The sequence below is a fragment of the Phoenix dactylifera genome, unplaced genomic scaffold (assembly GCF_009389715.1).
Source record: "Phoenix dactylifera cultivar Barhee BC4 unplaced genomic scaffold, palm_55x_up_171113_PBpolish2nd_filt_p 000026F, whole genome shotgun sequence".
Lineage (NCBI taxonomy): Eukaryota > Viridiplantae > Streptophyta > Magnoliopsida > Arecales > Arecaceae > Phoenix > Phoenix dactylifera.
This window is the reverse complement of record NW_024067667.1, coordinates 2,319,958-2,464,136: the sequence shown is the minus strand read 5'-3', so window position 1 is coordinate 2,464,136 and position 144,179 is coordinate 2,319,958. Positions and strand designations below refer to the sequence as shown.

At 36.6% G+C, this 144,179-nt stretch overlaps 6 protein-coding genes across 10 annotated transcripts in view; 3 read left to right on the top strand and 3 right to left on the bottom strand.

The window, feature by feature from the left end:
• Positions 1-10,349, bottom strand: part of LOC103712337 (cyclin-dependent kinase D-1-like) — a 22,429-nt gene extending 12,080 nt beyond the window's left edge. The window contains exons 1-3 of the mRNA XM_008798831.4: positions 9,863-10,349; positions 2,938-3,236; positions 2,760-2,868 (exon numbers count right to left, since the gene is read on the bottom strand). Coding sequence (XP_008797053.1) covers positions 2,760-2,868; positions 2,938-3,236; positions 9,863-10,012 — 558 coding nt within the window. The 5' untranslated portion in view covers positions 10,013-10,349. The remainder of the gene's footprint in view (positions 1-2,759; positions 2,869-2,937; positions 3,237-9,862) is intronic.
• A 3,935-nt stretch (positions 10,350-14,284) lies between these two features.
• On the top strand, positions 14,285-36,226 carry LOC103712347 (DNA repair protein UVH3). The gene is made up of 14 exons (XM_017844086.3): positions 14,285-14,771; positions 14,891-15,099; positions 15,204-15,324; positions 18,624-18,701; positions 18,817-18,870; positions 24,433-24,614; positions 24,868-26,605; positions 27,229-27,423; positions 29,073-29,158; positions 30,975-31,269; positions 31,352-31,488; positions 32,945-33,029; positions 34,164-34,682; positions 35,185-36,226. Exons 1-14 carry the CDS (start codon positions 14,433-14,435, stop codon positions 35,851-35,853), a joined length of 4,707 nt encoding a protein of 1,568 aa, XP_017699575.3. The 5' UTR covers positions 14,285-14,432; the 3' UTR covers positions 35,854-36,226.
• Positions 36,227-40,628: 4,402 nt separating this feature from the next.
• Positions 40,629-54,954, bottom strand: LOC103712336 (peroxiredoxin-2F, mitochondrial). Its single transcript, XM_008798830.4, has 5 exons — positions 54,671-54,954; positions 54,525-54,554; positions 47,599-47,757; positions 42,383-42,477; positions 40,629-40,905 (listed from the first exon to the last, which is right to left on the bottom strand). The coding sequence occupies exons 1-5, from the start codon at positions 54,869-54,871 to the stop codon at positions 40,800-40,802; spliced, it is 591 nt and encodes a 196-aa protein (XP_008797052.2). The 5' UTR covers positions 54,872-54,954; the 3' UTR covers positions 40,629-40,799.
• Positions 54,955-58,454: 3,500 nt separating this feature from the next.
• LOC103712335 (DNA ligase 1) lies at positions 58,455-86,622 on the bottom strand. Of its 2 annotated transcripts, none has more exons than XM_008798827.3 (18): positions 85,912-86,622; positions 85,707-85,823; positions 84,675-84,776; positions 84,482-84,598; positions 81,287-81,517; positions 81,100-81,194; positions 79,150-79,237; positions 76,556-76,687; positions 72,166-72,278; positions 68,350-68,451; positions 67,346-67,407; positions 67,075-67,146; positions 66,920-66,993; positions 66,744-66,800; positions 63,765-63,842; positions 63,556-63,633; positions 63,347-63,457; positions 58,455-58,902 (listed from the first exon to the last, which is right to left on the bottom strand). In XM_008798827.3, exons 1-17 carry the CDS (start codon positions 86,566-86,568, stop codon positions 63,389-63,391), a joined length of 2,244 nt encoding a protein of 747 aa, XP_008797049.2. In that variant the 5' UTR covers positions 86,569-86,622; the 3' UTR covers positions 58,455-58,902; positions 63,347-63,388. The 2 variants fall into 2 exon arrangements, with proteins under 2 accessions (XP_008797049.2, XP_008797051.2); XM_008798829.3 differs by having other exon boundaries at positions 58,455-58,873.
• Positions 86,623-94,599: 7,977 nt separating this feature from the next.
• LOC103712333 (probable protein arginine N-methyltransferase 6) lies at positions 94,600-128,776 on the top strand. 4 transcript variants are annotated; one of them, XM_039115895.1, is made up of 13 exons: positions 94,600-95,144; positions 106,808-106,873; positions 106,988-107,056; positions 108,950-108,985; positions 111,684-111,749; positions 113,247-113,315; positions 113,488-113,565; positions 117,338-117,416; positions 117,648-117,742; positions 125,788-125,875; positions 127,748-127,866; positions 127,995-128,113; positions 128,201-128,776. In XM_039115895.1, the coding sequence occupies exons 1-13, from the start codon at positions 94,941-94,943 to the stop codon at positions 128,241-128,243; spliced, it is 1,131 nt and encodes a 376-aa protein (XP_038971823.1). In that variant the 5' UTR covers positions 94,600-94,940; the 3' UTR covers positions 128,244-128,776. The 4 variants fall into 4 exon arrangements, with proteins under 4 accessions (XP_038971823.1, XP_038971824.1, XP_038971820.1 ...); XM_039115896.1 differs by having other exon boundaries at positions 94,602-95,144; positions 125,791-125,875; positions 128,201-128,737; XM_039115892.1 differs by having other exon boundaries at positions 94,602-95,144; positions 127,658-127,866; positions 128,201-128,737.
• Positions 128,777-131,539: 2,763 nt separating this feature from the next.
• LOC120104560 (protein EFFECTOR OF TRANSCRIPTION 2-like) lies at positions 131,540-140,840 on the top strand. The gene is given in 4 exon segments (XM_039115891.1): positions 131,540-131,658; positions 138,447-138,468; positions 138,471-138,817; positions 139,464-140,840. Coding segments are annotated over 4 exon segments (852 nt in total). The 5' UTR covers positions 131,540-131,589; the 3' UTR covers positions 139,878-140,840.
• Positions 140,841-144,179: the final 3,339 nt, after the last annotated feature.

The window sequence follows — 144,179 nt, the reverse complement described above, 5'->3', positions numbered from 1 at the left end:
ACATATGGTTTGGAGCAAAACAGGCAAATATGGATGCTGATGGACCAAATTCTAACCTTCCATTGCTTCACATTCTAGTGGACTTTTTAAGTCTTTTCAGTAATTTGATCCAGCAATCTTGCTAAGGCCTAACTTGTCTGTCATAATCCGTTATGATCATTACAGTTCGTAAGTTATGCAAGGAGCCAAAACTCATCCGCATCAACCATGGTTACCAGTTATATTTACTGCATTCTCTCCTCACTCTTTGAAAGATCATAAGGACATTCAGCCTCTTAGCTGACCTGTTCATAGGGAACATAGCGGACAAGGGAATGGATGCAAAATGAAGGAAAAATAGAAAATAGTGAAAAAGGAGAGGGGGGGGGGGGGAGAAGGAAAGAAAGAAAGAAAGAAAATAAAGGAAAAAGAAAAGAGAAGGTGGGAAACAAAAAAGGAGAGTCATGTAGGGTTTTTATAGTGGAGAAATGAGGAAGTAAAATCAGATGTTGTTGTATTCTGATAAATTTACACACTTTCTGACATCCTCTTGCCCATCCATAATTCTCAAAATGACAGAGCTTAAGAGGCATGCCACCCATAAGACATCTTGCAGAGTTTCAAACTTTCCGAGGCAATAGGATAGATCAGGAGGCAAAAAGTGCAGGAGAAAGACAAGCATAAGAAAACCACCGTCGAAGATGATGCCTTCAAGTGTGGGCAGATTGGAGACATGGTCAACATGTTTCCAACTAATGTTTTTAAAACTAGACCGAACAACAAACCAGCAAGCTGTCCAGTCAGACCGATGATGTCAGCAAGATGTCATTATGATGTCATAATTACATTTTATTTTTCCAAAAAAATAAAAATAGAAAAATCAGGAAAGAAAAAAAAGAAAAATTCCGTTAATGCAGACTTGCTTTGGATTCAAGCTTTTGGTGAGAAGAGAAGGCTGGACGAAGTTAAAGAAGTCGAGGATATTGCTCGGTCTTGGAAGGGAGCCCCTCTTGTCGTGGAAGAGGGTGGCACTCCTCACGAGGGCAACCTCATTGACGTCCATCCAAACCCTCAGCTGTTGTTGGCCAAGGCTAGAGCTTGCGGCTTCTGCAACAAGAGCATGGGTTGGAGGATCGATGGTCTTTTGCTTCTTCCAATAGTTCTTGGATGCACAGCATCGACAACGAAGACTTTTGGTAGCTAAGTGGCATGCTCTTGGGTGGTAGTGGGATTGGAGGAGGGTGGGGACTTCATGCTACTACTTCTTGAATTTGGTTTCGGGAGTTTGGGGGGTTCGACCAAGGTAGAGGTGGAGGGGTTCTTCAAGGGGATGGGAGATTCCTTGGAGGGCATCTTCGATGCTTGTGATGGGAGGAAATAAATACCAGACTGAGGGGAGAGATAAAGAGAGGGATGGACGAAGAATGAGTTGAATTTTGAGTTCAAGAAGGTCAAACCGGACCGGACCGGACCGGACAAGCGACATGTTCCAGGTTAAACCAGTCAAATCGGCCAACCCGGTCTAGTTTTAAAAACACTGTTTCCAACCAAAGCAATCAACATAGCAGCTGGAGTTGTCCACATCAACCATGGGTGGCTAGTAGACCCATGCCCAGCTGTTGAAACATTGTAAACATCACTAGAGCTCTCACCTAAATGTGCATGTCAGGGTTAGGGGCAAGGAATTGGGCACAGAAAACAAGAAAAAATTAAAAAAACGAGAAAAGAGATAAATGAAAGAGAAGAACGAAAAGTGAGAAAAAAAGGTGAAGAAAAAGGAAGAGAGACGTAAGACAAAAAAGAAAAAAATAATAAGGCAAGTTGTGTTAGATAGTTATTTTTACCATCCACCAACCGAGCATCCCCAAGGATATTCTACAGTTTTTTAATCTCATCATCAAATGAAGATGGATATCTAGTTGCCACAAGATTTAAATTGTCCTATAGGGTTTTTAAAGTGGAAATATAAGAGTGTATAATTAGATTTTGTTGAATGGAAAAATTACTATGCATTTTCTTTTGTCTTCTTTTTCATTAGCTATTCTCCAAAATAATCTCAAGTGCAGGTGTGAGAAATCATCTCCTGAGCTAATTGCCATTCCTCAACTGCTAAATTCCAGCCAAGATAAATGAAAATTTCAGATCTAGGCCCTTGTTTGAAATCAAGGACTTCGCAGGATATCAATCAGGATCACTTTGCATCATCAAACAAGTACAACCGATACAGCACATACTAAAATATGCATTTTGAACCATATCTTGTGAAAATGTGGAATAATAATTGATACAAGGAAAAGTTGGGGATCCATCACAATATGTTATTTGAACCTTTGTATATATTGTGGTGAAGCTTTGTATACTACATGTTCAGTAATTAGAAAAAGAAAAGTAGCTGCTGTGAATATCTCAAAGAAAGGTCTAATAGTATTGCCAACACTGCGATATTATCTTCTCTTTGATCTTGAAGTCAGAATTGCTGTTCATAAAAAATTACATTCTTCAACTCAAAATTAGTTTTTAAGTCCTTAGGTATTGTGGTACGCTAGACGGTATCTGTCCACTCTTGAGGAAATGATAAACTGATTGCCCTTCTCATGCTTAACTCAGAAATTTACTACTACGAGACTCCAAGCTGTTCAGTTTTTGCTACAATTACCTTATTTTCACTTGTCTGCTCATATGAGGTCCAGAAATGTTAATTAGAATTAGATAATCATGTGTTTGAATGGTTTTCTAATACATTAGCCAATCCTTATAAATACAAATAAATAAATAAAGACCTGGTGAGTAAACTTGCGATCTGGGCTGCCAAAAATGCGTGCCAGACCAAAGTCTGCAAGCTTAAGCTGTCCATCAGCAGCAATCAGTAGGTTATTGGGTTTCATATCCCTGTTACATCAGTTGGAATAAGTTAAATTTTGTTTTAGGAAATAAAAAAGAAAACATAAGATAAAGTACCTGTGCAGGACCCATTTTTTATGGCAGTATGCAAGCCCTTTCAATGTCATTTGAAGATATGACTTTATGTCAGCTGGTGAAAGAACGATATTTCTATCACGAATAACAGCCTCCAGGTCACTCTCCATGAACTCAAATACAAGATGCAGGTTACCCTTGTGAGGGAAAGCATCAATTAACTCAATAATATTTGGGTCCTTAAGCTCCTTAAGGAGTTTAATTTCCCTAAGAGCAGTAAAATTTACACCTTCCTTGTACTTTCCCAGCCGAATCTTCTTAATTGCAACTGTTTGCCCAGTCTGCAAATATCCTAATACATATTAGTTCAAAGCAACAAAATCATGAAGAAGTTATGAAATGAACATAATGGATTTTTTAATACTAAATAAGTTGGCCAAGAAGAAAAAAACTTTTATGTTTCATTCAACCTAGAAAAGCTACTTAAAGTAACTAAAGCCCATGAACTATTCCTTCAATAATATCAAACCAGAAGCAGCAAATATGACAGATTTGTCAGCATATAGCATCAGTATCACAAAGTAAGCAGATATCATTAATAGAACAGGAATGCTAATAGAGGGGACAGAAGAAGGTATCGGTGACACTAAAAAATTACAACAACTGAAATTGAGATAAAGAAGAACTGAAACTTATGTTAGTAACAAAAGTAATATTACAGGATATAGTTACGTCACAGTCATCAGCCAAAAATATTTATTTCATCAAAAAGAAAAAATAAAAAGGGTGTGATAACTGTAACATGGAGTATAAGTAGATCGCTCATTTAGGAACGGATTTGCAATAGGGGTTTCACGAAAATCCCCACAAGAAAAGGATACCATTTTCTTCACCCTAAGAGATACTACCTCCACAATGCATTGACCTTGTGATTCAGGAAACATGTTCTACCAGTCAAATGCTGTATGGCACAAACAATGTCCAGAAATCACATGCACAATACAGGGTTAAGAACCCCTATATCATGCTACCTATATGCACTATTTGATGTCAATGCAGGTTCAGCATGAATTTGAACAGACTGGTCTGAACTGGCATGAGCATTTTTGTTTTGTTTCTTTTGTACATTCTAACTACGAGTCTTGGCATGTAGCCAGGTGAGTGACTGGCATGACACTGTAGAGAGAAGAGTACTGTACAATGCCACTGTGACAGACATGAGTTTAGGACATAGTTGTAGATTCTTTGCTTAAAAGTGCCATTTGTGAAATTGCATTGCACATATCTAATCAGGTAGATTCAAGCAAATGAATTGTTTTGATTAACCGCCAAATAGCAATTTTATCTACATTACAAGTTAAATTCGAACATTAACACTACTAAATTTTAGGTCAAAGCCCAACAGCAAATCCAAATGTAGTCAGACTTTCGAGATTCGCCAACCTAACTAATCAAGATAGAAAAGTTCTGATCAAGGAAAAGTTCTGTAGAGCTAAAGAGTGAAACTTAAATCAAAAGACCACAGGAAAATCTGAATAAAATATCAGACCCTCGCCAGCATCTGAATCATTCAAAAGCAGTATCGCATCATCAACTTGAGTAGTCTTACTATACATGCACTTAGAAGAATAGATGAATCCAGTGATATAATCCATACAGCATAGTACACAAGAATAATATCTAAGCTAGCCACTAGTTTACAATATAATTTTCACGATTATAGCACTAGCAAATCAGCAAGAAGCCATGGAGTATTGCTAACAACCATATTGTATTTTATCCACATTCCAGAATGCACCAAAAAGTATCAGAACAGTGCCAGGGATTACATCTTTCTGTCTGAGATAACCCATTTCGTCATCTGTCAGCCTACATCGATGCATGTCAAAGTCATATGCACTGCAAAGAGCAAAGATTCAGCAATCTATGCTCCTCTGCTTTCCTATTTTAGCCTTCTGCCTATCCATCACAAACAGTTTCATTTTTATTCAAGACAATCTGGATCTCTTCACCATTTATGTACCATTTTGGCTTTTCTTTCTAAATAAAGGATTGAGGGCGCTATCTAAAGAATGAACATGGTGATCAAAAAGTCATTAGAAAATAGAAATCAAGATAATCCCATAGTAGTACTACCAGTATGATTTTTCATAGTACTGGATACTGGTGTAGGGGACAACCAACATTTTGCTAATGCATAAAAACAGTTGCATGCCCTCCTATACTTTTTTGTATGAATTTTGAGATAATGTATGCTGCTATGAGCAAAGATAGTTATCTAATTTAATTTGTATGAAAAATTACTTGAAAATATGTAATTCACGTGTCAAAAAACAATCAACACACAAATCTACAATGATTTATGATTCAAGATTTCTAATAGTTATTTATGTTTATATATTTAGAAGTTACAACATGTCTAGACATTAGTATTAAGAAGCTAAAATCAACCTTTGTTGGGTAATCTCATCAAACTCCACTCTTGTACCCAGCTTTCTTCAAAGAAAGACACTACTAACCTTAGCTAATGAAACCTCTGATCCTGTCAGAATAAAGAGGAGTGCCCCTCCTGTTGAATGAAGAATAGCATACATCAAGTTGCGGGCATTGAATCTCATGTACTCACATCTTTCCTAACTTCCCCCCTCATCTGGGTCACTTGTGAATCTTTTGTCATCCCTACTCCTTGCAATAAACCAACCTTAAGTAACTATACTGATTATTGTCCGACAAGCAGTAGCAATCAAACCCAGCAGTCCAATCAATGGATACCCATCTACAGCTGGATGACCCCCAACCTACCATCATCCAACAACTAGAAACAATAGCAGGAACCAGAAAATAAGGGAATAATATGTAACTTGAAGCACCGGAAAGATTTTCATAAGAAAAATATCCAAATACTGGTTTCTCCCAGAAGCCATTTGTTTGGGTATTGAACATTTTTCAAAGGTGATGTATCTCTACACCACCTTTCACCGCTTTCTTTTCTTCTTTTCTTTCCTCTTTTATTAAGTTGAGTTGAACATGAATCCCAGGCATTTTTAGTCACCAAAAATGATGCAGTGCAAGCTAACACTTTTCAAAGTTTGGAGATCAACAAGAAGCTAAGCTTCATTTGGAAGATGTTAACTGCATAGAAGCAGCGATGTCTCTACTAACGAAGCACACAATAATCTTCTTTTTTCCTTTTTTGCAATTAGAACATGTGGTGATAATATAGCAGATCACAATCAGTTTAATAGCTCAAATTTAACTCCACTTCACAAAAGCATTTGGTTAAAGGAAACAGCTAAACTGCCCAAACAGCCCTTTGTTGATATAACAAAACCAGAAATTCTGCTCTTATTATTTCAAATATTTAATTCAACCATATAAATACATTATAGCATTCAACAGGATTTTTTTATATGAAAAATAAACAGAGACCCCTACATTTAATGAGATATCCCAATTTTTGACAGGACTCATTAAAAATTGCCCCAATCAGACAACTGAACATTTTTAAGCTTACAAAATAGTTCCTTTAGTTCCTAAAGGTAATCACATCTATCCACTATCGTATTAGTTAACTTGATCAGTACATGGACCTAGACCAATAGTTGTTCCCATTATTTATGAAACAATAAATATAAAACTTGGGTGCTTTAGTTCTAGGATGAAGGTGTTCTTCTCCCCTTGCACAACAAAGTTTCCACAAATTGAAACTAAGGTCAAGAATACCAATTATCATCATTGCCATGAAAGACACCATATCTTAGGTGAGTTACAAATAGCAAGTACCAGACAATACCATTCTGCAGTAGCCATGAGACATACACCTAAGCACATCAGTACATAGCAATATGCATCAAAGTTGTCCAATAAGACATGAGATTTCCAGAATATATTTTTTAATATAATTCCTAAATAATGCAATTTGTTCTTTGATTTAAACTTTTTATCTAGATCACTCAGGGTATCTTCAGTGAAGTCAATATGAAACTAGAATGTAATAGTGCTGTCGACGTGTAATGCAAATAGAAGCATGGATGGTTGTGAACATTTGAGAGGAAGCACTAATTGTTGGATCCCCTCACCTAATAGATGCACACCCACTTTTAGCTGAAGAATAAAAGCTGAGCTAATTGGGATATACTTTCATTAAAAAAGGGGGTACACATAGAAAGCCTTGCACATGGAGGCTCAAGGAACTAGATCAAAGGCTCACAGAGTAATTTGACTTACAATACTAGAGATGTCAAAGAAACTTGAAGGCTCTAGCTTTGTCCATGGGAACCAAATATGTAATATAAAAAAATTCCAGAATATAACTTATAGAGAATGTTCTCTCTCCATGCTGACACGTTTGTAGTGTCACAAGGTATATGCATCATTTCAAAAGCTATATGATGGCAAAAAGATGCACAGTGTTTAGATCTTAGACAACCATTAAGTCACTATTAAGCCAAATTTTGAAGGATTTACACAGATGCCTAAATGAATATGGATTAATTGTTAGATGTGGTCATGGTTGTTTTAGACTATCAAGTTAACCGAAAAAGACAAAAACAACAAATTGATATAAACCTATGGATATACAAAAAGGAGAGTGTAATTAATAGGTGCAAAATCAAGAACCAAATAGGAAATATGGAAATATGATGCAACCATGGATCATAGAAGGTAATCATAAATACATGCACCAACAAAGGAAAGCCACCTCTGTTGAATTTATACACCTAAAGAAATGCATTTGATTCTTGATATCGCCCGAATCAAGGCCACATAATTTGCAAGCCGAACAGGACAAAAAGATTTGAGATGATGTATTAAAAACCAATGAAATTGAATAAGTGGAAAAGCTTTTCTTTAACATACTACAAAGCTCATGATAAGATTGAACAAGCATTACCCCCCTTGCCTTATAGAACAAGACAAATAGGAAATATGGAAATATGATGCAACCATGGATCATAGAAGATAATCATAAATACATGCACCGACAAAGGAAAGCCACCTCTGTTGAATTTATACACCTAATGAAATGCATTTGATTCTTGATATCGCCCGAATCAAGGCCACATAATTTGCAAGCCGAACAGGACAAAAAAATTTGAGATGATGTATTAAAAACCCATGAAATTCAACAAGTGGAAAAGCTTTTCTTTAACATACTACAAAGCTCATGATAAGATTGAACAAGCATTAACCCCCTTGCCTTATAGAACAAAACATATAATTGATATAATCACTAACTAAGCCAACAAAATACTTCAGAATAACATGTATCAAGTTGATGTGTTCCCTAATCTAAAAAGGAAACCATCAATGAATCCATCTTTATTTTCTAAATCTATTTAGTTTCCTTGTTTTATAAGAATTAGGTCTTTTCTTCTTAGTCAAGGTAATACAGCCAATAAACATGTAAGCCCCACGGGATGAACCATCAATGAAGAGAAAACATGTTTTTAATTGAAGTTAACCACCCTCAAAGTGGCCTATAGGAGGTTTGGATCCCCTCAAGGCACTCCATCTTCCCCTTTTCTCCCCTTCTCATGTTTTTATTATTTACGAAAAAGCAGGATCTTATCAATTGGTCTCAGAGCCTTCAATCCTCAGCAATGGAGACATGTTCATAAGATCTTGAGAATCAAGTGCAAGGGAGCGATGCTCGGTAAACATGGAGACTGCAAACATGTACAAAGATTATATGGGAGAGCTAATGAAGCTACACTAGGGCCCCTTCCAATCTATCTGAGTATCAAGCATGTTTCGAACAACTTGTCAACCACACTACAGGTATGACCATAAACTTCTTTGTAAATTGTTTTTTTAGCAACCTAAAGAAAGAGCTTAAGAATGATGTTCAGGTCTTCCTACCAAATTCAATGACAGTCTCTATCACTCTTGCTCGTCTACAAAAGGTACGACTGATCCCCCTACACCATCTTGCAAAGTCAAGTCTTGTTCAGCAATTGCTTCTATGATGCTCTTAACGAGACAAAATTAAAGAAAAAACATCACCCTCATTGATGATCAAGTCAACAATGATCAAGAGACTGAAAATAAACCACCTGAAGGTTCCACTATGAAAGATCAAGAATTCAAGAGGAAAAGCCCTGCAAGGTCCATGTTCCAGAGCAAAGGAAGACAGTTGTGAGCAGGGATGTCGACGTTTGAGGAGGACATGCAACCAATCCATATTTATTCTCTAAATTTATTTAGGTTGCCTAGTTTTATTGGAATTAGGTCTTCCGTCTTAGTCAAGGTATATTAGCCTATAAATATGTAAGAAGAGAAATCATGTTTTTTAATGGAAGTTAACCACCCTTGAAGTAGACTCTAGGAGGTCTCGATCCCTTCAAAGCAATCCATCTTCTCCTTTTTTTCTCTCCTTTTCATGTTTTTATTCTTTAAGATACAAAGAGATCATATGACAATTGATGCTCAAGCATAAGGTGGGCCCAAACCAAATATGTCAAGAAATCAAAAGCAATGCAATAAAACCAACAAAATTTAAAATAAAATCAGTACAATCACGGTATAGGAACTCAAATTAACTTCATGCTAGCAGAAACTCCTACTTGACATCAAACTTAGTCTTAGAGAAAGCATGGGGCAATAAGCAACCCTCAAATACAAAATTAAGCAAAAACATCTTAGGAGCTGATCTTATCAGAATCATCCAATCCATAGTATTGCAAAATTCCATTCCTAACTCTCCCGTTGCGCTTGAAGCCCCAAGCATAAACCCTATTATCGGGTGAAAAGCGAGGGGAAAAAAAGAACCCTTTTCGTTGCATCTGAACTGTCTGAGCAATCATAATACCAATCATCGAATCAAAATTACTTTTTCACTCAATAACGGCATCCAAATCCTGAATCCGGGGCTCAAAGAAATATCTCTATCATCCAATCAATCCACTCGACGGAAAAAATAGTTAAAAAGAGGAGCAGAAAACGGAACAGGGGGATTCCGACCGACCTTGGTGTCGATGGCCTTGAAGACGACGCCATAGGTGCCTTCCCCGAGGACTTCGCGCTTCAGGTAACGGTCAGCGACCCGCTTCGAGAGCGACGGGTCCTCGTCCCCGACCGCGGCGGCGCTCGGCTCCGACGCCGGCATCATCGTCATAATCGCAGCGGCAAGAGCGGCAGATTCCTCCTCCTCGTCTCACCGGAAGAGCGGCGGCGGCGGCGGCGGCGATAGCGGCGGTGAGAATCGGTTGCGGGCATCTACGGAGGCGGCGTTTATCGGCGAAGGGCGAGGGATTGGCACCGCCGCCACATGGTTGCGCGATGGGAAAAGGGGAAACGAGAGTGAGGAGAGAGGAGTGGGGTTCGGGTGGAGCGGGGCGCCGCGGGGCGCTTTTTTGCGCGTCTACGCGTTTGAGGAAAATCGCAGCTCGGTGCCGCGGGGGCAGCAAAAGCTAGGAGGCCTTTTGCGCCGTCCGACAAAGCCAGCCTACGAGATTTTCGACCCATAAAATGCAGCATATGGCGATAACGGTGCATCGCCCACATCAAAGGGTGCGATAATTTGGGGGTCGCAAAAGGATGTGAACTCAAATGATAAATTCCCCTCTAATTTCTTTTCTTGCACTGCAGTGCTTGACCATTTAATCTAGATTGAGCTACATTACTTAATAAAATGATCACATTCGAATCTAAACTTTTAACCTATTTAATAAACAAGTTAAATTTGGATTGGCAGATTTTTTTATCTATACTTGATATGTATCTTGTTCAATCTGATCTGATCACCACCTCTACTGTCACTTAGGATCTGTTTTGGAGGCCTCTAACTCAACCTCCCTACGATGGCTCCAACCCACATGTTTGGAAGATGATCTCTTGAGTAAGCAATTGCAATAACTTAAGCCATATATCGGGGTTGTAGGTTAAGTTGCTGCAATTTTATCTAGTTAAAATAGCTATACAATGAGCTGCAGCAACTCAAGCAGTTAGCACTCAATATGAGTAACCTCTTCTCGATATTTCTCCATGTCAATAAGAGAAAGTGGAGTGCGACTATCCCTTGTCTTAGGATATGTATGTAATGGCTCCATTCTCAATGAAGTCTCGATCTCCATCATCTTGTCACCCCTCTCGCTCTTTTCATTTGCATCCTTACTATCTCCCAAAACCTTCTTAGCCTCCCGATCTTTATCTCGATCCCCTTCTCTATCGTCTTTGTTGTGTGCAAGTATCTGGCATGTATTGTGTTTACAGCTAAAAGATCCAAATATGCTCTACATTCACACCTAGTAAAAAAAATAATACTATTAAATATATATATATATATATAGTTTATCTTATTTATATTTATTATCATTCTTTCTCTAAAAAAATCGTCATAGGATTATAGAATTCCTTTTATCTCATCACCTAATAGATTTTCTAAATTTACATAATTCTATTCCTTATAAAGATTATTTCAAACATTCTTAAATACCTTTTTTAAGGACAAAGTGTCACAAGTCGGATCTTTTTATCTTTATTATTTTTATCCTTCAATTAAGTATTGAGATTCATGCCATTAGGAGTAGAAGCACTAATAATTTTTCTTTTTTTCTTATATTGAAATACTAAGAAGGGCAGTATAGTCTCAAAAAAGTTCAGCTTGTATTTGACTACAAATCTTCTCTCATTATGATAGTAGGAATATAAATTAGGAGCCAAAGTAAGCTCATTACATCATTTATGCAATGGTCATATCTTTTATAATTGCATGCAATCAAATTACTTCTTTGATATTATGGTATCTCCGGCTATAACCTTCCAAACAAAGTAGATTTGTCCATATAATATTAAATTATATGCAATTTTGATTGCATATAACTTAAGTTGCATTGTATATTCAATTGCAGGTTCCAAACAACCCCTTTAATGGCATCATTGGTTATCTATATCTATAGGTATATAGCGCATTAAATAGCATTGTAGGTCAACTATATCTATAGATATATAATGTATCAAGAATCTTTCGAATACTAGTTATAATACTGGTGGATATGCATATGTATTTAATTAACATCAATTTTATTAAATTATAAATTTTAAAATCAGCAGAAAACTAATAATAAATTGTAATAAGACTAAAAAAATATAAAAAAATTGTAGATGTTTGCTCGACTATTATCTAATAAATAATAACCTTAGGATCTAGATCATTGTAAATTCATTTTTGCCCTCCCAAATTTAATCTGATAAGAGTAAAGGTTGTGACATAAGCAAGGTTTCCAAGATATTTAGATATAGGACTTCTAAGGTGGAAAGAAATGACCATAGACATAGATCTCGGCTCTTTATAACTTACTATTCTGAAAAATTAGAAAAACTCTAAATTTAGGATTATAATGTAAAATTATTTATAAGAGTCCCAGGGATAATCACATTGGTGGACTATGGATTTTCTTTGACTTAGGATTTCTATAATTATATGCATGATAACAATTTCACGTCCAAAATCTAAATTGATGGTGATTTATTAGTTATAGAAAAAATGTAAACTCAATTAAATTAAGGACACAATATGCCAAATAAGTTTTACATAATTTCAAGAAAAGGCATATGAGCTTCTTAGGCATGTAAAAAAAAAAACCTTTTGGTATTTATTCTATATTTGAAATCTTTAATAGTAGCCACATGCACTATAACTATTGTATCAGAATTATAATATAATTGATACATCATGATATGAAAATATAACTACATCATGCAATATATAATAATTATGTAAAATATTCTTTATATTATTACATATTAGAATTATCAGTCTTTTTTGTTAAATTAGTCCTTATCATCAGTGTTAGATAAAAAAATCTCTTTGATAAGAAAGACACTCTATTTTACTTAAAAATTAATTGCATGATTATATGCATAATAAGAATTTCATGGCTGAAAACTGAATTCATAGTTTTTTATTTTAATAATAAAACATAAACATATTTAGATCGAGAACATAATCTACTAGATAGATTTTAAATAATTTTATGATAAAATTATACTAACATCTAATTCATGTTAGAATCTTTTTTATTGAAAATATTTAGTAATAGCGATGTGTATTCTAGCTATATAAAAGCAGTTTAATTTCTTGATTTATCAATCCAAAAAATAACCCCCATTAGATACTCCCTTAGAAATTTAATATATCCCTTAATAATCCTAATAGCTTTTTTTTATTTTGTATAGAATTTAAAACTGATGCGGGATTTGCACCCCGTCACCAGCAGAGCCCACACACCAGCCGAGCAGGGGAAGAGAGAGTGTCCCTCAGAAGGTATTGTCCGCTTTGGGTCCGATTTGGGGGTCGAGCGTACCCGGAGCCCTCCTCACGGCGCCTCACGGTTTTGTCCCACAAAAGGCGCCTCCTAAGGGAAGGGTGATTGAGCCCCCCATTATATGGCACAGACCTTCCCGCTGATTAGCCGATGTGGGACTAAATTCGGGGAACCCCCCGTAACAAAAACATACTAGTCTCCTAACATTCCTAGACTTTAACCATACAATGGATTACAGTTAGTAATTCCTCGTCTTACTTCTAAATAAGAGGTAATAGAAAATCTGGTTCAACAAGAAAAAAGAACTCAAAATCTTCAAAAGAGATGTTTCAATGTATTTGGATTCTAAAAGCTTTTAGAAGAGGAGGAAGAGTCATACTTCCAAATTAAGAGGCGAATATGACATATCATGCATTATAAAAGTTAATTATTTTTAGGCCTTATTATAATCTAGATTTTGTCTTTTTAGAATTTAGATAGATTTTAGTGAAATAAAAAAAAGTCTAGAATATTTAATAGTCAAGGACTGCCCCCACCTATAATTATATAAAATGAGACAAGCTAAGTTGAGTCGAAAATTTAATGGATCATATTACAAACTTTACTCCTCGATCTAAAGAGTTGGGTTGGTTGGATCCAAATGGATCAAAGTCAAGTTAGATGACAAGCTGACCTAACGCCTTTGTAGTAGCCTAGTTTTTATCATAATCATCTATTATGCGAACTCAAAAATATGTTAAAAAAAGAGCTAGTCATTCTTTCATCGGTCATGTTGTACTAATCTTTATTTTCTTTGATCTCCAAGGATTTGTAAGGGCTGAAAGAGATATAGGATACATAAATTGTAAGTAAGGCTTGCCTAGGTGGCCTTGCCCTTCTGCTTAGGATTTTATATATTCCAATTTTGGATAGTGCATCTTCAAATATTGTGATCTACAAGTATGACTCAACTGCTATTAGATGAAATAATCTTAAAACTAATATGATAATCGTAATTACACTCGGCGAGATAAATCAAGGTGTTATTATTATTATTATTATTTTTAACATGGAAGAGAAATATCAAGAAGGAAGGAACTTTAATGTCACGTGCATAGCACGCGCGCAAACGATGGAACGTGGCCCGGAACCGGCGCACTCCTTTTGGCGGCAACCCGAGAGAAGAGAAGGCAGAGGATGAAGAAGAAAGGCGAAAGCTTTTGAGCACAAGCAACCTCAGAGGAGGAGAAGAGAACAGAAAGAAGAAGAACAAAATCCAAATCGTCGGGCATGGGAGTCCATGGGCTGTGGGAGCTTTTGGCCCCCGTGGGGCGGCGGGTGTCGGTGGAAACCCTAGCGGGGAAGAAGCTGGCGATCGACGCGAGCATATGGATGGTGCAGTTCATGAAGGCGATGCGGGACGAGAAAGGGGAGATGGTCCACAACGCCCACCTCCTCGGATTCTTTCGTCGCATCTGCAAGCTCCTCTTCCTCCGGATCAAGCCCGTGTTCGTCTTCGACGGCGCCACCCCCGCCCTCAAGCGCCGCACCCTCGCTGCCCGCCGCCGCCACCGCGACAACGCCCAGGCCAAGATCCGCAAGACCGCCGAGAAGCTTCTCCTCAATCACGTCCGCTCCCCTGCCTCAAAATCAAAATTTTTCCTCTCTTTCTTTTCAATATTTGGGGCAACGTTCATTTATCTCTCTCTCTCTTTTTTAATTGATTGATTAGTTCTTGATTATTGTAGCTCAAGGCGAGGAAACTTGAAGAATTGGCGGCGGAGATTAAGAACAGCAGGCGGCAGGATGATGATTTGAAGGGGAAGAAGGTTATGGATGAATCGAAGGGAAAGCAGGTGTTGTCGTCAGGTGAGGAAAGTGGGGCAGGTGGAAGCGATGGTCGACAGAGTGCTGAGAAAGCTGGAGGGGGTTCCACTCAGGAGAGTCTGGATGAGCTGTGAGTACCAAAAAGTTGGGACCTTGGATTGTTTTGTCTTTCTTAATAGTTGCAAAAGGTCCTTTATTTTTTGTAACGAAGTTGCTCTTTATGCTTTTCTTTAGGCTGGCAGCATCGCTTGCAGCTGAAGAAGAGAGGAAATTTAATGAAAGTGAACTGGCATCTGTAGGGGATGGACCATCTTTGGAGCAAGGGGATGATGATGATGATGAAGAGATGATCTTTGTAAGTCTAGTTTAAATTAAGCTAATAATGAAGTGGTTCAACCACCCATTTCCATCTGCCTTTGCATATATTTGCAACTTCACTCATTACATAACACTAGTCTGAGAAGAAAGTGTTAGAATTTCAAGTACAAATTGTTAGGGTATTTATAAATGCATGGAGCATGAGGAAGTTTAAGTTGCTCATTTCACTAATCGTGTGGATGTGATAATTTTTGCAGTGGATGTGTTTGACAAAAGTGAATCTAAGTACCTTTCTTTGCTTATTAAACCTCTGGAATATTTGCTAAGGAAGTTATGACAACAGACTAAAAGATGGTAAGAATTTGTGTTACAATTCTTAAGGTGGAATGATGGTTCCAAAGCCAAATTTTTCCGTCAAATGAATCTTTTGCTTATTAATGATGAATTTACTAGAAATACAGACAGAGTTTAAACAAGATGGAGATATGTATGACAAATAGTCATCTTTGCAACCTGAAAAGTATATGAGGGCAAAGGTTCATCTCAAGTTGTATTTGAATACGCTTCTTTAGATGGGCATTAGTGGGAGAATCATTACCATTAGTAACCATATTTGAGAGAGAATATGATAACTTTACTATCTCATGAAGATCATCCTGTAGTGATAAATAATATTGTGAGCTATTAGTAAAACAAGCACCTGGTGAAGTTGTATAACAACCAGACTAGGCACATGGAACATGTTTTGGCTTACAGATAGCTTGGTGAAGGTGTGCAAAATGTGGTTTGGTGTAGAAGGCTGCAAAGGAGTCGCAAGTAGACCTCAGTCAGCTCATTTGGAGGAAAACTTCCTCTATCCTTGCACTTAATCTTACAGGCTGGCCGCTACAGTTGATGAAAGCATGAAATATGATACATCTTGCAAGGAGGATGATGATCTTGTCGTACTTAATGTGAGTGCCATGTATAGCAAGACACTAATGCTGCATGATTGATTCACTGAAGTGGTCTTCGTTTTTATAGACTTCAATCATAGCTGATGAAGAATTTTCCTGTGAGAAGAGGGATGAAGTTCTATTACACTCCATTTTATTAGTTTATAATAATGGTTATCAGCAAATATTACTAGGCCGCTAAAGCTCTTTTTGAAACTGATAATTGCAATAGCATGCAGTTGACATGTTATGATTGTTAAGTTAAAATCAGTCTCCATTGCCTTCTAAATGATAAATCATGAGTTCTCCTAAAAGGTTAAAGGAGGTCAGATAGAGCATTTTCCATGAAAGAGAAGAAAATCATGGTGACAAGGATGATTTGAAGTTTTACTCAAAACTCTAAAACTGAAAACACAACAGTGCTGTTTGAGTCAGACTTGACCTGATACTTGGGTTGGTTATGGAGTTTGGGTTACAATCAACTTATAGGGACAAAATTATTACAGGTAGAGTAATTTCTGTATCTCTTCTGCAAGTTCCATATCTTTGTGAGTTTTTCAAGTTTTTGAGAAGAGCCAAAGGCATCTTGATATCTGGTTTAAACCATAGTTATAGAAATAAATATGCTGAAAGATTATGCTAACCTAGAGCTTAAGTATTATGAACATTTAAATATTTAAATGTTAGACCATCATTGTGATGATAAATGATAAATATTATATGACACTCTAAAATTTATGTCTTTTCTTTATTTTAATGAAGGATTTTTTTTTACAGCTGTTGAATAAAAGGAATGAAAATAATACAGTATATGGTCTCAGACATAGAACATATCTAAAAGTTATGTCTAATTTATTTTCTTGACTGTTTTTGCTTTTCCTTTTGTTTTATTTTTTTACAAATCCTACTGATGGAGACAACCTTGATTAGGGAAAATTCAGGGATGCTTAATGGGTTGTTTTGTGTAAGAAGCTAAGGCTTATGTTGCTATATGGATGGGGAGCATTTTAGGTGCAAAATGGAGGTAAAAAGATGAAGTTTTGAGAGTCTTATGTGATCTAGGAATATAAAAATGGGAATTAAAAAAATTGCTTGTTCTGTGAAATTGAAGGCTAATTGATAGATGGGTGGCTATAGGTTTTGTTACTTTTGGTTGCTAGGGTTTAGTGGAGATGGAATCATATCCAATTAGGGTGCTGTAATTAAAGAAGAAGAAGAAGAACATAGATAGATTTTTTAAGGAATATAGGCATCACACCTAGGGTTAGAATTGCATCATACAACTCTAAAAGAAAGCACAATTGCTTAGAAAAATCTCTGAAATTTTGACTACCTTCATAATGAGAGATTACAACCTTATTTATAGAGTTCTAATACTCATGCTCCTACCAGAACTTGGACTCCAAATAACAAATCTATAACTTTCACTAATAAAACCCAACTAAAGACCATAAATAAAGCCCCAAAACATAAATAGACCTAACATGCAAACACCATAAGCCATATGATAACTTGGACTCCAAATAACAAATCTGTAACTTTGACTAATAAAACCCAACTAAAGACCATAAATAAAGCCCCGAAACATAAATAGACCTAACATGCAAACCATAAGCCATATGACAGCTCGGCCCCAGAAAATTTGGAAAATTATAATAATAGCTCTGAGGCTTTGACTCTAAAAACTTAAAGAAAACGTTAATAAAACTGAACCAGCATTGTAGTATTGCTGAGAAACATAAAATTAAGATTCTATAATGACTAATTGACTTCAAGCAAGATCCCAAGAATGTCCCATGTCATCCAACACATTTCAAATCAAGGCTTGAACATTAGAACCAGCCTTAGGGTGCCTTTTATAGGTCGTCAAAGCCTGCTGCTAACATCCGCCATCACCTAGTTTCTAATAATCTTAATTTTTCCCCATTTTATGGAGATTGTAACTAAAACTTTGGTTATGATTAAAACTGCCAAACCAACTCGTGGTGTTTTAGTTGAAACCAACCAATGCTGAGATGTCAAACCTTCAATTCTGCGGTTTTTGCAGTGTGTTCACTATTAGTGGCAAGCAGGTGTTGAAACTAATGAAACTTTCTTCTCTTTTTTGTCTAGAAACTATGCTTGCAAAATTTTTTGTGGTGAGTGCCTTATCAGGATCTTGTTCACTTGGTCTAATAGTAAGGTATTTTGGATATATTCTTTTGTTTTTTGGGAGTAACTTTTATTTTGTTTATACAGATGAAGGTGATCTAGTGACAAAGTTTGTTTTTTTTTTTTAATTTTAAACATTAATAATCTTAAATTCTCAATCTAGCAGAGCTATCTAGTCTATTAATGGCTAAATGAATTGTTCATATATGCAAGATTTTGTAATATAGGGGATTTTTGTTGGTTCTTGCAGCCAATTGCACATGGTAAAATTGACCCAACAGTATTAGCTTCTCTGCCTCCCTCGATGCAGTTGGATCTCCTTGTTCAGGTAGAGAACATCAGACAAGCTTTGTTGGTTATGTCCATTATCTGCTAAGCATCACATTATCCTTCATTTTGACTTCAGATTCTGACATCTCTTTTTTGGTTTTTCTCTTATACAGATGAGGGAGAGAGTGATGGCTGAAAACAGGCAGAGGTACCAGAAAATTAAGAAGGTATAGAAGTGAAGACCATGAATCTTCTTTAGTAACTTCTGATCATCCGTAATTACTTTAGTGATATCATGATTTAGCAGCTCCATTTCTTTCTTCCTTTCTTTCTTTTCTTTGTTTCTGAACTGCAAATTTTCTGTCATCACTGATTGTGATATAGTTGCATAGTTTTTGGCTGCATGTCTAAGCTCTGATATAGGTAGATGATTTAGTGTGAAGTGTAACCTGAAAGCCTGATTTACATAGATGGTTTATATCTTATGGTAGTTTGAAACAGTAACATTATCTAGGTATATTCATCATTTTATTTGATGAATACCACTGATCTTTTTTGCCGAGAAAGAAATATTCTGGTTCGTTAGAATTTAGAAATTTAACCTTGTTTCATACCTTGAACTTCTTTGACTGAGTAATAGATATGACTGTAAGAGTCTTTGGGAACTATTGTCAGTTGTTCGGTGTAGTTGTTCCAAAAGATTCTTGGGTAAAAACAAACAGTTTTAGATATTACATGCATTATTATTCTGCTTGTATCTAGATATATTTGTGCTTTTTGCTGCTTTATTACTTAACATTAGGTCACCCTAGTCCCAAGTTAATTTGGCTTTGCTGTTTCATGTGAATGCCCCATTAAAGTTGGTAATCAAACATAATGCTTAAATATTGATTTAGATTTGATTTGAGCAAGTATCCTTTTTGCATAAATATCTTGAAATTTCACAGTGGCTTATCATTATCGAAATTCATGGAATTGGCACCGCATGTTCTATCATTCTTGGGATAAAAACTAGGAATTAGGAATTTTATTGACTTGTTCCGTAAAAGCTGACAAGCATTGCTTTCCCAACTTGACCTTAATGTGAAATATAGAACTTTACAGTCAAAGGATCATTTGTTTCTTGACAATATGTTATCTTCTTTGTGATTGAACATCAGCTTGATAAATGATCTCATCAGCTGGTGCTGATCTCCTGGGATTATGCTACATCTGTTACTTAGCACATGTCACTCTTTTTGCCATGGCACTTCCCTCCTCCATTTTTTACCAGCTAAATCTTTTATGCTAATTATAGAGGATATGATTGTTTCTCATCTCAGTCAGATCTGCTGGCAATTGAACATAAAATTGCCAGAACAGAGGATGGAATTGTTTCATCATGGAAGATGGAAACATAGGAATTGAGTTACAGAACTCTTATGTTGGGTTTCAAATCTTATCTGAAAGAAAGAGCATAAAATGAGCTTCCAACACATTGGTTAAATGACTTCATATGCGAGTTATCTTATTAAAATCTTTTTCATCATTAGAACCAATGTCCTGTATATTGTTTTAGTTACAGTGTTCAATTTGTTAGTGTTACACAACTGATCAACAGACAAGCATTTGTAAGATGGCTAAGTGTTTTAAAATAATCTATTCTGACCAGCAAAATATCTTATACAATGCTTTAACTGAGCAAAGACTTCGATTTTGGTAGTGAAATCACAAATAAAGAGATTGTGGATGCATTGCTTATGTATACTATGCAGAAAGAAAAAGGTCTATGGGCATGACAAGAGATATTTCAGCTCCAACAACATACTAAGAGTCAGCATAAATAACATAATATATCAGCATGTGCAAGAGATTACTTATCCTTTGTATGATCGAACAACCTGGGAGGATTGTATATTCAAGTTCAATGAGTTCCTTCAATGAGTCCCCCTCATTCATGAGCTCCTAGGTTACGACCTCAGCATTGTCAACCACCTTATTTTGGACTTTCATCACCTCAACTAGTAGATGTAAGCTGGGGATCTCTCCCTTAGGCATGTTTGACATGGGCAGAGAAGCATGTTGAAGACGACTAAAAGGTATTAGCTACTGGCTAGATGTTATTTACACAATCATTGATAATTGGTGTTCATTAGCAAAATAGGCATTTTTGCAGTCAAGTCCTGTTCTATGTTAATGGGATCTTAGACCAGAACATCCATTTGGTAGGAGTCTTAAAATGTCAGTCCTTTATATATATATAGATGTCAAAATAAAGTTATGAACCTTTTCTTTTCTTTTCTTTTTTCTTTTTGTGTGTGTATGTAAACATCATTTTTGTGAACTTGCTTCACACTTTTTAATGCTACATTCTGGGGACTGGCTAGTGTCAACAACTGTTTCTGGATTCCATCATTCTGTTATCTTTATTGGCATTAGTTAATTTAGAGCTGTCAAAGATGGATATCTGGTCATATCTGGTGGAAGACAACACAACCTAATTGTTTGCTGCACTATGTTGAATGTCCATGAGAATAGGTAGTTGTGCTTGGTATGATGAACAGAGTGAGGGACCATGCCTTCATATGAATTGCTGTAAGAAAAAGGACAAAGATGGAATGCATGTTAGACCAAAAAAGGGCAAAGATGGGCCAAATGTGTCAAAAGCTTATGAGTCCTAGTAATAAGCCTTGCAAATATTCAGAAGGGACAAAATTGGTTTTAAAATTTGAATTACATGAGCAGTATTGCGGTAGTCCTGAATCTGGTTAGTTGGGTTCCAAAAGTTAAGCAGCCGGTCACCAAATTCAATTAAGGAGTTGAGCCTGTGACTCAAGAGATAGGTCTGGAGGAGTTTTATCTTTTAAGGTTTTCATAACTCACTGTTTATCTGTAACCATATGTTCCTTGAAATGTGGACTGGAACCTCTACTAGCATTGTTTAAAGGTCAAATAGAAATATGTCAGACAAAAGATTTCTGTTAGCTTTCAATCATTGGCTACTAGATTGAGAGCTCTTGATGACCCTACAAAAAACTTATGGACCCTGCAAACTTTTGGTTGTAAATAGGTGGTCAGTTTGCCAAGCTTCAAATGTTGTTTGATTAGATATTATGTAAGAGCCAACCAACTCACATGAGATTGAGTAATGCAATGTCTCGGTAATGATCCTAGAGCTCCTTAAGCTATTACACTGTAAAACTCAATGAGCAAGTGTCGAATTCACAATGTTGCAATACAATCCATTGTGTGGTTGGTGATCCGATATATATGTTCATAGTCATATATTGCATGTAGAAATAATGTAGAAATGCAAAATTTTACGGGGCAACACATAATATCTCTAGTAGAGTAGTTAGTAGGATTTATAGCTTCTACTTAATAGTTGCTACCTTGCTTCTATAATTTTATTAGAGAAGCTTGCAAGGATGCCAAACCAAAATACTTCTTTCTAAATTTCTTGAAGATATGACCTTGATAGCATACTTTTGTTTGAGAGTTTATGATGATCTTTTATCCAACATTGCAACCATTGCTTCTTTGGATTTCTCTAATAGTTGCTACAAGAAGCTTTTCTAGTGCATGGTTAGGATTTGGACCTCATCAAAATGCTTCAAAGATCCACTGAGCTGACTCATACTAAATTTTGTTTGGATAGGATCTTGGACTTAAACTGTGTAAAAGCTAGAACTTGGACAAGTTGGGTTTGTTGAGTCAACTCAAACTTGGTAAACTTGACCAGAATAGCTAGACATGTATCATCCATTTCGTTATATGGTTCAAGGAATGAAATATCACACATAATGCACTATAGGGAATCCTAGATGCCCCGATGTTAGGAAACTAGGCCCCAATCGCATTGTATTGTGCCATATTAGGCATATTGTGCTATTTTGCACAACATAAAGGCTCGTTGACTTTATCTGCTCATCTCCTCCTCCTCCACCATGGTATGTGCATGGACTCATGGACTCATGGTCCCCTCAACTTCACAGCTTGTATTCTTTTCTCCATGCAATGCCACAACATGACCATCACTTCATTGCCAACACCGACAATGGTGATCTTTTGATTGCATGTGGACCCTCCCTCCCTTTCAAAACCTGCTCCTTCCATGCACTTACAAACTCATTCTTGGATTTTAGTACTCCTACACCACCATCTTGACTTGCTCACATCATCTATTCTCATTGTTATTGAGACCCAGATACCACAGTTGATAGCATATTATATCCGAAACTAATTCCTCGCATAATTTTTGTTTGATTATTGCTTTAATCATGGTGCAACTTCAGAATATAATCTATCAATGCCTTCAATCATGCTAAATCATGAATTATGGTGATAAAGTTCTATTTTATGTTTTTATGTACATCTTTACATATACATAAATACACATGATACTCTACCTTGATTGTTGGTGTTTATAAGGATTTCATTTCTTTAATTGTACAATATATTACTAAGTCTCGACATTTGACTCTGGGACTTGATTGAGGCTTTGACATGACTGAAACTTGGCTGATAGTTGAGTTCTCTCAATTTTTTTATGTTTGTAGACATTTGATGTAGGCTTCATACAATTTTGTCTTAATAACTCTTCCAAAACTTTTTTTTTCTATAAACTTATTCTAGTTTTAGCTGTCTAGTTGTTGTCATTTATCCGGCAACTAAATTACTTTCTCTCTTTCTATATATTCGTATTCGAAAGATATAATACAAAATAATTTTCTTTTGCATTATATTCTTTTGTTCTGACCTATGTTACATAATATGTATTTTATTATACTTGGAGGCAAGGTTCGTCAAATTGTTACCGAAGGGTGTACTGGTTAGCAACTAGTTCGACACAGTATGGGTTTGTATTGTGCTGTTCCAGGGCTTACCAGCATAGGGAGAGTCAGAGAGGGAAGGGGAGAGGGAGAGGGAGAAAAGGAGAGAGGAAGATAGAGAAAGAACCCTATGAGCAGGGATCGAAGAGCATAAGGGGTGGTGGTGGAGAGCTTTGAATGGAGGGAGGGAGGGAGGGAGGGAGGGAGGGGTGGGATTTGGGGTTGGAAAAACCTAGGAGGGATCAAAGAGGAGAAGGGGAGGTGGAGGGATCATCGCGAGTAGCTGCCCGAGGGGGGGGGGAGGGGGTGTTTGCCAAGGGTTGGGGACTTGAACACGCAATTGGGAGGGGGTTCTTGAACTAAGCAAGCGGGCCAAGAGAGGGGGGACTCAGACCATCTCGTATATATAAGGCGAACTATGTCAGTCCCCGACCAATCTAGTTCAGTACCCCTCGAACTAGGTTCGTCGTCTCGATACCGGACTCCGTACTGGTGCTACGCCAGCACAGTGTCGGTATGGTACGGTACAGAGTTTTTTGGATGTACCGAGTATCAGTACGCCATCCGTACCGGATACGGGTACCGAATCGGTACGGTACGGTACGTTCCGTACTGTTCGATTTGGGCCGGTATGGCGTATCTTGTCCCGAACCATTCGGTAAGCCTTGCTTGGACGTGCGTGTGTAAATAACCAATGACTTTCTGTTTTGCTGGTGCATGTCAGTGTGTAAATTCTTCTTCGATCAGTAGGTCAACAATTAACTTTCAAACATCATGGAAATTCAGTAACTGCAGCTGGAAATTGAAGAACTATTTAATTATTGTTCTTGTGCCATCCACATGCAACACTTTTTTCTTCTTGGCTAGTTGAATCTGTGTAATTCCATCTCTTCCATATGATTTAGTTCTACTTTGGTTTTGATTAAGCATACCAGTAATTTAATGAGCATGCATGTTGATTACTTTTCCATCTTTCAGGCCCCTGCAAAATTTTCTGAACTACAAATACAATCATATCTTAAAACTGTTGCTTTCCGCCGGGAGATAGACGAAGTACAGAAAGCTGCTGGAAGGGGATTAGGAGGTGTGCAAACATCAAGGATAGCTTCTGAAGCCAATAGAGAATTCATATTTTCATCATCATTTACTGGTGATAAACAGTAAGCACTATTTTATAATGTTTTCCTTGTTAATTGCTGTTTCTGTGCACAGCTCGTTGATAATATTGTATGTTGATGTGTGTATGTCATGAAAATCTTATGCAAGACACCTTTTTGGGTATTAGCTGTGTGGTGCATCTAGATAGTTGTGGAGTTGGTTACTCATAACATGATTGTCCTTATATGGATTCTTAAAGAAGTGCATGTGAATATTCATTTATTTTTTGATATATTGATGCCCTTTTTTAATCAGGATGCTTACGTCAAGAGGAGTTGAAAAAAGTGGAAATGTGGATCATCATGCATTGGAAAAGCCAATGATTTCAAATCCAGCTAGCCAGTCTAAATCTGCTACAGATGTTTCTGTTAGTGAACTTATCAGAGATTTTGGACCTGATGTTGAGACATACTGTGATGAGAGGGGGCATGTTCGAGTTAGCAGAGTTAGAGGACTAGGAATGCATATGACGCGTGATCTACAAAGGAATTTGGATTTGATGAAAGAGTATGAGCAGGAAAAGGTATGGGGAGGGAGCTGCAAAGATCCAGAGCCTACCAATGCCAAAGAAGTTCCTAATGTCTCAAAGAGTCTTTCTGAAAATAGTCTGACTCTGAGTGCATGTATAAGTAATGAAAGAAATGGAGAAACCACCAGCACAAAAAATGGGGCATTAATTCTAGAAGATGAAAACCATCGTTTTCATGAGTCACCTATTCTTGGCAACAAGAATGCGATTGAGATATCCTTCTCAGAAGATGACAGTGGAATGAAGGACATAGATGATAATCTATTTCATCATTTAGTTTCTGGAAGTCCAACGGCAAAGTTATTTGATCGAAATTCCCATCCAGATAGAAGCACAAGTGAATCTGAATCAGAATGCATTTGGGAGGAGGGAATGGTTGAGGGAAATGCTGGAAGTCAAAAAAGTGGCCACAAGGAAAGTCAATCATTTTTGGCAGAAAGGAACAGTTATGAAGAAGATGAAGTGGACTGGGAGGATGGGGTATGCCATGTTCCTAGAGTTGCTTCTCCCAGGCAAGCTAAACCTGAAAAGTCTGTTTCAATTGGATTGCTGGAGGAAGAAGCTGATATGCAAGAAGCTATAAGGAGAAGCCTTGAGGATTTTGAAAAACGAAAATCTTCAATAATGACTTCAGAAAATCAAATCTTAGGGAAATCTAGTGAAGATAGAGGCTTTGTTGGGTCCCTTTTTAACAATTCAACACTTTCAAAAAGTAGCAGGGACACTAATGTTCATTTAGAAAGCCATATTGGGAGAAGTCTGCCACTGTCTGCTACGATGGATGAGCATGGACAACATGATAATGCTAGCAGACAGGATGTTCTGCAGATGACTGATTCTGGGAAGAAGCATCTTTCTCCATCAACTTCATCTGGAGTTGATGTTGATAGAAAATCGTCTCCAATGAATGATTCAAAAGATGATGAGAGCGGAAGGGCATTGTATCAAATAAATGTTCCATCTGCAGAACCTGTTGATGGTCACCTAGGTCAGATAGAGCAATGCTGCTTGGATACTTCTGAAGTAGCCAAAAATGAACATAATTTAATATCCACAAATGAATTTGCTGAGACTAGTTATGATATTAGTGCTAACACGAGTAGTGTTCCTGATGCTGTTCTTTCTGCTGCTCACCATGATGACCGTGCGGCTTCCCAATCAAGCCTTGCTTTTGGAAAAGGTAATAATGATGAGTATTCTCAAAAGAGTTCCTTGGTGGAAGAAGCAGTCGATAACAATGGCAAAGAGCCAGAACAAGTTATTGAGAAAAATAGCATTCCTGATTCTGTCAGAGTTAAAACTACTATTCAGGAGTGCCCAAATGATCACACGGATCTCTTTGAAGCTCATCTGGATAATGAAATCTCACTTCTTAGACAAGAATGCTTTGACCTTGGAAATGAACAGCGGAAGCTAGAGCGGAATGCAGAAACTGTGAGCAGTGAGATGTTTGCGGAATGCCAGGTGTTGCTTAGCACCTTTTCTGAATATTGTCAAAGTTACTTGATAACTTGGTTCTTTCTATAGTGATTATAATTAGTTGTCAGTTTTCTGTTGGCTAAAAAATATTTTATCTTATTATTCATTCCAAGAAAATACCCCTCATCGTTATTTGCTTTATGTCTCTACCATCAAATTAATCAAAAGTAGTAATGTAAAGGGGAATATCTTTTCCAGGAAGCAATCCTCTAATAATTCCAAGACATCTGTTTTTAGAATTGTTCGTCGAAGGATGAAAATAAATTAGTTAGGTTTTTTTTTTTTTTTGCATCTAATACTCTGAGTATTGGAAATATCAAAGTTCCATTTATATCTATTGCCACCATGACTTTGACAGTGCTTTGTGGTCTATGTAATCTGTCTTTCACAATCAAATACTCTTACCACCACAATGACAAAAACTAAGATTTTTCAAATAAGAAGAATTGAGAATAGTTTACAATACTATGATTTTTTTATCTGCATATCAATCTTGGAGCTTGATGGGATAATTTAAATACACAGAATGCTTTTTTATTTTCATACATAAGCTGATGATGTTAAATGAGTAAGCCTTAAGTTTCACTTCTTCTTCTGACTAATTGTAGGAACTGCTTCAAATGTTTGGGTTGCCGTATATAATTGCACCTATGGAAGCAGAAGCTCAGTGTGCATATATGGAAATGACAAAACTTGTTGATGGCGTTGTAACTGATGATTCTGATGTCTTCTTATTTGGAGCTCGGAGTGTCTACAAGAATATTTTTGATGATCGAAAATATGTGGAGACATATTTCATGAAGGTTTGCACCTGTAATCTCTCAAGCATTAGGTTGTGTTTTCCTTGTAAATTTGATTCTGATAAATGTAAGGTTTGCAACTGGATTTGTCTTACAAGCCTTAAATTGCATGCTGACATATTAGTCAGAGAATCTATATATTGAACAAGTGCTCATTTAGTTTTCCTTATGATTGTTTCATGCAAATAAGTTCTGCAGCATTTCGACATTCCACTTCTATTTTTTGCCTTCTGTTTGTGAGACTTAGGCCCCAGGTGGTATGATTTTTTTCCTTCTTTTTTTTTTTTTTTTAAAGAAACACCGAAGTTAAAGCAGGAAACGTGTTTGGTAAGCACTTTCTCTTCTTTTTTTTTTAAAAAAAAATCACTATTTATGAAAAAACTGGAAGTGAGAAATTTTGACTTCTGATTTTTTTTAAATAGCTTAAACGCGATGAACTCCCCTATTCATGCCTCCTGACACCCCTCTCCATCTCCTTCGCACCCTAATCCACGCTCCACTGTGGTCCTCCGACACTCCGCCGCGACCCTCTGATGCTCCGACCTATTGTAAAAGTCCTCTTTTCTACCTCTCTCTCTCCTTCTCTTGACTTTTATCCCCTACGGCAGATCCAGCCTCACCGGACCGTCTCCCTTACTCTTTTCCCCTAGCTCTCATGTGTTAGAGCCTCACCGGCCCTTTGATGCCCCGATCTCACTGTCTCTCACCACCTCTCGCTGCTTCTCCTCTCTCTTCTCTGATGAAGAGCACCAAGGTTGGACCCCCACCACACCCTACCGCCCCTTCCTCTGCTTCTTTTTCTTCTCTTCTCCCTGCAATAGCTGAACCTTAGGTGGTGCAGAGCCGATAGAACACCAGTTGAGCTCAGCATTGTATTCCATGAGGTTTATTGTTTGGCATCTTTATAATTGCTGCCGTTTTATGGATCAGCAAGTGCACCAGTTAGGATCACCAAGGGTCCAAGTTCCAATGGGATTGTAGTTCAATGGTTATTCATCTCTGTTTAAGTCACTCCTGTAGTGCCCATAGTCCCTAACAAGGGTTTATGATGAAATGTCCATGCAGGCTAAAGGAGTCCAAGATGTTGACCAAAAGGTTTCTACATTTCTCTTGCTTTCTGAAGAAGTCATCATCTTCCAACCCAATCTAGGCACCACAAAATGTAACTTCAAATCAACTTGTAACACCTAGGTGATCTGATCAATAAGAAGTAAGAATGGATACATTCGATGTAACCAGAAACACAGTCTTCTAAAACATTTTAAAACATTATTATGTGTTCAAAACATTTTTAGTAGTCACTGAGTTTTGAGACTTGTTAAGCATGATGTCTATTACTCATTGTAGGTCTTATAGAAGATGAATTAGAGGATATCAGGGAAAATACAATTTCTTTGAATTTTTACTTTTGCTTTTACCAAACAGTTTTTTTTTTTATGTTGTCAGGGAAAAAAATGGTGACTGCCAAACATATTTCTGTTGTCAGAAATCTGAAAAAACAAAGTGGAAACAGATTTCCTGTTTCTATTTTTTTTTTAAAAAAAGTGACAACAATGCCAAACACAGCCTTAGCTTTTTGTGCTTTTATGGGAACACATACACATATTTCATTTTGATTTTGACCTTGCATGACATTGCTTCTGCTGTATTAGGATATTGAAAGTGAGCTTGGATTAAACAGAGGGAACATAATCCGCATGGCATTGCTTCTTGGAAGTGATTACACTGAAGGAGTCAGGTCAGTTACAACAGTGCACCTTCTGTCAGTGAATTGTCAAATTTCATTGGTCATTGCAGCAGCATTGCACATGCATTTGATGTTCTAACACATGCCACAATTACCAAAAAATGACAAAATAAGCTATATGATGGAGAGATTAACCTGAAATCTGATTAAAAGGACGACATCAAGATATTCTAACCCCATCATCCCCCCGCCTTCCCCACCAAAAAGAAGGGAAAAAATACCCAAAAAATAGAACAGATTGCCACTTTCTTGAGACAGCTATATTAATTTTGACAAATCTTATGAGCGTTCTGTATTTAGTATGGGTATCTAGAAAAGAAATACTCAGAAAACTTCGATTTTGTGGAACTTCTTATTTAAAAAAATACTGCGGCATAAGTGAGAAGTACCTGTAATAGTCATAGGGAGGGAGAAATCATGTACTAACTAAGCAGTAAAGTAAATTATTCATTTACATGCCATGTGTTTGTGTATTCATTAATTTCTCGAGTGAAAGATATTGGATATTAAAAATACTGGTCATAACTTTTCAAGATAAGATTTTTTTTTGACATCATCATAATTATATAAGCTAAAATAGAAGGGTCGATTACAAAATCTATTTAAAGTTGATTCCACTATAATTTGCAGTTATATCTGTCTTACTCATTTGTACCAATTTATCAGTGTTGCCCCACTTGTGTGTTTGTCCTTAAAACCTTGTAGCCCTATCAAATAAATCTGTTGCCCACATAATAACTCCCTTCAACCATAAACACTCAGTGTAAATTCTCTTTTAATGATTTTGAAAAGTGCTGTAGTTCCCCATGATTTCAAAATCTTCTGGTGTAAGGCATCCTCTGCTGTAATGAATCTAATATAATTTATATCTCAACTTTTGTCCTGTAAATAAATTTCTTACCTTTTTTCTCAAGCAATATTTTGTGTAAAATGATTTTATGCTGCACTTTTGTCTTACGGTACTCTAATCTTCCATAACTTTCAGTAGCCTTTGCATATCTAGTTTTTCTAATTCTGGGGCATGATCTTATTTCCACCAATGATTGGCTTGTGGATCTCTACATTCCACCATCAACAAGTCTTTTATATTTATTTTCATCTATCCTTTTGTCCTGTTGAAGCTGGAATAATATTTGTGCTGAAGTTTTTGTCAACCGAGCACAAAATGTAAGACTGAAGAGTATAAAATAAGATCTCAGCAGAAGGGGCTAATCGTCTTTGACTTAAGAGACCAAAAGGCATCTCGAGAGAAACTTCTCTTTTGACTTTATGGTATGGTTTCAGTTGTAAGATATCCAGCCACTGTGGATTCTCCAATATGAAATTGTTGTCTCATAATCATCATTACTATACGCTTTATTTTTTGATTGCCAAAACTTTTTGGATGCTTGCTTGACATGAACATTTGGTCCTTGGCACCCAAAAAGGCATCCTGCTTATATCAGTCAGAAACATTAATACTTGGGTCATATTTTTGAATGTTACCAGGACAGTAGGTACAAAAAAAATAACACCAAGTCTTAGTCATTTTAAGTGCCAGACCCTCCAATCCAACACTTTTGTTGAAGCATCACCCTCTTTTCCCCATATCATCAATTACAGAATGCAACATATGCATGTACTTGTGGTGTCTGGAAGTGTTGGTTCTTCTAACAATTTTTCCAAGATTGAAGTGCTGGATGCTCAGATATGCTCGGAACTTGGCGCTTGTGCCAGGAATAATGGTTAATTTTCTATTGTCACCTGCAAAGTGCAAAATTGGGCATTTCTATTTAAAATCTAAACTATTGAATATTTTATGATACAGTGGAATTGGAATTGTCAATGCCATTGAAGTCGTACATGCATTTGCTGAGGAAGATGGGCTTAACAAATTCAGGGAATGGATTGAATCTCCAGATCCATCTATTCTGGAGAAACTTGATTCTCATACTGGATGCAGTTCAAGGAAAAGGTCGTCAAAAGCAAGCAAAGAGGATGCAGATGGAATGAGAAAAAATGTTGAACTGTCTACGTTTGAAGAAACTGTCTCAGGAGGCCATGATGATCAACCATCTGTTAGTGGCACTCAGGACATTAAAGATGTCTTCATGAGTAAGCATGTGAGTTTATGCCTCCTTTTCTTTCTTTTCATTTTTCTGTTATTGATTATTTTGTTACATCTAATGGTGAATTAAATTACAGAGAAATGTTAGCAAGAACTGGCATATTCCCCCATCTTTTCCTAGTGAGTCAGTTATTACTGCATACACTTCTCCACAAGTTGATGAATCAACAGAACCTTTCTCATGGGGAAAGCCAGATTTGGTTCTACTTCGCAAGTGAGTGGGAGCATGACTTCATTGTGATTCACAAAGTGATCTTAGATTGAGTTTCCATTTGAATTGTTTAGGACCATCTTATATTACTTCTTGTTTTAAGTATTAATTTCTAAGTATAATAGTTTCTAACTTTTTAACTGTAAAAGGCATTACATTATCTTGATGTGAAATGTCTTTAGCCCTATTTGACTATTATATTAAAAAAATACATCTTTTGTTCTAGTTCCGAACCATATGTTTCTATGTAATAGATTTATATTTTGATCCTGTAGATGGTGCATAAGGTTAAATGTGAGGAAACACAATTTGCTTTTAGAATTCTTTTATGAACTTATTGGTTTGATCAGGTTGTCTTTATAGGCATATTATGCTGATTGACACCTTATCAGAGGTGTGTACCGACCAGAAATAGTCTTTTTCATCAGCTGTTAGTGATCATGCCTATGGAATTCCATTTCTTTAAATTTTTGATCATTCAGATATAAATCTGAAATGTTTATGTCATGTCCTTTCAAAGGAAACTAGTCATTCATAAGCTGTTAAAAAATTTTAGATCAAAGTAAATGTTACTTTACTTGATACAAGGAGTAAGGCTATTCATTGGAGAATCTGACACTGATTGTTTGTACTCATAATAATGTTAATCGAGGAAGAGAAACTTGAGGCGGTATCAAATTCTAATCATTTGTATACAAGCAACTATTGTCAGGTTGTAGAACTTTTCATTCCCATCCAAGTTTGTCTTGAGAGATGGAAGCATGTTTCAGCATGTATATTGTTTAGTGCCTCTTTCTTTAGCTGAATGATTTTATCCAAGCATAACGCTATCTGGTTTAGGTTTAAACATCATCTATTTTTGTAAAGAAAACTGGTTGCTTATATGTTTCTTATGTATGATGACCTTGGGTCACTATATCCTTTTCTTGTGCTGTGTTAAAACCATATACTACGGCATCTTGGAGTGCTCTTGCCATGACTTTGGCATCATCACCTTATTTGGTATCTTATCTTCTGAAGCAAGAATAGATCCTCTTAACAAGTGAAGAGTTACTTGTTCCATGAATTGATGCATGTACTTTAGGAAATATATGTTTCAGCTTTTTGGCTGTTCAAGTGATACATCGCTATCCATCTTGTCTTTCTAGCAGAATTTTCTGTTATATTGAAAGATATATTATTGAAAATTTGCTATCTTGTTTAGAAAGTGTCAAGGGTAGCATTGATCAGGGATTTGGATTCATGAAACATCAGTTGGAAGTTGGTATAAAGTCAGATCTGAGAAGGTTTCCATATCTGAAAACAAAACTAAAGACTTTAAGAGAGAAGATGACAAGGATAAGGAGATATACGTGGAAAAATATTGTACTGGAAAGAAGAAAGGAAGCCATTGTATTTAATTCCATCTTACAATTATGTATATAACATTATACTTTTCTTTGACACCTTTGTCGTTCAGGTTATGCTGGGAAAGGTTTGGGTGGGGTAACCAGAAGGCTGATGAATTGCTTGTACCTGTTTTAAATGAGTACAGCAAACATGAGGTGAATGCCTTATATCAATTATTTAACTTGACTGATGATTTGATTTCTCTTAATTGATTATTGTTGCCAAGATGTCCATAATGTGCTGATATTTATATAGCTTATAACTGCTTTGAGATTTATATAGCTTGCCTGCCTCTATTCCCACCTTCAATTAAAATTTCTCTAGTTTATCTGTCTCCTCTTCCCCACCTTCGATTTCACAAAATGTCTAATTCATTTTAACTGAGTTTCATGTTGTTCCTGAGTTTGTACATCTTCCTACTGCTATTCTAGTTGGAATTGCTTTATATTTTCATAGTTTCTCTGCTTATATTTTCAACTTTTAGGTTGAAATTATTACATTGAAAGTCAAAGCTTTATAGTATCATGCTCATTTCTAATTCTTTTTTTTTCTTTTTAATTAATTTACCATGTGTGCTATTTATTGTTGTGAAGATCACAGTTGCTGGAAATAACAAATGGATATTATTATTGTGAGAAAATAATGCAATGCATTTGTTTTCTTAATTATCTTTCTTCATACTCCTGTTCAGGCATATAGCTTAGAAGTTATCCGTACACTTTTGTTCCAGGGGTATTGTTCTCCATTTTCTGTGTCGTAGGGAAGTCACGCATATGCCTCTTGAAAGGTGAATAATGGCTGGTATTGAGCCGTGATCTTTTCATACAGGGGATGCAGTGACCAATGACCATTGATTTAAAGGTTTAGGCTGCAAATTTAAATGCTAGAAACTTAGAAATCTTCTGGTCCCTTATGAAATCTTTTAGTTTACTATGATCATGCCGATTTACTCATTAGTTTGAAGTTTTTTTATTTTTTTCCAATCTGTAGTTATTGAACAGGTAACAAATTGTTGAGCGGTAAAATTAAGGCTTATATCTCACAAATGAGAACATTACCATTTCAATACACAATGATTCTCACTCAGTTAGAGTCTTTATAATTTACTTGATTGAGATGATTTTTCAGAACACAATAACTGCTTTTCTATGACTTTGCTTTTGCTGACTGGATGTTGGCACCATGGTGTGAACTAGCAGTGTTGTAGGTGTTTGATTCTGATGCTCAAAGACGGAAATGTGTTCTACATTTTTTGATGCAGCTTCTGTTGCTTTTGTTCTCTCATACAGACTCAGCTGCGGCTGGAGGCATTTTTTACATTCAATGAGAGATTTGCAAAGATTCGTAGTCAGCGAATCAAGAAGGCCCTAAAAGGAATTACAGGCACCTGTTCTTCAGATTTGACAGATGATCTTGTACAAGAAGACTCCAGTTCCAGAAAAAAAAGAAGATTAAGCCCTTCTATGCCAGAGGGAAGCACATCTGATAATTGTTCCAATGCTAAGACTAAAAGAGGAAGGCAAGTCTCAAAGCAACCAAGAAAACAGAACACCGGGAGCAAAAATATGCATCCAGTGGATGTGGCTACAGAATCGGTTATTCTTAATGAATCTGAAAGTTGTAATCAAAGTGGATTGTGCGGAAATGTGAGAGGAAGCAGAAGAGGAAAAGGAAGAGGGACAGGCAGAGGAAGAGGAAGACGAATAACTGAAGAAAAACTTAATTATGAACCTGGTGACGATGCTGCTTGCACAGGTGCTTCAGAGAGTCACACCGAGGTACCAGAAGCCAAATCAGAATTACGCAGGGTAAGTTAAGTTACACAATCCTGTATGTTATTTTGTTGTTGAATGTGCTCTTCTCTTTCACATAATTATTCACATTTGCTGTTGTTTAAATTATTTGAAAGGATGAGTTATCTAAAATATTGCTGGGGGAAGATGGATTCTTAAAATCTCCAAATAACTGGGGTAAGGCTTTAATATGGTGGTTGCCTAACGTTCTACCTATGCCTCAAAAGTTCTGAAGTTGTTTTGGTGAGACAACCTTAGATACAGTATCACCTACTTCCAGGATGATAATGATCATTGAGTTGGTGTAGCTTTTTTGAATCTTCTAAGGGGCATTTTCACCTGTTATATATCTGGGTTGATGGGTGTGCTAATTGATGGTGCACAACCTATAATCTATGTATTTGTTTAGTGCAATGCCCTTGTAAAGTATCCTTAGCAAATAGCAAGCTTTCAGTCTTACCACTTTTTTTGTTCTATTTACACTATTTTGATCCTCTGCACTTGCTAAATTTTCCAGTCAACGCGGCCACGGAAGCATGTAAAATATGCAGAAGAGGTTTTAGAAGTTGATGAGCTTAATGTTTCATCAAACCGGATAGATGAAAATGACTTGCATGAAGTTGCAGTGGAGCACAAACTGGCTGAGGAAGATGGTAGTGCTACAATTAGAGACTCTATCCTTGGCAAAGGTGGGAGCCACCCTGAGAATAGCCTCTCAAGAGACTCCCTTCTAAGGGGAGGTGGATTTTGTGCGGACAAAAACGATGCACAGGGGGATGCATTCCAGCCAGGTGATAGCCAAATGCAGGGTTCAGCTGGCAAAGATGAGGATTGGGTTGGAGAAGCCTCTGGCCTTGATTATGGCAAAGAAAGTCCCCTTAAGGGCAATTTTTCTGGTGACTACCTTCACAGTGGAGGTGGGTTCTGCATGGATGAAAGCAACCTACAAGGTGAAGCAATTCAGCCGGCTGCAAGTCCGGTCATGGATTCAGTCGGGCCCTTAGGGGAAATGTCCTGTGTTTCTAAAGATACTCAAAGTTTGGATTTGGGTTGTATTTCTGGAAACGAAGGTACAAAGAGAGTATCAGAAGACATTGTTTTAGGTGATTTGTTGGAAGTACATGATGAGGTCAAGCCCGGATTAAGTGCTATGCCTTCACTACAACGAAAAAGAAGGAAGTTGTGACAGGTACTGCTGCAATATCCTGAGGTCCTCAATTTCCTATAATATTCACGTTAGTGTTACTGATGGTGTTGTATGCCCCATTTTCTTTAGTGTACATAATCACATGTCAAAAGGAAAGTACAGGACTGGAATAGAGAAAATATGTGCTATATGAACTTATCGGTAAAACATTGAAGAAAATGCCTGCTTTTTATCAGTTAGAAGAGCATCGAATTCCTCTAATTTTGTGTGTAATAGGAAACCACCTAGCTCAACTGATGAGCAACATCTTGTAAACTTCATTTTTTCTTTGGCAGGCAAAGTCTGCCATGCTCATTTGGTCTTGGCTATAAACGAGTTGGGTCTCGAAATTTCCATTTTGTACCCGTCATTATATTTCTTCTGGCAAATTGTGCTTTTAGAGACATCCATGACCTGAAGGATACCCAGATGTTAAGCACTGGAAGTCATGCATTAAAAAACTACTCCAACTGAATGACTTTCTAGCCTGCTTGGCATATTCTAGCTTGATTTTGATGTGAAATTAGATACAAGCACTTTTTAGCGATTTTGCGTGCCATTAGCTTAACATTTTGGGTAATATCAACAGTAGCATGTTTCAGAAGTTGTGACAGACCTTTGTTTTTTTGTCCATTCTCGTAATTTCTAGCATACAACTACAAATGTTCCTAATAACGAGATGCAGAGAAATGTTCAAAACCATGACTAGCGGCCATGAAAGCAACTTCTTGTTATGCATTTTGAAAGGAGATCTACTAAAGGAAGATTAGAACAGGGACCCTTCTTTTCTTTTTCTAAAGAAGTAGTCTTAATTTTAATGCAAACCCTTCATTGGATTTGCAGTCATCGGAAACCTGAGTGCTGGCAATAAAAATATGAAGAAATTATTACTTCCTCAGACCATTATTATCCTCAAAAGCGATGACTGCTCTACAAAGTCTACAAAATCAAACATAAGAAATGATATTAAAAGCAAAATCCAAGTTAGGGCTGATCAAGATCCAGAATGACTAAATAATCTAAACCAAACTAAATAGTACAAAAAGAAAGGCACCCAAACAAGGAAAATTCATGCAGCACTACTTGTGCCTGATTTCATAGCATGAGTTCAGGAAAATCATGACTTAATACTACGACCTTTTGTACTATAAAGCTTAGTTGGAGGATGCGCAAGCCAACATGTTAAATCATTGAAATATTGCAAAGGAGTTTATACTAAACATGTGACTGAAAATAAATTGGTTTAATAATTTTTGTGCAAAGAATAAACGCCTTTGCACAAGCTACCAACAAAAATGTATAGATGTTACACGAAAATTGATTATAAAGCTCAAATCAAAAGGCTTGCCTTCTTCAAAAACATGGTGCTCTCAAGTTCTAGTGGAAATCTTTTGCTTCAGAAGAAGAAAAAAGAAGATCAATGGTGAAAACTATCGCAAGAGTTTTTTGTCTGTTCATGTCTTCATAATTCATCACTAACATCTGCTTCATTCCCTATTCCATGTTAATTAGTGGTTCTGTTCATCTTCAGTATAATAGCAATCACCACCCGTCTATATCTCATATTACCGGTCACACTTCCTCTTTTCCACATGCTTCACCATTCTCTTCAGTGTCAATGCAATGTCCATTACCTCTATGTTCATTTTGTTGCTTCCTTGTGTGTAGGAACAGTGGAACTTACTGCATCTGATGCATTCGATATTAAATTTTCTGCATCCCATGCATTCTTATCAACTGTTAATGATTGAGCTCTGTACATTTGGTACATTGCCACTAATTCTTGAACTCAAGGTTTCCATATCCGATGCATTGCAGCCAATTTTTAGTTGCAATCTCCTATTCCTTGAACATCATTAAAATTATTATTAAAGCGATTATGGTTGCTGTAAGTTTCTTTCTGTTGATTAAAGGGTTACATCCTATCACTGATTATTTGCGCATCAACCAGTTATAGGCGATTAGAGAAGGAGATCACTTTTATGTTTGTCATACTCAAATCACCTACCGTTGCTAATACTTGGACTGTTAGTGCTTAATTTTTTCCTAATTATTATTGTAAAAGAAATTTACAGGAAACTTTGTGCACAATGAAGGCTCATAAAGGTAAATCCTCCCTTCTGATAGAAAAAGTAAGACCTTCCTTAAAAGGTTGATTAGAGTCATTTTCTTTGAGTAAATAAATAAGTTAATTAATAATTAGTCGTAAGCATCTAAGAAGAATATCTAAGTTCAGATCCTCTACAAGAGACTTCGATTCATTTCTGTTTCGGCAACCATAAAATCAGTCAGCAGGGCAGCATGTAATACTTTCTTGTGCCATTGGTGGATGGTTTTGGGAACTGTTTAATTCCTTAGCATTCTTGATTCATGTTTCCCTACATTGCCAAAATTCATTTGCTATTCCCAGGAGAAATCCACAAATGTTAAAAGGTAAGTCATTTGATCATACCCTCAACAAATCATTGGCACAATGACTTTATTTTGGACTTGTTTGATGCAATCATCACACAGTATATTTCAAGTATCAGGTCACAGCAAGGAGTCTGGCATAAAGGCCTTTCGGATATGGATCAAAACACCTCATGGTGCCTTTATTGTCAAATTGGCATATAAATCCCTTCAAAAAAACATAAATAGCATCTTCTTCACATGTCCGAAAGGTAAACCCTATTTAGAGGATGTGGAGTATCAAATAATTGGCTCCTTGCATGCCTCTCTTTATTTGGAGATATCACAATTATTACTAGAAGTGAAAGAAGCAAAAGAGTCCCTGTATTTAATGCCACATATCCTACGTGCCTCCAAGGCTTAGAAATATATGAACATTTGTTCTTTTAGGAACGATCTGCCAAAATCCGACTGGGTCAAGAGGGAAGAAAGCATCAGATAGGGACAGGGAGGGGCCAAGGTATTGCAGGGCTTGGTCCCCACCAAATCAAGAAAAAAAAAAATCTTGAGAGGTCTTTTTTTTTAAAAAAAATACTGCAGCCCCATGAATCTCACTAGATCTCTACCTCCTCTCTCTCCCTCCTGCTTCCTGACTAATCCCACTAGATCCGGTGGGATATTGCCAAACACGTTCTTGGAGAGATTCTATGCGAGCAGTTTGGTATCATTAGATCTACTTGAAGTCAAGAATAAGACTGATCACTCTTTATCTATATTTGCTGCTAGGGGAGTACAAAAATCCGAGCACACTGAGAACCCGAGTTAACCCGGTCACTTCAGTTTAGTTTTTAAGTCAGCTTTTTCTATGGTCAGTTCGGTTTTAATTTGAAAAATTTTCAAGTCAAAAAAAAAAAAAGGTTTGGATTTATTAAAAAACCAACCCAAACCTAAAAATTGGCTTATATAATTGAATATCAGGGCTTTTTGGTGAAAAAATATTGGGTTTAGTAAATAATATTGGCTTAGTCAACTAAAAAATTGACTGTTTATTTATTTACTAATTGGCTTAGTAAATAAATTTGGATTGTCATTCTAACTTGTTTTAATATTGGGTTAATACATGTGTAAGCCTCAAAACTTATAACAATGTCATGAAAATTTATAGTATATAGTCCGAGCCAAAAATGAAACCTTCTCGAGTCAATAACCCGGACTAAAACTGAATCAAATTTCCTGTTCAATTTCATTCAATTCTTATAAACTATTAGTTATAATTTCAGTTATAAAAAAAAAAATCGATTTGGTTTCCAAACTACCTCCTAAATCGAACCGACCAGTGCACACCTATTCTCTGCTACTATTTTGTGGCACATTTGGAAGGCTAGAAAATCAAAGGTTTTTAAAGGTGCTACACTCTCCCCCCTTCAACTTGTAAATAGAATTCTTGCTTAAATTCAAAATCAGCAACTGCATGTTTGTAGCCAAGCTTTACTGAACTCAAATTTATTGGCAAGCCAACCTCGCCCCTCCTAACATATAAATTTTCCTATAGCTATTTTGGAAGGAGAAAATGTCCATTCAACTTCTGTTATAGGCTTCTAGAAAGTACCCTTGGCAATTTAGGCAATTAATTACCTGTTAATAGAGATCTCATCCTGAAGTTGCATTCAATTAGAGTATCTTATCATTCTAGAATGAGCGTTCTCATCACTGACCAAACTTGCAGCCTATATATATTGTAACTTGGACTTGTTCCTCTTCACCTTTCTTGTTATTTATTATTGAGATGGAGAAGAACCAATAATATTGCACAAAAGAGTTGCTAAATGAAATCATCTCATTTCTACTGAACAAAAATATACATCCTTCTCAGACCATAAATTGTAATTCTGAATGACACTTAAATCACAAAACATAATGTTCTTACGTACAAACATCCCACCTTGAACAAACAAATTAGCTTATTAAACAAAGTAGCAAGCACCAGGCAGATCATTTCGTCAACTTGCTAGTACCAACAAAATATACCATCCCTCCCGAAGCAACCCAACGAAACCAACATTCAGACATCTAGTAGCTCCAAACATAATAATTTATTTTAACAAAGGCTTGAATGCCAAACATACTACATAGGCACATTCTACGAAAAAAATAAAGAGGTAAATAGATACCCTAACGAGTTTTTGGCCATGAATATAGTGGCTTGAGGACTTCAGTTAGGCCAAATTATATATTATCATGTGAAATTTAAAGCTTTCCTTGCTTCTTCTATAAAATAGGCTATAATCTGTATGAAGAGCTTAGCATGGACTTCAACAATATCCTGCCATGTGCATGTGGAAACAGGTTGTCTCTGAATATGTGATAACAGTCAACAAAATGCATGCCATCAACAATGAAAAACGTATCATGATTGATGTAGTTATTATAACAAATCGAACAAGAATTTGGCGGCAGAGTTCATTGCTCCCTTCACAAGTTTCACTTATTAAGAAGATTTCTATTTGTCACCCAGAAGCATATTACAGTCAAACACGCATAAACCCCTAAACAGATCAAATCTGACCCAAGATTACCTCACCACCAGAAACCTTGAATTCTGAAGGGACTTTCTCAACATTAAGCACTTTTATCTTGCCATCAACAACATACGCTGACCACCTGCAAAACAAGCAGTTGTTCCATCAAGTGAATACGCCATGACACTCCAAAACAACTATGATACCATAGATGCTGTCTAAAGCTAAGACAAAATAAATAATAATGAAAACAGCAGAGGCAAATTCTATTGTCTGCACTTCAGTTCACATCATAAGAGCCTAGACACAGACAAAACATTAACCACCTTAGTGCCATATTTTCTAGGTTAAGTTTATAAGTATCCTATATGAGCATTAAACATGAAAAGAATGAAGAAGTTGGAAGAAAAATAAAGTGACTTGCATGACAAGTGCGCACAGTCTTAATTAAGCATAAATATGGTGTGTACCACAAAGCAGTCATACTATCACCTTATTGTAGATAGTACATATAAAATTGCAATCTCGATAACACAAAAATGTCCTTCGCATATGCTATGACCCAAAGGTACAAGTTGATAAATATAGCCTTGCACTTAAGGATCCTACTTAATTGACCAATATCCTTCTATACCATTTGGCTGGGCATTTTCCATGAATCATATTTGCAAAACAAATAGAAAAGCATGCTTCCAGATTCAGCACAAATCAAAGCACATCCAAGGACTGAAGCTGTTATAGGTCATGATGAATGTTTTAACCTTTTTTAAATCCTTGTAGTTTATCTTTTTCTATAACGGAGGACTTGCCTCCTTCCTATAGACTTAATTCTATCTATAAACCCTTGCACAAGCTAAGACTTTTTTTGACAAAATATAAGAAGCAACTAAAACCACCCAAAAGATTTATTATTTATTTTAGACTTCCCGAAACCAGTATACACTTATAGTAGGACTTCTAGACAATAATTACTAAAAAATTGAGACTAGAAACCTAGAAAAAGTATAATCTTAAATATTAACCAAGAAACATAATGAAATTAGAATAGAATTGCTCTCATTACTCCTACTCCTACTTGAAATAAATAAAATGGCTCCAATTTGCTGAAAGAATGATCCTAGATGAAAATTTCACACATATAGTACAAATGCAAAGTTAACTCATATAATAGACGACAATGCATCATCAGTAAGCTATGATATAAAATACACCTAACCTTAACCTAATCATCTCATAAGCTTACCTCTTCTATCCTTTTTTTTTATTTCTCTTAATTCCATGATCCTCTTATCATCTCCTTTCCTCTCTCCTCCCATATACTCTCCACTCTTCTAAGCAATATAAACAAGCATATACTCCCTTCTATTCTAACATTACTTTACTTGTCAATTGCTAGATTGTTGCAAGTTTTTTGTTATGTCCTAGAAATCAAGCATGAATGAAATTTTATTATAAGCACCAATGCTAAACCAAGAATCAAATGTTAATGGGCTAAGCAAATCACGTTATTTAGATCATTGTGATACCTTAAGAATGAAACATGTCGTTAATATAATCTTAAGAGCACATATTAACCATACAACATGCAAAAGAACCAAATAAGTACGTGCTATGTCTACCTTTGAGAACGAGGTCCAAGCAAAGCAGCTGAAAGATCCATATCTAACTCCAAGCTCTTGTGGAAGCTCCCATCAAAGTCACCATAAAAATCAATCTATGAAGGGAAAAAGAAAGGTGTGCAGAATTTAGTCCACTTCTCACAGATACATTGTGCTTGCACAAGATAATTATAGAATCTAACCTGATATTGCTTAATTGACATCCAAAACAAAAAAGCACAAAAACTATGTTAAATAAGAGGTACACTCTGAACCTAACACTGCTTAATTGACATCCAAATGATACTAAATGATTAGGTTGGAACAAACCATTTCGTACCATTACATATTAGAGTTGTCTCACTATTTGTCCAGATTAAATACACACTTATAGTTATATACTTTCATCATTTTCATACCCAAGGACAGCATAATTTTCTAATTTAAAATATATTAGTGATCTGTCACATACGTATGAATCAGTTATGATTTATGATCATATGTGATTGCACATTGAACTAGATTGTCCCACTATAAACAAACTTCTTGTTACATGTTTGTTAGATGAATCCAAGCATCTTGTTTATGCTTATCAAATGAAAGATAATTTTAGTTATAAACAAAAATTGCAAACTAATAACTGCACAACTAGAATTGATATGGGAATTGACCTTGTCTGGTGGCAGCTAGTTCAGAGGTTTGATCGATTGCTATTATCCAAATTTCCACTTCTTTGGGACAAGAAAATAGTATGAAAGAGAAATTTGGAATTGTGAAAATTTGGCCATTGAAAACAAAATAGGAATATGAGCCTAGAAAAGGCATAGAGATCCAGATAACCATAAATTTAAGACTAAAAAATGCTTCAAACGCCTCAGCCAAAGCTACTAAAACAAGGAACCGCCAGAATCTATTGTTTACAGACATTTACAATAAGCTGGTCAGAGGAAAGATACTAGCAAAATCTAAAGTGAGGAGGAGATAGCAAGATGGATTATTTTATCATAAGGATCAAATGATCCAGAGTTGCTAGCCCACAAGAAGCCTCTCCTGCATATCTGGATATATTGAAGCCAAGGGAAGCTTGTGGAGAATATGGGTAGAGAGTAAATTGAATCACTTCATCTGAATGAGATAGCCCAGGCAATGGACAATTTTCTTCATATTGCATTTTTTAAGTTTAAGTGGATGAAAAGGAGTAACCTTCAAAGGTGAGTCCACTAATTGTTTTTGGAAATTTGCTCTTCAAATTAAATAACGTGCAGGATAAACTCTGAGAAATAATTTTTGTGAAGTAAAGATTCTTGCTCACTGATTGGGAAAAGCAAGATTAACCTCTATATCTCTCTAAAACTTTTAGGAACTTGTTAGTGTCCTACTTTCATGCAAAAACAGGCTTTCAAGGCCATCATTTCAGCAGCATATTTGAGTCATGGGTTAGTCCACATTGAAGTCATGGATTGAAGGAGTCAAGGTAGTTAGCACATGACAAGGACAAGGAATCTTAGTAGGAGTTAGTTTTTGGCTTTTTGTTATCATGTAGTTGCTTTTTCTTAGTTTGTTTTTAGCCACTTTTCGTTGAAGTCGTGTGTATAAATAGAGACAATTGCATGGAATGGAAGGTGTGGATCATGGTATACCGTACCAGCCCGAATCGGATGGTACGGAGCGTACCGTACTAGTTCGGTCCCGTTATCCAGTATGGTAAACTCCGTACCATACCATACCAACACTGTGCTAGTGGGGCACTGGTATAGAGTCCGGTACCGAGATGGCGAATCTTGGTATGGATAAAAATCAAAAGATAACCTGCTAGCTTATCTTACTTGAAGGTTGTGGTTTCCCTCAAAGTAAACACATCCCACCTTTTTCTATCCCTTTATCCATCCAAAATAGGGATAGCTAAGAAGAAAGCTCCCCAACAAAACAGCCCACTACTTGGCCATAGATCCATTACGAGCTCTCTTTGGCTCGTAACACTTTGGTATCAGAGACCAGCATGAAGGAGCAAAGGTTGTCTCTTTAGTCTCATTATACTAGTGTTTGGCAAGTGTTGTGCCCATGATTGGATGGATAGGTGGATATGATGCCATAGAAAGAGAAATAGTTGTGATCCTAATCTAATATATTGAGGCATGTGAGAAAATATGAATGGTTGTGAATTTGTTAAAAAAATAAATATTAAGGAGTTCGTTAAAAGAATAAATATTTAACATAAATTAAGAAAGAGGTAAGTATTAGGGAGCTCTTTTTCCAATATGAAGTTATGAATTTGGAAAGGGGGGACATGGATTAATTCCCACTCTCTTTTCAACTTCTTCTTAAAGGAAAAAAAGGAGACTCTACATTCTGCCCCCCCCCCCCTCTCTCTCCTCTCTGATTGGGAAGCGGAGCGGCACAAAATCATGGAGGCCCCTTTATTTCTCCTGGAGGAACTTTAAAATGCCCTTCCCAAAAAAGAAAAAAGTTCAGCCACTAAAGAGTCCAAGCACCAAGGGAGATCTAGCTATGAAACCTTCTCTCATTATAATAGGAGAGATATATGGTACATAGGTGTATGTTATTTTGTCTATGTGTATCTCCAAGTTTTTTATTTAAAAAAAATCAAACTTGTGTTTTTATTGACATGCAAAGAAAATAAAAATCCTGGTTTCAAATTCATAGTCATTTGGTATTCTTTTGTACATTTCATACAAAAGAATACGAATAAATATGACAATGAATAATAAATAAAATACTTATGATCATTTCTATAGTTTTAATTGATCCATCAAAATGCAAAACTAATTGGACCTAAGGTCAAGTACATGCATCCAAATTTATACAACTCCTACTTCCTACATTATCCTTTGCAAATATAATTTAGCATTTGGTGCATTGAAGTGGAAATCCTTCATATAAACATCAAATTACATCTAAAAATATAGAAAATGCTTGAAAGTATCAATATTCTACTGTTTTAAGAAATGGGTTGGGTGCTTGCCTAGACACCCACTTTAAGCAAGTTGGTCCCCCAATTCTCTAGGTTGAGTGGGCCCAAGAAATCAGCTCGCCACAAGGTGGGCACCTAGGCATATCATGCTTAAAGCACATAATCTGGGCAAGCACTCAAGCAAGCAAGGTACGCCGTACCGGTCCGAATCAGGCGATATAGGGCGTACCGTACCATACTGGTTCAGTACCGATATCCGGTACGGATGGCGTACCGAGCATTCTACACCATACTGACATTGTGCCAGTGTGACACTGGTATGGGATCCGGTACCGAGAAGGCGAACCCTGCAAGCAAATATGTGAACTGGATTCAGGTTGAATCGGTTAGCTACCTATTACATAAGTCAACTAAACCCGATCCTTTAAATATTACCTTTGCCCTTTCACCTTTATCTCTCTCAAATCCTCAAATATTCTCATCCATTCATCCCCAAAATAGCTATCCTAATAATCCTAGTGGCCTAGTGGAAGCCTCGGTGGTGGTCGCCAATCAACTTCAAATATTGAGCACAAAACAACAAAGGGCCGTGGACATGCCACGGTGATGAAGACATGAGGTGGAGGTGGTGGACTTGGTGATGGAGAAGCAAACGGTGAAGGGCAATGGATTACCAAGGTAAGCTTTTTTTCCTGTTATTTTCTTCTACTCTCCCTTTTTTTTCTTTTCTATTTTTTGAATGGGTGCCTGGACTACCACCAATAGCAATAGTGGTGGTTCTATTGTTGCTGGTGGTCACTGGTTGTTCTGCTACTGCCATTGATGCCTACGACGCCACTAGTTATAGTGGTCCTACTCCTTATGGGACTACTACTACTGGGCCACTAATATGGCCCTAGTAGCAGTGGTGGTTGCGGTCAAGCGGTCACTTGAGCACCTGTCTTGCCCCTAAGCATTGAGCACCCCCTAACTACTTGCCTCATGCCTTCGTTGTTTTAAAACTTTGCAATAGTGATAAAGATACCATAGCAGTATCTAAAGGAAGTAATAAAGTTCCAAATAAAAAAGACAAGGACATTTTATATGCTTAGACTCTTTTAGTTCATATTGTTCAAACCCATAAAATATTAATGGCATAACAGGTATCTCCCAAAATGTTTCCCCTGTCACCAGAAAAGTACTTATCCATATTATCCACATCCAAGGTTCGTTGTCTGGGTACTAGACCTTGTACTAGTACCATCCTGTTACTGTGTCGGTATACCTAGTATGAGGACCGATTCAACGTATCGACACTCGATATCCCCCAATACCACGTACTAATTCCGTACTAGCACAGTCAGTATGAACCAGTATGGTAACTATGGTTAGTATGCACCGGTATGCACCGGAATGGGACGGTTGGTATGCACCGGTTTGATACGGTACAACAAATCATGCCCACATCTCCCTGGGTTTATCAAATATGGCGTTTGAAGTCTCGGAGCATGTGGAATTCATACTTCTTTTGTGTGTGTCTCTCCATTTCACCTTCTAAGTTTTCCTTCCATTCTTCTAATATCTTTGACCAATGTAAAAGCACTTGGTTGTATGCATGCGCATTTACAATGCATGTAGGTAGAGTTATTGTAACAGGAAGATTTTTCATACTTTGGGAATGATGGAAATGCCCTCTATATCCACTCAAAGGACGTTAGTCATTTATCCAAATGGATTATTTGTGTTCGTGCTGCATCATGCGTTGATAATATATTGCATACAAATGGATGAACAAATAACTTTCAGGTTTGCAATAGCACATGAAACCCAATGGTGTGAATGTGATGCTCATCTCCAGTGTAGATAGCACCCAAGAAGACATGCATAAGAATGAAACATACAACAAAAAATGACACATTCACAGACTAAAATGCATACTTGCATGTTGGCATGCATACATTTTCTTGCATAGGCATCCACATATATGTCATACATATCAGTAGCATATATAAATGCACTCAAGATTTAAAGTAAACTTGCATCCATGTAAGTACACATAACTTGCACGTAAACTATTTGTCAACATGAGAAAGCCAGCCATGAATCAAGTTGTGAACTTGTTATGTGATAAGAAAACCTTGTGGATGATAAAGTAATATGACATGAATTACAAAATATATCTATGGATATAATTACCAATGACCTTGTATCTCTAATCATTTTAAGCAACAGAAATGAAATCAAATCCTATTTACTCAGTATGTTCTTCAATCCATAACCACATTTAACAAAAATAAAAGCAAGAAAGAAGGATAAAAATGCTTACTGCTTCCTTCGCCTGCAGATTTTCTGCCCAACCATTCAGAACATATGGATCATTGACAGCCACGCAAATTACAGAATCAATCCCTTTAGCTTTGAACTTGTCAACGTTGTTCTTGTAGCTAGGCACATGCTGTGCTGAACAAACACCAGTGAAAGCTCCCTAGTAACAATTAACACAATTTAAGTAACTATGACCAAAAGATTAACTTGAAGCTGGAAACATAAGCACATTTTATTTAACTACAAGAAATGAGATACATAAGGCCTCTACCAAGCAAATGATATAGAGCCCATTACAAAATGAAACAAGCAAAGTGAAAGATACTAAGCCCTCGTTTGAGAGACAATGAATCCACTAATCTGCAGATAGGAAGTTTTGAATTAGACTATGAAGAGTTAGCATTTTAATTATAAACTAAAACCTTTACATTTCCTAAATAGCGCATCCCTGTCACACAGCAATGTTATTCAGTGACTGTTATTTTCATCACACTTAATATGAACACGAACATGAATATGGTAAAAGAATTTTGTCACCACCCACTAACCCCAAAAATCAAACAAAATCTTTGAAGAATGACTCTCCACCATCCACTAAAATAGAATATAGATAATAAATAAATACTGAAAAAAGGTGCATACAGAAGATACCTTGTTAGCTTGAACACAATAAGTAATAATCTGAAAGGGGCATCATAAGCACAGCAAATATAAATAAATAACACCAATAATAAAGAAAGAAAGAAAAAAAAATAAAAACAACTAATACTTTTGTGTTAAGTTCTTCCAATAATTCATAATAAATTACACAAAATATTGTTATCTCTTCATCCCGAGTAGCCTATCTACCCACTTCCAACATCCTTTAGCAGCTAATCTCATTATTTCAGTTTGCATGCTGAGACAAACATTCATATTCATATGCTTCTATCAGTCTTTCAGTTTCTAACCTTGAAGCTGTTTATGAGCTTTTAAGCTTAAACTCATACAAGAATACTTCACCAGTCTAATCAGCAACATTCAGAGTCATTTGCCTCCCACAATCATTTGATGGTTAGTTAAGTTAGAATATCTCTTCCACTTCATCTTCAGTACAATGCAGGATTACTCTCTATTAGTCTTTGATGAGTTAGTAAACCCTTAACTCATTCTCTTTAAACATAGAACATGTGGATTTGATTTCCGGTGATGTGCACCTTGCAGGCCATCATCTTTAAACAAAAGGTAGGCAAAAAAAGCCAGTCAAATCACATGTTATATATATAGGTGTCCCTTCAAAAAATTACCTTCATATCCAAGGAAGGCCGAATCGGATCGAACCGCCTGGATTGGCCTGTACCGAGCTGACCCAATAAGAAACCGGGTCGGTTCACCTATTGGAGTCGGTTCCGGTCTCGAAGCGGCCGGAACCATTTCCGAACCGACCGGAACCAACCGAAAAAAAGTCGAAACCGTTCGGAACCGAACTCGGTGCGAACCGAATCAACCCGATTTTGAACTGGGCCCCTCCCCATTCCTTTGTTTGCTGATTAAAAGACATTGGGAAAGCCTGAGGAGGCCTTCCCAACATCGTTTCTAAGCTCTCCGGATTTTTTCCTTTCCCTCACAGCGAAAATCACACCAATTCAGCATGATTGAAGGAAGATTCGAGCCTAAATCAAGTGTGCTTCATTTTTTCTATCTCATTCCCTCAATTTTTTTGAGGACGCTTGAAAAAATAGCTCAAATTTACAAAATAAAGAAAGATCATGTCAAAATTTTCGATTTGGGCAATTTTGTTACATGTTGTAGATCTATGGATGATCTATACGATGACATAAAATTTTTAATTTTCAAAATATATAATTTTTAAAAATTAAAAATATATTTCTGAATTAAAAAATAAAAAATATATTAAAAAATAAAATTTAAAAAAATGTAAAATTAGAAGCGTATTTAGGGGCATGCAAGCTACTTTCCAACAAAATTTGGTGTCCATTTATTCAAATTTTGATGCGATCATGCGCATAATGGCCGAGGCCTAAATTTAAAAAAAATAAGAAATAAATATCTTTTTTTGCTAGATCATAAAGGGGAAGGGGGAGGAAGGGACAAGCCCACCTCCGCATAGCCCACGGGCCTAGAAAAATATATGTAGCATTCATTATTGGGTTCTACATGAATCTGCGCTGAAATTAATTTTAAATATTAATATTTAAAAATTATTTTTAAATTTAAAAATATAATTAAAAATATATAAATAATACCAAAAATTATGAAAAATTAGTAGCACACATTACATAATTCAGAAGTAATTTCTGAAGTAGAAAACATAATTTTCTAAAATTATGATATTGAAACATATTTTTAAATTTAAAAATTATTAAAAATATATAAATAAAAAATAAAAAATTAATATTATGTATTAGATAAATCAGATGTATTTTCTGACGTAAAAAAATTATCTCCATCTTAATAAAAAAAAATTATTTTTAAATAATTGATAAACTAACGTAGTTGATAAATCTGCAAAAATGAAGCCATAAAGAAAAAAAAGAGCCAAAGTATGACGTTGGTTGGGATCTAAGCAAATGCTCTCGAGTCGACATCATTGAAAGTGCAACTGGGGTAACACAGAGTTCAAGAGAGGAGGAGTAACCAGGTTGAAGCAAGACTTGGCTGGCGGCTACCTTAACGTATCTATGTGTCGAAAATGCCCATGGGAGGTTCGACAACTGATAAAGAACCACTTTGCTGATTTCAGAGCAGTAAAAGAGAGGGTTTCCAAGAAGAAGACGGATGTGGACTATCGAGTGGTAGAGCCACCTTCCTATCACTCCAGGGAGTCAAAGAAGGCGTCCGCTCCAGATGACGAAGAAGCACCGATCCAGGCTGCCATGCATAGGAGCCTAGATCAGTGGCAACAGGATGACGTGGCCGGGCATACGGCTCCATTTGTGCCCTCATACTATGAGTTGGGCTCCGGTTCTGCGAGCAGCAGGGTAGATCCAAAGTTCAAGAGGATCTCCTCAGCCAGGGAGGCTGTCAGCAAAGGCGGTAGCCGTATCGCATCTATGCTAGAGGCTTTTGGTAGCAAAAAAAAATCATCCAGAAAAATTCCACCAGGAGCATCCATCCATTTAAATCCACATGCCTTTCCCAACAGAGATTCAAAGCAACAGAAAGTTGACATAATGCTGAAGAAGGATATGTGGCGAGCTATTGGATATTGATTCCACTTTAGCCACATCTCAGTGAATGTGACAAACAATACGTACTATAGGTCTGTCATTTCTGCCATATAGGCTGTCGGTCCCGGTGTAGATCCTTCAGATCCAAAGGACATCTACGGTGAGTTTCTTGACAATAATAAGATGCTAGAGAAATGGATTGCCTCATACAAGAGCAGGTAGCCCATATATGACTAACGATGATGTGTGATGGTTGGACCGGTCCTACCAGGCTTCTTGACATATTATGATACGAAGACTTTCTTCCACAAGTCAGTTGATGCTTCAGATCAAGTGCACGACGCCATGTACATCCTTAAATTGATGAAGAAGGTGATTAATCAGATAGGAGAGGAGAATGTCGTGCAGATCATCACTGATAATGGGCCACAATATAATACCACCATAAACATCTTTATGAAGCAGCGACCACATATTGTTTGGACTCCATGTGCTGCACTTGTATCAACCTCATATTGATAGACATTACAAAGATTCGTAGGGTACAACAAACAATGGAGATAGCCCAAAGCATCACCAGATATATTTATAACCATACATGGGTCCTTTCACTGATGAGAAGATATGTGAAAGAGAGATCTTAAGATCATGAGTCACAAGGTTTGCTACCAATTACATTACACTTGATAGCCTTCTTGAGAAGAAATCGACTTTACGTCAGATGTTTGTCAGTCCCGAGTGGCAGAAAAATAGATATGCGAGGGTTGGCACTTAAAGGAGAATTGTCGAGGACTTGGTGATGACGCAGACATTCTGGCAGTGGGCAACTACAATAGCAAAGGCTATTAGACCATTGTATGAAGTGCTTCGAGTCGTGGACAGTGAGAGATAACCCCATATGGGCTTCTTGTATCACATGATGGAGAGGATAGAGATTCAGATTATGGATGCAAATCCGACGTATGTCCATGAGTACATCGGCATCATTGAGCGGCGGTAGGATTATCAGATGGGCAGGGACTGGATCTAGCAAGTAAGCAAGAATATTAAAAATTAGAGTGCTCGTGTACTTGTACAATTTTACTAAGACAATAACGAACTCTATCTGCAACATACTATCTAAACTCTCGGTTGCAGTACACCGTAGCTAGAATCAAAATGGATGATGAACTTCTGGCCGCTCTGCGTAATGTGATTTACAAGATGGAGCCTAATCCAGAAGTCGCGGCCTATACCTAGAAAAGATAAGTTAAATGGTGGATTCATTTTCTTCAATATGGTACTAAATGGTATGATTTACCTGACATTAGATGGTTACTAATATGATACTATATTATATGTAATTTTCGTCAATATTGTTGCAATAGAATAATGGATTCATTTTGGTTTTTTCGTGAAAAATTTTAAGCGCCTAAAAGTGCATTCAGAAGAAAGTGGAGCTAAAGTACATAGATCCGATCCATAGTGCTTTCGTTAATGACGAGCATGATCCTATGATCGGATGACTTATGGGCCAGCAGCAGAAGCCGAAGCTTGATGGGCGAGGAACGCCTCTACGACCGGCCAGTTTTGTAGCCAGCAAGGCTAGGGTCGATGTAGGGCAATGAGCAAAGAGCAATATTTCACGCATTCTTCCAGCTGATTAGCTATAGCCATAGAAAAGCTGGTCACTGCTTGACTCTTTGTCCGAGACATCCTCTCAAAAATATGATCGAAAGATGCTTAGATGAGGCCATTATGCTATCCGGTTGACTCAGTCGGGAGGGCAACATACATCCTCCCAACATAGCCATACAGAGAGAATAAGAAGGCAGCTACTCGGTATGCCAAAAATAAAAAATAAAAGGCACCTGCAGCCCCAATGAAGAGTGTCGAGGAGTTAGTTCACTCAGATTCGAGACTAAGCAGCAATTCTGGTGGTCATAAATTTGTCGGCTAGAGAGAAAGTAGAGAACATGAAACCACTATTTATAAGACAATCACAGAGCGGTCTTCGATTCACCGTTGAGTCCCAGTTTATGCATGTTGCATAGGATAGGGACCACGATGCACGATCTGATGGAGCCCACGAGAATTCAATTACATATAGGAGATGGGCTCCTCGAGATTATTTAAGAGGACACGATGCGACTGCATATGACCTCACATGTAGAGTAGGATCCATAAACATATCAGGTTCCAAGTTGTATACTAAATTCTATTACCCGCAGTCACAGGCAGCCTATGACCCATACGGATATGGATATGGATATAGTGCATCTGACGCATCTTCCGGTGTCTACTACCTACGCAGCCCGAAGCATCTTACAGGTTGGATTTTGCTGCCGGCTTATTCGGATGGACTCCTTCATAGTCGTTTTATCAGTTAGTTTATCAAGTTGAGGATACCTCTAGAGCCGAAGCTTCAGCGAGAGATTCAAGAGTGCTTATAACTTAAAGTGCGTTCCTTATGAGATGAACATATAAGACTACAATGCCGCTTGATTAGAGAGGCGGGCTGATGTACCTCCTGATTATGCTAATGATCTATATATCTACGAGAAACATCGTCACTTGACGAGATTTTAGATATCGGTATATATACTGTACTTTAAATATATATAATTGATTGTATTATTTTATATTTTTTACCTTACTACTTAATTTGAGAATATTTTATATTGCTTCTTGTAGCATACAACATCTTACTAATCATTTTATGATTTTTATCATTTTAAAACAATAAGATGCATCATTTAGATTAAACCGAGATCATAAAAACATAAAAAAAACATCCAAAAATATCAAATTAGACTTAAAATCATTAAAAAAGTTTAAAAAGATTGATTACCAATTAAATCAACTTGAAAAGCTTCAAAAAAAAAAAATGGGCGTGCCAGTACGGAACCAGTATGCCCAAGTATACTATGTGTCGGTACGGTACCTTGTTCATATCCCATAGTGCATAATACGTGTTCTTATAAGGTTTTCTTAGCCTTCAATTTTAACCTGCTTCTATGGGAAGTCATATCATAATTTTATTGAAACAATGAAAACATTGAAATGAAGGATATCCTGTGTTTGCCTTTCTTCAACAGGGTGAGGACAAGTAAAAATACAAATGAGAACCAAAACCCAAAAGCTCAGCATTGTAAGCCAAACTTGACAATAGAAAACCTCCAAGCAGCACATGAGAATCAAGTCTATACCACAGTGCGAAGCACAGTTTTCAAACCTCTGATTCAGATACAAAAGGACCAAGTTAAACACCAAGCTTCAAAGCAGATCACATGAAGTGACAGTGTAGAAGGATTGAAGGAACCAATCAAATATTTTTCCCTTCAGCAGACCAAGGATATCCTTCTACTAAACTCTGCTTATATCTAGGCTAGACTATCAACTGCAAAATAGATAAGAAGCCATGATTGGATCTAACAAAAAGAGACATATTCATCTATCCCATATGTAGGCAAATGGACATTAAACTTTTCAAATTCATCTGTTTCTTCATCAAAAAGATTTCCCTTGAATGTAGGACTCGCCCACCCTTCTCTCAGGCTAACACTAAATAAAGATGCCAGGATACAATCTCCAAAATCACAGTCACACATTACAAACCTAGTTTTTGCCCGACGAAACTCACATTAAATCCCACTTTGAGACCTAAGTTCTCTGAAAGCGCTCTTTTCCAGTTCAAAAAAAAGATCAAAACTGTATATATTTCTGATCATTACCTCAAATAAAACGAAAAAAGCAAGGAAATTGTAAACTGACTTACAGGCAATCCAAAGACGACAACTTTCTTCCCCTGAAAACACATTAACGGGAAAAAAATCAAATGATTAGCAAACACACAGAGAATCGCGATCAGAAAGGAAGACCCTTCCGAAAGAGAGAGAGAGAGGGTTGGGGCGGGGAGAAGACTTGGAAGATATCCTTGAGAGGGGTGGTGGAGAACTTGGAGGTGACGCCCTCGTCCCAGTTGCGAGCCTTCTGGAGGGCGACGCCGGGGGCGGCGGAGACGATGTCGCACCCCACGGAGACCGCCGCGAAGGTCCGCCGGACGGCCATCACCGCCGACGGCAGCGCCGCGGATCGCCTCGCCCTCATCAACGCCGACGCCATGTCTCTCCTCCTCTTGCTCTCGCTCACTTTCGGTCCAACTAAAAAAACTTTCCTCTCCCACACCTAGGGCTGCCGACGTGTCGCGGGGGGGGGGGGGGGGGGGTGCGGTTGGGGGAGGAACCGGCGACGGGAACATGCTCCCCCAACTGGGACTAAACGCATCTGACGTGGCGGCGAGAGATTGGGCTAATCTCCACTCAAAAACTCGGACTGGTGTTATGCCAATGACGAGATGCCACATGGGATTGGACCGTGTTCGGGGATTTCGCCGGGGATGGGCAGCAGTACTTGAAATAAACCGGGCTTCTTAAAGTGACAACTCCGCCCCAACGTATGTGGGACCAAGCAGCAACGAGCCTATAACAAATTGACAACCGTTGACATCCTCTAGTGTTCTTTTTTTCCTCTCTTTTTTTTCCTGTTTTTTGAGACGTCAAGCTAGAAAGAAAGAAATTTTTTTTTACTAAGACCTACGTGGCATGAAGGTGTTGATGGTTTGCATGTCCCAACAATAGATTGCAGAAGGGCTCCATGCCGTGGTGCAAGGGTTTTTTTTTTGTGATAGTTGGCCAACTGTAAGAACCTAGTTTTTGCCCATTCATGCATGTTAAGTAATATTCATGAACGTGGTTTCTCAGTACGAGGAAACTTTTTTTTTTCATAATTTATCTAATTTGTTAAATACATTTCAACTATTTTAAGGAACACCTTTAATTTTTTTTTATTTCAAAAAAAATATATATATAAGGATATATTCATCCAAAATAGGATGAGTTATAATAGTTTGCACCCTTTAGGAATTCGAAGAGGCAGTTCGTTCCTGGTAATAATATTTTCTCTGTTCATGATGTTCCATCAAATACAGCTTGATTAATCATTGACGTGCACCGTGCTTAGAGTTCCATTATGAAGACTAGCTTGACCAAATACAGGAAGTAGTATACAATGGAGAACTCATGGATCTCTTAGAACTAGAGGAAAAAAGGTCAAGAGGATATAAAAAGAAGCCAGCAGAACTTAAGGTCCACTTGAGAACCGTGCAGGCTGGTGAGAGTGGATATATCTTCTAACCATCCTAGTTTGGCCATGTAATTTCTGATGTACACAGGAACAAAGAGTAAGAAGAAGAAGAAAAGGGCATGTCATGCTGGGTATTCTCAGGTAATAATCTTGTCTAAATTACTTGTTATTTATCAGGCAATTACCATAGCCCACAGGACAAAAAGAGACCACGTCTGGAAGCGATTAGGAATCGGAACTAAATGTCTACGAAAACTAGCACTAGAAAACAGCATCTTCGGCTTGTTCAGTTAGTCCATTTTGTTGATGAAACAATGGCAAAGTGCTAATGAAGTTATCTTTTTTAACAGCACTAGAAAACAGCTTCTTCGGCTATTTCTTTTTCTCTTATTCCTCTGTTCCTTGAGAGTGAAGGAACTTGGACTAGAAAAATAGGAGGAACAACAACAAACTAGTAACAAGATAGAAATTAGAAGAGAAAATAAAAATACCAAAAGAATACCATATACTAGGCTTTTGAAAAGAATATCTTTCTTCCTGTTATTGTTACTTATTATATCAAAAAAGCAGTATGGAAATGAGACAATAGTAGGATGAAGTTTAGGATATGAATGTCAAAATTTAAGTATACATCTTGATATCCAGTCAAAGGAAGAAAGCCAGCTGAGCCCATTGTCCTACTTCACCAACTTTGCATATTTGCAAAATGTCATCCTACGAGCTCCACAGGTATGGCCCCCAGAAAATTATATAAGGGCATCTCTTATGAAAAAAAAAAAATGCATCCAAGCACATAACTTGCCAAGTATTTGCACAGATCTCTCTCCCATGATGCCACGCTCTCAATCATAGTATCTCTCTCCCATGATGCCACACTCTCAATCATAGTATGCTAAATCGGCCCGTACTGACCGGTACAGAGCGTACCGAACCGATCCAGTCTCTAACTGGTCCGATTCGGTATTAAAAATTGGTACTAGCTCATACCGGTCCCATACCGCTAGACCAAATTTTTTTGGCTTTCGAATGTGTGAACAGTGGTACCGGTTTGAACCGGTCCGATGGCCTATTGGTTCGCCTACCGATACCGGTTCGCCTACCAAAACCGGTTCGACGATCTTTATTCTCAACCATTTAGATATATAACCCCTTCATCCTAAAATGTGTGTTGTTAGTAAAACACAGATTGAAGATATGAATTCGTCCTGCACGACTCGATCATACGCAATCATATGAAGATTTGATCCTCTTTTGTTGAACTTAAAGCAGCTAAAAAAGTAGAAGTAATTTAATATCAAAATAGATAAATTTCTTAAGTTTGGGGGGGAAATAGAGAAGGCAAGAAAGGGATGAGAGACTACTTGAAAATGTTACGGAAACCGAAGGAACTCGAAGAAAAATCATTAGAAAAGCAACGTATACTGCATTCACTCCCCCTTGGTAAAACAAAGTCCGGTAGATCTCTTCCACTTCTTGCAATTTTACAGCTGCATATTTCTACTCCATTTAACAAAGTTGCTACTCCAACCAAAATTGAACGAGTCCTAATGTGTAAGTTTTGGATCTACAGCCCTATTATTTGAGGGACAACTAAGTTGATTAATTAGGAAAGGGTAGACTCTTGCTTGTTTCCAAGATAACTTATTGGTTTTCACTGAATTTGGACCCTTAGTCTTACAAGAATTTAAAAGAGAAGTATATGAAGATCTATGTATGCAAGTATTTAGTCCATATCAATTATATACTCGAAAAATCTTGAGTACTTATCCAAGCTCAAAAAACCTAAATAGCATCATATGGCTAGCCTTTTTAGGTAAGGCCATGATTCATTACAATCAATATTAGAGTAAACCCAGACTATAGTCCAACTAGAAAACACTACAACATGAATTCCTTAAACTTACTAGGAGCTGATCATGTTCTTTGTAATTGGATTTACAAAGTAATGCATATACAACATCACAAGTGTTGTTTCCGCACCTGCACAAAGCTTGTGTACGCCAACCTTTAGGTGTACAAGTGATTTAATGGAGCATTATACAAGTGATTTGATGCAGCATTAACCTGCGAGTGGATATTACATCTTTACCAGCAACAACAATTTGAACAATATTAACCAAAATTAAGGTCAAATCCAATTATGATAGATTTAAAATGAAGATCTGAATCATGAGACTTGGTCTACTATTTTTAAACTACTCATTAGCCACAAAATCATGGGCTTTTTGTAAACCCATGCTTATGCATCAAATTCTCCTAAAGGGACAGTTTAAATAGCAAGAAATAATTTGATTGATTTAAGGGTTAAGAAGCACCACGAGTATTTAAAATACAGTTTTTATGTATTTTAACATGTTTATTCAAGGCAGATGGTTTCGATTCCAAGCATGTGATCTGTTTTGAAATACTCTTCTTTTGCATCATTTAATACATAGGTAAAGGGTTTCAGAAACACACGAATTTTTGAGTTTATAGGCAATTAAGATGCCGAAGATCACACATGCCAATTTATATTTTTCCTTTTTTTGCAAACCACCATGTTTCAATTCCACACAATTTCGACTCAGTCTCAAATCCAGTAAGCATTATTTCAGTTTAACTCAGTAGTAACAGCATTATCATTATCCTAAGATGCTTTTGTTACTATCTCCCAGTATCACTCTAATGGATTATAATTGAACAATTAGTAGGATGCTTTTAACAACAAGAATAAAACCTTAGCACACAAAAAAGATGTCAAGACAGAATACCTACTTGTTTGGTTCATCAGTAAAACAGATATTTCAGATAGACGATCTCCAATTGAATAGGCTAAGCAGTCTTACATACAAAAAAGGTGAGAAACACAATCATTCCTTGATCAGACCAGTTCATCTTCCCACAACATCTATGATGAGATCTTGCAGTCTTGATGAATGAAGATCGATGCCAGCCTCATGGACAATAAGATTATCCAGTTGTCAGAATCACCAAATGGGCACCCTGAATTAAATAGCCGTCTGATTAAGGCCCTACAGTAGCATTAACAATAAAATAATAGTAAGCACTATGATATAACCTAATACATCAAATTGCAACAGGGTTTACATATTTATATTAATGTAATAAGGTATTACTATCATTAAGTCTAAAAGTTTGGGAGGGCATTGCATGTGCACCAATACTTGAGACATTTCCAACAAAAAGTTGAACAATTGTTTAACTCAAATGCTCAAGCCTCCCAATAGATGAGAACAAATACATGCTTGATCAGGCTCGCATGACCAAGTCATACAAAGGTCAAGGTTGAGAATAATGATGTGAATTTGATCGATGGTGATAGAGGGTTCATTAATCAGAAAGTTTGATGACCTAAGAAGCAATACAAAATTAATCTATGACCATTAACAGTAATTGTTGAGGGGAGCCTTAGCAAAAGATTGCTCTATTATAACCTAGAGGTCATAAGTTCGAAACAAGAAAACAGCCACTTAGCATCAAGGGTAAGACTATGTATATCTAACCCTCCTCATGCCCCACAATGGCAGGAGGCTCGTGCACTGAGCTGCCCTTTTACCATTAACAATAATTGTTGAATATTAGCATCTTATAATTTCTTCCAATTGCTATATTCTTTGCAACGCTTATACATATCATTCTTTCTATATGTAAGTTAAGGGTGACAGCTAGTTGCGGTGGGTCACAGCTAGTTGCGGTGGGTCAGGTCAAGGCAGTTAAGTTAAAACAATATTAATACTTGATGCAACCTTAATTCATACCTGGCCCACAACAAAATGGTTTGGATCTATTCAACCGATATCTGCACAAGGGTTGATCTTGATAAATCTAACACAGCCTAACAAACCATGATCCAAACCTGAATTGACCCAAAGCTCTGGACTATTGCTGACTCAATTCCGAGATAGAAAAGTAACATTAAGAGAATAATGTGAAAAAATAGTAATAAAAGAGACCAACCACTCTAAAAAATGTTACCCTAAGGTCATGACCTCAACCACCCACCCCCTGTTCTAAAACAAAAAAAAATGAGAAAAAAAAGAAGGGAAAAAAAAAGCTCTACCTACTTGAAAAAAATTAATCAACTCAACCCAAATTATTAAAAAAAAGTCCTTGGACCAAACTTAGCCCGAATAGGGTTGGGTGGGGTTGGGTTTTGAGGTTAGATCGAATTATGCCACATTACTTCAATTTGAACAAGTTGTCCTGGACCAATTGTTATTTTATCCAAAATAAAAGAATAGAAACAGAAAAATCTCTTATATTCTTCCTTCTCACAGCATGAACATATCATAGAAAAATCTCCTATTAAAGGTTTTATCACAAGCAATATGTAGAATTACATTTTAGAATCAGGTTTTTATCAAGTCACAGTACTTGGGCTATTAATGTGACCAGACCTAAACTAAAGTCCAAAAGTTCAAATAATGCAGATATCCCTTCCAAATGCTTGGATCCAACCAATATCAACTTGAAAAAGTTATAATATCAAAATCGGCTCTTCTATTCTCTCTCAACCTGTCAATCAAACTATCCTCTCCTTTAAACTACTCTCTCTATCCCCTTCTTCCTCCATAACTCTGAGAATGCCCAACCTCTCCTCTCCTCCCCTCTCCCCCCATATCTTTGCGGCCAACCACCTATTGTTTGTCCTAGTTAAATAAGCAGGATTTAGGCTTTGTCAAATGACCAGGCCTAGATTAGACCTGAGTTGATTTTAACAAATTGAAGTTACGCTGATTTTAAAGTGGTCCAATAGAGTATCAGCTCTAAGGGTTTGTTTGGTTGGGTGCAATATGACCCCCACTGCGCGGGCCAGCATGCGTATTTGTACGCTTGCAACTAGGTAGTGATTGTGGGAGCCTGCAACTTAGATCAATGTTGTTGCGGCTTGTCCCATGCCCAAATTGGCCACAGGACGAGTTGCAAGGCCTATGCACGCATCCACCTCACCACCTACACCCCGACTCCACCACATCCCCCTCCCCTCCCCTTCACACCCCCTGCACACCTCCCCCTCCTACGCACCATCGAGTTAAGAAGCATACCTCCGACATCTCACAATCACACTGCCCAAATCCAAGATTAGGTTTTCAATCACTGCCCTCCCCTCAAAGTAGGAAGAGATCGCCAACCGGTGGAAGCTCTAATCACTTGGGTTCTAGAGCTAAGCTAGATTTTGGTTGTCCCACCACCCATCTGATAACTTCCCTTGCCCTACACCCACATAAACTGGTCTCCCTTGTGGATTTTACAACTGAGGCGACTCCCTAGCATTCCAACACTTTGCCAACGTGCCTCTTCCGCTGCTTACTGTCACCACCACTAAATGTCATCCCACTATCGTTGTGACATGCTCGTGCCTCTTCCACTACTTGCAGTCACCACCACTAGATGTCATCGCCCACTATCATTGTGACTTGCTCCCTTAATTCTTGTTGTGACCATCGTGTGCTCCCTACACCGTCGGTCGAGTGGTTCCCTCCCTCCCTTAGGGTCAGTCAAGTGGTTACAGGGGTGCCTAAAAGTAAAGTAGTCATCTCTTTGCCAATGCTACATCCTCTCCCCACCGCCACATCTTCCCGGCACCGCTTGTCGCTACTCACCATCGCATCTTCCCCCGCTGCTTGCCTTTGCAACCCCCTCATCTCGGCCTCTTGCCTTGACCCCCCTCCCCCCTACTGATGCCCTCTCTCGCCCCAGCCCCCCTCCTTCCGCATTGGTCGCCCACCCCCACCCAGCTGCACCATCCAAACAGGAAAGTTTTGAGCTCCTGAATATGGATTATCTACAAGCCAAGATGCATTGTAGCTGAGTATGGCTCCACCAACAAGGCTCCAAATAGCCCCTGAGTGAAGCAAATTTCACTGCATAAAATGATAAGCAGGTCACCTTACAACTACGTTATAAGTTTTCCGATTAATAACCTTGATTCAAACCCATGGCCCCTAACTTGCAAAAATCAGTCAAATAATTGAGCAATGAGCTCAAACAAATTGAAGATGCATAGTTAAGTTCCTAAAATTACATCCTGTGAAAGGAAAAATAAGCCTTGATTACATGTTACAAGCTTGACTCATGCTACAGTTAAGCTTGCCTAATGTTTGAGTTAGGCTCAAGTTGAACAACCCAAGTTGCATGCTTGCTAAAGGGTCCACTTGGCATTTATATCCTTCTCCTCCATAAGCAGTTGATCCTATCCTTGTCTAATACGTTAACACGATATTGTCGGCAATTGTTATTCATCAGATACCTCCTTCTAATTACTGGTAACAGTTCATAAATGAAAATATATGCAAATGATATGGGACAAGTGCCTGTTATTGATTCATGTCCATTCTTACCAAACTTTAGTTTTTCCCATAAATTTTAGCACTTGTTGCTTGCTTAGAGACTCTCTTCAAATTTGCTATGCCTTCAAGCTCCCTTTTCCTCATTTAAATGATAGTCTCAAGCTTTAAGGAAATCCTGTGAAGCCATTATGCATGTTGAGAATTTAAAGTACCACTAATTGAGGCAACCTAGTTCCATCACCACCACAATAATGGAAAATATGACACTCCAATCAAAAGATCATTCCTTTCATTGTTTCGTAACTAAATCTTTTAGGCAAGCACTGGAGCTTAGGAATTGTCACATGATTCTTTCTACCATAGAATCAGCAAAATTAAAAAGCAATTACAGTTATTGTCATCTACTTATCACATTTAACTTAATTGATGTTACGGCACAAATGTGCCACATAAAAGGCATCCCTTGATATTGAAAGGAGTTGGCCTAGTAAGACCTACTTTATCATGTGGTATCAATTTGACTACCTACTTAATACTTGTTAGTCATGGAACTTCTTAGACTGCATGCTAACTGCAAGAATAATTTATCCCCAAAAAAGTAACACTAGACAACTTGGTGCCTAGATTTACATTAGAAATGAGCATTAGTAAATAAAAATAAATACTTATCTTTTTTGTGTCATTTTTTATGCCACCCAAATCAAAAGTTCTGCTTTATTTAAATTTTTGCCCTACTATCATATAAACCTGGAAAACAATATCTTAGCATACAGAAACAGAATATCTGGATTCAAATTTGAGATTCTACATATATATAAACATAAAGGACAGCTCATTGCTTTTGATGGCATGCTAATTCACTAAATGCAGCTCTCATGGTTATAAATATTTGTTATGGAGGGATCTTTGGGAAGGTTACTAAAATTGGGAATCAAACTTGAACAGGTTCAAATAAAGAATCGATTGAAAAGTTCAACCGCTATAGTGCGCTCTTGTGCAAACCAAATCAATCCTTAAAGAAATTTCTCAAGAAATGTTACCATAACAAATGTTGTGACTTTTTTCTCAAAAAAAAAAGGTTGAAATTTGAACTGAAAGAACAATACTGAATTACTGATCATATGAGTGCACGACACATGCATGCTGTGCACATAAAAATGCTGACCTTACAGAACCATCAAATACTGAATAGTAGAATTCACATATGTTAGTCATCACCCTCTTCCTCATGGTTATTTGTGTGGTTAATCTTTTGAGCACGATACATGTCAGCAACCTACAGAAATTTGACCCAACAATGTTAAAAAGATCCACTCATGGCAATGATAACCATAGATCAAGCTTCAGAGATTGAGAATAATGTTATCAATTTACCTGATCAGACGTTGTGGCTTGTTCAGGGCTTTTGTCATCTCGAACACGGACTAAACGAGGAAATCGAAGAGAAATACCCTTTTAAAGATGATGGAAAGATTTAAATGCAATGTGCATCCATTAGTAAATTTCTCGTAATAGTAGAATAATGATGGGATTGTTAAGAAAACCAAAAAAGACGTTACAAAAAAAATTACTATTGTGCCGACCTTATTTGGATCAACTATGCCACTAGCAGCACGATGAACAGGACTGATGCTCAAATCTGCCGCTTTCACCTCCCAAACCTGTCATAAAAGCAAACCTATAAATGGGATCAACTATCAATGCATAACCAGAAAAGGGTCTAACAACATTATAGATAATTTGAAGTAGAATCCAAATAATCAACAGTGTAACTGAGAAGGACCTAAAAGGATGCTTAATAACCAAGTAGTATGAGAAGTAAAAGCACATGCAATTATTATTGGCATCTTGATGTAGGACAGACGACGGAAGAGATTTAGCATAGGGTTGAAATATATATTGCTGGAATTTCAGGTTAAGACCTGAGTTTTCGATAAAACTGATCCAAAAAGGTTATGTCTAAGAAGAAAATAGCTAGTCAATGACTAGTATCTAACTTAGGGTTTAGGTTTATATGATTTAAACTATATGTTTAAGGGTTTATGAAATTGAACAATTGAAATCAAATGCTCGCTGGAATTTTCTTGAAAAAAAAACTGAGATGATTTGTTATATGAATGATCTGCAGGAAATAAAAGGGGGTTTTTGATGAAGAACAATCAAAAGAAAGCTAGAGTAGGAGTAGAAAAAGAAAAATGAGAAGAGGAGAAGCAGGGAAAGGCGAAACAGAAGGGGAAGGAGAAGGATAATACTGGAACCACTCCAGGATCTAAGAATCATATCTAGGTTCTGTAAGGTCTTGTATCTCCATTGAGGAGTCACATAACAAAAGAAAAAAGGAAGGAATCATTCTGTTCTTCATTAATCAATTATCCAACTCTCTTACAAAATAGACTATGACCCTATTTTATAACAAAAGGACCCCTAATTTGACTCCTTAAATTACCATCATAGCATGTGATTATTATTCATGGTTAAAAGCATCATGAACAATGGCATGACCAAAAGTTAGGCCTATCATGTGGTTAAATGACATCAAAGAACACTTAATCTTAGGAGAAATGGTCTTTTGAGAGAGTTACAAATATTGTTTACAGGTTGTTCTCTTGCTCTGGGTTAAGTATCTGAATTTCTTAAGAAAAAAGGGAAAGTGTATTAGCATGGTCTTGAAAATATCCAAGTTATGGAAGGAAGAGTCCTCATTATTTTAGGAGACATATTTTGGAAATGTTATTGCTGTCCACAATCATAAATGAGAGAAATTTTGCTGTGACAAATAAGGGAGTTATCTTCTTCTCCTACCCTCCATCTACTTTTATGGTTAATATTTGTTGAATGGGGACTGATATATAGATTCCTAAACGTGATCATGTTCCTTAATTCTGTAATGTTCAATAAATACTTAGAAAATAAGAGTTGAAATTTGTTTATAGATAGATATCTTTTGCTCCTACATGGGCATTACAGCACCAACACTTCAAGGCAAGTGCACTATGCTTTGTATTTCAATTATAATGTTTTACATTGAAACTTTTTAGTAGCCTTCTATAATATGGCGCAAGACAATATGTATAGGATTTTAACTTATTAATTTAAACCAGTTTAAAGTAAGTTTATCAAAGTTTGTTTTCGTATTTTTCTAGCAAATCATGGTGCCTTAGTGCTGCAGAATAGAGGTGTAAGGATGAAAAAGGAAAATAAGCGTCTAAAATTACAGTGTCGAAAAGGTTGAACTTAAACAGGCTATAAATTTTTAACTGTACAATTGAAAATGTTCAGGATTAAAATATAAACATGTGTATAATAAAAAAAATTTGCGGGAAAACCAAAAGATCAGAGAAGTGCTTTTTTCCATGTTCATATTCGTTAAACATTCATTGATATTAGGAATACAGGAATATGCATTTGATTGGTGCTACATTGTTATAATATAAAACAACGATCTCCAAAAAAAAATCTTGACAACATCTATCTTGAATAAACTTCAATCTATATCATGAAATTAATAGGTCATTGATAACATAAAAGGTTCCTGTAGCCACATCAAGTTAAATCTAAGTAGAAGTCAGGAATGTATTGATGAGGAATTGAGGATAGCGGACAAAATCTCTTAGTTGTAATGGAGATAGATAATGTATGGCCTGCTGTAGAGAATCAAATTTGCTGCTTTAATGTAACAAAAATAAATTTCTCGATAACAGGGGGGCAGGGGCAAATAAGATAATCTGAAATAGAAAATTTTGCTTGCTCAAGTGGTAACTGAGTGTTTTTACTTTACCATTGATAAACCAGCGTGATCAATATTTAGTGTATGCCTTTTGATTATTGGATCAAGTGAAATAGGGAGAAGTTCACCAGAATTCAAATTCTGTAGATTACTCCCAGGAAAAAGCATGACTAGACAACAACTTAATCCTCATATAGTGCACTTGCAATTGCTAGATCATATGCCATGACAAAATCAGTACCGGACCACCCACCAGTCCAACTCTATCTCAAAACCTATGACCATCATGTAGCACTGGAATCTTCCCCACTAGCATGACCATTCATATGAATTTCCTCTCTCTCCCTTCGATTGTCCCTGTATTGATCCTTCCCCAATAATTTTGGCTTTATTTGTTCTCTGATCCTAGTAGTGATGCAAGGAGATAGCAGCAGCCCATCACTGATCCATTTTATTTTAACGACCTTCCCCTGAATCCATTACACTTTTTCTCTTGTCACTTCAAGAGGAAAATTAATTGACAAACTCAAAGGAAAGGAAAGCCGATAGCTTCCTAGCTGTGGTAATTCTATATACGAAGCAGAAATAGTGGTGGATTGAAAAAACTTATCAACTTTAGGGACTTCACTTATAATATTTCTTGTCATGTCCTTTCCATGTTAAATGTCAAGGGGCTTCAATGCTCATTCATCAATATATACACTAAAAGCTACATGACCACACAAAAAAAGAGGCCAGGAGTACATGCATGCAAAAATGTAATAATGCCCTGATAGGCTGATACTAAAAGAAATTTAAAAAATGAGAATATTTCTCTTGATTAACTAGTAGTTACCTCTGCTGGCTCAAACCATACATCCGGATTCACTGTATCAGCATATCGATAATATGGCTGAAAATGGGAACAGAAAAATAAATAATACAGTTTATAAGAGAAAATACAGAAGCACAGTTTATAGTCAACAAGTTCATAAATTTTTCAAGGAAAATTTAGTAACAATGTAGAATCACCTTTGGTGTAGGAATCGCTTTATTGCGAAGACTTGCAGACCGCTCTTCAAGTTGTGACTCAGAAAATCCAGTACCTGTAAAGCATCAAATGAGAATTCTATAGAGCACTAATTTTATTTGGAGTTTCAAAGATGTGTGCGTCAAATATTGCCGACCTATATTACAGATGGTTTGGTATTCTTCATTGTGTTCATCATAGCAAGCAAGAAGAAACGAACCATAAACCCCTGCAAGAGAACATGAATAAGATGTAGTAAACCCCAAGAGGAATCTGACAAACAAGTAGTACAAATGTTTATGAATAGACAAACAAATTAAAATAAGCTTTACGCTAAGTAAAAGACAATGAAGTATAGATCGTGCTCTATGTTGAAAGTTTAGACTTTGCACATACTTGGTTCGGGCAAAATACACACTCGATATTACCTGTACGTTTTCCACGACCATGGAATGCAGCAATAGGCACCAAATCTAGTGAGTCACCAATGCTGCAAAAATTGTTAGGGTTCAAACGATGAAGGGAAAGACAGACTCAAATCAATAGATGACGAGCTGTAAGAGAACACTAAATTGCATGAATTGATTGTGCCAAGAATTGGAAAATCCAATTATCATCAGTGATGAGGAATAGAGACATTCATAGGAAACATTGCATGAAGAATCAAAGACAATGGAGCATATATAACCAGATAAAGATAAGTGATAACTTCAGCCAAAAACACAGAAGTGATAACTTCATGACGCAACACTATAGTTGATGAAGACAAAGACTGTGTGCCAATTAGGATACCTTACAGCATTTCCTAATTCATGTTTGAAATCATTGGGTTAAGAGGAGTGGTTAGAGGGCCCAAACCTATTTCACTAAGCATGTGTTTATGATGAGTATAAACAAGGCTTTCTTAATGAACACTTAACAAAATTTTAATGTTTGAAGCAAGGTATGTCATACCGTATCGAATTGGACAGTAGAGAGCGTACCATACTATACCAATTCGGTACTAGTATGCAGTACGAAAGGCATACCAACACTCGATACATCGAACCGGCCCCTATACCAGACGTACCGACATAATAACAGAGTGGCACTGGTACGGGGTCCGGTACTAAGACAGCATACCTCGGTCTTAAAAAAAAGGATAAAATAATTTAAAAAACTTAAGTATATATTCTATATGTGAACTCTGGAATAATGTTTCATTATCATCTTCTCTTTCCATCTTCAAACTTGTTAAGTTTCGTAATCCAGATGTGAGAAATATTACTGATATGAAGACAAACCACAAGTCAAATGTTTTTTGTAATATTGTTGCTGTTTTTACTCTGGTTCATTATTAGATCCAAGCCATATTCAGTGTCAAGAAATAATTGAGAATATAGTTAGATAGGCATTTCCTAGGTCACAAAATAAAAACAGAGAGCATTTTTACCTGTCCATGTAATCTTTCTTTAACTTCAGCCAGTTGTTAGACCGCTTAGAAGGCTCATATGTGGCATCTTTATCCAATGTTTTGATAATCAATCCTTCACAACTGCATTAAAAAAGGAAAAATAAATACATACCCCAAAATATGGCAATTGGATATAAACAAGGGAATAATAGGGCTTCTCGAAAACCTCTAAAATACAATATATTGTAAATTTTTGTGGCATCAAAAGGATGTACAAATAGATGTAGAACAAATGTTGACTAAGTAATCAAGACCATGGATCGCAATCTCAGTACTGGGTCCCATATCGGTCCGATATCAAGTTGATATGGTACAATACACGACACTCAGTACATAGAAGCATACCAATAGAGTATTGGTTCACTATATTTTTCTTTTCATTTTTTAGGTTGTTATTGTGATTTTAAGATTTAGGGATCTTCGAAAAGTGAATTTAAGATTGTTTTAATGCTATTTTATTTCATATCGGTCCTAGAGATTGTATGATTGCTTGACAACCACACATTGTAAACCGCCTCATAAATCACCATGAATTACATAAAGTGGATCTAGATTTACAAAAAAAAATATTATCTACTTTTAAACATTTGACTTGTATAATTTAATTTCACTTAATAAATGTTGTAATTTATAAGGTAATAAAACTATGCATGTTATCATAGAAATAATCCCTATTAGCAATACACATTGCCATATTTTTCATGATTGTTAGTTGAATTAGTATTTTTTATGTTATTAAAAACTTAAAAAATTGATAGCTTACATCATAATGCAACAAATGACTGAATTACTTCAGAAAATACTTCTAAATTATCTATAAAGGATACTAATTTTCAATTTTTATTAATTAATTTTTAATTAAAAATAACATTAAATTGTAAAAAAAAAAAAAAAATAGTTATGATTCATACTAATTTAGAATCCTACCAAAGGTACTCCATATATTTTTTCAGCCTATAGGTATACCTTAATCACCACTTAATTTCAGAACTTATTTGAATTTGGGTTTAGGTTCAAGTAGCCATAACCATGCCCAAATTTAAACAAATTGATGCCAAAAAAGATAGCAAGTAACATGCACACCCAAACCCATGCTACCAATTTAATTTCAAATATTATTTTTTATAATTTTTAAATAAGAAATATCTTAAAATTTACATGATCAATGAAAAATGATGATTTGTTCTTTAATGCATAGATCACCCTTAGATCTACCCTTAATCACCACTTAATTTTGAAACTTATTTGAATTTGGTTTTAAGTTCAGGAAGCCATAGCCATGCCCAAATTTAAATAAATTGCTGCCAAAAAGGATAGCAAGTAACATGCACGCTCAAACACATGCTGCCAATTTAATTTAAAATATTATTTTTTATTATTTTTAAACAAAAAATATCTAAAAAATTACATGATCAATTAAAAATGATGATTTGTTCTTTAATGCATATATCACCCTTAGATCTACAACATATCATGAAATTAAGCCAAAATAAAAATATTAGCATGATTACCTTTATTTTACAATTTTTTAAACTATCTTAGGTTTTTAAAAAGAAAAGATCAAACAAGAGGGAGGGGATTATACCTAATCTTGGCTTGGATTAGGACTCGACACCATAAAAAAAAATCCTCTCTCTCATAATTTTCCTCACTTTCCCACCCTTCCCTTCACGTTCTCCGTAGAAAAGAGAGGAGAATGGCATCATGATGCCTTCACTCACAAAAGGACCTGGTACCGAGCAGAACCGGTTGCTTCAGATTGATTTTGCAAACCTTCATCAGAACTATAAGGAAGTGATTAACAGACTACTGAAACCAAAATTTTGTAATACCTATGGCCATCAAAAAGATATACAAATAGATATTGAACAAATGCTGACCAAATTATCAGACTATGAGACAGCGGTCAAGGGCTAACTATTGATACCAAAGCAAGTGAAAAATCCTGTTTGCATGAGTAATGCCTATAAAAGAACTCTTAGTGTAAGGCTATAGCAGAGCAGATGATATAGGAAAGGAAATTTCATGCTCCATACTGTAGCCTATGAAGTCAAAACTCTGTAAATATCTCTAGTTGTTTGTACAAATGATGTTTGGAGAGGAAAACAGATTAACTATAGTATCATCATCTGCTTGAAAAAGACCATAGAAGCAGGCATAGAAAAAAACCAGCCTCAACTACCATAGACCATAAGCAAAGACCCATAGCAGACAAACTAAAAGATATTCTTATATAGTTGATGTGTGTTTCCTCATTATGCAAGCCAGCAACAAATGTATTTGTCTATGCAAGTGTCAATTCTCATATACTACAAATTGAGATATTTTGTGAAAAATCCTCATCAAGAACAAAAGTAAGACACAGAGATATGCTGCACTCTCATGCAAAAATAGTACAACATCAGATGTCATAAGTAAAAAAAGAAGAAGAACGATTCATTCTCCTCTCCAGGCATTACCCGCTGACTGACACTTCTTAATAACGATACGCTTCTTGTTTATCTATGAACTTGAATTTTATTATTTTTTAATGTTCAGAATTCACCATTTTGTCCTCATCTTCCTTTCACTCTGAACAAGAACTTTTACATGGAAAAGGCATAGAGATAACAGGCTATACAGTGGGGTTTTGAACTGTTTATCTCCAAGGCCATCCTGAACACTTTATTATTGAATAATATCACGAATTTAAAGAAGGTAATCCAGTTAATCAGTTTGAATGTTCTTGTATACATCTACCATGCAGCAGTCCCTATATCATCGGCACTATTTACATTAAGAGCTCTTTGGCAGACTTTCAACTTCAGAAATATGCTTATCTTTTCTGATATGTAATTTGATTAAGTCTGTTGAGAGGCAATGAGAAAGTAAAATGTCAGGCCATCATAAGTCGTAACTGCATTTTTACACTCCCCTCCAAGGTTCGCTGTACCGATCGGTACCGGTCGGTACCGAGCGTACCGTACCCGTACCGATGGGTACCGATATCGGTACACCAATGTCGGTACGGTCGGTACCGAGCGTACGGTACCGTACCGACACTCGGTACGCCTATACTAGTGCGGCACCGGTACGGGGTTCGGTACCGGTACGGCGAACCTTGCTCCCCTCCCAAGAGAAAATAAAGAAAACATATAGTGCTTTTGTTCCAAAGGAGAGGTATGCACTGAAATGTCCCACTAATCAGCATCTTGCAAAATTATTACCAACTAGTTTTATAGTCTGATAGATCATGAGCAGAATGACAACGAGATAGTTATTAATCAATATGACACGGTTATGCAGCCATTCATCTCTGCTTGCAAGATATAATTTGCTATTTCAACTGGAGGACAATAAAGAATTTTAAAGCTCCTATCTACTACCATGTTCTTCCAGTCTCACAATTATACACCTATGAAATTAAAGATGTCTCTTGTGGTCCTCTCACTTCTACCACCAGATACGGTCATTAACATGTCAAAACTACCTTTAAGCCAACAAATTTCACACATTGATTCATTGCCGTGAAAATAGAAATGAGATCCCTGTAACAAGGATAACTAAGCACTGAAAGGTCCGTCTTCATAAAGCCTATTTCCAATATATATTATAAAAAAAGGTTAGCATGCACAAAATTCTTGACAAGCAAAACATGGCAAAAGAAACATGGGTAAGCACAACATCCTAGAAGATAAAGAGCTCATTACCAGTCACAAGCAGCAACTTCAATAAAAATGAGAAACTGGAAGGTCAGATGATGCTTACTGAAAATCACATCAACATATGCATGTATTGTAATTTCCAATATAATACCTGGAGTTGACAGCTGCTTCAAGGAATTTCTGTATTTCCTCGACGTCATTTGTTATTATGGCAGTTGCAAACTGGAATACTCCTGGCACTTCCTCAAAAGAACTGTAGAGATGCTGTAGGAAGGAAAGCCATAAATCATGAAGGATTTATGTCTAATCAAAATTTGATTCTAAGGATGAAGAATATACTATCTTATAAACAAAATGCAAATACTAAAAGAATTAGACAACGCATTACCCTATGCCAAACCACAGCAAGCTTTGTACAAGATGATAATGCACTTCCAATTTGGACGATTAACAAGAGAAGGGATACACAAATAAATTCAAATAACTACAGAAACATGGAACAGAAGAACAAGAATTGACTCTTTGAAATATAGGAAGAAGAAAACTATTCGCAGAACCTAGCCACAAAATATAATAATTTACTAAGACTTATTAGTAACTATTTCATATCCATCACTTTAAAGTTAATAATATAGTTTTCAAATCCAAAAGCACTTAAATTCAATTTACTGTAGACTCGATTTCAATTAAAACATTATGCTTGTCTTCATGAAGAATAATGAGACTTTCCTTTGCTACCCTATTAAATTAAGGATGATGACAGCTAAAAGGAGAGAGGCAATAAATCTTGCTATTCAAACCAAGAAAGGCCAAACTGGACCGAACCGCCCGGTTCGGCCTATACAGAGCCGACCCGGTGGAAAACCGGGTCAGTTCGCCTATTGGAGTCGGTTCCGTCCCAGAACCGGCCAAAACCATTCGGAACCGGCTGGTTCCGCTTGAACTCAGTGCAAATCGTCCAGTTTGCACCGAGACCTAGTTCTGAAATGGCCCCCTCCCTTTTTCTTTGTTTGCTAATTAAAAGATGTTGGAAAGGCCTTCTCGGGCCTTCCCAACATTGTTTCTAAGCTCTCCGGCTTTTTTTCTTCTCCTCATGATGAAAATCACACCAATTCAGCATAATTGAAGAAAGATCTAAACCTAAATTAGGTGTGCATCCTCTATCCCATCTCATTCTCTCAATTTTTTTAGGAAAGTTTAAAAAAATAGCTCAAAATTTGCAAAATAAGAAGAGATCATGCTAAAATTTTTAATTTGGGCTGATTTTATTATATGCTATAGATCTATGGATGATTTACACGATGACATAAAAAATTTTAATTATTGGATTATATATATTTTTTAAAAATTAATAATATATTTTTAGATTAAAAAATAAAAAAATACATAAACAATAAAATTTAAAAAAACTGTAAAATTAGAAGCGTAATTAGGGGCATGCAAGCCGCTCTCTAAAAAAATTTAGTATCCATTTATTCATATTTTGATGCGATCATGCACACAGTGGCCTAGGCCTAAATTTTTAAGAAAATGAGAAATAAGTAGCCTTTGATGCATGTCCATGGGGTCTAAAAAATATATATAGCATTCATTGCTGGATTCTATATGGATCTGATTGAAATAAATTTTTTTAAATATTAATGTTTAAAAATTAGTTTTAAATTTAAAAAATAATTAAGAATATATAAATAATACTAAAAATTATAAAAAATAGTAGTATGTATTACATAATTCAGAAGTAATTTCTGAATTAAAAAACATATTTTTCTACTAGAAGCATCGCCACTCGACGAGATTTTAGATATTGGTAAGAATATTGTACTTTAAATATATGTAATTGATTGTACTATTTTATATTTTTTACCTCATTACTTAATTTAAGGATATTTTATATTGTTTCTAGTAGTATGCAACATCTCACTAAACATTTTATGATTTGTATCATTTTAAAATAATAAGATGCATCATTTAGGTTAAATCGGAATCAAAAAAACATCAAAAAAAAATCAAAAAAATATTAAAAAAATATCAAAAAAATATTTAAAAAACATCAAATTATACTTAAAATTATTGAAGAAGTTCAAAAGGTTTGATTACCAATTAAATCAACTTGAAAAACTCTAAAAAAAAAATTGGGCACACCGAAGAATACTGTATGTCGGTAGGGTACCAAACCGGTAGCATACCGACTTGTCCGCTGACTAGTACGGATCAGGGTACCAGTTTGGCGAACCTTGGTTCAAACAATATGGAAAAGAATAAATGCGTAAATAATAAGTTTACAACTCACAACGAGGAGGAAAAATGTGGTATTACAGTATACAAATAGATCAACAAACTAAAAACAAAAACTGTCAATGCCACTTTCAAACCTATGCTGCTAATTCCAGATGATGTTTTGATTTTTCTATCTGTCATTTATATTACTTTTTAAAGAATCATAAGTTCATAACCCTAACCAAGGTTCTTAAAACCGAACCAAACAGCTTGTGATTTAACATAATAATCATCATGCGCTTTCAGTGCTTTGCAGGAAATGTCTAGATGTACATAGCAGTAGGTTAGCGATAATGTTTCTACATAGAGCAGTGTTTTTGATACAAAATCATGGCTAGGATATTGCTGATTGTGGCATCATTACAATAATATAACCCCACATGTAGTGACGCAAGGAGTAGAGAAAGAAGAGGGAGGAGAAGGTTATTAGTTATATGTACTTTTGGAGAATCATTGGATACCATTAACCACGTATTAAACGAAACAACTTAGTGATACAGTCATAATGCACAAAGATACACCCTAATACATTACAATACATATGAATATGCTTGACAGTTATAAGAGAACCATGAAAAAGTAACTTTCTGCAAGTTTATTTCCTGAGTGATGGTAATTCAAGGTTGGTTTGAACTTCGAACTAAGTTTGGAATCATTTAAATAGTGAGGTATCTGTCTTTTGAGAGAGACATATTAGGAATAAAATTGCATAAATCAGAGGGTCCATGGTATGATCTGTTTCTAAGAATCAAATCTGGAACTTAAAGGTGCAAATTCTACAAAAATTTTCAGAATATAAAGTCATAATCAAGTTTTAGTTAGATAACATCATTGCCTATCAAAATCACCAAGTGTCTACGGAGAATTCATTGATAGAGCAGTATATCTTTATTATCGATATCATGCGATCGCGTACCAAGTATAGACATGGTATGATCATACAAGCATACAAAATGTGATACATAGACTACAATAGTGTTGCATATTCATACATTGTACGCACATGCCATATCGACAAGGCCTATGGGGTATGGGCTATTGAAACTGTACAAACTGGAATATTGTCCTCTCTAGTAGATTATCACTGAAACTGTAAATCAAGTTTACAAATACCTTGGACAGTGACAACGTTTAAGATTAGAAACATTTGCATAGAAACAGAATATGGATGCATCTAGATGCCAATATCAATAGCTAGTCCACACAAAAAAAAATGAATAGAGAGGTCAAAGTCCAACTTGCACGGAGCAAAGAAATGGGACTTAAAAGAATGACAACAATCATCATAAGCATTTTTTGTTCAGCTCAAGGTCAGCTTTATGAAGATAAAAGTGTGTATTAATTTTCATAAGTCACCTAAGGCATAAGCATTTAAAAGCAGACGAGACACAGATGGAACCAGGTCTGACTATGGGTTGGAGAATTTAGTTAGGCTTGAGGAAAAAGTAAAATGGATAAACAACAAAAACGAACAAAATCAATATATTGTATTTCTTTGCAGTAACATTTTTAAATTATAACCATGCAAATACCATATGTTGTATGTTGACACATGATATATATTCTTATGGTGCATGAAACAGGTAGAAGTAATTTACACATGATGCTTCACTAAAAAGTGAACAACATTTTCTGGAGATTGTACTTTAAAGCATTGTAATATTTCAATATTTTTGAACCTTGGTTGAAATTGTTTCCGAAGAAAGTTCTCTTGCAAATGTTATAATACATGGGACATAGGGTTTTCCGACAACTATAGTCTGATGCACATTAATGGTACACATCAATGCAGGTATTCAGTGAGGATTTGGAATGTGAAAGTAAAATTTTGTGGTGTATAAATTTTAATTGTGCAATACCATGAAAAGTTGGATATGAGTAATTATAGAAATTTATTTTATGAATCCAATCAATGCATACCTGTCTTTTCTACTGTAGAAATCTATTGCATGAGTATTTTGTACTTTCAAATACATATAACATGATGCACAATATCTTTATTATTTTTAGTTATGCATGATAAGTTCTTGCTTTCTAGGATATAGTCTTTATGTTTGAAAAAAACATGTATAACAGATGAAATTGTTTCAGATACTCCTACATTCACATATAGCATTAATAAAGACGATATTCGAAAGGCACAGCTTTTAACCTTAATCAAAACTAACTGGAAAAGGTAATGATTCATGAAACATGTATTTGCAATATGAAACAAAATTTTGACAAGAACACAACTTTCTTTCATCAATTGGGCAGTATAATACCTGTCGACGAACTTTGAGTTGCTCCTGGAGAAGAGGTTGGCCATTTTTATACAGAATATCAAAGCCAAAGGTGCAGACTGTGACTTTTATATCACTTAAGATCACACCCTTACGAGCACGAGTGCTGAGGACCTGCCAAAAAAGAAAAGCAAATGCTCCATGGTGCAAACTTCCAACTAGTGTGCAAGCAAAGTTATTGTATTATAGAAGTTATTTGTTAATGCATTAAGGCTTGTAAAGAAATATATTCCAGAAGGAACCGCAAACAAAATATAAGACTTTTTGTACAATAGTTAGATCTAAACGAATCATACACATAAGACCATCAAGATTAATATTATGAACTGGAAGTGCGAGTTGGATACATATAGTACAAAGTACAAACTTTAATTAAACCATAGACTTCTAGCTATATTTGCCATATGGTACATAGCATACACAGCTAGATTTGCCAGCGAAGTATATATTGAATGGTGAACATAGCCACAGCATCCACCAAACCCATCCTGTACCGCCCAGTTCATGGCATACCGAACTGAACCGGTGCAACACTGGGCCAATTTGGCCTGTCAATTCGAGACTTGTTGCAATCTGGCCCGAACAACTCCAGGTTTGAGTCGATTCGGGGCATCCCTAACCAAAAAGAGAGAAGAAGGCCACAATATGCATTCTCCTCTTTTTTCTTTAAAAATCATGAAAGGAAGGGTGGGTTTTCCAAAAAAAATCAAGGGAGTAGAGAGATTTGTTGGTTTTGAGCCCAATCCAAACCAAACCAAGAATAATCCCCTCTCCTCTTCATTTTCCCAAGGGCTAAATGCCAATACTGAAGATCCCCGAAAAAAAGTTATTGAAGATCAGTGGGAGTTACTAAAAAGCATAATGCATTGAATTAAAACTGATATTAATTCTTTTAACGTATAGGGGCATGTCATCTTGCATCATGCAACACGCACCATACTCACACAAGGCCAAGCGTAGGCACGGCACTGTATGTACTACCTAGTGCCAGGCTGGCATAGACTGACTAAAACCTTGGGTGAAAGATTTAATATCAAGATAACTTCAAAGTGAATTGGGTGAAGGATAGCCATTAATTATTAGAGTTTGGTACCTGTTCTTGTTGTATACCAAAGAAGATGGCCATGTTCCACTTGTAGAAGTTACAGGAGATCCTCAAAATAATTGTACAAATTATCCATGATGCATACTGAGATTAGTTGACCTAAAAAATATGACCCTTGAAAACGTTTAAACGAGGATATGGATTATTTGTAGAAGGAAATCCATTGTAAAACCAATCCTGACAGCATGGCTAGAAGTTCATTGGTTGTTAGGTATCTAGTGTTTCAAAAGGCAGCCTTCCAAGCTGTCTAGGCGATGCCTACACTTAGGCAGGACTCTAGCCAACTACTTGTGATTTAGTAGCTCAGATAACCACAATGTGAGGCCCAATTGCTGGACAAGACCCCAAGAAATACACCCAGGTTAAGATGTCAAAGACAAATTGGGTTAGGACAATTAGGACTGAAAATCTGATAACCCGATGATACTATTATGAAGTAAGCAAGTTTGGTCCGTACTCCGTAGACTGATAGGCCTATATTTGTTGGGTTTGGCTATGCCCATCAGATCGAACAACCCAAAAGTTTGATAATACATTACATATATAATTGTCTATATGTGTATATTCATGGAATTCATGTCAAAACATGCACTTTATCCTCTCATTTTGCATTTTGATTTATTACAAAAATCATTCATTAGATTTAAACAATACCATCAAATTTGAGATGAAACACTACAAAAAGTCATAGTCTTCAGTAGAGTTAGGAGGAAAATACCTCGAATCATCCAAATGATGTTACGAATAATGTTACAAATAATGATGTTACAAATTTGAGATGAAACACTACAACTTTTTTCATTAAGAAAAGTTGTTACATGAGACCCAAAGATATAAGCCAAACCATCAATGAAAATATTAATTTTGGAAAATTATTCTCCTATAGCAATTTAACATCCAATTATGAATCTATATCAAATCAAACTCAATAAGGAAAAACCAAATGAAATGCAGGAACATATTATATGACCATGTTTGGGTTTCATTCTTGCCAAACCTGACGAGATTCTGTCTTGTTTACACTTATCAACTGTCTTCTTGAGTCAGTTCTTTAATAAGGTGAGTTGCAGCAGTAGGCAGGTCAGCAAAACTATTTTAACCCCCTATCTCTTTCAGATTTGGATGACTCTCTTGCTTGTTTCCAACTTTGTATGATTAATTTCTTGTTTAGCACACATGCCTTTTTGCATTGACTTGCTTGAATTGTTGAGCTTTACTTTTTGAATGGTTATAATGTTTCAAACTAAAATCTTATGAATTTAATTTGATAGTATAATATGCTTGAAAGAGAATAAAGTAGAAGAAAGACCGTTCACCGTAGAATTTCTCATCAATTTTCATGTTAAGATAATCAGGAAATATGAGCCAAAAAAAGCATAAACTTTGTTTCCCCTAAGACATGTTCTGGTGCAAGCTTACATAGGACTAGGTATGAAGGTTAAAAAATGGCAAAACAGTTTGAATATTGTACCTGGAAAGGTAAGATCTTCTGCTTCTCATGGTCATAAGCAACAATTTCACAATCCAGCACAAATGATTTTACAGTTTCCTTTTTGAATCTGTAATTCAGATGTTAAAATTATTTATCACTATAAAATTGATATACCAGGTCAAATTATAACATACAGAACAACACTGGACGAATTGGTTGGTTTGCAAATACCAGGAATAAATTTTCCCTGAACTATGTCAATCCACAAAAGATAAGATACAGATTAACAATCAGCAAGAGATGAGCAGCTTAATGCAGCTTGAACAAGTAATACAATTATCAAAATTAATTAAGCCCAGTAACCAAAAATGTGCATATTAGCAAGTTGATTTATAATACTGCATACAAGGTCTGCCGAACCCGGCCGAACCACCCGGTTCAGGCAGTACCAAGCCGACCCGATGAGAAACCGGGCCGGTTCGCCATTTCAATTCGATTCCGGCCCGTACATTTCAATTCGATTTCGGCCCCTACGGCCCAAAACCGCAAGAGGACTAGCCGGAACCGGTCCCTTTTCGGACCGGAACCGACTAGAACCAGCCAATTCGATGCCGACTCGGTGCAAATAGCTTGGTTCGCACAGAGTCAACCCGGTTTCGAACCGGATTGATGTGGGCATTGTGGCATTGCCACAGTGCCACATCGTATGCCACAGTGCCACATCGTTCCAGTTCGATACCAAACCAATACCGAACCATACAGACCGCCGACCGGTACGGATCCCAGTAATGGTTCGGCGATCCTTGACTGCATATAAAGTGCAGACTTCCTAGCATTCAATTCTAGCTGATAAAACGGCAGTTGACCTTAACATGCCTCGGTCTCTCATTGAATACCTCAAATATTTATCTAAATGTTCTAAAAAAATGAAAGCCAAGATATTTTTATTGACTAGACTTGAAAATATCCGTTCGATGGATTCAAAAGCACTCATGTAGTTTCACATTTCATATTAGCTGATAACAAATCATATAATGAGAAACAAAGCTCCAATCATATCAACAATAGCATGTTATTAAGATCAATAATGCTGCATCTCAATATAAACTGCCCCATGCTAATACCATATATAGACACAATATATTGGAGAAATGTAATTCATCCCTATCATGGAATTAGAGGGTGAGCCTCGGCGCAATAGTAAGGTTGCTCCATTGTGACTTAGAGGTCACAAGTACGAAACACGGAAGCATGCGGTGGTAAGGCTACGTACATCTAACCCTCTCTACAATGGTGGGAGCCTCGTGCACTAGGCCGCCATTTTTTATCTCTATCTTGGAATTGTAGGTCAACAGAAGATATAATTCAACTGAAGACAAGGATATTTTACAAAGTCATCCCATATGGAATATGATAAATATGATGCTAACCATGCTTTCCTTGATTCTTTCCAAACCAGTTGAAAGGTTAAAAGTACCCATGCATATATGAGTTCCAATAGAAAATTCCAGTCAGTACACTTTCTGCAATTCTTGCTTGCACAAAAAGAAGTCAGTAACATGATAATGGCAGGTTGTTGAAACCCTGCATCAATAGTTAAACATGCAAACAACAAACCATCTCACATTATGTTGGTTGGCTGGAGTTCAAGATTTCTTATTAAATTTAATAACAAAAGCTTTTGTTCAACCAGTCACACTCTTAGCCCATTGTATACATGGGCATACAATCCCAATATCCATTAAATAGTAAAGTCATTCGTAGACATGTAACAGAACTACCAAAGTATTGCCAATAAACTGAAATTATGAACTGAGAGCGTGTAATTGTATGATAATTGACATAAGAAAATACCAATTATCTTCAATTAACAATATGAGTTCAGCAGAAATTGACAGATATGTGAACATATTTTGCTTCTTCCAGAATGAGCACACATTTAAAAATATGTGCAACTAATAATGGAAGAAAGTTATAAGGCAAGTATACCTTGAGATAGAACTGACAACATCCGGGTACTTCCCAGTATTCCGTTCCGCATTACGACTGTATATCTCGACTGATCCATCCTCCATGTAGTGTATCTACATTTCACATTAAAGATTAAGACTAAAAATATGTAAAACATAAATGGAGATGATAGTGATAAAAGTAGGTAGTCAAGGCTCAGGAATACCTGGGCACGTTCACCATCATATTTGTACTCACAGGTGAACTCCATTCCCTGGAATTTGTCAATGATCTCCGATACGGCCTTCGTTGGTTTTGCTAACATAGGTCCAATAGGCACACCTAAAGTAAAATTGCATGCCTCTGGAAGTTTCCATACCCCAACTTGAAGAAGAGCAGGGACAATTTTGTCATAGCTCGGAAGTACAGAATATACTTGTTTGATAATTTTTGCAGCCTTGGACGCATAATGAGATAAACAAGATGAGTCAGGAAAAAAAAAGAGAGAAAAAAAAAATAGATCAATACGAAATGCATTCATACCATGCCTGGTTTTTTCTTTTGTTGGGTGGGGGGGGGGGGGGGTGAGGGATGTTGGATCAAAGTTCTTAAAAGAAATCAGGAGATTGAGGACTACATATGGGTATGGAATAATTAAAAGAAATTGATACATGATGAGAAACCCCTTATTTGGTTGTCTTTTTTTAAAAGTTAATTTAGTGGCAGTACATTAAAGAAAAACTATGCACTTTTTCATGTTTTCTCGTTTACATTAAAGAAAAACTATGCACTTTTTCATGTTTTCTCGTTTAATTTGACATCAGTATATTAGAATTATGCAGGGATTCAAAAGTGGCAAACACACAGGTATTTAACTTCATATGAACTAAAGCCGGTCTTAAACTCCTGATAGAATGTGGTAACCATAAACAATAATTGGTTGAACGGGTTCGAAAAAATCTGAAGATGGATTCAGGTACAGAAGCAAGAGTCCAGAGTTTGTCCAGCACAAAAGTATTACAGATCAACTCGTAAGCTTCAAGTCAAAACAGCCACCTTAGTTACCATAGTTACAATTTGTCATGGCTCCCTTAACAATAGAATTCAAGTAGCTGTTTCATAAACACATTTACTTGGAAACATATGCGAAGAATGAACAATGTGAGGATCATGCGAGCATGTGTTTAGTCCCATATCGATTATACGCCGAAGAGATCTTCGGTACTTATACAGGACTAAGGATCCGAGGAGATCTTCGGTACTTATACAGGACTAAGGAACCCCCCAAAAAAAAACCTTCCGGGTAACCATTTTGGGTGAGGTCCTGGGTTGTGACAGATGGTATCAGAGCGGACTCAGCCCATGACCCATGTGGACTAGGGGACACTGCAGTATGGGCTCATTGAGGTGGACACGAGCCGATCGTGGTGCTTGTGATTAAATTTGAATAGATTTGAACCCTTAGCCTAACGAGAAAGTCGGAGCTTAAATGGGGGGAGTACGTGAGGATTCATGCAGGCGTGTGTTTAGTCCCACATCCGTTATTCACCGAAGAGATCTTGGGTACTTATACAGAACTAAAGAACTCAAAAAAAAACCTTCCGGCTAGCCATTTTAGGTGAGGTCCTGGGTTGTGACAAATAGCAAAGCTATGATACAGTAATACATCTCTATTATCTCTTCCATATCATCATAAAAGTTTTAATAATTTCTGAGGTGCAAAAACAGACAGTCCCTTGTAATCTTATAACATAGCTAATTGAATAAAATGAAAATTAGCACCTCGAAATCTTATAACATAGCTAATTGAACTAAATGAAGATTAGAAACAATAGAATGTAAACGTTTGCTTGGAAACTAGTGAAGAAAGAAAAGAATCAGCTATAGGAACACTATGCACAACATTCTGCTCAAAGTAAACTGGGACCCAAAATAATATACTGCTGAATCGTACATGATATAAAGCTCAACATAACAAGCTGCATAGAGCTGAGAATCAATGAATTACTCTTTTGATCATGTGTGGTTCTTAGATTAAGAATCCATAGGCCAATCAGTCTTGGCTCGCCACATAACAAGGCTCTTTGGGCAGAGCTCAAGCTCAAGCTGAGCCTAGTATAGAAGCAGTCAAGCTCACCTCATATGAGCTCTAAGGTGAGCTTCTTATCAAGCTGATGTGAGATTTCATTTGATTCTGCAAATCCCCAAGGGCTCAGACTCCACTTGCTTGTGAGCCGGGCTTTAAAATATGTTTAAGCTCTGCTCCTTTCCAAGCTGGGCCAAGCACAAATGAGTTGTTGTCGAACCGATCCCGAGCTGCACATGAGAAGCTCGGATTGTTTGCAGCCACAGCCTTAACCTTTCCAAAAGGCAATAGCCCTTGAAACTTTAATCTCTTTAGCAATTTGCAGAACACATATTAAGTTGCAAATGATTAAGGATTTTTGATATCTTTAGAACAGTGATATCACTATGTATAAACATGTATTGAATTATAAATCTTGCTTCTAACATCAGCTTATTTCAAAGTTCAATAATCCTTGACAACTTCATAGCTCTTCCAAGCTATTACAGATATGCAAATGCATGTTTCCTCTGAATAAGTAATTGCAAGCATTGACTGCAAATGATCAAGATTCTAGCTAGTCGGGAAAAGACCAAATTCCTCTATAGATTACAAATAAGATATGAAGAGGATGCAGTAATGAGGACTCAGCTTTGTACTATTGGGTCCGGGAAACAGGACAGGAGGATCCCTGTTCAATAAAGCTTGCTAAGTTTAAATAGACTGCTACAGCCTCATCCAAATAGTGGTATAAGGCTTGTTACTTACAGTTAGGTTTATATGCAAAAGAATGCATACAAGTTCTTCCAAAACCACAAATATGTATTTCCTCTATTTAGGTCTCTTTACCACAGAACCACTATTTTCAGGCTAAGCATACTCCGGTTCGAGCTAAAAACCCAACTGAATAAAGTACTTGCTTCAGACAGAGGTGAATTCTCTGATAGATTTGGAAAGCAATTAACATTTCAGACCACATATAGTAGTAACTTTCTACAGATGGAAGATGACAAAATAGCAACAGCTTCAATTAAATTGTTTACAATCAATAGATTGAACAAGGCAACACTAGCAATAGAAAGTTTACAAAATGATCATTTCTCCCAACATACAGTGCAAACTTAGAAGGGAGATCATAGAATCCCCCATACATATGATATCAACTAAAATCTAATGATTGGCCATCAACAAAACAAAATTAACAAGATCATTTCTACAAACATCCTACAAGATTTATGTAGTTGCTAATGCACTAACATCAGCATAAAAATAAAGCTAGCATATTAGAAGAATTTAACCACACAATATCATTCTTCAGATGCAAAACTTTCATAAGTTATGCATATTCACACCAACCTTCTCAAGGGGAGATTGAGTTTGCAGAGGCGGCCTTGGACATGTTTCAGAATATGCAGCTGCATGCCCAAGAGCAACAAGGACAGTTTTCTCCGCCAAACCAATACGCATTTTTGACTGCAGGATGTGGTTAAGACTTAAAGAGTATTTCTAAAATAGAAAAAAGTTGGGCAAGAAAGTTGACATTTATTACCTGTAGAAGACGAGTTATATACAGAGGTTCACATTCAGTTGCTGCAACCAGAAGTCCCTTTATATGATTCTTTTTCTTGTCCTGACTATTTGCCCCAGATTCCTATTGAAACAAAAAGAGAAACAAAAACTAAACTAGATAACACAAATATCAAATAGTAAGCAACAAATCTCTCCAGCATAATCATGTATTCAAGTTTATTAATGACAGTGCAGCAGCTGTTCATTTTTGTTCTATTGTTTATGTGGAAATCATATATATAGACAGTCAGTCGCCAAGTTTTCACCTTTACTACGAGTATATGGACCAATATCATTCAATAGATGGCAGGTTCAAAATTGCTTTATTAGCTTACAAGAGATACGGAGCATCCACGAACATATGAAAAATTAAGCCTCAACCTTATTTTAATTGCACAAGGCAGAAAGAAGGCACTGATCAATATATTGTTTCAAGGTTATAGGGAATTTAGTGTTACCTAGACAATTAGCATAAGAACCAAGTGTCCTCAAGTGTCTGACAACTTGATCTTCAAAATCATGACAAAGGAAATCTAGCATGCCATACAAAATGTACACAGACATTTACCAATTTGACTACTAAGCAAGTTCAATAGTTAGCAATATTTCGTGTTTGAAAGAAATAGTTCTCGTTCTATTATTTCTTATCAAAAAATGAAAAGGCAAGGCATGAACCTTGATCATAAGTGACAAAACACTTTAAGAACGCTCTTACTTTGCACCTTAAAAGGTCAAGTGCCATCACCATGATGGGACGCTCGAAACCAATCAAGGGCACGCTTTTAGAGTTAGGGATCGTGAAAGGGTATTTGTTCAAGTTATCTGATTCAAGAAGTTGCTGAACAAGAAAAGGCAAGAAGGTGAGACCTCAAAGCCCAAGCAATGTGATCAGAATTCTTTTTGTATCACTTCATCGTCTCTTTTTTTTGGCATAGATTTTCCACAAGCACGTGAAACATAGAAATCTTAAGCAAATCTTAGTCACTCTAATCAAGAGAAGAAAAGAACAAACCTTTGCAATAGCCAGGAATGTATTGAAAACCTTGTTAATTGTCAAAGGTTTAGGCTGGAACATCAACTTTTGAGTTGAACGGCTTGCTTTTGCAACAAGACCCAAGTCACCCAATTCCTGCCACCATACACCACAATGTAGGTAGCAACAGTAAATAAAAATAACGGAAAAAGGTAGACAAGCGACCCAAATTCCAGCTACTAACGCTGTTTTGCTTCTTCACATGCTCCTCCTTCCGACCATAAGCCTCGGCAAGCGCCTTGATGAGGGATGCTTCTCCAATTCCAAGCTCAAGACCCACGTGGGGCGGAGCAATCTTGTTCGCCGTGAGGTAAACGGTGGCAAGAAGATCCCCGGGTGTGGTGGCGATCACCGTCCGAAAGGCATTGCAGAGGATCTCCGTCATGGCAATCCGGCCCGACTCATTTCCGATCAGCTCCCAGGCGTGCACGAGGAACGAGAACGGGACTGGCTCGCCGTCCTTCCAGTAAGCGGCGGCTCCGGGGTTGAAATCGGTGCACTTCTTCCGGAGCTCGAGGGCGGCGTTCTTCTTCTTCTCGTCCGGTTGGGTGCGTAGGGTTTTGGCGGGCTTCGGGCGAGGAGGGGAGGGTTCCGGGGGCGGGGATGGGGATGGGGATGGGGGTTTGTCATGCTTGGCCTTCTTTCGGGCGGCGGCGGCGGCGGCGCGGGCGCTGCCCATGAGGGCCTCGGCAACGGTCCGGCGGGCGGACATGGAGGAGAGGCGGAGGAGGGCGGAGGGGTTGAGGGTTTTGGATTTGGAGAAAAGGAGGCGGCTAAGGAAGGGAGGCGGTGGGGGAGGGAAAAAATTGAGGAATGATAGACTCGGAGCTCTCAACAGCATGAAGTGAGAGTTGGGGGAGAGACAGCGAGTGAACGGCTGGGCATGATGCGTTAAGAACTGTTCACAAGTTATTGGCACGAGCGAATGCGCATCCAAGGAAGGGAAAGCAAAGATTTAAGTATTATTTCAACCAATTTTATATTAAATTATAAAAATTTATGAGCTAAATCACATCCTTTAGCCAGAAAAATTCGATTAATTACGGCTCTCTTTGTATGTCCTCATTGGAATATTTGGTAAAACAAAAATGCTAATGGTTAATCTTATAGCTCTCGTTGCACCAAAATATATATAAGATTTTGGTACCATTAAAGTGTATTTGGTTTGAGAATAAGTGGAAGATATTCTCAAAATATTATATATCCAGCCAAACACTGAAAAGTGAGAATGAAAATGGAATAGGCTTATACCATTGATAAATAGATAGTCAAAAAGTATCTTTCTATTCAACATTTTGGTGGAATAGACTAAAATTGTATCTAGACTAACGGACATAAATAATTACTTTATTTGAATAAGTTTTGATATATCCGGATAAGTTTTTACGATGGAATAGACTATGCATAGAGAGAAAGAGAACAAATATGTCTTTTACTTTTCTATAAAGCTAAAAAAAAGGCAAGTATTTTGGTAAGATAGAATTTGTCCCACCTGATAATTATATTTGGCCCGAGAGGTCAAACAAAATTATTGTGTGACATAAGATTAGTCAATTTTATTCAAATAGTTATAATTCATGGCCATTTTTACCATTTGAGAGGATATCCCTAAAATAAGTAGATAACTAGTACATATTCTACATTTCAACTTAACAATATACCATGAAAAATGAGAAAGTTATATCTTTTAGTTACTTTTCTACCTCTGTCCGCTCTCTAAATGGACAAAAGTAATGTATGGTGAAGGAGATGATAATTTCATTCATGTGACAACATTCGCAAAATCCAATGCATATAATGCTTTTGATTCCTGCACTCCTACACTTATCTCCTATAGTTATTCCTCCAATCAAACTCCAAAATTTTTTTCTCTCTCATAATAAGTCCTATATATTCCTTAATAAATACCCTAGCTACAGATATAGTAACTTTTTGCATAATAGTAGTCAACCCTAGACCATCCAACCTTAATCCTATAACACCATATATGACCCAACATTAACCCACCTCAACCCTTCCTTCCATTGACCAATTCTAGCCTAATCTCACTCAGTCCAACTCAATCAAGCCCATGTCCAATCCAACATTTTCTAGCTGATCTACCCTCAAATGATCTAATCTCACCCACCTTAACCTAACCCAAATATCCAATAATAGCCCTAGATCATTGAAATGAACCTTAGCCACCCAAATCCTAACCTTAGTTGGCCAAATTAACCATACCATATCTAGATCTCATTGAATCAAACCTTTTGCTTACATTCAAAAGCGTGCAATCAAGTCTATTCACAGCCGATCCTATTTAATCATACTAGATCAGAACCTTTTCTAACCAATCCAACCATTTTCTAGGCATATCTCATATTCCATGATCAAATTTATCTAATTTGAGAGTCAAATATAGCACATGAGGCTAATTAGTTTCTATATTCTACACTTGTGCTCAAATTAAGTGGGACATAATATAAAGAATTGGGCAAGCACAAATATCATTGGATCCCTTAATATTCTCATCACATGACCCATGCCCTTTTATCATAAGTACATCCTCCAAAAAAAAAAATCTCTGACTTATAGAGGTGCGTTATGATAAAACCTCTTTATCTTGACGCAAACCTCCTTCCCTTCTATTGGGACCTCTGGCTAAGTGGCATTAGAAAGCCTCCATCTTAACATCTTTCCTAATTAACTTGATTTCTTCCTTCTTTTTTTATTACCATATATCACATATTCACATGTAATCTTAACTCTACAAATTGGTAAACCTAAGATTTTATCTCATAAATAACCTTACCCAATTGGATGCCAAATTCTTAATATACATTGGATTACTTTTGGTTGCCAATGTTTGGCTCTCGTATCTTTCTTAAAAAACTAAATAATCATAGAACTTTCTCCTAGATCCAATAATATTCACACTAATACTATCATTAACACTCCATATAACCTATCCAAGGAAAGATCCAATCAAAATTTTCCATCTAGCTCCTCTCCTTGCCCTTAGATTAAACTTCTCCCCTAATTTAAACATTTCTCTTTTTTTGTTATTTCTAGCTTTCCAAAAAAACACAACCAAAGAAAGATGCCCCTTTTAAATCCTCACCTTTCACCTATTTAATGCTCTTTTGGCACCTCTTAGCCAATGGAACCTTATAACCTCAAATCTATTGTAACCCTTAGATCTCCTTGCATAACATCATAGCCATTAGACTAATTCCTCTCCTCTCTGCACAATCATAACCCCTCAAAGAGATAAACTCTAAGAAAATACACTCTCCTAGCATCTCAACCCTCTAACCCAAGAGCCAATAAAAAGATATCCATTGAAAATTCTTACAAAGAAACCCTTAGAATTAAGCTAGAATTTAGAAAATTCTAAAAAAACACTACCTCTCTTGAGTCTCTCTAAAACTCTAGCGTTCTTCCTCATAACTCTCCTTCGCTTCTTCTCTCCTTCCATTAGCTACATACCCTAATGCTCCACTAGCCACTCATCAAGGAATAAAGAAGAAATGTCATAGGAGAACCAGGTGCTTGCATCCCTCGCTCCTTTTCCTTCCCTTTTCTTCCTCTCTTCTTTTTATTTCTTTTATTTCACCTTGCATGCATGAAATCTTAAGGATGGATTAGGGAACTGATTTATTTTTAAAACCTCCTTGTGTGAGGGGTCATGAGAGTACTCTTATAGGCCCTTTTCTTGCATGCATCTAAGTCTTGTTTCGAATAGATTATGTTTTTCATTCAATCATAACTTAGGATTTTTTGCTTCTTGCTTTATAGCTAAAGTAGTTTGTGTAATACCTAGGCCCAATTACTTCTTTTTGGGCCCATATTTGAACATTGGGCCATGACATCTAATAGGCTAACTGGGCCCATGGTTGGCAGCCCGTCTAATGGCTGCCACCTCATGCTTTATGCATGGATTTGACTAGGGCCAGGTGGGGATCAGAGGAAGGCCCAGGTGTTGGGTCCTTCACAGGGAAAAGCTGGGGGTGACACCTCACCCCAGCTAAAGCGGTTATCACCGCTTAAGAGCCCAATAATAAGAAATTGGTTTAGCCAATTGAACCTGAACCCGAGCCCAATCAGATTGGGTTAAGTCTGGACGAGCCCAAACTGCAAATTGGGTCAAATTCGAACCGAATTATGCCCAAATTAATTTGGGTCCGAATCAAATTAAGTTGAGTTAGCTTCAGCAGACCCAATTGAATATGAATCAGGCCCAATTTAGACCCAATTCAACTAATTTGAGGCCAAATTGACCCCGAGCTGACCTTGACTCAGGCCCAAATGAGACACATTGACCAAATCAGAGGACCCAATTGGCTAGACTCAATTATAAACGAGGCCTAATCCTTTAATTAAAAACCCAATCAACCCATGTGGACCCAATCTGGTTTTAAATCGAACCCCAAAGGCTTCAAATTGGACTTGGGCTAAATCCTTGGATGGGATCCAAGCAAATAAGTTCATAGTATGATGAACTAAGAAATTTTATAATAAATAAATGGGGAATGATGTAATCTCTATGATGTTGTTTTAGGTGATTAAGGATTTATCACCTGAACTTGAGAAATTTGGAAAGGGAATCACTGTAAGTAATCTATTTTTAATCTTATTATGGATCATATGAGTACTATGTTTGTTAAGTTTTTAAAGTGTTAATCATGCATGATATGTTATGATGGATAAATAATTTGCCTGATCTCATAAACTATGGCCATGTATGCACCATGATTTTGCTGATATTTTAATCATGCATGCAAGTTAGTATAATGAAATACTATCTAGCCAAGAGGCACTATAATGGGCTCAAAGATGCTACTGATCGAATGCAACTGAGCTGGCCTTACTAGTGGCCGAGAATGACTAAGCTAGTCTTGCTAGTGGCCGATAATGACTAAGCTGGCCCCGCCAGTGGCCGAATGGACTTCGCAGTAGCATCCGAGAGAATGGACCACGGCATGCCGGGGGCACGATTTCATATGCATATTTTATGAAAATTCTGTTTGATTGAAAATACTGCTTTGTTTTTCCAGTATACATATTTTGCCATGATAAATTGTGAGATAATATGCATGTCAGCTTCTCAAACCCTGCATAAACATAGTTATCATTATGTTCGATCCGATAATATTATATATGATTACTTACTGAGCTGTGTAGCTCATACCCGTTATTTACATTTTTTTTTCCAGATCCTCACCACTGAAAGCTGCTAGAGACACTGGTATTTTGTATCAGGACTTCTTTCTTTTGGGGTAAAGCAAGTATACCTTTGTGTACATAAACTATATAGAAGCTCTGTATATGGGTACTGACCAGCATGTTGTACCAAGAATGCTATCATATGAAAAGATTTGGTTGGTCTGACTACCCTGTTACCCATGTATGAGGCTGCATGCTATTGTGGGCGGTAGTCGGCAATAGCACGGCCGTGTCACGGATCCGAATCCGGGGCGTGACAGTTTGTACTTACTTTTTTTTGGTTTCTTTGCTAATATATTTCTCTTGGTTTTGTTGGTTGGAAAAGAACATTTAAGAGAAAAAACTAAGTGATAAGAAGTAAGCTTTAAATTCTTTTTAGTTTTACTCTTCTATGCTTATTTGGAATAATCATTGTTTGTTTTGATAGGATATACTCCATGATTGCCTTGCTTCATTTAACTTGATAGGACTTACATCATATATGCTATGATAGATAGTATTTGCATAATAATTTTTTATAGAAAAAATTGCATTGCAACGACACCTCTTTACTCTATTTTGATCCCACTTTGTTTATTTCTATCATTACATAAGATTTTATTGGTTCTAAAAAGCCTCCACGGTTCCTCTTGAGCCCAACTTAATTAATCATTACATTCTACTACCCATGCCACACCTATAGGTCAAGTTTGCTTTTCTTCAATTCCAATCATTTCACCATAAACTTATATTCCATTTTCTCAAACTTCTCAATCACCATTCCCTTCATCTAGTGAACCCCTTAAGCCTACACCTATCATGTTGCATCCCAAAAATCCATTAAAACTATCTCTATCGCTATAATAGAGCAGATCCAATAGTACAATGTAGAGATAAAAAGACCAAGAAGTTGTGAGGAATTAGAAGAAAAAGAAGACATGCTTGTTGAGAAAGAGACTATTGAGAAGAGGTCAAGCGTGAGCAACCAACGAAAGAAGAAGATTTTGGAGAGAAAGTATATACAAATGATGTTAAAGAGCTAGAGCATTAGATATTGGGACATCCTGTAAAAACTTTAAAGAAGAGAGTGAAAGAGAGTTTAATGATCAAAATCTCTTTTTAAACTCTAACTTTGAATCTTTCAAAATTGATGAGGATTGCATTGAGCCACCGATCTTTAAAATATTCACCTTTGATGATTTTCCTATCATTGTCCATTGAAATCCTCATTGTGATTTCATGTTAGTGGTTTTACTAATTATAGAATCATTTAGCTTTAATGATACTCTATGTTGTAGTTGACTCTATAGTCTTTGAATCATTTACAATTGATAATCTCCCATAATTAGAATCCGATAATCACTCTATCCCAATGTCTCTTTTTCCATGTATTAATTCAAGTCCATGCTATGACCCTTGGAATTTCACCTTCACATGACTCAAGCTTATCTTTCCATTGCCAATCGGTATCCATACTAATTTTTCTATAAGTTGAAATAGGTAGGATTCAGAACTAATTTCATATTTTGGATGATTTTTTTTCCAAACTATATTGCCATCTTTCTTCATCAATTTTTCCAAATACAATCTTTGAGGCATCGAGAATTAATCTTTGAACGAGTTGAAGTAATGGATATTTGTAAGAACCTATTAGAAGGAGGTAAGGACTAAGGACAAAAGAGCTCTTGAGGAGTGAAAAGTTTTAGGAATGAGATCCTTATCATAAAAGTGGATGAAAATATCTAGAACATATTTTCCAATCTTGAAGTTTTTGACCCTCTAATTAATAAAGCAGGATTGTGATCAACCTTTAATCCACTCACAAATAATTTAATTTCTGTAGAAAAGTGATTAGTACCTTCAAGAACATGCTTATTGTGGCAACAGATCATCAAGATTTGCTCTTATAAAGTATTTTTTTATAAAAAAATTAAAATGTTCAAATTTCAAGATTGAAAAAGAACAAACCTAAAATCATAAAATTTAAAGCTTGATACAAATCCTAGAATACTGGGGGGTTTGGTCTACGAAACCATAAAAAATATAAACCTAGGAAACCTAATGACACAAGAAGTCCAATGTTGAAATATTTTCTTCTTAATTGCATGAAGATCCAAATCAATTTCTAAGGGGAATTATTAACATCTTAACATATATATATATATATATATATATATATATATATATATATATATATATATATATATATATATATATATATATATATATATAGGTCGATGCGCTTAATTCAGACATGACACAATTGCCCATCTTTCAAAATTGAGAGATAAAATAGAAAAACATTATTACCACAATCTCTCCCTGACATCAAGTAATACCTTCTGAAGTTAAATGCACTAAAGAAGCTAGATCCTAGAGAGACTTTGCTGCAGGCGTGTCTATTACTTTTAATTAGAATGGAGAAGAGCCTTATTTCCTAAAGAACTACACTTCACCTTATGATTTGGAAAAGAATTAAGCAGGCAACTTGATTATATTAAATATACTTTGCATAAGACAAAAGGAACTAAAAATTTTCTTTGCTTAAAGATAAGGCTTCTAATTAGCAATCCACTAATCCAAAATAAACCAGCATATTTGTAAATAATCACTTCCACCCCTTGAACCTACATATAGCTTTTTCTTTAACATCTTATGACCCTTTCAAAAAAGGTTCATATGCTAATATCAAGTCAAGAGATCCAAAACAAGAAGGATGAAAAATAAAAGAAAAGCAGAATTTTGAAAAGATGCAAAAATAGAAGAGCAAAAATAACAAGATGAAAGAAAGAAAGGAAAAAATTGAAAAGAAAAAATAGTGCCAAAAGAAGGAGCCATCCTTGCACAAGACAGTATGAAACGTCATCATGCCACTATTACAAATTACAATGGGGCATGGGAGGATTATTTACACCATCACAAACAATTTTATGACTTTTTGTAATCTATCCACAAATATTATCTCAAGCATGTATATACCTATCTTTGTTTATTGTAAAACTCCGTCATTCTTCATTAACTCATTCGCGCTAGAATGATTACAAAAAGCCATCACTAGCAAAGTTGACTTAACCAATATCTTCTTAAAGGAATCATTTGAAGTATTTTATTTTACAGTAAAGTCAATTCGTCCAAGCTATCCGTAGACGGAGACAATAGATATCTGTCGTAAAATAGTTTCTAAAGGAGATTTAATTATATCTAAGCATCGTTTATCTCTTGTAGATTTATTATTTAGAGTTCTCAATAAAACCATCATAAATATTCATAAAGACAATATTACATATCTACTCAATCTCAACGTGCCTTGCTCCTTGTCAGTCCTAGATATATTTATCAACCATGCAGAAATATTTTTTGATTTATGACTTAATATAACACCCATTTTGATTTATGACTCTCTTAGTTGCCGGTTGATCATAATCATCCATTCAATGTTTGATTCTCCAATCAATAAATCAAAGTGAAAACTATGCTAAATGACTTTATGGTTAAGCATTGACTAGGTAAGACCATCTTCATTGTTTGATTCTCCCATAGTTGCCGCCAATCACAGCTGCTTATTTTTGTGGGCCCTGCGGTGCATCCCCATAAAATTATCTTTCGAATTTCGATAACGATGGCGGAGAAATTATCAGATAGACCCTGATGGAGAGTTCATCCCCCGTACAGTATATTTTCTTTTGATACGCCCGTCAAGCGCACGCATCAGCCCGCTGCCCTCCCCAGGGTGGTTTTAGGGATTCCGCAGCCTGGAAAACCAGACCACCCACCCCGACGATTCGGCGAGCTTACAAACAAATCTAGTGATCCCTCGGAATCCCCCGTCCCCCATTCCCTCTGCCAACGAGCCCCTTTCTGTTTGCTCTTGTACTCGCTCCTACTCCTGCCGCCGATTTTGGCCACTCCCTCTCTGGCTCTAATAATCCACAGTAGCATCCGAGGAGGAGGAATCTTCTGAAAGATTTCACCTCCGATCCTGTTCTCATAGCCATTTCCATTTCTTTGGTCTCTCTCTCTCTCGCAATGTTGCCCCGGGGACCAGGTTTCAGCAACGGCCACCCGCCTCGGCCGCGGCGGGGGAGGACGAGGGGGTTGAGGGACTCGTACCGGGGATTGCTGCAGCAGCAGCAGCAGCAAGACTGGCCCTCAGCTCGGCCGTGCACGGAATTCGACAAGGCCTACTTCCATGCCTACTCGCATGTTGGTGTCCATGAGGAGATGATCAAGGTTTCCCCTTTTCTCTCCTTCTTTTAGAAGTTAATAGTATAGGGTTTACTGTTTCGTTCGGGGTAGTTTTGTGGATCAGTGACCTGTAGATCTTGTTCTTGGAGGAGTAGATAATGGTATGTCTGAAGGATTTTTAGTTTTTATTACAGTTGATATATTTTATTTTTGATTTAAATAATGCAGCATGATAACAGCATGATGGTGATGCATACTTTGAGTTCCATATCGATATAATCTCGGTACGGAATTTAGTGCTTAGAAGATTTGGGAACCAATTAGTCTGCAATGGATTTGTGCATGGGATACTTTAGACCTTCATTGAGTGTGAAGTATTTAAATATGATCGAGATATGGAGCTGCATTATGAATTTAGTTTCCAGTGCGTGCAGTGGCCGAGCTAGAATTTTGCCTGGTGGTATTAATTCGAACTTCTAAAACAAATACTAGAGTTGGTAAAATAGAAAATTATCAAGAATGATCATTAACATGCAGCCATAACCATATAACTTATTGCCATCACGCCTTGGCCTGGCTAGTTCTGATGGCTTTATGAATCCTTATGCACAAAGCATTCCTCGTGAGGGCTACCTCTTATAAATGGTTATAAAAAAAAATCAATATGTTGATATTTACAAAATTTAAGTTAACTATTGAAGCATATAAAACAAAATAATCTACATAATATCGCTAACTTAGAATTCAGAAAAAAGATTTTTCCCCTTTTTTTTGAAGTGATGCTATAAATGGACAAGGAACTGGTGTTACAGATATAAAATTTAATGAATGGAAAAAGAAAGAAGCTGAATACTAAAGTAAAATCTGTAGCTGTAATGCATTCAACAAAATTTGAACAACTAACAGATCATAGTTGGTTTCAAGTTGTAAGGAAATGCCAAATATGACTAATAAAGAGGGAGAATGATATATTTCATCTGTACATGTCCAATGTAAAGATATTGCTGGCATATCTTTTACATGTTTTGAAGAACTTTACTAATGGGTCAAAATCAAACTAAAAAATTCTAAAGCTTTTAAAATTTCATGGTTTGATTATCATAGAGGCAGGATGGGCATATATATATATATATTCCTCTAATGTCAAAATCTACGTGTCATTGAAGTTTGGAGCTAGCTGTGTTAAATATTTAGAAGTAATTATGGCAAGGTTCTCTAAAATCCTAAAATCACTACCCAAATTACATGACTAGTACTCTTTCTTATGTGTAGTAATTGGTGTTTTGCTGCTTTCATATGTTAACAGAAACATATAAGACATTGAGAAGAAAAAAGAGAGATTACTAGGAATCAAGGGAAAAAAAATATAGACAACTTGCCCATCTCTTAGTCCAAAATTTTAGGTGCATTATTTTAGTAAATTTTAAAGTATAATTTTATTCTAAAATTTAGCTGACTATATATGGTCTAGGGTGGGAGGGTGTAATGCTGTCACCTTTCTAAAAAAAGGGCCTTGGGTTAGAATGACCTTAAGGTCAACAGGATTATGGTCTCTGCAAAAATGGAACTATATGTGCAGACATGGATCTTGTTCAGGTTTCTCCATAATTTCCCACAGAACATAAATTTGAGCTAGTTCTTGGATTACCATACTCAATATACATGAGGAGGAAAAAAAAATAGAAATTTGATGAAGGTTATTTACCCCCAAGGCTCCTCTTATAAAAATGAGAATGATGGGTCGTTGTTAAAAATAACACATAACATCATAACATCACCTTTCAGGTGAGAGGTTTTGATTGTAATAGCCAGATTTGTGAGTTCTTTTATAATTCTAGACTGCTTTGGCTTGTTCTCCAAGGATATACTTTTCCTTGTCTGTGGACCTTCGAAAGAATAAACTGTAGAGGTCTAGAACTAGAGAGAGAGAGAGAGATTAAAGATGAATTCTTCCTTTGATGCATTTTTGATTGGTAATGGTTATATATTTGAAAGAATAGATTGCAATTCTAAGACTTGAGGATGGTTAAAAATGAATTCCTCCTTTTAGCAAAATATCCTTCCAACACAATATCTATACTGATCTCTACCATGCACATGACCGCTACCATGCTGGTGTCCCTACAGATGCAAGCAATAATTTTGCCATGTTAGAACCTAGAAGCAATAGATCTGATCGCTGTTTCTTGATATTGGCCATTCTCCTGGATTAATCCTTTATTTATTCCCATGGATTGCATGTTTGACTTTACCAAACCGGTACCGTACCGACCCGTCCGACCGGTATGGGTTCTGATGCCGGTTCGGCTGACCAATTCTACGATATATTTGGTTGTTTTGTCCTTATGTTAGGATAGTCCCTCTATATATACGATATAGGAAAATTAAAGGTAGTCTTGAGTCATGTATTGTTATTTGAGTGTATTGCTAAGAAATAGAGTTATTTTATTGGCCATCTTTGGCCTCTTTCTCTCTTTCTCTCTCCTTCCGTTACCTCTTATTCTCTCTGTCCGCCTCCCTCTCTAATATCTTATTTTTTCTACTATTCTTTACACTCTCCTCTCTTTTTCCTTGTTTTTCTCACTTGTTAGGCCCACCTATGCATATGTGACAAATCACCTAAGTTCTAGGAAGCATGGTTACGGATAAGATATGATACGAATAATGCCATTATTGGAAAATCTTGAGAAAATAGGGCATGATTCAACTAGTATACAATAACAAATTAATATATTATATTATATGCTTAAAAAATTTAACAAGAATGATTTGTTTAACATAGCAGTGTATAACAACATTTAACATCGCAAATTATGAGATTCTACATAATAATATAGTTTTCATTCAATATAATAGGCTAATAGCAAACTACCATAGTTCATGCTTCATAGTCCATTTCAAGCTGACCTATCTTCAATGGGATCGTCATCATTGCCTTCATCTATGAACATCACAGCTTCCTAATCTGGTTCATCAAGTGAGAGATCTGCAACCTCAAGTATCCCAATAACCTCAAATGAATCAAAGGCATCTCCTTCAACATCCCACATCTCTCTTTCCTTTCATGTGATCTTGGTTGCTCCTTGACAAAAGATGAAGAGTACTACGTACAAATACCAAATCGTCAGCTTGTTGTGGTACTATTCTCTTTCTTCTCATTGAGCGAACAAAGGAATAAGTGCTCCAGTTCCTCTAACAACATGAAGAGGAGCTAGGTTGCCTAAGTAGCTTTAAAGCCAAGCTTTGAAGTATGGGTGCAGAACCTCCATGAACAGCCCGCCATTCCTTTGGATCCAAAATCCCTCCATCATCTTTGGAGTCATGATCAGCAAAATCTTCTGAAACTGCTGAATAGTTAGAATATTCAATACCAACCAATCTTCTCTCCTTTACTTTTACAAAGTCTCTTTTCAAGCATTTGTTTGTCATGCGAGAAATCTCCAAATCCTTATGAGGAGGAACATGATTTGGAGCCTCATCAATCCAAGTTGTGCTATAATACCTAGTAAACATGAAATGATAATTAATACATGTATTATGACTATATAACCTAAAAAAGTAAACATGTTACAACTTAGGAAGTTAAGGAGTTACCTTGGATTCAATGGACGTACCAAGCAATGAAGTGGTGTGTTACTTTTGTCCCATCGATCAGCTAAATGGTTGTACACCACTTTGTAAAAGGCTGGCTCTTCATCTTCCATCTTCTTTTCATGTCGATATATTGCCATTTGTACTTTTTCTGTCATTAAGTTGCACATGTTGTAATCTAAGTGAAAACATGGCCTATCCGTATCAGCAATTCTTAACATTTCGTAAATACGGCCAGTAAAGGAAAGTATGTAATCAATAGTGCCCCACCATATACTATAAAAGATTCTCTTTCACAACTTGTTCCTTTCCAACACCATCCTCTTTATAACAAGCCCACTAATGACCATAGATTGAAGTCCAAGCTTTATTTGCTTAAATGTTTTAAACGTGACAATAACTGAGGCAAAGTGTGTATTGGCAATTGCAACCATCTTCAAGTTCACAAATTCATCACTGAGTGGGTCATAATGAAATTTTTGATGACGCCACATCCCCAGCAACAAGATAATCTCAAAAGCAATTTCATTAGCCTCAGTATTTTTAGCTCCACATTTGTTCTTGAAAGCAGGATTGAGAGAGTGAACAACATAGTGTCTAGAAGACATGGAGAAACTGAGCCCCAAGTGTCTTGCATTCTGGAGCCTTATCTGTTATCACTTGTGGTGCATTTTGAGATCCAATATCTTAAATCATTCTGCTAATCAAGTTAACAATGTAGAACTTGTCCTTGTACTCTCCTTCGCAATTAATAGCTTTCAAAAATAAGGGTCCACTTTTTGTCGCTGCCAAAAAATTAATTAGCAGCCTTCTCTATGCATCCATCCATCCATCACATACAATGCTTATTCCTTTTTCCCTCCATGTGCTCTTGATGGTTCCAACAATTTTTCAATATTTGTCGCCTCCTTTGAAGCAATGTAGGCCTTAACAACTTATGTCATGAAGGCAAATAACCAACAATTGAGTTGTTGATAGCATAAGCATCAGAGGAAATGATAAGGTTTCCTTGCAAGATGAAATGGCAAGCCAGCTGAATAAAACATCCTTGCAGTCTCACTGTTAAGATGCTCCCTAGCAGAAATTTGAAATCACCTTTTGAATTCGGATGTTGCCGTTCTTTTCTTAGGCTCCGAAGATCTTGCTTAGATGTTCCAATGCCTATGCCTGCCTAACTTGCACTTGAAGATGGATTAGATTCAGTAGAAAGCTTTGGCAAGGGAACTTGTTTAGTCATAGAAATTTTCACCCTCAATTCAGCTTCTTCCACCACCCTTTTCATCTCCATTGGCACCATTTAATTCCATGACCAGTGATGCCTTGACTTTAAAATAGATCCCATAAAAACTTGGAGACAATAATTGCATTGTAATCTATTATTCCCTCCTCCACCCAACTTAACTAATTTTTTAACATATTTCCATCGTGGAGTATGGTCATCTTGACTAGTAACTATGCCACTACTTCCAGTTGAACCTAAACTTTCAGAAATCATTTTCCTAATGAAATTAGTGCAGAAAGAAAATTCACCAAACCTGAAGCATGTAGAAATTGAGTAAATAACAGATGCATCGACCATTCTATATGCAGCATTCTGTAACACTCTATGTTCTGTTGACTATTATGTATGCAATATATATGCAGCAGCCAGCAACAGCAAACTAGCAACAGCAAGAACAAGCCAATAATAGCAAACCAGCAAAAACAAGCCAGCAACAGAAGATCCACAAACTATTAATCCAAGCTGGCAAACTAATTAAACAATGTAAAAAATGAATCAACAAAAACACAACAAAAAAAGCCTGGAGAATGAATGAAGAAGAGAAAAAAAACAAGAGTGGGAATAGAAAAGAAATAATGAATAAGAAAAAAGAAAGAAGGGATAAAACCACTTACATTTTGCTGGGTGCCTTGTCCTCTTGCCGATGTCCTTTAGATGTCGTTGTGTTGCAGCAGCCAATCTTCCCTCTTCTCTGCAATGCCTCGTGGCCCTTATCCCTCTTCTCAGAGTAAGGGTATCGGAGTGAAAGCGAGGCAATCAAGCTACTTTAGTGGCTCTTTTAAGTTATTGGATCCGAATGCAAATCTAAGTCCGAAGTACATGTGACCCAGACCCAATAGCCCGCTACTTAAGTTAGAAGTATCTTAGAGCTATCTCGGCCATATCCAAGAAGTACTCAGGCATATTCATCAAGTATTCGAAGCTACCAAGCTAATTAAACAATATAAAAGATGAATCAGAGAAAACACAACAAAAAAAACCGAGAGAATGAATGAAGAAGAGAAAAAAACAGAAGTGGAAAAATAAAAGAAATAATGAATAAGAGAAAAAAAAGAAGGGATAAAACTACTTACATTTTGTTGGATGCCTTGTCCTCTTGCTGATGTCCTTCAGACGTTGCGTTGCAGCAACCAATCTTCCCTCTTCTCCGCAATGCCTCTTGGCCCTCATCCCGCTTCTCAGATTAAGGAGGCGGCAATTAAGCCACTTTAGTGGCTCTTTTAAGTTATCGGATCCGAATGCAAATCCAAGTCCAAAGTCCATGTGACCTAGACCCATTAATCCGTTAGTTAAGTTAGAAGTATCTTAGAGCTATCTTGGCCATATTCGAGAAGTATTCAGGCATATTCATCAAATATCTGATCCACAAATAATTTTTAAAATATTCGGATACTTATTTTTTCATATTGGATATGTATCCGAGCTGTATCGGACCCGTATCTGTATGCTGTATGTATTGGATACCATGAGGACACCCTTTTTAAGCTATCTATGCTTCCTACCCTAAGTTGTCCTGTGTAATTCGATGTATCTACTCACAACTTGTTGAACCAAAAGATATCTCACATGTCAATACAGCTCATGGTATGTCGATAAAACATAGACCTAATTATGTGATGTAGCAACCGACCGTTGTATTAAATTATATAAGGTAAGATTTTTGTTTTGAGAGTAGAAGTTGAATAGGTTAAAGATTTACATATATGGAAGCAAGGTCCACAGTATCGGAACCGACACCTATGCCGTAAGGCCGATGGTACAATATAGTATGGTACTGTGCTGTGTGTACTGACAAAGGAGAATTGGCGAGGAAGGGGGAGAGGGAGAAGGAGAGAGGAAGAGAGAGAGAGGGAGAGGGAAAGGAAGGAAGGGAGGGAGAGGGAGGGAGAGGGTGATGGGGAGAGAGAGATACGGAGGGAGAGGTAGAGAAAGAAGGAGAAAGAGGAAAAGAGAGAGGGAGGGGGAGGGAGAGGGAGAGGATGGCGGGGAGAGAGAGAGAGAGAGGTGGAGGAAGGGGGAGAGAGGGCTTTAGAAGCCCCCTCTACTTTGTGGCATTGTAGCAGGGGCTTCGGCCCCCCTATCGTTTTCACTTTAAAAAAATTCAAAAAGAAAGAGGCTGAAGCCCCCCGTTTTGTTTCGAAACAGGGGCAATGATATAGGGGCTCGGGCCCTGTACAGTGCCATGGAGGAGCCCTCCCTCGCCTCTCTCTGCCCTCTCTCTCTCCCTCCCTCCCTCCCACTCTCTATCTTTTACTCTCTCCTTCTCCCTCTTGCCCTCCTTCGCCAGTTTCTCAAAACTAGGGGTGGAACCATGCCGGTCCGCCTGTGGTACAACTTGGTATGCCTTGAATCAGGTGGTTCAGGGCGGTACAATTTTTCTTGTATTGAAAGAAGTGCAAGAAAAGCTAAGTAGAAAATGGGAAATGAGAAAATAAGAAACCAGCAAGGTAACTAACCCCAGGAATCATGCCTAGGGACTATTAGGAATCATGCCTAGTAAGGAAGGTATCATTCCTTCAGAATCTTGGTAGTGCAATGAATTTAGGAACTAGAAACTTTATTTAGAACATAACATAACATAACATACTTTTGCAAAGGACATTTAACCTCATTTTATAGAGGAGGGTTGCAAGTAAAATATTACAAAGCCAGCTAAACAATGGTTGTTAATGGGTTGGGGTCAAGTAGTTATATAAAGGTGCCAACTTTTGACAACTAGCACTTAGTTGGCAGCCAAAGGTCATCTCAAAAAGTTGCAATCTTTGACCTGCATAATTATCAAGTAGTTGGTAGAATCTTCTTGCTAATGGGTGTTGGCTAGATCCAGTAGACTTGGGCTAATCCCAATGGACTTTGGTCCCAAAGTATTGGGCTAGCAAAGCTCCCATATTGGGGCTGCTCCAGTTTCGTGCCATATAAGTGCAGATTTTTCCTCTTATAATTTTTTTTTTTCATGTGCTGCGAAGCATCTCCATCTTTATGCTTCTAAGCATGTTGGTTCGAGAACATAACTTGGTCGGTACCAGTTTCTTGTTGGGTTTAAATAAGTGGATCTGAACCCAAAGCAATCATGCAAAACCCTTTTACTGAACTGAATACTTTAGGCTATCGGTGACTTTGTGTTTGGAATCCAATGAGACAATGACATTGATCTTTTCATGATATTTGCAGTTCTCATGAATTAACCTACTATACATTTATCATGGATTACATGTAGATTCTACTGCTTTGCACATTTTTCTTCTAATGAATTGCCCTAGATTTAAGGGTTTAGATTCTACTTTGTCCAATCGCCCAGAATCTATCAAGGCGGAATGATAGGTTAATGCATCATATTTCTATAGTATATTGGCTATACCTTTGTACATTTTCCCCCTAGTTTCTTGTTAAATATTTAGAGTTCTTTAGTTAATTTGTGATTGGAAACAATATACTAAAAGACAATATTGCTGACCCCAAATAGTTGGGAAAAAGGTCGTCGATTATGATTATGATGATTATTACTAAGACCATGGAATGCCGTACCGGCCGGTACGGGCCGGTACGTATCGGTCCGGTCCTAGACCGGTACCGGAACGATAAAAAACCGATATTTTCCGGTTTTTTATCCGAACCGGCCGGTTTGGGCCCGTACCGGTGCGAACCGGCCGGTTCCCACCGGTATGATATTTTTTTTTAGAACCACAGCGCCGCGTGCTGTGGTTTTTGAAACCACCGCGTACCGGCCGGTACGTACCGGATCGGACCGGTACCGTACCGGTCCGGCCGGCCACCGGTACGCCGACCGGTACCGGTACGCCGGACTTTGACTAAGACAATATTACTGCCGTTTAGGGTGGATTCGTGTTTGCTACAAATGAATGTGTTTGTTAATGGTGAAATGACACATTATTTTTAAGTTGGTCAAATACTCATGCCTAGCATATTCAGGGCCGGCAATGTTTAACCGTTTAACCCATGTAACTTGTTTCAACTTGTTGTAGATTGGGTTAGATTATCTGTTTAGTAAAATGGTCAGGTTCAGGTCTGAATTTTTGACGCATTTAATAAATAGGTAGGGTTTGGGTTGATAGATTTTGATCTATTATGTATCTAACCTGACCTGATTGCCCACCCTAGATCTTAGGCAGGGATTCAACCTATGAATTTCTGATAGGTTTTTTCACATGCGTGTTAATTCAGGAGAGTATGAAGTAGCTGCTGAAACTTTGAACTTTTCATTTCTAACATACTTGGACAGTTGCTTAGCACTTGGTTCCTTGAAGATGCAAGGGCTCATGAGCACAGCACTGGTATATAAAAAAAAGTAATGCCTTATTTAGAGCTAGAGCTCTGGGCCTCTGCTGCATCTTCGTAGTTAAATTTAGTCGGATCCGAAGTAGAGGTTAGTTTTGGATGAAAAAGAAGTGGCGTGGGCTAGGAAAACAATTAGAATGTGTAATGTTCATGCCTAACACGATCGTTACCTGACCTGAGTGAGGTTTGATTGAAATTTTGGCCTAGTTCCTGTGATCTTTGTTTGGACTAGTCATGCTGTGTCTGGTTGCTCAGACATGGACCTATTAGGTCTACATGTTTAGGATTTAACTCCAAGAAATCATATCAGCCCCACTATATGCTGTAGCTCTAAACTAAATCGGAGCAAGTTACAATTTTGGCCTTTTATGGTTTCCAATATCTGTGACAATAAAGTTTAGGTAATTAAAATTTTATGATCCATATGACTAGTCAACTGATAATCAACAACCATGCTACAAGTCCAATATGACTTAGTATAAATGAGTATATTATATGTATTTATGATTATTTATTTTATGATAATTAACTTTTCAATACTTATGATTTGTAGCCTTCTAAAATAACAAAACAACAATTGAAGATGAAAAAATAAACCTTAACCTTAACCAACAAGCCTTCTGCTATCTATCTAGGGTTGCCTTTTATGTATCATGGGATTGTTCATCAAAGTGCAAATAATGTTTAATGAATGAATTAAGTATCTTAATGTACCAACCATGGTCTGTCGTACCGGTCGGTATGGGCCGGTACCGGCCGGTACATACTGGTACCGGATCCTACTGGTACAGTACAGCTATATATTTCGGTACCGACGCGTACCAGCCCGTACCGACCGGTACCGACCCGAACCAACCAGTCCGTACCGGCTCCAATTTTTTTTGGCTTTTAGCCCCATCGGAACAGTACCGGTTCGGCTCGGTTTGGTTCGGTACCGTACCGGTACCGATGCCCACCGGTACGTCGGTACAGTCGGTACCGCGTACCTTGGTACCAACTATACCGGTAAAGTATCGGTACTATTCATCAAAGTGCAAATAATGTTTAATGCATAGATTAAAGTACCACAGTGCATCAAATATATTGGTAAAGTACTGGGTACCTACAAACCCCTCCTTATCATTCCGACACATGATACGACATCTCACTTTTGATGTGTTCGCACCAACAAACACATTGTTTTTGGTAAAGTAACTTACGGGTGAGTAAGAACGACATGGGTATCAATATTGAGACTTTAAATCACTTTAATGGCTAGTTCTGGACTTAATGTCAACTCTTTGAATTGGTGCCAAATTCCTAGCCATGACAAGTTTGGTAAGAGTAGCTTATGATGAAACTATGCAATTTAGCAAGCAAAAAGACCTACCTGATGATTATGATTGTGCAGTTGGAACTTACGCATTCAGGAAGCAACTCTCTTAAGATTTCCCTAGCTTTGGAAATAACAGTCTATATAGAGAGGGAAGAGGGCATGGTTTAGGTAACTGCATTAAATTTTCAAACATATAATAGGTAACAACAATTCTGGATAGATATCATGTTTAGAATTTAGATAAGATGTGGTTTTTCCACATTGATCAACATTTTGAATATCTATATTTCATGAGCTCATACGTCATTAGGCATTGACTAATGAGCTCTGGGCCCATCATAGTAACACTTCATGCTTGTGAATTATGCCTTATAAGGCTGCTTTACTGAATAGCAATCAAGTTCTGGAATTTTTTTTCATTATAATAAAATGCTAAACTTAGTATAGTCCTTGGCATTCAGGTCAAAGATGGTCATATATGGGCAGCTCAGTCAAGTCCGCTTTTGTTTTACATCTGATCTTGTCTAAGGCGAGTCAGATATGCCTAAGCAACTTGGAAAAGCAAAGGAGCCGAGTTCTGCACCTAGAACCAACCTTTAGGTGTATTATTAGGGAACAACTTGAGCCTGTTATAATTTAGGTCCTCATTAGCCTGAGCCACTTGCACTGCTGGGCCTGTTACAATTTTTCTAAGGAGCCTATTTCTTAAAGCAAACATGATCGACATGCCATATTATCCAAATTTTGTAGGCTTAGGTTATCAGATTTGAAAAATGCTTAAACACAGGAAGACTACAAAATTGGACAATAGGAGGGCTGTTTGCTTTCTTCCTTTACCTTTTTCCCTTGCTTGACAACTTGAACATTTTTGACAAGTATTTGTTTGTCTTTAAATATAATTGATATCTTTTAGAGTACTTTATGGACTGTATGGTTTCTATTATATGATGAAAGTGATTAGTTGAGCAATTCAAGTAGTAGTTTTTTTATGGTGGTTTAAAGAAGCATGCCCAACATACAGCAGAGAGCTGTATTATCATATACTATAGTATTGTAGGCAATGTATAGCTCTTCTTTTTTGTTTCACTTCATTACAATTTGTCATTCTAACCATACATTGATCATTTCCCTGGAGCTTGTGGAGAAAAAAATTAATATTGAATAGCATATATTCATTTGGTGTAGAAATAGGCTGATTTTGTTTTTTTTTTGATCATATTATAGGATGATGTGCGAACTGGAACTTACAAAGCTGCTATCATGCGATATCAAAATTTAATTGAGGGCAAGGTATTTACCTTTTCTCCTTTAGTATGTAGAAGTTGAATTTGGCTCTTTCTTTTTTTTCCTAAACACAATATTTATCGTATATTGTTTCTCACTCTCATTAGTAGTTATTCGTAGGTTGTGTTGGATGTTGGTTGTGGCACAGGAATTCTTGCTATATTTTGTGCTCTTGCTGGTGCTAAGCGGGTAATTGCATCTGACACAATATTCATACCTTCCAAATTTACTTTGAATATGAACCATGTTTTGTATAATTTATATTTCCTATTCTTGTGCAAAGTTCGAAATAGTAAGAGTTAGTGTGCCATATTTTTGTAAGTCTGCAAACTAGCATTCGTACTGCTATCAGGTGGCAAGTTGCATGATATACTTTCCAAATCTTTATACCTTACTTGATCTGTTATGTAGTTAATAATGATTGCTGCTGCCTATGTTTAACTCTGTCTATTGGCTAGTGATTAGTGATTCTACTTTATGGTTCCACTGTGCTTGTTGTTTTTGGGTGGGTGGTAATTAGACATAAAACAGGTTTGCTGGACATGTAGTTGTAAATTTGAGGTGCACCATGATAAACTCAATATGATATAGAAAAGTCATGTTTGGAACACACGGCTACTTATATTTTATAATACATATGATCATCTTAGAGTTATATGGAAAGTTTTAACACCTATAAACTAAAACTAATGTTTTTTGCCATGTGCAAAGGTAAAATCAGTTATTAGTAATGAATCATAGATAACAAATGAAGTAAACTAATGTTGCACTTAGTGTTTAGTGACCTATATGGCTTGATCGGGTCGACCCCCCGACCCGTGACCCACAGGGTCTAGTAGATCAGGTCATACTAAAGCCCATGTTTTCACCAAACCAGGTCAACCCACCATTGAACTGCTGACCCAAGCTTTGCACTGTCGAACCCTCCATTGTCAGATGGTTCATAAATTCTACTCGGGTCAACCATAAAGGGAAATGAAAAATAATCTTCCCAGCCCCACTCTGCATCAATCTTGTAATCCCTATGAGATCGGGTAGTTATGGTTGGTGTGAAGAGGCCAGAGATTCCGTGTGGCCAAACATAGGTTTGCCTGATCTAATGGGGATGGAGACGAAGCCATGGGATCTCATATAGAAAGGGGTTTAGAGCAGTTGGTCCTGTAGGAAGGGAGGTGGACCACTGGATCTCACTTAGAGGGAGTCGAGGGCACTGGATTTCTTGGGTATCAGAGTTGGGCTATCGGATTCCATGAGGAGGAGGTAGCTGAGAATGTTAGATCTTATTGAACAGAGATGGTGGTGCTAGATTTCATGAGGACAGAGGTGCTGCTGCCTGACTGAGTACTCTTCCTTCTCTTCTTCTTTTTCCTCCTCTTCTTGCACTTGGGATTGGGATGTGTATGAGGGAGGGGAGGGGGAGGTGGAGGTGGAGGTAAGTGAGACTAAGAATGACATGGAATAGGGCATCATGAGGAGAGAAAAGGGGAGGGATTGCTCCCTCAATGAGTAGATCTGGAGGACCGGTTGACTCATGGTCGAACTCCGGTGACCTGGCCAACATAGTGTTTCAGTGCTGACTGCGGGGTTCCAAATACTTGTACTGCTGTATCTAGAATATAGCCAATGTTGCAATTCAAGTGAAGGATATATTCTGGATAAAATGTATCTGCTTGAGCCCGAGAAAGAGGTTGAAGAATAGTAATGAACTATAGAATTGAGACTTCGTCAATACCTCTTCAAGTTTCAAGGAAGTTAGTCTCCTCGATCCATCATCAACTCAGATAGTAAAGTTATACAATTTTGTTGAAGAAAACTATAGTAAGGAGACCAGCACTTGCACACAGTGTTGGTGTGACTCATGGGAATGCATCATATGCCATGGAAGCCTGCTATCAGTAAACTGGTATTTGATGGTGTTCTGCAATTAGGGATTCATAGTTTCTGTGCTTTAATAATAATATTCATTCCATTTCTGTCTTTTTGTATCAATATATTCACTCTACCTTTTTTGATGTTTCACTGTAACTATTTGCTCATATTTAGATAAAATACGTTGTAAGATTTACTTCTATATTCTATCAGGTCTATGCAGTAGATGCAAGTGAGATTGCGCTGCAGGTACATTCTTGCAACCCTGCATTTTTCATGAGTTTCAAAAGTGCTTGCTGCATTGGTTTCAAGAAACTTCTATTTGATTATTATATTCCTTTCTTCTTTGTTGCTTTACAGCTATTCCTCATTTTAATTTTATGATGACATGTTTCAACTAGTCAACTGGGAAAAAAAAACCAGGATGACATTCTCAACCATGACTTCTTGTTCTTTTTCTAGATATGGAGTATTTCTGCTTTGCATGTCTTCAACTCAAATTAGTAGGGTCCATATAATATCTAAAAATGTTGTTACCCGGACTGCAGTATCATGTATTGTGCCCATGTTGGTTAGGTCTTGGCACAGTAAGTGCACCGTACTATGCCATCAATTTGCCATGCACTAGTAACAAATAATATATTATATTGGCATGTTCTAAAAATGCTGTTACTAGGACTGCAGTATCATGTAATGTGCCCATATTGTTTAGGTCTTGGCGCAGTAAGTGTGCGGTGCAATGCTGCCAATATGCCATGCACTAGCAGCAAATAATATATCCAATTGGCATGTTCCAGTATGCTACTATAGTCCTTCTATTTTGTCTATGCTACTTTGACTGCTTTCTGACAGAAGGCGTAAAAGTTTTGAATGGTAAGCGAGTTTTTCTTCTGGGACATCCTTGGTCATAGTATGGGCCTGTGTTGCTCATAATTAATGAGCTCTAAACATGTTGACATCGACAAGGCTTAAATTCTCATCACGAGTTACATATCATGCGAAAGAAAGTAACCATGAAATGCACCTCTGTCATTATGTTCCTTGCTATAATGCAGCAGTGCGATGCTCAATTATATTAGCAAATGTTATGTGATGCAGGCTGACACTCTTACTGCATCTTAATACCGTTTATCATCATGCCAATTCATTATTTTGCACGGTATGATACGAGATAACAGTATATGAAGCAATACTTTCATCCTTCATTGTTATACATCCATCTATATTGAAGATCTCCTTGTTGATTCTTAGTTAAATTTTTATAAAATGCACCTTGGTGTACATACATGATAATGTAAATGATCTATGGCTTGCTTACACCTTGTTCTTTATCAGTCTTTTTCCTGTATTGCTTATTAGTTGGTCATTTCCGTTGGACAAAATTATCTCATATTATACATCATAGTAATCTTGGGTTTTGTATTTGCTATTTCTGCATGTTACATGATATTGGCATCTTATGTCTTATACCACTAACTATGCAAAATATACTAATCTCAACATCAGCTGCCCTATCATGTGAGAATAACGTGAGTAACCAATGCTTATTAGTTGCTATAGAACACATAGCACAGTTCTTTGGGTAGCTAAAAAAGCTAGTCTCATATTTCCAATACTTGTGGTTGGATGGAGAGATGGTGATTGGAGTTGCTGTGTTCAAGATTTAATTTGATTATGGAAATGTGCATGATAAAAAACAATGTTAATGCCTAGGTCCTTTAATGCCAAGAAGGTTCTTTGGTTTATTTTGAGAAAAGTCGTTGTTTTATGACACTTAAATTGTACAAGAGAGAGCTATTGCCTTTGCATTAAGTCATCCCAAATGGATTTCACAAATAGAGATATTGTGCTAAATTGTTTCGAGAGTTGTGAATCCGAATGATAGATCTTAATCTAGGTGTCTCAAAACGCATATAGACCAAAATTCAACTATTTTAGATATTCATTGTACTATATGTTTTCCAATTTCGGGAAACTTGGTGCATTAGGTTAGGGGGATCAAAGTTACATGATTTTTGCTTTGTATGTGTAGATGTTGCAAATCATTTTCAGCATTGTGGATGATCATTTGGAATCATGGCATGCCGAACCGCTCAGTTCGAGGCGTACTAAGGGGAATCAGGGCAGATCTGGATGGTTTGCCCCTTTAATTCGGGACCATGGTTCGCTGTACTGCCCCGAACTGTCCGATTCGGGGTGTACCAAGCCATACCCAATTTAGGACGTGCTCCCTCATCTCCATCCCCATCCCCCTCTCAACACCACCCTTGCCTCTAAAAATAAAAGAAAACCGGTGCTTGAGCTACTGTCCCCAATTGGAGTCTGCTTGGCTATTGTTCTCCCTCTGTCCCACCTTCCAGCTCTCTCGGTCTAAATGGTTGAAGCCGAATCTCCTCCTGATTCTTATAGCTAAGGCATTCTTCAGGAGAGAGAGAGGGAGGGATAACTTAGAGAATTGGTTTGAATCTTCCTAAGAGGTTCCTTTAAAAGCAGAGCATTAGAGAGACCTCAGAAGTGCTATTAACAAAAAATGCCTAATAGACTTGACAGAAGACTTATAATAAAGAAAGTGAGAAGATCCTGTGAGATGGGCTTTCCTTAATCTTTTCACACTCTCATTAAGAATGCAGTCGAATGTTTGAACCCTTGGATTTGGTGGTAACTACAATAAAACCGGTATTTTCAACCGGCACCTCTGAGGTATATCCTGTTAGAACTTCTTTAAAAGAGCAGATCCTTGCCATCCATTTCAAAAATGAACGGTAGAGGGTTAAAAAAGCAAGACTTTTTGTGTGTCTGTAGCTCGAGCAATTCTTCATTGGTCTTCATTATACTTGTGACTGTGGGTTTTCGAAGCTTATATGAAATTGCTATTTTCACTATTATAAATGTTGCTGTATGAGTAAAAATGCATTAAGAAATGTTGTTTTTGTAAATATCTTAACAGGCTAATGAAATTGTGAAAGACAATAATTTATCTGACAAGGTCATTGTTATGCTTGGACGAGTTGAGGTATGCTTCTACTGTTACACAACATGATCACTAAGTACTTTCCTCTATTTTGGTGTTAATAATTTATATACATTATTGCAGCTTCTCTTAAATTATTTCCATGGCCTTGTTTTATTTTCTGATTTTAATGAAAAAAACTGTTCAAAAAGTTGCTTAATTTCAAGATTGCACCCTAGTGAAAATCGAACTAACCCTGCATCCTTATAACTTTTCTGGGACTTTGCTTTTCCTAGTATTTTTCTGTTAAGTATAGCTATGGGGTTTTCGGCCAATCTGTCTATTCAACAAATAAATGGAAGTTTTATTTATCAATATCTATGGTCTTTGACCATAGATAATGATTTTTCTGTTAATACTAATTATGTCAATACTAATTACTATTGTTGGAATCATGATTCTTATTTATACAGATTACAGACACTTATATGTCTCACGACGAAGGACATTTGAGATTTTTTGCTTATATGAGTTTTTTCAACACTCCCAACAGTTCTAATTTGATATAAATTCGTATTTTTTGGGAACTGGTGGAATGTGTTCATATTTGTTAATAGGGTTTTGTTTCACGCAAACGATTGCCACAAGTGCTTATCATAAAGTTTTTGTAACTAATAATGTAGGTGATTTTGGTTTATTATTAGGAATCTTAGGTCTTTATTGGATAACAGGTAGTTTGGAATTTCGGGATTTGTTCGAAATAGCTAATAACTTGATCCATAATAATGGGTCTGCTCGTTATTTGCTCTGTGCGCCTCTTTATTGTTTGCCGGTGTTGCTAAATCTGCACAATTTCCCCTCCAAATATGTTTGCCTAATGTCATGGAAGGACCTACCCCTATCTCGGCCCTTGTACAAGCTGCTACATATGACTAATACAATGATTATTTTATTTTTCTGTTTATGAGTGTTGTTTTGTGCATGATAGAAGCAGGTTAAGTATTCCTGATTTCTTGATTGATCTTTATTGATCCTAATAATCTTACCATAAACTGGTCTTCTTGCTGCATTTTCATATGATTTCTAATTAGCTGTTTCTATTTCCAGACATGTATATTAGTGTTGCTATTTTCGGAAAGGAGAAAAAAATTAATCAAGTTAACTAAATGATTGATCCTAACAAAGACCCCATCCAACCTAAAACCAATCCAGACCTGAATATATGGTTCGTGTCTGTCTTATTCTTGTCCTGATCTGAACGGCCTTTTGAGTCTGAAAAGTTTTCGATCTGCTTTGACCCCACTCGACTTAGTCAGCCAATTGGGCGGGGCCTATGTCCATGCTTCCTGAATTATGTAAGGGTTCTCTGGGTCTCTGATAAACATTCATTTGCCTCCTACTTGTTATTCCTTCTGAGGCTTCCTGGAGAAAACTTATGTGACTGTGGTTAATGGATTTTTGCTTTGTCAGTTTGCATCTGCCTTTTGTGTTTTTTACAATTGTTTATTTTGCTTTATATGGCAGCTTGCATGTCCTTATTCTCGATCTTCATTAATGCAGGATGTCAACATTGAAGAGAATGTTGATGTCATAATATCTGAATGGATGGGCTACATGCTCCTTTATGAGGTGCGCATATTGATTTATTTTTCCAGAAATTTCATCTTAGGAGTAGCTTGACGAATATGTTAAATTGCATGTGGCATTTATGTGGTAATTTTGTTCTTATAATTTTGCATAAGCTTAATATTTTGTCTGACTTATTTTATTTTGCTAATTCCATATTTGTTATTGTTTGTAGACTATGTTGCCTAGTATAATTTTTGCCAGGGATAAATGGCTCAAACCAGGCGGGCTTATTCTTCCCTCTCATGCCACGGTAAAATTTTCTTGCTAGATACCTTCTTGAATTGAATCTGCAGAGGCTATTCTGAATTTACATGTAAATTTGTTAGCGAGCATGAAGAATGAAATTTGAAATTGATGTTACTCTTCTTTAAATAAAAAAATGCCCTGATGTTATCAAATAAATAGCTGGCCTCCAGGTTCTTAAGATAGAATTTAATATCGATCTTGTTTTACCACATTAAAATTGAGTTTCATTTGCCAAATTTGAAAGCATTCATTTTTGGACCAATAAAAGATTTTCTTTGTAATGACTAAAGTTGGAAGCATGCAAATTCTACGTTACTTTGAAATTCATTGATGATGTTTATGCCAAAAATCAGCTATTTTATGTGCCTTGAAAATTTTATGCCTTTCAATTTGTCAATGTGATGCATGATCTTATTATCAAATTTGATGGTGCCCTTTATGAGTTGAACCACTTCTTTTGGACTAACTTAATTAATGCTTGAAGCTGGAGAAATGCAGGCCCACCTAACAGGTGATGCTTCCATGATCCAGCCATTCAATTGATCTGTATTGTCTTGTATCCTTTAAAGGATTAGTTTTACGAATTATTTGAACATATAAACTGATGCTGGAGATTAAGTCTAGGTTATTTAAAAAGTCCATCTTTTGAATGCTTTCTATTAGGCTCTGTTTTGCTTAAATATGTAATACCTAAATATTTTTGTGAAATTAGATCTTTATTTAAAAATTAGTTTGCTTTGCATTAAAAGATCTCAATTTCATTGCATTGGTTCTTTTTCACCTCCTTTCAATGTGCTGGTGATGGTTTTGTGTCGATACTTCAGGTGCTTTTTAATAGTTGACATTTCTAACATGCCAAACTCTTCTGAAAGTTAAATGCTGGTTTCTTTCATATGATTATTGTGACTTGATATGATTCATTAGTATTTACATCTGTGTCCAAGAATATTGCATTTTTAAGGATATAAAGGTACTAACTCCTTGTACCAGTGGTTGGCTACTTGACTCCTAGTACTCTAATAGCACCAGTATCTAAGGTCAAGATAGTGCTCTGGTTGTATAAATATTTTTCTGGTATTAGAAAGTCAACATGGTTTTTCTACTGGAGCTTTTATGTTGATATTAATTTGTAAGTTTATGATTTATTTACTTTATTTCTTATGTAGAACTTTACTCATTGTAAGTGGTTTGTCATGAAACTTCATAAATTTTACTCATTATCTATCATACCCAGCCATTTTGCTTTCATTGGCTTGGTTCGGCCATGCAGTGACCGGATCTTGACTATGAATAGGATGATACTCAAGTCTCGCCATTTCGGTACCAGACCTTGTACCAGTGCTATACTAACACAGTGTCGGTTTTGGGCCGGTACGGCGTACCTTAATGATACTTAATACAAGCATACCTTAATTTTGTTTAGCTTAGATTCTAGGGAAACCTGAATAGAGTCACATATGTCCCTGTTTGAAAACAGAATCTTTATGATCCATGTCTAATGGATGCAAAATGAATTCATAAATAGAATTTTCTTCTTATCATACAAGATTTATGTTTAGCTTTTGGAACTAATTTTAACAAGAGAAAGAAGAGGCAGAAAAGTTCATTTTGGCTTGAATTATTTTTTTTATCATTTGTTTAGAAAAAGTGTAGCTTTAGAATTATTTGAACCATGCACATACTACATTTGGTAAAAGGCTAAAAGGTAATTGGAAATACTAATCTCTAAATTGATCTTGACATCAAGACTTTTTATAATTGAAAAGTCATGGTTTTGGTGATCATGAAACATTTATCTGTGGGTCATGCGGGTTTACAAGCTGAGAGTTTTTCTTTTCAGATTAATATAAACTAAAAAAGTCCTTTTTTCTTGTGCTTAACACCTTCTATAGGCTCCTACTGTTGTTTCCTTTCTTTTGTCAATCGAACAAGCAAAGCGAAAGTTTCACCTTTCAACTGGTCGATATTTATCTCTGCAATTTGGTTGATCGGAGAATGATAAACTTATTTCATGGTCAAATATACAATCTTATCACTTGACCTATTAAAAAGAATTACTCAACCATGTCTCAGTTCAAATTTGTGCTTCTTTTTTAATATACCCTTTTAACCACAGTTTGTTCAAGCACTTTATTCTATAGGTATCAATTGTTTTTGTGCATGTACTTTCACTTCAGTATGCTTCTCATCTGTATGGTTTGTTTTTGCGATATATGAATCCCATCTGATATTAGCTGTATTTTACATGGTACTCTGAGATAACATTTGTCCATCTTAGTGTTTACTAATTCAACTTCTAGCTTTTTTTATGATGGATAACTTGCATATTCATGCTGTCAAACTCTTTTCCATATTGTTATCCTACTCCCCTGTACCAGCATATTTTATCATGCTTGCAATAATGCATGTTCTGATCCTCCATCAGGCTCTGTCCTTCAACCAATCAGTTCGTGAGTAACAAATGTATCCATAGTGGTTTCATTATTCTCATAAGGTTGTTCTTTTTGAAGAAAGAAATCCAGGATTAATGATTTGCTAACTTGTAGTCTTTTGATTCTTTATGTTATTACAGAGGTATCACTACCCTCGTTTTCTATACTGATTATTGTAGATTTGGTTTGTTTTTGTCGACTCTGTCTACTGTAAGTGTGATAATTGTGGTAGCTTCATTTGTGGTTTGAAAGTTAAATATGTGGATCTAGTACAATTAATACTATATAGTTGATAATGGTGGTTAATTATTTAGATTGTTAATTCGATTACTGCTGTATGTTTTACATCATTGTACTACTTATCAAAGGAAGATGCTTTAGATGAATTAGGATGTAAGATTCTTTTTTTCCTCTTTGATAAGGGCATTTTTAGCTGCTCTTTATTATGTTGGAAGCAGCCCTTAGCATGCTAAATCCTTGTCTCCAATTATTAGTTAAATTTTATTAAAATCAAATGCTCTGAAAGACTGAAACAATGTATTTGTTAAATTTAACCTCAACTGGTGGACCCACTGTTATGTGTGCTGCATGGCGCTGAAGACAGCTTGGTTATTTGCGATTTGCTAAGTTGGCAACGCTTAGAATCTTGTGAGTCTACTTAATCAACATATGGATATGTTATCCTTTTTATTTTTAAAATAATTATCCAGTCAAAGTGCCTCTTAAAAGACTTCCATCATTGTAGTTCTCTCCTCTGGCATGTGATTCATATGACATGTTCTGTGGTCCATGTTCTGTTACCACTTCCTGTGCAGTTCATGTGCCGCTTGCCTGATGACCCAAGTCTTACTTGGCTGTTATAGTTTTACCGAATCATAGCTTTTGACATAGTCTAGTGTTGATATGACATCCCAAACGTCATTCCTCATTTTGACCTGGGTAATCTAAATTTAGCTCCATTGTACTGCTGTGGTTTGTTTCCATGGTAGTAAAACTTTTAAACCAGCAAAAGAACGTCAAAATCGAAAATTCTTAAAACTAAAACTCAACAATTCACAATATCTGGGTATTCATTTTGTATAGTGTATATATTTGATTAAATGATATCCTATATATGCCAATTTTCTACAAGATTTCTCCATCTGTCATAAATATCAATTATGTGAACTTTAGTTAATTTTATGAGCTGTTGAATGTGAATCCTGACGTATGATTCTTTATTAAATTTTATTATGCTTGCAACAACATCGCAATTTCTTTTTTGATCTTGTTTTTCATAAAATTTGAGGTAGTGGAATCCAAACAACAAATATTTTTATGCACACTCTTCCACATGTCTTGCAGCTTTATATGGCACCAGTTACACATACTGCTAGGTACAGTGAAAGCATTGATTTCTGGCGCGATGTTTATGGAATCAAGAGTAAGTTAACTACAAGTACTACTAGATATTTTGAGGGGTAATTGGTGGACTTGCATGAATTACTGGATAAGGTTGATTTAATGATTCAGTTCAGTCATTTGATTCCCATGTCATAGAAACAATTTTGGAATTACCAAGTCTAAGAAGGGCATGGAAGTAGGGAAAAAAGATGCTTATAATACTTAACTTGTTTAAATATACTGAAAATATCATTATGGTCAATGAATGCAGTGTCTGCTATGCTGCCGCTTGCAAAACAGAGTGCATTTGAAGAGCCATGTATAGAGACAATTACAGGAGAAAATGTCTTGACATGGCCATTGATGGTGAGTCCCACATTATGAATTATAGTTGTGGCATATGTGATGGTTGCTTTCCTTGCTTTAGTTATTTCATCACTCAGGTAACCTAAGAAATCACAAAATGATTACATGCAGAAGAATTAGATGTGAACTCTCAAATGCCTAACACAAACAGCCACATCATTTTTATTTAAAAAGAAAAGATAAAAAAATTCCACCTTTTATTTTAGCTGTCACTCTATTGTGAAAACTGAAAACTGCATCAAATGGACTGCTAATTCAACTTAGGCCCTTCTAATTATACGGATTTGATTGTTAATCATCTCTTATGGCTAATATTTTATCTTTGTAATATGATTATAAAAATATAATATAAGACGACTCAAGTACCAACATTTGGCCCTACTGACATATTGTACCAGCCATGCTGGCTGATGCCTTGGTGTCAGTATGGGGGGCATATTGTGGTATGTACTGTACCAGCCTGTGATTGGTAGGGTCTGTGCCTCAGAATGTATAGCACCTTATTGACATTTTAAAACATCAGTATCATAGTAATAGCAATAGACTGGTGGTAAAAGGTTTACATTGTCTATTATAATTACATATTTAATGTTGCCATTTTGGTAATTATTGAATAAATGTTTTTACCATAGTGATAAAAGTTATTTTTTCCTACTGCTTGCATGAGATAGACCAGGGTTCTAAGTTTGTGGGCAGGCAGATCTGTCATTGCTTTTGAACCTTATACTAAGATTAGATTTTTAATTAAATTGGAAGAAATGATTTATTCAGACTTCTTATTTCCTTGGTACTTCTTCTAACCTCTTACCTCTTCTGCTTTGAAAGCTGTTAGTAATAAGAGATTGTTGACCTAGCTCAAGAAAGATTGTTCAGGTCCGCTGAACTAATGCCGGATGCCATACCGGTCGGTGACTAGTACAGTATGGTATCGGTTCGCTATCGTACCGACACATAGTACTGTATAGTGTACCCATCATCTGTTTGGTACGCTATATTCTGTTTTTGTTCTGTTTTTTGTTTTTTTTTAGTTTTTAGTTACTATTTTAATCATTGTGGTTGTTTAATTTAGAATTTTGATGTTTTTTTTGTTTTTTCATCAAATAGACTTGAAGCACAATTAATGCAGCTGTAACATAACCGAATGCATGAGTACATATAATTGAACACATATAATTGAATATCTATGTCCTTCGTAGATGTCTCGATTGTGGTCATAGTCCATGCCTGGGATATTAGTCCAACTTTTTAGATAATTTATCCCATATCCTTGCATTCCATAATCTGTGCTACTAGATAGCCACCTCGATGTTAATCCTTTGTTTGATATTGGATTCGCCATCTGAAGATCACGGTAGTGAAATCTGCCTTGTAAGTTACCTATGATCGTGAAGGGTAGTAGCCACTCAAATATGACATCTTAGTCGATGTATATCTATGCGGGTCATAGCCTGGTTGTGTAAAATAGGAACCGGCGTACGACTTGGATCCAGATATCTCCAGGGATCCTGGTGCACGAGCGAGGTCATCTACATCACCAATGCCATATCTCTACAACCTCAAGGGGCCCATTTTCTATATGCAATAGTATCATTATAGGCTTTACCGGGTGATGCATTGTGGTTCGTATCTTGTGTGGCATGACAAATAGGGACTTGTAAATCGAAGACCCTGGAGCATATATACTTGTATCATATCCACTACTACCTTTTTGGCTACTAGATGTATTGTCGGTTGAACTATCATTATCGTCATCGTTGGTGTCGCGAGATGATCTCAGCAATCAATCATCCGAGGGCTCACTAGTCTTCGAAACAAAATGAACTGACTTTTAATTCACTCTTCCTAATGGAACTGCAGTTTTCTTTTTTTTCCTTTCTTACTGACCTGAGGAACTGCCTTCTTTCCCTAGATGCCCCTGCTTGCCCGGCTCTATGTGTGGTCTGACTGCACCCACCACCCTGATAGGCCGAGCCAATATTGGAACCAGGTCTTTTGAGTCTCCTCCGACCTGTCTGAGTCGATCGAGACCATGGTGGCCTCTTCTCCACATCTTTCTATCAAATCTCTGGGAGGTTGTCTTGGATATGGAGCCTTACGATGATGATCAACTATCCCTCGACTTTTGTGGCTACTTGACAGGATGTGAGTGTGGCATGTCATTCTACCCATTGTTATGTATCCACCCCAGCCTCTTGGTATGAAACTGGTCGGTTGAGGAGGTGATCCTAGCTCCTCAAGCTTTTGCTACTGCTATTGGCAGGGGCGGCCCAATACATTTGGGGGCCTAAGGCGAATCCAATGAATGAGGCTTTTTTTTTTAATAATAAATTTTTTTAATAAATATAAAATATTTAAAAAAATGATATGAAAATGGATAGCTATCAAGTACACTATTTCAACAAAGATACATGAATCTAATAAATATAGGCAAGAAATCTTTTTAATTTAATATTATTTTTGAATGGAAGTGCAGAAAAGTAATTATCCTAAAAAAAGGGCCATAAAACTGATTAAATAACTGAGATAATGCTTGGCAATATTGTTTATCATGTCAAGCAAAAGCGGAATAGGAAAAGGTCATCCCATGGCACTTCATGGTCAAGGTAAAGAAAAGAATTTGTCCAGAAAGGAGCTTCTCTATAAGAGAAAGTAGGGGCATTATGGGAAATTGACTCCATCTAATTAATAAAAGTCCCATCCCTCCATCTCCCCTTCAAGTGAGTACCCAAGCAGCAACCGCAACATCACAGCACAACAGCCATTCAACCCCCTCCCTCCTCTCTCTACCACCCAAGAGGGGAGAAGAAACCGAGAGGAGAAAATTAAAAGAATCTCCACCCTCCAAGAAGTCCATTTCCAATCCCCCTTTCTTCCTGATGGCCCAGCTGGATCAGGAGTAATGTGAGGGAAGGAAAACCAAGACCAAAACCAAACAAGAGAAGGGATGAAAGATAAGAGTGGCTTCAGGCGTGTATCAAGCCAACCAAATCCCTCCTCTCTCTCTCTCTCTCTCCATCCAAAACAAAACTACCGTCCCCAACTTCCTAAATTTCCCCTCTGCAGGCCAAGAAACTCTCCACCTCCCTTCCATCAAGGGGGAAGACTCGATATGGGGCCTTTGCTTCCTTTTGGTCACGGTCAGACCCTCTCTCTCTCTCTCTCTTCACCTCCCGGGGGCCTTCCATTGGCCCGGGGCCTTAGGCGACCGCCTCGGTCGCCTAAGGCTCGGGCCGGCCCTGGCTATTGGCCCTCAAGCGAGCTCATCATCGGATGCTTCTCACTGTATATGAAATCATTATGAAGTAGATCATCGTACTTCAACTCCACTTTCTCTGCAATACACTTCAATCTGAGCGTTAGATTGTATCGAACATATACAAAGTCATTCACGCACTTATGTGTGAGACGATTTCTTTGTTTGCTATGGATTAGAATGAAGGTAGACTAGTTGCGCTCAAGCTACTAGAGGAGACTGTCTGTGAGAAGATCTGATTATCAACCTCAGGTTTTCGATGATTGCCCAAAATGGAACTGCTATTCAGTTTCAAATGCAACCAAGCAGATTGCCTATGATACGCTACTTATCATAAAATATTAGACTAGCTATAGTTGGTTTTTGAAAATACTTGGATTCATGCTTGCTTTACTTGCCACAACTGGTCTATCGTTGAAACTGTGGGAGCCCTCCCTAAACAGTCTAGTTTGTGAAATACACACATTATTTGATGTCAATGATTTGCTTGAGTTGACAAGTAATGATCCCGCATGCTATTAATATTAACTTACCTCTTTGAGACTTCAGACAGTAAATATCAGATCAAGCTCTATCTTATAGATCGCTTTGCCTAGGGCGGTCCGAAGTTTCTTGTCTATGTCTGTTCTTGGGACACTATTGGAACTTTGGGTTGAGGTTGTAGGCTGTCCATACGTTTTGCAAGTGATTTAGTTAATGAATGAATTATATGTACTTGGATTGTATTGTATAGAATACTTAGGGCTCGTTTGGTTCGCGGGAAGCATTTTTCCTCCTAGGAATATGATTCCTGGGAAACAAATTCCTAGGAAGAGGATGCCTAGGAAAGTACTTTTGGCATGTTTGGTTGACCATGGAAAAGTGATAAATTTTCAAAGTGCTTATGTTTGGTTGGCCATCCACTTTCCTAGAAAAGTTATGTATAATTCCTATTATGCCCTTAATAAAAATTAGGTTTTTAATGTCTCTTTAATACTTCTTTAATGCTGAAGGGACTTTTTGGGAAAAAGTAAAAATGGAGTAATTCCTGCCTCATGGGAAAGTAACTTTCCCATGTTTCTCATGGGAAAGACTTTTCCATGAAATGTGGGAATCATATTCCCATGGGAATTCAACTTTCCCTTCTCTCTCCTTTGAAAACTCCAACCAAACAAGAGGCATCTCATTACTTTCCCGTTGACCATACTTTCCCCCCTTCTTTTTCCGCGAACCAAACGAGCCCTTAAGTATAAGAATGAACAAACCATTACCTTCTAGATGTAATTCCCTACCCATCTGATAATCTTACCTTTGCTCAATGTTGCCAATGTATTTTTGGGCCTGCTTTGGGTCTGCCTGCCTGATCTCAGCCTTAGCAATCAACATCATGCAACAAAGGAAGCCCATCTGAGGATATTTCTCATCATCCATGATCCTCAACACTTGATATAATAGGGTGATAGCGTTAACAATTCTCTTGATCTGTTGCCAAAACTACTGGCTCGTGACTAAGCCCTTCATGTGTCTGCCTTCCATGCCATCTCGAGCATATCTAGTTTCTTGTCTCTCAACACTTACGAACATTTGACGCAAGCTTGTTTTGTTCTTGATTGGACTATCAAGTGCAACGTAATTTGTGGCAAAGCAGATGACTGTTGGCCTCAATATCTCACTCTTGGTGTACTTCCTCTTCAAAGATAGAATCCATATGTGGTTGTATATAAATGTAGTAATGGACTAGGCTATCTCAATAATCTGCTTCTCTCTGCATAACGTTTTGATGTCCATCAATATTAGATTATGTTGTGTGTAGCATATGTGGTCCAGAAAATATGGTCGACGGATCATTAGAATCTCTCTTCATCAGAATCTCTCTGACAGGCTTGTACTATGGTCCATTATCCATGGCCACCTCCACGACATGCTAATCTCCTATCTGGTCAATAACTTCCGTCATCCTACTGAGGATGTAATAGGCATTGTGCGCCGGATCTGAAGCATCATCTAGCTTCTAGAAAAAATATCTTCATAGCATAATATGTTAGGAAATTGATGATGCTTTGCTTGCTGGGACCTGTCCAACCATCTCACCTCAGAATTAATCCATAGATGTCCCACTTTCATTGGTAGGGGGCTATCTATTTCTTTACTTATTGGCCGGTAGCTCACTGTGCGTGTGTATATATATATATATATATCCTTTAGCCCATGAGGTTTTACACTCAATCGACTCTTTGAATGGAGCTGATAGTAGACCAATAGTACGTGTTGTTTACTACATTTGCAAGGATGTGGCTGAAGTTAAACCATGCTGCATAGCTCTCTACATTTTCTTTTTCATATCCTTTAAAAGCATGGTACCATTTCTTTGCTGCCTAGAATTTTTGCTAGGAAAGATATGTAGATCTACATCATGAATACTGACCCTTGCTAGTATGTTTTTGGACTTCTTCCCCTTCTTACTCCCAAAAGTTCCAAACATAGAGGCTCTCTGGTCTTTGCCTCAACTGACAACCTCTTGGATCTACAAGGTCCACTTGCAAACTGGATATGCCTGGTGGATCAAGAGCCAAAATCAATAAAGTTTTTTTTTTAGGTGGACCTCCTGCAGGTATTTTTAATAAGCAGACACATCATGGAAACCACCGGCTAGATGTTGCATCAACCTAGTTAGTCATCTTCTCCTGAACTCCACTATCTACACCTCTAGTGGTGTCGATTCAAAAGCATCACCCATGGTCTAAACCTATGTTATGCTTCGGCTCCTTTCCAGATCCGTTTTTGCAAGTTTGAGAAACATGTCATGTATTTTTACATCAATTAATAATTACTTAATTAATTATTTAAAAATTAGTGAAGTTCTATTGTAATGCAAAAGTCACTAAATTAACTCAAAAAATAATTCAACATTATCTATACATCATGCTAATTTTTCATAGTTTTTATAATTATTTAAACATTTTAATTAATTTTTACATAAAAATTGATATTTAATTATAAAATATTTAAAAAATTACCTATGGTCCCAACCTATGTTTGTGCTTCGGCTCCTTCCTAGATCCATTTTTGCAGGTTTGAGAAACATGTCATATATTTTTACATCAATTGATAATTACTTAATTAATTATTTAAAAATTAGTAAAGTTCTATTTTAATGCAAAAAATACCAAATTATTTCAGAAAATAATTCAACATTATCTATACATCATACTATTTTTTCATAGTTTTTATAATTATTAAAATATTTTATTACATAAAAATTGATGTTTAATTATAAAATATCTAAATTTTTTTTTTTAATTAGATTAGTGTAGAACCATATCAGGAATGCTACATATGTTTTTATTTTTATTGATCATTATTTAATTAATTATTAAAAAACAGTAAATTTTCATTATAATACAAAAAGTCTGATTATTACTTTAGAAAATGTTTCTGAATTATCCATACATAATAATAATTTTTAGTTATTTAAACTTTTTAATTATTTTTAATCAATAAATTAATTTTTATTTATAAAATATTTAAAAATTAATTTTAATTCTGATTAGTTTAGCGACGTAGAGGTGCTACTACATTTTCCTCCCTGCGTATGCACTAATCACCAATTATTTTTAAATTTATTTAAATTTAGGCTTAGGATGCTATGCACATGATTTTGCCCAAATTTAAGCAAATTACTATCGAATTGGGGTAGCAAGTAGCATGCATACGCCCAAAAATATTACCATTCTTTTAAAAAAATTAATCATTATTTTTTGTTATTATTTTTAATTTAAAAATAATATTTTATTGTTAAAATTCATATACTTAATTGTGATTTGGCTGCATTATGTAGATCATCTGTAGATCCACAGTATATCACGAAATCATGCCAAAAGCCAAAACCCTTAAAGACATTTTAGAGGTTCATAAAGGTCCATTTACAGGCCAGGGCCATAAGGGCCTATATGAAATTTTAACAACGTCATGGCATGCTCAATTATCTCTTAACCTGGCTATGTTAGGTTCATTTTCCTCATTTTGGCCAATTTTTGACATGAAAAAAAAAAGAGAGAAGGAAGGGGAGAGGGATCTTTACCTAATTTTGGATTGGATTTGAGTGAAATTTAACCCTTTTTCATTGTTTTTGAGTGGAGAAAGAAAAATGGAGAGATTCAGAAGAGGCATGAGAGGCCTTCTCTACCCCCCTTTCAATCATTTAAGGTGGAACAGGGCCCAAACCACCTTGAACGGCCTAGTTTGGGTTTGAACCACCTGGTTTGGTCGAAATTGCCTGGTTCGGGCCGTGTTCCATTTCGAAATGCTCAATTGTCTTGGTTCAAGGGCAATATGGTTCGGTACATGCTGAGCCGGGCAATTTGGGATGATATAGCAGAAATTGGTTGTTCTCAAACATATATTTTCAACTTTCAAGGATGTTATCTTTTCCGGTAATAGCTTGTTTTGAACTTTTATTTGATTTATGGAGTAGCACTAAATGGGGGAAGACAAGACAATGAACTTTAAATATATGATGATGAAAGGGTTTTGGAATGTAAGGGTTATGTTCACCTCTTATGTAATTATATTCTTTAGACAATTTATCTATTGTATAAGAAGAGAACACCTCAACTTATGAGAATAATAATCATTTAATATGGCCGTATCCTTCTATAGCCCATTTTAAAGTGAAAATTATAAGCTGAAGTAATAATTAGAAAACAGTTGTCCTCATTGAGATTTCCTGTTTTCTGTTAGCACAGATACTATTGCATGTAGAAGTATGGAATTGTTCTCCCTTCATATGAATTGCTTTTCTGGATTTAATTAGCAGGTTATGGAAGTGGATTGCTATACAATCAAAGTTCAAGAGCTTGAATCCATTACTGCAAATTACAGATTTTCATCAATGTTAAATGGTAAGATATCCTAGTTTAGTTGCATATCTTATTTTAGCTAACATATGTGAATGCATTTCTTATTTTTCTTCCTTTTTACTACTGCAATAAGATACTATACCGTATATTTCTAGGTCTGTTGATTTATGGAATGCTCTTATAGTTATCGAGTGACAGTGGTTTTATACTATTCCAAAAATTACACTAGAGGAATCTAAATTGCATATTTTGGAAATGTGAAGGAACTCTAATCATCCTTTGCACAATAGTGGACATTTTTCATTTGCTGATTGGTGTGTTGAGAATATTGCACATTCATTTATAGTGAGTTTCCTCGTAATTTCTAGAGATGGTCAAATTGTTAACTAATTGCTCGAACCCTATAGCTTTTGGAATGGAAGAATAATGCATATCAGGGTTAAGTCTGTGCTCATTTGTGCTTGGAGATTATACTTTGGAGGGGATAAATGAATTGAGAAGAACAAATTGAAATGGCAAGTAGGCCAGTTTACTTGGGATTCGAGCCGTGGAATATCAACAACCTTAGCATCAGTATTGTGTTAACTAAGACATGGCCCTAAAAGCTTAAGCTATTAGGGAATGGGTCAACAATGTATCGGCCTTAACATAAATAAATTTTTGATTTTAGACAAGTCTAGATTTCTATGCAGGCTATGGACTCTTAGTTTTGAGCAAAGTTTTAGCCAAAGCATTGGAGTGTGAGATGTGTCTTCACAAGTTTGCTTGCAATTAGTCGAAGTACAGTAAGGAATTATATCATAAAATGAAAACTTTGTTATAAAAACAAAGCTCATATATTTTCAAGAATAATTGAGCAAAGCAATATGTGATAGGTCATTTTGCAAATAAACTATTTCTAGTTTGTTGAAGAGGTCGGTCATTTATGTTGATCTTTTCACATATTTAAGCTCAGGCTTAACAGGCTGTTTGCTTAGTTTGTTGACTATTTGCGGTATACCCTGTCATGTATTCTATTTTCTGTTTTTGGCCTTTCCCTTCTCCTTGATATTTACCACCTCTATATTTTCAAGAGCCTGGGACTTCAGATCTTTTTTGGCTTTCCAATTTAGTTCCCAACAGCAATATTGACCATGTAGTTCTCTTCTTGGACATTGTAAGAGGTTGATTTCCCAAGTATATAAAGTGGTTGAATTAGCTTATTTACGGTTTTCTGAGTTACCTTACTTAGCATGGGATAGACCAGGTGGAACCGAAATAGAAAGTATCATCCATATTCAAGATCCATTCAAACAAATTCTAGCACAAATGCGAAGTTGCAGGCTCAGTTTTGAGAAAAAGAGTTGCAGATGAAAATAAAGGGCCTTATCATCACTACTGTCTAATGATCAGTTTTGAGTGGAGGTCAGAAGTACCATCAAAGCCTAACTAGATTCAAACAATCAGTTGGAGTTCTGAAATTAAACTAAAAACAGTCAATTCTTGTGTTCTTAGATCCTACAGAATATAAGATATTTGTTCTGTTCTTGTTTTGGATGAATTTCAAATGATGGCTGGTAACTTGATATGTATCAGGTGCAGTTGTCGCAATGCACACGTGTTCATTTTTGAGATGGAAGCATGTAATCTTTGTTCTTTAGTTAATTGTCTTTGCCTGTTCAATTTATCTGTCTTTTCTTTCGGATATCACCTGTATATAAATGTTATCCTAACATTCTGTATTTGTTTTGTATCTAAACTTCTTGTCAAGAAAGGCTTACTTTTGCTTGATAAACTGAGAGGTTACTTTCCTTTTTTCCCCTTTTCCCCTCCTCTCCCCTGAAGCTCCTCTACATGGGTTCGCATTTTGGTTTGATGTTGAGTTTAACGGACCTGCAATTTCTCCTTCCAACAACCATCTGCAATTTCCTTCAGGAAGTCCGTCTTCTGATCAACATTCACAAAACTCTAGCCAGAGCAAGAAACGGGTAAAATCTGATGAAACAATTGTTCTGTCCACTGCTCCTGAGGATGCTCCGACACACTGGCAGCAGGTAAATTGATCGCTTCTATTTTCTCATGCAATTGCTAGACATTCTTTATTTCTGTATTCCTGATATTTTTAAATCGGATACGACCTTATTTCTATCTCTGAAACAAAGCTGCCCCTAAATTCTTGCAGACCCTGCTGTACTTATATGAACCAATAGAACTGAAGCAAGATCAGATAATAGAGGGTTCTGTTACATTGACTCAGAGCATGGAGAACCCACGGTTCCTTAATATTCACCTTGCATACTCGTGAGTTGCAAAATTATATTATTTTAAGTTCGAACCATTGTTACACTGTACTGTAGAAAACTAATGTGCCTCTCTTTCTGGGTTCAGTTCAGGAGGTCGATCTTTCGTAAAGGAGTCTGTGATGCGATGATATGATTTCCTACCGTCCCTTGACAGTCCGAATGTTCTCTTAACTGGGCCCTCATGAACAGTTTTATATTCATGGGGCTGTATGATTAATTTGCCGCAAAGTTACATTTCTCAGACTTTGAAAGTGCTCTATGAACTTGCCAGTTTTGTAAATCCAGTTATGTTGGAAATCCACCCTGTGCCAAGTATGAGGTGTGAGATTATTGATCATGAGCTTTCAACTTATACCATCGGCATCATTGGCTGGGGATTGATCGCTTTACATGATGCCTCTATCGCAGGTGATGTAAGATGTACATTATGGCTGTTGTAATGTATAAAATCAGTTGTTACATCTTCACACCCATAAATACATGTAAATCCAATTCGTACAACATTACTGCTGGAGAGATTTCAGAGCAATAATTTCCCAAGTTATAGTGTTTTGCTTCTCTGTTAGTTACTGCTGACGATTATTAACTAAGGTGTTGATTGTGGCAACCCTGTTTGTCTAAAGCTTAAACTGTTATTGCATTGATTTACTATTGATATCTATGTTTTTTCTTCCTCTTGGTTTGTTAATTTTCCTTGGAGGCAGTGATGAGTATAAAACTTCTTACTTCAGGCGATACAAAAATTTTATTTGATTTCTTATGTAGGGAAAAGGATGTCAGATGGTTATCATGTAACAAAAGTCTGTTAGTTATGAAGAAATAGCTACTATAAATCCAAGTCTGATTCCCTCTATTGGTGAAGGGCTGCATGCTTGGGAGGCGGCCGTGATATAAAGCCTGATTTTATTGGGTCGTTGGTGAGGACTGGTTTTGGTTGATCATTGCTTTTTCAGTATACAATCGAGTGACCAAGTAACTTAATCTAATGAGTTAAAAGCATGAGGAACCAATGGAGAGAGGATGTCCTGCTGCAGTAGTTTGGGCTTGAAGCTTTAATTTAAGGATTACAAAATTCCTGTAATCCCTTGTGACAATCTAAGGTTTGCATTTGGCATCGCCTTATGCCATTTCTGTCTCGGCTTCTGTGGTTTTCAAAATAAAAGCTGAAAACTGGAAGTGATACCAAACAGGGCTTTGTTATATAGGGTCCTTAGATTCTGTTCTTCCTCCTTACAAATATGAAGTTCAGATGTTCTACAGTTATGCCTCAGTCAACTAGATGGAATAGGTCATGCTGTTAGTACCATGATTCTGATACTCCAATGTTTCATGCGTAGTTTACGAGCATTTCACTGTGCAGGAATGACAATTTCTGACTTGGGCTCACCAACCTGCCTGGAATAAACAGGTCCAGTGAAGGTTTTCTGCAATCAGGTTGGTTTTGGAACAGATTTCTTCTGCTCCGCAGCATCACTCATTTCCCTGCCCACTGCCCCAGTCTTGCATGGCAGCTGGGGACTGCTGCGATGCGTCGGGATTATGCGAGTGGCAGGTGGTGCTGCGAGCAGGGGAGCGATGCACTGAAACATATACGTATGTATATGTATGTATGTATGCATTCGAAACTATGTATGGATGCATTCAAAACTATGTTAATTTGATTATAAATGGGTTGGATTCGGATTGACAATTTTCTGACTCCTAGCCCAACATATTGCAACTACAACTGTATTGTGTTCTCTTCCTGTCACAAGTGATACCAACCTGCCAAAAGCTATAGGCTTAATTTCTATGAGATTCTTCAGTTTGTCCAAAGTCCACACGGTTCATCTTTTCAAGGTTTAAACGTTCAGGAGAGTCCTTTTTATTTTAGGAACTCCCCTTGATCAAATGCATCAAAACCCTGGCAAGGAAACATCAATCCACCAGATATCATGGAATGCCATTTTTCCTTTTTTTTTTTTTTCTTTCGCCAGTTCCTAATTAGAGAGCACTGAGCATTGCAATGTTATTAAGTTCCCCCGCTCTCTACTAGTTTTATTTGTAGAGAAACAGACTTCTCAATTTTGAAAGTCACAACACATGATTTGAAAATGTGGAATTTTAGATTTTGTCTGTATATTTCTCTGACCCAGTGCTTGTGCTTATCCTACCAATCTCTGATATCTCCTTAGGAGTGTCAAGAGAAACCAGTCATCAATTTCCACTGGCTCAAAGCAACCTTAGCAACCACAAGTCTTCTGATGTAATCAGTGATGGGGAAATCAACAATCCTAAACATACATAAAAATAGAAAATACACACAAAAAATTCTATGTTGAACCATAAACTTCAATCTTATATGTAGCAACAAATAAAGATCATAAAATTCTCTGTCGAACCAAACAAAGAAAAAGAATATACATATAGGTAGGCCTTAAATGCTTTGAACCTTGTTCCAATTTCTTGGCCATATGCGATGGTTTTTCTTTTCTAAGATTATGTGATGGGATGTCTGTGTGATGAAACATGAAGTTTATTTGGTGTCTGGATATGTATCCCTTGATACAAGTTGCAATTGTGTAATTAAACCAATGGTTAGAAATCATTTAAAGAGTAGGCCTACAAATAAATAAATGAGAGCTAATATATTATATATATTACCAATATAATACATTAACAGTATATTCTGTAAAATTTAAATAAAATATATCATAATATATAACATATATTATTAATATTTATTATTTTAATGATCATATTTTTACCATATAAAGTAGTAACTAATTATTATTGTAATATACTGCATGATATATGTATCCATTATATATGAGATAATATGTTTTACATGCATAATACATTCACATAATTGTCATTATGGTATATTATTTATACAAAATACTAACTGAATCAGTCACATAAATTTTCATATAATAATATATTCTTATTTCATAAGATATATTGTAATATATGCAAAAATAATAATACAAAATAATCATCACATACATTCTATCATATTTAAAATAGTTAGATATAACATAATATGTTGCATTTGATTATACTCTACTATTATAACATGCAACTAACATATATACATTCATCATTACTACCATTATAATGGTTTTACTCGTCTCCAAAGCAAAACATTTCAGCTGTTAAAAATGTTACTGTAGTTGTTATTTCCCAATTTATACCTTCCAATACCAATCATCTAAAATAGTTTTAAATGACAAGAATCATCCATGAGCGCAAATCTTAGATGCCAGCTGTAAGACATCAAGCAATACGTTATTCTGCACCAGCAGATGAATGGTCGTGATCTGGCCGAACCACTGTAACGGTCGAATCAGTTCAAATGTGAGCGGGGTAGCACGGACATTTCCGATCCCGGCACGGGAGGGACGTAGCGGGACCACACTTTGGTAAAGTTGAGCGCTACAACCATAGACTACTGTTATACGGTCGTCTCGGTGAATCTAGGGGCGATGGGAGAAGATGTCTGCCAGATTGAAGAGAGAGGAGTGCCTGCGAACCAAGCATGATTCCCTCTTCTCCAAATGGAAGGTTAGTTTCAAATATATTTTTCTTGTGTTGATCTTCTATTGACTCCTTGTCATGTTTTGTTTCCCTGTCTTTCTTTGATGAGGTATGGAGATCGTATAGTTGCCAGTATTTGTTGTTTTTGTTATCCCCCTTACCTTTCTGCCTTTTTAACTTTATCTAATTAGATTTTCTTCTTGCTTTGATTTGTCTACACGATCGAGTAGTTTTGAATTTGAGTTGACTTGTGGCTACATGTGCTTTTCTTGTGTTGAAATTTGATTCAGTGGTGCATCAAGCTTGTTAATGAGAAATTAGAAAATAAAAAAAATTAGATTTAGCCAGAAAAGAGGAAAAAGGATCGACCTTGCTCAGGTCAGATTCTTGTGAAAAATGTTGCTATTTTTTCTAGGAAATGTTAGTAGTATTTAAGGAGTACCTTTTTTTTTGCATGATTGTTATAGACGCAGAGAATTGTTGGTTTCTGTCTCTGATAATGTGCACCTTATTTATTTGAATAATGTCCTTTCTAAAAAAAAATTAATGCGGATCAGAGTTCTGTTGTTGGGACTAAAACAGTGTGTCGGAAAATTCCAGCATTAATTTGACTCTGTTTTATGGATCGCAAGGTCTCTTATTTTAAGTGAAGGGAAGGGATTCCAGAGAATTGTTGTAAAACTGTTTTATTAAAATCTTGAAGCAAAATTTGAGGGTCAGGTCTTAATCTAGATGGTTACCCTTGGGGGATCATGACACCAAATTTGTTTCATAGTTACGCTAAACATTGAAAGGGTATTTGGGAAGCATTGTCTAATCTGCACACCGACAGGGACCGAATAACATACTATAGGAATTAAGAGGAAAGACTTTGACATTTGAGCTGGAATAATGATAGCTTGCAGACGAATGAGTTAATGTTGAGTTGTGGAGTTTAATTTGATCCAACATTGGTGAAGCTAAAACCTATGATAAGTTGCTAACGTGTTTGAGAGCCTTCCACATGGTTTTGATTTTGTAATACCTGGCCTCTTGTAGCCTGGGTCTGGTCCACTTGACCGGCCTAGAAGGATTGGCCCAAATCGGCCCAAAAATCTAAACCCAAAAATGAAAAAAAAAAAAAAATTTAGCGGTGCATGTGCACTGCACATGCCAAGGAGAAGACAGACTCCCAATGGGAGTCATATTCTCCCTTGAAGCCGGTAAGAGTTTGATGCGGAGAAGGATTTGGGACTTGGATTTCAGCTCTATTTAAACAACCCTAGATTCCTTTCAACCCCCACCAGCAAAGCATGGTTCCAAATTGAAGTTTGCCGGTGTTGCCAAGCTATTTCCTAAGCGTCATCTGCTACAGCCATGGCTTAGCATCACAAAACCAATTAAATTGATCTTGTTTTCCATCATCCCAATCTTTTAGATTGCGGTTTCCAGCTGCAAAACCACTAGATTTTGTCAAAAAGGGGATGCTTGGTTGGTTCCCCTATTTTTGGATTGAATTTCAGCCTTATTTTCTCTCTCTCTTTTTCCTTTTTGGCTATCCTCTCCGACGATGCTCGTTGCCGAAGTTTGTGGTTAGTCCCTTGCATCATCCCATGACTGTCATCGGAGCCTAGCCACCGACAACCATCATATCTCCACTAGAGGCTGAAACCCCTGTTTTCCATTTGGTTTCTTTATCGCCTGCTACTGTTATTGCCTACTATTCACTATCACTTGCTGCCAGACCTCCGGCTGCGCCACCGCCTCTTTCTTTCTCTTCCACTTCTTATTGGGGTGACAGGAGGAGCCGACCCTTCCTCCTCCTCTCTTTTGCAATAAGAAGAATAAGAAGAAGAAGAAAAGAAAATAATATATATATATATTATAGTAAAGAAAATATATATTCTCTCTCTTCTCTTTTTTTTTTGCATGACCTGTGGATCCTCAGTGGTATCCCCTACAGTATAGGTTGACCACAGTAGGGGATCCTGCCCCATGGCTGTTGGGCGACGTACTGGTCATCACCCTAGTCCTTGTTTGCTACATTTTATCGCCTTTGATCTCTATTAAGCCACTTGTATCCTAGTCTGACCTTGATCAGACCAACTCAGGGCGTTGGCATTACCGCTTGGCCAACCTTGTCCTTCCTCCACCTTCTTCCATCCTTCTCCTGATTTAGACTGTAATATTCTCTAATTATTGAGCTTGATCTTCTGTAAAGGTGCTAGGACTTGGAATTTTTATTTCAAATTTGTTATGGTTAAATTTGATAAAAATATAATTTTGAATATTAGGTTCTAAAGAAGACTCTCAGGATTAGTTGGATTTCTTTGCTCGTTGTTCGTGCAAAGTAAGTAATGATCCATCTTTTGTAGATATTTCATTTAAATAATTTTATTTTTTAAAAACAGATAAATTAGTCATCAATTTATGTGTGATTTATGAGTTTTATGAAATTGGGTTTTTGAACGGAAAGTAAACTTGCAATTTTGAGGTTTACAAAATATTATTGTTTATTGATTTAAATTTTATTTATCAGTTAGATTTGTTAATTAATTAAATTTTGGATTTTAGTTATTTTAGTTATCTCCACTGTGATACATTTTATATCATGTTGGAATGCCTTACATGCTTGTGGGGAGAGTTCTCCATTAGTATGTGGTTGTTGCTGCAACCGCAGCTCGCAATTTTGGGGGAGGGGCATAATGAATTTTAAATATAATCAGCAATTTGATCATTAGAAACTAGGAGTATTAATTCATTATGCGCACTCCACTCAGGGTCAATAACCCAAACATATCGTATTTGACATTAAGGCACACAAAACCTGGCATGACTCACATGCCTATTTAGGGATTTCATGAAAGTACATCTTTATATCTTGATCTTACTCGATATATCTCCATGTTGTATTATATTTTTTAAGAGTTCATACTGGTTTGACTTGATGCTCTTTATCTTATTGTTTTTTCCTCTCCTCTTCCTTGTGTGGGGTCTCATTTTTACATTTTAGTCGTTGTTTGGTGTGCCTTGCCTTTACTTACTAGTTGGAAGTGTCATAGTTGCGCAAAGTGGATAGGGGACGTGTCTGCTTGTGTTTGTATGTCTGTAGGTGTTTCTCTTTCAGAGAGAGATACCCCTATAGAAGGGTGTTTGTGTTTGCCTTCCTCATTCTTAGAATAATATTTATGTCTAGCCCTTAGAGTTAATTAACTTCTTTTCAGGTTTATTTTGATTACAATCTTACAGATATGGATGATCTATAACTTCCATCAAGTTGAATTGAATAACTACCGCCAATAATTGATCAGCATAAAAGTGTTCATGATGGCAAAAGTGAAGAAGATTTTTACTTTGTTCCAACAATCAGAGTTTATACTCAAGGGAGGAGCCACGTTGGCACCCACTAATTCCAGAGTTCTCTTAGTAGTACTACTCTTTCTACATTGGTTGTCCTCATCTTCACTTAATACGCCCCCTTGAAAGAACATCAAGGCCCCCGCTTCCAGGAACATCAAATTGGAGCTTATTTGAAGCTCCCAATTGCGAGACAACATGGGTCTTCTCAGAGGGAGAAGCCTGTGAAGCAGGGTCCATTGATGTACCTCCCAAATTTCTTTTAAGGAGGGGGAGGGGGTGTATTAGGTGAATATCAAGAGCTCCCAACTTGACTCTGTCCCTTGTTTATCATCCAATCTTCCCGAATAATTTAAGGAATTCTTTATGGAAGGTCAACTAAGTTACTAGATGAGTCCAACTCTTTACCGATCTTTAGAAGCTGTTTTCAAAAATTTTTTTTACGTTTAATTGTATGATGTATCCAGCTGACTAACACATATTCAAGGTTGATTTTTTTTAGCTAGATCTGAGAGTCGGTTAACACGGCATGCATAGGTAAAGATCTCTTTCTTTTGATGCTTAAAATGATGAAAAATCTCATCTAAGCTGTCAAATACTTCAGCTGGAATAAACAACCAAATATGTTTTGGGATTCAATTGGCTGTGACGTGAGGTTAAATCATTTAATAAAAAGTGTTTTAAGCTTATTTGATGTATAAACTCAGGTTTTCTGTACCGACCCATACCACCTGGTTACCGGGTATACTGCACCAACCTAATAAGTTACTGGTACGATAACAGGGGCTATACCAGCACATGGTACAGCTGCTGTCAGTGTATCATATGTTGGTTAAGGGGTCTTCTGTGCCACCCTGACCAATACTAGTAAGCTACCATAAGTGATCTTGTATCGAGACTGAAAACCTTGGTATAGACAGCATAAGGGCATTTTATGTAGTTTAATCTTGAATTTTAACAAGTAACAGTAAAATCAATCCTTGTTGATCTATTAAGGATGCATCCATATGATACAGTTTTTGGACAAGAGATTCACACTTATTCTGACATGGTCCAGGTCCTATGATATGATGACCCTATCCCTATAGGATCCTAGGGTTCTACAAAGTATATTGTAATCCTCATGATAGATGATGATATGATCAAGATAAACCATAACCATCATTTGGTAGTTGCATTGTTTGCTCTCCATTATCAAACTTTGAAGATCTCATGGAGGTGAATGATAAGAAGGACAAGTAGTTTACTATAATTTTAGTGTTTCAGATTTCTTTTAGCTACTTAGGTTCTACTTTAAGTAGAAATAGTGCACAAGGCTCCTATCTTAACCAGACAGTTTTAATAGTCTTGGAGTCAATCAAAACAAATAATAGCCATGTTTAGCTTCCTTTCTTCCCTATCTTTCTATCTTAACTCATCCTAATTCCTTCCTCCTCTCTCATCTCTTTCTTCTTCTTATTTATCTTGAATATTGTTTCCTCTAACTCTGAAATTGATCATATGTAATCAAATCATGCAATTAATTTCTTTCCCTTTCCTCATCCAATTTTCAATAGGCTATTGCTGTTCGTATTGAAGAAGCGATTAAATTTACAGTTTATAGTGAAGTTTCTGCAGATATCAGCTTTTGAAACCTGAGATTTACTTACAGGACAACTATGAATCTTCATAGATTCACATGAACTTTGAGATTTACTTTCTGTGATATCCTTAGAAGCCTCAAAACCAATTTACTGTTTGGAAATTCTGTTCTTTGTAAGTACTACGTATTATTCAAAGTATGGTTCTTCTATCTATAGCATGTATCCAGTTATCTTTACAATTAAAATTCTTGAAAGGCAGAGAAGCTTCTCTGGATTTCATTACCAACTTTCAGAGTTCTTTATGTTCGTTTTCCTTTTGCATCTGGGCTACAGCTTGCTCAGATTCACAATTAGTAAATTTATTGGAGTGCACCTTATGGCCAGCAGTTCATTGTATCATTGGCAGAGACCACCATCACACTCTTTGTAGGAGGGCTAGATCCAAGGTTCGCCATCTCAGTACCGAACCCTGCACTGGTACTATTCTATTAAAGTGTTGGTATGTGGTACGGTACGAGACTGCATTTTGGTACGGTACGGTACCGACCGGTATGGTGAACCTTGGCTAGGTCTAATCTGACTTGAAGAAAAAGACTAGCCATAATATTTCTTGAGCTAGGTAACCACTAGCCTGTTTTTCTTATTCATGAAGAAACAAGATGTCTGTTAATAAAATAACTATATGAATATGCAAATATGATTTTCCAATGGAGTTTCTGACATTTAAAACCCATAATATGAAATGAGCTTCCCATTAGTGAACTTTTTAAAACCAACCATCAACTTCAAAAAAATGGTGATCTGGGAATGAATTTGTAAAGTTCTCAACAAGGAAAAAAAATCCCTGAATTTCCCAGTTTAGGAACTTCCGGTAATGAATGGTGGCCCTGTTGCCAAGTTCAAGCGATAATCAGTCAGTAATACCTGTCAATATTACTTAAGACAAATTCAGGAAAACTGAATCCAAAGTTTGGATCGTCAAGATATCTACGAATTTCCACCAGTGCAAGCCCTACAATTTTGAGTGGATGTTTCAAGCGTGAATCCAATGTCTAATTCTTTGATAGCAATGGGAAGTAAATCTGGGAAATGAAGACTGATATATGGAAGTATAATCGCATACATCTACATCTGAATTTGATTTTCACTTCTCTGTACAAACCTCTTACTCTATTGGGGATGAATTGGCATTGTCCGTGTGTCATCTATTATGGCTTAGTTAGGAATGCACATGCAATACTCTCTCTCTCTCTCTCTCTTGCTCTCTCAAAAAAAAAGCAATACACATGTAAAATAAACTGAATTTTTAATTTTTCATGGCAATATCAAAGTAGCCATGATTTTGTGTCAGATTAAGTCCTCACTTTTCATAAAACTTACTTCCACTTTGATTTGTTAAACCAAAATCTTGGGCGGGGGGGGGGGGGGGGGGGGTGCGAGCGGGGTGGTGGGTGTATCTATATAAGTGCATGTGTATATTTGGTCATGTTTCTAATTTCCAAGTCAATACTTTGAACAATTCTCATAAACAACCAGGATGGGAGGAAAAGGCAAATAGATGCTTCCAAGCTGCATCTTCCTTTATAACACATTTCAGAGCATGCATATCCTTCTGTGTCATCATTTTGTAGTGCTTTGTGTAAGAGGCATGGAGCAATATGACTCTTTGAATTATCCAACAATTGCTTGGTACATGATATTATCAAACTTGAATACAAGCAACAGAATTGCCATTTGTAAATAATGTTAAGAGCTTACACTCTTTCAATATATATTGTAGACATGTTCTCACAGACATTTTTTTGTATGTATATAAAAGATTGCCTTCTCTCAAGCTCATTTTCACTCTTTTTTAAGTAAGTTGTTAATGTTTTTTTCCCCTCTATATCTGCTTAGGTCCTTATTGGACCATCTGATTGGAGGACTACTCCTTGGGAAAAGATGGAGTAGAGAGGTACAGGATCCATAATATTCCTATATACAGTGCATGCCCTGGTCTCTATGAGTTAGGCATAGCTTCAAATCTTGGAGTTGAAGATAATAGGACTCGCAGGCGTGCTTCAGAGGATGTTATTGTTGTGTACCTTGGGCAAGCTGATAATGTTAGAACAAGGCTCCAACAATATGGCCGTGAAGGAGCTCATTTGGACCATAGAAATTTGATTATTTCTGCAGATAAAATTGAGTTTCCCTTTACTCAGAGTGGACCAGGACTGTTCAAAGAGATTTTCTCAAGGGGACACTCCATCATGTTCAGATGGGTTCCGGTAAGGTGGTTTTTCATTTATGCTTCCTTCTCTTTTTCTTAATACTTTAGATGACCTATGAATTTTGGATATCATAATGAAAGGTATTAAAAGAGGTGATCCATGGAACTATGGCGTTCCAATATTTTAGCTAAGCATGAAAACCATCTTGTAGCACTTCAAAGAACATGCAAGAAATAATACAATCATATGGTACCAAGAATGTAAAGTGTTTTGGAACTTCTTTTAGTATAAAGATTCTATTAGATAGTCTTGGACCTAGGATATAACAATGGGATAATGATGATGACAGATTGGTTAATAATAGAAGTATCATCATCAAATGCATATATAACTAAGGCTTCCATCTATATCTTATCTAAGGTAGTACTCTTGCAAGTTTTACTGGTAAATAAATAAATAAATACATCTGAGAAAAAAACCCACATGCCCAAGTAAATGTAAAATCATTACTGCGTGTGAACATCTGAAAAGCTTGATCCATTTTGTATGTCAAACAAATTCTAATGCTCAATGGTATCAAACATGTGTTTTCGACAGTTCATAGAACTTGTGCTGGCATTTCTAAAACACCTTTGGAAATTTAAATCTTTCCTTTATTTTTGCTGCTGTTTTGTGCTTACCCGGATCTTGTTGAATTTGACAGATGTCTAGCAAAAAAGAAGCTGAAAAGACAGAAGCCAGGCTGCTTAAAGTCTTTGACTATGCCTGGAATAAACGTGGCAATGGTGTCTGTCGCCGAGAAGAGATCCTCTTAAAGTTAGATAATGCAGCCACCAGCCCAATCTCATCTGCCCATAGAAAGCTACAACAGTGGAAGCATACTGTATTTGATAAGAAAGAAGGGATCAAAATCAATGGAAGCATGCCACTTGATGAAGTGGGATCATCTGATGGTAGGAAAGGTTTTCTCCCAGAAGTGCTCAAGTTTGTTACTTTCCGTCCTCGATTAGTTCAAGGGGGTGATGGCATTCCTGGGGATCATGACATCTGTGGAGTGGCTATTAGTGGTGGATTAGTTTGTAGAAACAAACCAGTTAAAGGAAGAAAAAAGATGTGAAGAGCATAAAGGAAAGAGGATTACTGGCATTGATAATGTAACTGGCGGAGAAGTCACAACAAACCTCAGAGAAATCATCTGTGTGTGGTTTTGTCTCAGAAGACGGTTCTGTTTGTTCCGAACTCGCAATTCATGGAAAAAAGAGGTGTGAATTACACAAAGGTAGAAGGATTTTTGAACCTCATCTCCACATATCATCTGATAATAAACTCCAATCTCAACTAGTTCAAAGAGACATATGATGCTGACCTGGAATATAACATCTGTGGTGTGGTCTATGGTGATGGGTCTATTTGCAGGAAAAAGCCTGTTTCAGGGCGAAAAAAGGTGTGAGCATCATAAAGGACAGAGAATTGCTGGAACTAAATTAATAACAAGCGAAGATCAGATGACAAAAAAACATTGTAACCTTGATGAGCCCTATGATATCTGTGGGGTGGTCACTGATGATGGGTATGTTTGTAAGAGGAAACCAGTATACGGAAGGAAAAGATGTGAAGAGCAACAAAGGAAGGAGGGTCACATCACCTGGGTTAATGATAAGCATAGAGAGCTATAGAGCGGCGAGCAGATCATCATCTGCATGTGGTGTCACTTTAGGTAATGGTTCTATTTGTATGAAGTCACCAGTTCCAGGAAGGAAGAGATGCTCACTACACAAAGGTAGAAGGATCACCTAGCCACCAACTCCAAAAATATGTACAAGTATCCAGTTTTCCCAACTCCAGAAGTTGCTAAATTTTCACTGAACTCTGATATGAAGCCTGCAAGCATGATAAATAATTTGTAACGTGTGTTTGGTTCATTGGAAATGCGAGTTGAAATGCCTGTGATTTGCTCCATTGTACTCCTGATACTCCATATTTAAGCGACTGTCAGAAAACAGCTTTTGCTGGTGCAGTACTTTCTGTGTTATTGAATAGTGCAGTTGAAATAAAAGGTGCAATGGATTTTTCAGTGCTCCCTTTTTTTTGTTTTGCCTTTCTTTCTTCTAATGGCAATAGAAAATATAGCATGATTGCATGGTAACCATCAACTGTTAATTCGGATGGTATCACCTCTTGCCACTTAAACAAGGTTGACTTCAATTTTGGTTTGGAGTCACCCTCAAAGGGTGGGTGGGAATAAGGGTGGAAGGTGAGGACTAGTCCTTCTGGTCTCAAGAAAAGAGGGGGACAAAGACTATATTGGCTGTATTTGCTACCATATCTACTTTTTTTTTTAAAAATTAAAAACAGAAAATTTGTTTTTAATTTTTTTTTTCGATTTCTTACAATAGAAAATGTATCTGGTTTCTTTGTGTTTTTTTTTTAATAATAAGGGCCATTCTTTGGTGGATAAATATTATTATAATTATACTATTATATTATATAACTAGAAAAATCTACCTGAAACTATTTATAATAATTATATATTATAATGGAAATAAGAAAGAAATATTTCACTCATGATTTTTTGAATATTATTATAATTATTATACATTATTAATTATTATTATTACAATATAATAATTATATTATCATAATTATTATATAATAATATATATTTAGAATATATATTATATGATACAATATTATAATATTATATAATATATTTCAAAATCTAATTATTTAAATATATTATAACATATGATATATATAATATCTATATGGAATATTATAATTATTATTATGACATAACAATAATATATTATAATATTCCCATATATATTATATATATCATATGTTATAATATATATTAAATAATAATTATTAATATTATTATAATTATATAATATAATATTATATTTATAAATACAATAATAATATAATATTGTTATATTATAATAATATATAACCGACACATGGTACATAGAGGCGTGCTAGTTCTGAACTGGCCACAGCCCAATTTTTCTTCAATATTTTTTAGGTTTCAATTTATTCATAATTATTTTTTTCGAATATTTTTAATGACTTAAGTATAATTTGATGTTTCATGATGTTTGATATTTTTATATTTCCCGATACAACCTAAATGATGCCTATTGATATTTTAAAGTGATGCAAAATATAAAATAATTAGTGAGATATTGTATGCTACAAGAGGCAACATGAAATATTGTACAATCAATTAGTGAGATACAAATATAAAATGATACAATCTATTATATATATTTAAGTACAACATGCACACTGATATCTAAAATTTTCGTTCGAGTGACGATGTCTCTCGTAGATATTCGGATCATTAGCATAATCAGGGAGGCATATCAGCCCATCTCTCTAAGCCAAGCGGTATTTGTAATCCTAATACGCTCATCCCATAAGGGACACATTCTGGATTAATAATTATTCTTGAATCTCCTTACCGAAGCTCTGAGATGTGTCCTCTAGCTGATAATATAGCTTGGGAAGCCTTCTCAAGCCAATGACCATTGTGCTGAAACCGGTAAAAAATAGATTTTATCTCTTAGAGTAATATTATAAAGATTTTTACACAAACATGTTCAAGAAACTTATGCATAAATGGTGAAACTTATATTTTTACTAAATAAACATGAAACATCAACTGCCATTTTCCAAATTAGTATCTATGGTCGACCGTCATATTATCAACCATCATATTTCCCTTGGGTCTTGAAAATTAACTTTGATGAGATCACATCACAACCTATGGATTGAACATTTGAAGGTGATTCTTCGATTGTTATTTCGTGGTTCAGGTATAGCTCCAACCCAATAATCAAGGATGATCCTATAATGGAAACGGACCTATTTTAGCCTTCAAGCAATATATATCTGCTGTGAAGGCAATCCAAGCTGCAGATTGGGCAGTCAGGGATTTCACGGTGACTTTGTAATGAATGTTCGAATAGGTAATAATACACACCTTTGATTGATTTTGTATGCTGATGTAATGGTGTATGTTTCGTAATAGTTTTTAATCTAGGCAATGCTTTCACCTTGCATCAAAAACTGAAAAATATTTGTTCATCATTTTATCTATCGCTGATATTGCTCGATTAGGTCCGGTCCATGGTTTGAATTATAAAAAAGAGTTTCTTTTTGCATGAATATCCTCATAACATATCTAATTTTATATAAATACCCAACCAAAATTAATATTTGCATCTAATATACTCGTAAAACACTTGTTTGCTATTTATTCTTTTTTTTATCCCTTATGTTTTGCATATGGATCCATGCCATCTAACACTGTTAAAAATTAACAATTTCAATTAAAATGACTAAAATACCACTTAAGGATAGATGTGAAAAAAAATGTTTATAAAGCGATCGCGATGGAGGACAAAAAAATAATTTTAAAAATTTTATTTTATTTTTAATTAAAATAAATATGATTTTTATTAATAGCGGTAGAAGAACTGTTATAATAGAAATATTTCTATAAAAATAGTAGTTTATGAAAGTGCAAAAATAAATATAAATTTTTAAAAATATTTATGCAAATTTGAATTTTTAGAAGATATTTATGAAAAATAATATATGAAAAAAAGGAATTCAAATTAACACGCTGTGCACGCCTGACACCCAGTCATGGACAGCGATGTCGGCATGGATGGCGGTTCGCTATAACAAGCTGGTCTCCTCTCCTGCGACAACGTCGCCATCGCTGTCCACCTCGCCTTGCCCTAAAACGTTCCCAAGGAGCACCTCAACGCCTGCAACGCTAATCTTGAGTTAATAACCGACACCATCAACCGTATCATCACCGTTAACTGAATAAGCCTCGATGGATTAAGTAAAGTTAATCAGATAAAAGGGGACGGGGATGGACGGCTTGATCGAGTGGCCGACGGCTGACGTGGAGCCCCGTGCCTGGGGGTCCAACGTAAGCAAAGGCGAGCCGGCGGTCCACCGATAGCGCCACCGTCATAGTTATATTTAGTATGCTATGATAATCCCACCAGATCTCGTGAAAATGATTTGGGTCTCTGAATTGCGGGGCCCACAAATCTCGTCCTATAAATACCGTCTCAGCGCCTAATCCCCCAACCCACCTTTTCTTTTGCTCTTTCGCTGCCAGGGACGCAGAAGAGTCGATCCGCGGCCCGTTGGAATATAACCGTTTCTCGTTGTCCTCTCTCTCTCCTCTCTCTCTCTCTCACTTCCCGAAGGCGAGGAGAGAGCGAGGAAAAACCCTAGATTGGCTTCTCCGATCGAGTCTTTCTTGAAGAAAAAAGCTACCGCATTCGTAGTTTGACGGGATCTGAGGTCGATCTGAGCGCCCCGACGGAAGAGAGCGTCGCGTTTGACGTCGGTGATCGACGGAATGTTGAGATCTGGTGATCCGGTGAGCGAC

Coding starts and splice junctions, on each gene's coding strand:
- LOC103712347 (XM_017844086.3), top strand. CDS start 14,433: ATGGGAGTCCATGGGCTGTGGGAGCTTTTGGCCCCCGTGGGGCGGCGG. Junction 15,325..18,623: donor ATGATGAAGAGATGATCTTT/GTAAGTCTAGTT, acceptor TGGTTCTTGCAG/CCAATTGCACATGGTAAAAT. Junction 18,702..18,816: donor AGTTGGATCTCCTTGTTCAG/GTAGAGAACATC, acceptor TCTCTTATACAG/ATGAGGGAGAGAGTGATGGC.
- LOC103712336 (XM_008798830.4), bottom strand. CDS start 54,871: ATGGCGTCGGCGTTGATGAGGGCGAGGCGATCCGCGGCGCTGCCGTCG. Junction 47,758..54,524: donor TTGTCGTCTTTGGATTGCCT/GTAAGTCAGTTT, acceptor AATTGTTACTAG/GGAGCTTTCACTGGTGTTTG. Junction 42,478..47,598: donor ATCTGCAGGCGAAGGAAGCA/GTAAGCATTTTT, acceptor TTCCCTTCATAG/ATTGATTTTTATGGTGACTT.
- LOC103712335 (XM_008798827.3), bottom strand. CDS start 86,568: ATGCTGTTGAGAGCTCCGAGTCTATCATTCCTCAATTTTTTCCCTCCC. Junction 63,843..66,743: donor TATGGTTTGAGCCAGCAGAG/GTAACTACTAGT, acceptor CTTTTATGACAG/GTTTGGGAGGTGAAAGCGGC. Junction 63,458..63,555: donor AAGCCACAACGTCTGATCAG/GTAAATTGATAA, acceptor AAATTTCTGTAG/GTTGCTGACATGTATCGTGC.
- LOC103712333 (XM_039115892.1), top strand. CDS start 94,941: ATGTTGCCCCGGGGACCAGGTTTCAGCAACGGCCACCCGCCTCGGCCG. Junction 113,316..113,487: donor GCTACATGCTCCTTTATGAG/GTGCGCATATTG, acceptor TATTGTTTGTAG/ACTATGTTGCCTAGTATAAT. Junction 117,743..125,787: donor TCTTGACATGGCCATTGATG/GTGAGTCCCACA, acceptor GGATTTAATTAG/CAGGTTATGGAAGTGGATTG.